At 33.4% G+C, this 144,179-nt stretch overlaps 8 protein-coding genes and 1 long non-coding RNA gene across 15 annotated transcripts in view; 5 read left to right on the top strand and 4 right to left on the bottom strand.

Moving 5' to 3' along the window:
- Nucleotides 1-1,438, top strand: part of LOC134276708 (uncharacterized) — a 2,870-nt gene extending 1,432 nt beyond the window's left edge. Inside the window, exons 4-5 of the mRNA XM_062758969.1 lie at nt 73-309; nt 467-1,438. Coding sequence (XP_062614953.1) covers nt 73-309; nt 467-1,335 — 1,106 coding nt within the window. The 3' untranslated portion in view covers nt 1,336-1,438. The remainder of the gene's footprint in view (nt 1-72; nt 310-466) is intronic.
- Nucleotides 1,439-13,748: 12,310 nt separating this feature from the next.
- Nucleotides 13,749-15,387, bottom strand: LOC134276706 (uncharacterized). Its single transcript, XR_009994109.1, has 4 exons — nt 14,628-15,387; nt 14,293-14,345; nt 13,977-14,083; nt 13,749-13,802 (listed from the first exon to the last, which is right to left on the bottom strand). It is a non-coding gene; the product is annotated as an uncharacterized LOC134276706 (long non-coding RNA).
- Nucleotides 15,388-22,981: 7,594 nt separating this feature from the next.
- On the bottom strand, nt 22,982-24,870 carry LOC134276705 (uncharacterized). The gene is made up of 2 exons (XM_062758966.1): nt 24,735-24,870; nt 22,982-23,565 (listed from the first exon to the last, which is right to left on the bottom strand). Exons 1-2 carry the CDS (start codon nt 24,790-24,792, stop codon nt 23,183-23,185), a joined length of 441 nt encoding a protein of 146 aa, XP_062614950.1. The 5' UTR covers nt 24,793-24,870; the 3' UTR covers nt 22,982-23,182.
- Nucleotides 24,871-32,061: 7,191 nt separating this feature from the next.
- On the bottom strand, nt 32,062-48,627 carry LOC134276714 (small G protein signaling modulator 3-like). 3 transcript variants are annotated; one of them, XR_009994110.1, is made up of 21 exons: nt 48,474-48,627; nt 47,784-47,959; nt 47,227-47,293; nt 46,017-46,147; nt 43,099-43,293; nt 42,585-42,719; nt 42,066-42,182; nt 41,863-41,941; nt 41,354-41,499; nt 39,818-39,913; nt 39,566-39,697; nt 39,274-39,462; nt 38,906-39,061; nt 38,552-38,715; nt 38,251-38,344; nt 38,026-38,096; nt 37,618-37,666; nt 37,209-37,294; nt 35,268-35,390; nt 34,058-35,028; nt 33,337-33,994 (listed from the first exon to the last, which is right to left on the bottom strand). XR_009994110.1 is itself a non-coding variant. In XM_062758979.1 (20 exons), the coding sequence occupies exons 1-20, from the start codon at nt 48,538-48,540 to the stop codon at nt 32,981-32,983; spliced, it is 2,409 nt and encodes an 802-aa protein (XP_062614963.1). In that variant the 5' UTR covers nt 48,541-48,627; the 3' UTR covers nt 32,062-32,980. The 3 variants fall into 3 exon arrangements, 2 of the variants coding, with proteins under 2 accessions (XP_062614963.1, XP_062614962.1); XM_062758979.1 differs by lacking the exons at nt 33,337-33,994; nt 34,058-35,028 and adding an exon at nt 32,062-33,116; XM_062758978.1 differs by having other exon boundaries at nt 33,337-35,028.
- Nucleotides 48,628-53,679: 5,052 nt separating this feature from the next.
- On the top strand, nt 53,680-75,681 carry LOC134276712 (uncharacterized). 5 transcript variants are annotated; one of them, XM_062758977.1, is made up of 24 exons: nt 53,680-53,842; nt 55,051-55,141; nt 56,170-56,265; nt 60,566-60,637; nt 61,064-61,138; nt 61,833-61,936; nt 62,069-62,177; nt 62,429-62,500; nt 63,543-63,617; nt 64,922-64,990; nt 65,275-65,318; nt 66,008-66,227; nt 66,939-67,121; nt 67,222-67,300; nt 67,517-67,669; nt 68,700-69,148; nt 69,537-69,697; nt 70,086-70,254; nt 70,507-70,583; nt 70,691-70,879; nt 71,839-71,905; nt 72,268-72,315; nt 73,436-73,465; nt 74,525-74,605. In XM_062758977.1, exons 1-23 carry the CDS (start codon nt 53,802-53,804, stop codon nt 73,439-73,441), a joined length of 2,649 nt encoding a protein of 882 aa, XP_062614961.1. In that variant the 5' UTR covers nt 53,680-53,801; the 3' UTR covers nt 73,442-73,465; nt 74,525-74,605. The 5 variants fall into 5 exon arrangements, with proteins under 5 accessions (XP_062614961.1, XP_062614957.1, XP_062614958.1 ...); XM_062758973.1 differs by lacking the exon at nt 73,436-73,465 and having other exon boundaries at nt 74,525-75,681; XM_062758974.1 differs by lacking the exons at nt 63,543-63,617; nt 73,436-73,465 and adding an exon at nt 62,742-62,792 and having other exon boundaries at nt 74,525-75,681.
- A 1,752-nt stretch (nt 75,682-77,433) lies between these two features.
- Nucleotides 77,434-129,642, bottom strand: LOC134276718 (DNA topoisomerase 3-alpha-like). Its single transcript, XM_062758989.1, has 51 exons — nt 129,487-129,642; nt 128,354-128,487; nt 126,327-126,402; nt 126,122-126,230; nt 125,591-125,642; nt 122,320-122,411; nt 120,222-120,392; nt 119,945-119,993; nt 119,790-119,844; nt 119,611-119,685; nt 119,170-119,350; nt 118,829-118,935; nt 117,941-118,051; nt 117,485-117,559; nt 116,715-116,765; nt 115,792-115,870; nt 115,191-115,304; nt 114,961-115,030; nt 113,146-113,174; nt 112,689-112,814; nt 112,486-112,570; nt 112,269-112,368; nt 112,077-112,141; nt 111,200-111,264; nt 110,831-110,879; nt 110,206-110,262; nt 109,983-110,110; nt 109,501-109,665; nt 108,461-108,575; nt 108,297-108,356; nt 107,848-107,951; nt 107,652-107,691; nt 107,500-107,556; nt 107,093-107,220; nt 106,029-106,136; nt 95,533-95,739; nt 95,057-95,282; nt 94,506-94,602; nt 93,741-94,028; nt 93,218-93,372; nt 92,918-93,068; nt 92,600-92,758; nt 89,031-89,173; nt 88,188-88,266; nt 87,557-87,654; nt 85,210-85,285; nt 84,991-85,121; nt 83,745-83,909; nt 82,784-82,862; nt 82,348-82,489; nt 77,434-79,095 (listed from the first exon to the last, which is right to left on the bottom strand). The coding sequence occupies exons 1-51, from the start codon at nt 129,628-129,630 to the stop codon at nt 78,983-78,985; spliced, it is 5,535 nt and encodes a 1,844-aa protein (XP_062614973.1). The 5' UTR covers nt 129,631-129,642; the 3' UTR covers nt 77,434-78,982.
- LOC134276711 (protein chibby homolog 1-like) lies at nt 100,932-103,855 on the top strand. The gene is made up of 4 exons (XM_062758972.1): nt 100,932-100,987; nt 102,900-103,100; nt 103,300-103,415; nt 103,575-103,855. The coding sequence occupies exons 2-4, from the start codon at nt 102,914-102,916 to the stop codon at nt 103,653-103,655; spliced, it is 384 nt and encodes a 127-aa protein (XP_062614956.1). The 5' UTR covers nt 100,932-100,987; nt 102,900-102,913; the 3' UTR covers nt 103,656-103,855.
- A 222-nt stretch (nt 129,643-129,864) lies between the features above and the next one.
- LOC134276704 (uncharacterized) lies at nt 129,865-130,758 on the top strand. Its single transcript, XM_062758965.1, has 2 exons — nt 129,865-129,994; nt 130,321-130,758. Exons 1-2 carry the CDS (start codon nt 129,939-129,941, stop codon nt 130,718-130,720), a joined length of 456 nt encoding a protein of 151 aa, XP_062614949.1. The 5' UTR covers nt 129,865-129,938; the 3' UTR covers nt 130,721-130,758.
- A 5,513-nt stretch (nt 130,759-136,271) lies between these two features.
- On the top strand, nt 136,272-138,033 carry LOC134276710 (histone H3.3A). Its single transcript, XM_062758971.1, has 3 exons — nt 136,272-136,418; nt 136,838-137,120; nt 137,332-138,033. Exons 2-3 carry the CDS (start codon nt 136,839-136,841, stop codon nt 137,458-137,460), a joined length of 411 nt encoding a protein of 136 aa, XP_062614955.1. The 5' UTR covers nt 136,272-136,418; nt 136,838; the 3' UTR covers nt 137,461-138,033.
- Nucleotides 138,034-144,179: the final 6,146 nt, after the last annotated feature.

The following is a 144,179-nucleotide window of genomic DNA, read 5'->3' as shown; positions in this document are numbered from 1 at the left end:
CTTTGAGATTCTTGTTTTTATTGGTATAATGGTATTCTACATAAATAGTTTATGTACTTTTACAAATTTTAGAACTGCACACAGATCATGAATACAGTACTGCACACAGAAAGTACCCAGAGTACAGTAATGCAGAAGTCCAAACAGATCTTTCCGTACATGATATAAACATCATGGAGACAGAGAGTGCCAGTTATTCCAAAGGGAATGTTTTGCGTGAAATGTTTGTTCATAAAGCCACAAGCTCTGATGCATCAGTCAGAAGATATTTTGGGTTACCCAGTATTTCTATACTTTTTGGTCTATTCAGTAAGTATTTATTGCAATAAAATTCATTTAACATTCGCGTGTAAATACAATAAATTTTCAAGTGTTGATGAAAGTAATAACAAAACTTTCTTCCAGGATGTGATAATTTACATTATGAACAGTAACCATAATGAAAGGCTGCATTGTTTTTTTATAGGCATACTTGAAAATGCATGCAAGAAACTCAAATATTGGTCTGGCAAAGATAGCATAGATGAAAAGCGCTATGAAGAGGGCAATGCTAGAAAACCTGGTCCTGAGAGAAAGCTCACAATGTTCCACGAGTACCTTCTTACGCTACTTAGAATTCGTCAGGATTTAAACATAGGTATTCTTAAGGATATTTTTGGAATATCGGAGAGTCGTGTGTCCCAAATCTTCAATACTTGGATAAACTACATGTATCGAGTGTTTGCTCCTCAGATTAAATGGCCATCCATGCAGAAAATACGGAAATTTATGCCCAGATCATTTAAGGCATCATTTCCTAATACTCGTGTAATTATCGACTGTACTGAGGTATTCATCCAGAAACCTAGAAGTCCAACAGCTCAAAGCCAGACATACAGTAACTATAAGAATCATAATACTTTTAAAGCACTAGTGGGCATAACTCCGTCTGGAGCATTTTCCTTTATATCCGAATTTTGGGGAGGAAATGTATCCGATAGATTTATAACAGCAAACAGTGGTTTTCTTGATAAAATTTCACCAGGTGACGAGGTGATGGCAGATCGTGGTTTTGTTATAAGAGATTACTTGCTGGAACGGAGAGCAAAATTAGTGATTCCACCATTCACTCAGAAATGTGCTTGGGGCAAGGGCAAGACACTATCACCTACACAAATCAGACAAACAAGACAAATTGCAAGACTTCGCATTCACGTTGAAAGAGCCATTCAACGACTTAAGACCTATCGAATTTTATCGGGTATAATGCCTTTAACCTTGAAACCAATTGCAGATCAAATTTTGGTTGTAGCTGCTTTTCTGTGCAACATTGATTCTCCACTTGTTAAAAAGTAAAAAAAAAATGTGCATTTTCCATTCATAATTTTACAAGAGAACCAACTTTTTTTCCTTGCATTTACCTTGTTAACTTTGATAATAGCTATTGATTTAAAATACATTCTTTGACTGCTGATAATTTCTTCAATACATATTCTAATGTAGTGTACAATGTTTTGATTCTACATTCCTTTACAAAGATGTTGATGCAAATTTACATGTACATGACATAAAACTAATTTATATTAACAATTTTTCTTACATCTGATATTTTTAAAGATGGAAAAGAAAGCCAATCAAAATACAAAAAGCTATAGTAACATATTTACATTCATTTCTGTTCAAGCAAGTTATTTTTGATGTGGAGATGTAATAAAACCATCAGAATGTGGAGTTGTAAAAGGCATCAGAGTGAAAAAATATCAATCATGTTATGTATGCATTCTCACTTCAAATCATGTTATGCTGTCTTGCTATATCTGAAAATATGGTGAACAATAAATATGAATAATAACAAGCTATTAATTTTTTTTCTAAATTTATAGATTATCAGAATGTGTACAGGATTCTTGTTAAAACACAAGATGAAAATTCAATGTTTTGATGCTGTAAAACTCAATTATAATGAACTTTCTCGTTATAAATATCAAAGAATCCTGAAAAAAATTGGCATCTGCACTATGAACACTTGATGAAGGGAGTAAAAATTGAAGTCTCTATGACCTAGTACATTTAACCTCATTTTACTGAATTTGATTCATAAACTTTAGGTTTTTATTTTCCTCACAAGTATCGGAGAAAATGTAAATGTGAAAAATATTAAATGCAAACCGTACAGAATAAACCTGTCTTGTGTATTTGAATACAGTGAAAAAAATACTGAATTATCATGTCAATGATGCACAGATTTGTTTGTCCTGTATGCGTTTCTATTTCACTGTGATAGCAAAGCATTATGAAGGTACTTTTCAAAGAAAAGTGTACACTTTTGTACAATAGAATTAAAAATGTCACAATCAAAATAAATCCTGTCAGTAAGTAATCCTCGTTTGGTATAAAAAACAAAATCGCACCATGGAAGGGAAAGAATACCTAATTGTCCCTGAATCTGGATATACCATGGTGAGTCATGGCGAAGATGTACACTACCATTGCTTTCATCTCTGTATAAATGGTATGAAGAGTCACCTGCAATATCATATGGCGTTTCATTTTGATGAGAATAAGAACATTTTATTTCTATAAGTCCTTTACCACAACATTTACACATTATTAAACCATCTGGAGTTGCTCCCATGTACGGTTTTTCGGTGAAAATGTGAAATCCAATGTTATTCAATTTTGCACACTTATGTCCTTTCTTGTATTCATCAAAGTACAACTGTCTAGCCACAGCTTCATTCTCTCTTCCATATGCAATTGCTGGAACATTTGATATGTCACTCCGCAGTTGCATTATTTCTCGTACAATGTAATTTTCATAAGATTTTGATCCTCGAAAATGCAACACTTTTGAGAAAACAGATGCAGTTATACGTCCATGTCTGTGTCTTTTCCATTCATCACATGTACCTGTACTCTGATCCTTGGTTATATCTGCTATTCTCAAGATGGTTTCTGGATTAAATACAGCTTGTAAATGTGAAGTTACAGAAATATTCTTTAGACTTGCCTCTTTGATTACTTCATGTAATCCTGGAATATCCTCACTAGTATCTTCATAATCAGATGGTGGGTCAAGTGTTTCTAGTAAAAGTGAATTAGAGTCCTTGCACATATCAAATAATTTTTTTTCAATCTCACGTTCATTCTGAAGACCTTTACAAGGGTTGTATACAGTATGACAAGGGCCGTGTTGATCATTTTCAGCTGTCGAATTGGAGTTGTGAACCTGTACATTCTGAATTTTTTCAGGTCGTGATGCAGAGCGTGGTTTATCCCATGAGCATAAGACATCAGTTCCAACTAGTGTGTGTCTGTCTTTGTGTCTTTCATTGAATGAACAAAGGGAAAAAAGAAGTGCTGTACAGTGTTTGCACGAACCATCATTTCTGTAATTAATAAAAAAAGAATATAATTTTTAAATTTATTAATATCAAAGAAATAAATGAATATATTTCAAGAATTCATATAATCTTCTACAGTTTAGTATTCAAGTAACCATTTCTTTAAAGTATAAATGATTCTTACGCAACACACGAGCATCCACCTGACTGTACTTGTCCACCCTCATTGACGAGAATCCATGTCTGGTAGGGTGCTGCCTGTTGCCTGGTTTCTGGGACTGTCTGACACTTAATATAGAAGCATGCTACATTTTCAAAATAATGAAGTTTGACATTGTCAACATGTGAACTGGTATACAGTTTGTAGCCATTGTCCTGTTTATACATTTTCAAACGTGGGGGGTCCCATCCTACACGGAGAAGCCACACCATAACATCTCCTATCTCTATGTCAGGTAATGTTTTCAAATCTGATGACCATTTATCGACAGAAATATCCTTAATGTGTGGTAACACAACTTTATTTACTGTTCGGCGTTGCACGTCGAAAGCACCAAAGTCATTATTGTTTACGTCTAGATCTTCTAAATTGATTTCTACCGCCAATTTACATAATTTAATAAGATGTCTCTTCAGATAGATGGAACATGTAATTCCCTTGGTTGATAGAAAATGCTTTAGATCAGGTACTTGCCAGGAATCGAAATCGTTCAGCGGAGTTGATGCCATTTTTCTGTAAACCGGAAGTGAGTATGCCTAACAATTGACACAAACAAAGCATACAACCCGGATCGGACACGTATCTCGGAAGTTCCGTATTCTGGTGGTAAATCTGTTTATTTCACCACAGCAGAAGTCACAACCTTCCTTCATTGTATCAGGAGCTAGTTTCTTCCAAAAAGTAGTAAAGGCTCCAGGACAGAATATCCGAAGTGAAATTCTCAGGAATATGAGAAATGACACCACCCCACAAGCTATCCAGAACACCACAGTGAGATTTGATGACCTCCCTTCTGCCTCGGCTCGGACCCTCCGCTTCACTTTGTCGTTGTCCAGCATGAACGAGTCTTGAGGAATCATCTGCTTGTAAGGATCGTCCATAAAAGTCCTCTTCAGATTAAGAGCTTTCTCGTGGTAGACTATCTTGGACAGTTTTCCGGCGAGAGAAGCATGTCCCAACTGTCTGAGACGCAATGGAAGATCATAGAAGGTTTTACCGCGACCCTCCGTTCTGTCCCATTTCAACAGCAGATATAAGCACGATTTGTTCGAGTTTTCTGGTTCGATTTTATCCTTGTCCACAAAAAATTCTGTGTGGTGGAGCGCAGTAATTAGTTTCAAACAGTCTTCATATCTCAGATGATCAGCAACAAGTCGAAGTTCATGTATATTTAAGTCCGATGTACTCTCCAAACATCCCAGAATGACAAAAATAAATGCAAGTCTAAGCATTTTGTAAGCACTTGATTTCGAGATTCAATGACGTCAGTTTCTAAATACTTTGTCAATTTATGACGTCAAATTCATTGTCAATTTATGACGTCAGAAGAATCAGAAAACTCACAAGTCTTTTGTGATCCACAGATAAGGGTAGGGGGGGGAGAGGGCTAAAGTTTGTTAAAATCTTGGCCTCAAGGAGATTGATTAGCTGAAGCATTATAGAAAAAAAATCTTGCTACAAACCCAATCAAGCACATCAAGGTAACAGTATATAATAATCATATTTATAGTAGTAGGACGGCCATAAGTGTACTCTTAGGCTTATAGCCGCGTTAATTGGCCCGCCTTAGGTAACAATTTCAATTTGGGGGGACATAATAAAACAAATTTGTTGACGATCGAAAAAAAGTCATCGGCCGTAACTCTTTAGGGCATATTCATAAAGTACCTTTGTTTTCTATTGTCAAAACGCGAACTTCTACAAGAACAAAAGAACAAGACTATGGGCGGTGGAAAGGATATAAAAAAAGGACGTCAATGCAAAACGAACAATTAATTTGACAAAAATAAATATATTGAAATACAAAACAAACACCTTCCAACAAAATCAACAAACTGAGTTGCAAAAACAACACAATTAGTTCAAAAATAAACGAACCCAACAGTCAAACAACTGGATCTAAATCACTAGGCCCTAGTTGACGTTTAAAAAATTAATGGTGCGAGAGGGGCGTAGCTTGACCTAAAGTTAGAGTTATATAGGACTATAATTTGTCTTTTAGTAACGTTACAGTATATTTATGCACAGCTTCTTAAATTATGCTCAAATTGTTGATGACATTCATTATCCTAGAACTGAAATATGGAGATAACGAACAGAATTCAACCTCCACGTCACTGCATGAAAAGTCGGGTTTAATTTTACCTTAAATGCGATTTAAATGCTGCGATTATTTAATGTTTAAATGCATAATATAACATATTGTGGGATCGTAAATGTTAGAAAATAATTAGCATTTAATACGAGTTTAATGAAAAATTAAAAGAACAAATTTAATAAAGTTTGGAAAATTGTAAACTTACTTATACGTTCGGATTTAAGTCTGCCGTAAACAAATATTATACCTCTAATATACAAAACGTATAATTATTATTAAACATGCCAATAAAATAAAGTTTTGTGGTCATATTAAATTTGTTCGTTTAATGAAATTTAACGTAGATCTTTACTAGGGCTGGGCAATAATATCGATATTTCAATATATTGCAATACAATGACAAAAAATATCGTATCGCAATACGATTTTGTAATATCGATATATTGGCAATATGCTAAAATTAAGGAATTTTGTCATTAAATATAAAAACGGACTTATGAAAGTTTGTTATTCATTCAAACAGTAAGACAGAAGTTGTTTTGTGGGAACATTTTAAGAGCATATCTCAAATGAAATCAACAAGATTTTTTTTTACGTGTTGGTTACTTATCATTGTTATGTACATTCTGCATGTATATTAAAGTAAATATAGTAAGAAAATGCCATTTTTATTACATTGAAAATATTGCAATACATATCGCAATACGATTAAAAATATCGCAATATATCGCAATACGAAATCTCTGGCCAATACCCAGCCCTAATCTTTACCTCATTATTTTTTGTTAAATTTACACTTTACTTCATAATACTTCCAAAAACAAGAGGCCCATGGGCCTTATAGGTCACCTGAGCATTATGCAACAACTTTCCAGTGATTTAATTTGATTCATGTTTTAAGCCAGATGCTATGGCGTTCACAATTTTGAAAGAGGCACCATTGATCATCATAACAATACACTTACCAGTCGCTTAGTTTGTTTACTTAATACCCATAAGCTGGGTTGGGGAACAAAAAATGCATTTCAAGTAATCAGTAATATTCAGCAATAATCAGTAATGCCCCTATCACACATGAACCCCTGACCCTTAGGCCTAGATCCACACATTGCACAATTTTTGAAAAGGCACCCTTGCTTTTCAAAAATATTTGATTAATACCAAGGAGCAGATCTCAAACAATTCATCCAGTTTCAGTATATAAGAACACCCCCCCCCCCCATGGTACCCCTGACCCTGGGGCCTTGAAATTCACAATTCTGGAAGATTAGGGTCCCTGCTCATTATAACTACATAGGTAGTTCATCTGCTTAATACCCAGGAGCAGAGAAGAAAATTTTCAAAGTTTTAATGTATTTTCAATATATAATCATAAGAGCCCCACCCTATCAATAGAACCCCTGACCCTAGGGCCATAAAATCAAAATTTTGGAAGAGGTATTCTTGCTCATCATAACTATGCACTTAGTTAGTTTATTTAATTCCTAGGAGCAGAAAAGAAATTTTTTCAAAGAATTCATGTATTTTCATTATATAATCTATAGAGCCCAGCCCTAACACCCCAACCCTGACGCTGAGGCCACAAAATTCACAATTTTGGTAGAGGTACTCTTGCTCATCATAACTATGCACTTAGTTAGTTTATTTAATACCCAGGCGCAGAGAAGAAATTTTCAAAGAATTCATGAATTTCCGCTATATAATCAACAGAGTCCCGCCCTTACACCAGAACCCCTGACCCTAGAGCCACAAAATTCACAATTTTGGTAGAGGCACTCTTGTTCATCATAACTATGCACTTAGTTAGTTTATTTAATACCCAGGAGCAAAGAAGAAGATTTTCATAAAATTCATGTATTTTCACTATATAATCAATAGAGCCCCACCCTAACACCAGAACCCCTGGCCCTAGGGCCATAAAATTCACAATTTTGGTAGAGGCACTCTTGCTCATCATAACTATGCACTTAGTTAGTTTATTTAATACCCAGGAGCAGAGAAGAAGATTTTCAAAGAATTCATGAATTTTCACTATATAATCTATAGAGCCCCGCCCTAAAACCAAAACCCCTGACCCTGGGGCCATAAAATTCACAATTTTGGTAGAGGCACTCTTGCTCATCATAACTATGCACTTAGTTAGTTTATTTAATACCCAGGAGCAGAGAAGAAGATTTTCAAAGAAATAATGCATTTTCACTATATACTTATTTAGCCCCGCCCTAGCACTAGAACCCCTGACCCCGGGGCCATGAATTTCACAATTTTGGTAGAGGACTCAATGCTGATTACAATCATGCAAACAGTTTGACTGCTTGATGTCCAGGAGTAAAGAAGAAGATTTTTAAAGATTGCAATAATTTTAGTGGTTTTTGCCCCACCCCTCAGGCCCCAGGGGGGCAGGGACCCTGAAATTCACAATTTTTGTTTCCCTTTACCCATAGATGCTTTGTGCCAAATTTGGTTGAAATTGGTTCAGTGGTTGCAGAGAAGAAGCTGAAAATGTTCAAAAGTTAACGGACGACGCACGACGACGGACGAAAACAGATAGCAATAGGTCACCTGAGTTTACTCAGGTGACCTAATTAAGTTATATACGGAAAATTGTAAACTTACTAATACGTTCAAATATTATTCTTTCATAAACTAATATTAAATCTCTTGTATATGTGATGAAAATGTACGGATTAAACCTTCCCATATCATTAAGATTTAAGGTTGTATTTGATGAAATTTAATATCATTATATTATTGCATATTATTTATATTTATTCCATCAATTATTTGTATGGTTTACAGTTGTTGGTTTTTGGCAAGTATTTTACAATCATACACAAATTCATTTCTCATTCAATTTTATTAGATGTTATCTCAATGGTGTACAAATAATGAGTTCTAAAAAGTACAAGATATTTCAAATTTATGCCTAAATGTCAAAATTTAAAAAATATACAATCATGATTGTAGCTCAATTATAATGGAGTAAATTTTTACATACTAGTAGTAAGTAATAAACTGAAGTAATTATAAATAAATTAATATAAGAATAGAATTGTGTGTAAAATTCAAATCTGCATTAAATCAGAACACAACAGGTCAAAAATGAAGTCATTCTGGACTCCAAAAGACTGCAAAATCTGTGACTGAAACTGACCCTATTAAAACTGCTCCATGGGTTGCAAATGGCTTTTCAATTTCCCACAAAAAATTAAATCATACTTTGCATAAAAAGAATAAAAGTTGCCAATAAAAGTTGTCCATTCTTTTTACATGTACATTTAATAAGACACACTAAGCCACTGACATAGAAGCCTCACTCGCCCACAAGCAACAGCAAAAGGATCGGTCAGAGACACCACCTTTCTCTTACTTGGGTATCAAGATCTGCAACTTACTGCCAGCAAAGCTCTTTCAGACCACCCTTTTATTGTTCCCCAAGTATTTCCACAATAGATGTCCATGCACTAATTATTCAAGTTCAGACTGTGAAAAATACAATAACCAAAAAAATCTTTTATATCATTTGGTTATGTCAATTCAAATTAAGGAAAAAGTATCACACACAAAGCAGCTTAAATTTGTTTCCAATACATGTAGCCCATTTCTGTTCCAACTGCTAGGCATATTGCTTGATGATTGTAACTTAATCAACATATCCTCATTAAATCAACTTTACATTAGAATGCCAGACATTTCAACAGTGATATTTTTAACTTTGCCTTAAAATATCAAGGATGAGCTCTGAAACATGCACATATTAAAGTCCTGTATAAACATATGTACAAGTATCTTAACAAATTTTTTTAAGCCTTAATTACAATTCCATTTTAATGAAAAAGATTCTCGTCATAAGCTCTCTTACTTCAAATGGAAGGAAACAAATCAATATTTTACTCTTGCAATTCTCATTACTCTGCCAATATTAATTGTAATATTTATTAAAATCACAATTCACGGACACCCCTTTTTTACTCAGAAATGTCTCTACCTCATTTGCCTATTCTATTTTTTACATCTATGACTCACTAAGCCACTGACAGAGAAGCCTCACTCGCCCACAAGCAACAGCAAAAGGATCCGTCAGAGACTCCACCTTTCTCTTACTTGGGTATCAAGATCTGCAACTTACTGCCAGCAAAACTTTTTCAGACTACCCTTGATTGTCTTATTTTTTTCCACAATAATGTCCATGCACTTATATTCAAGTCAGACTTGTACATATATGTAATATATAAATCAAGATAAAAGTGTATGTGATTGCATTAGTGTTGTTACGATAGTCGCCGACTATCGAAAAATCGTCGTTTAAAGGCCCAGATCGGCGACAATCGATTGTAAATATTATCATCGATAGATCGCTATATTTTGCAAGCCGTATTTTTCAAGCTGATGAGGTTTAACTTTTATATTATACCTAAGGGATGTCACTCTAATCGGCGGTAAACAAAATGGCGAGCGTGCGTGGTGAAGAGGTTGACGCCGAATTATATCCATATCCTGGTGCAACACGACCTAAAGTTTGGATTTTTTGGCTTTCGGAAAAAGGGCGATGGGCCTCCATGCAAAAATAATTTACAGATGGACTCGGTTATTTGTAAATTGTGTAAAAAGTCGTATGCCAATAAAGATAAATTGAAGTTCGCGGTCACATGTCATGGAATTCTACTCGTGCTGAATGAATAAATTTAACCTATTTTAATAGTTCAAATTATCGATTATATAATCGATTGTGTTCTTCCGATTCAATTTGATAATCGATAGTAAAATTTGTCCGATTTTACAACACTAGATTGCATACTACACAATAAATCAATAAATGTTTAAACAATAAAAAAAAACATAACAGTTTTAATCTATAATCAAGCATCATAGAAAACTTTCACTGTCAAAAAATTGCAACACAAGGTATATTTTTCTTATATAACATTGAATGTGTCAATTAAAAAGTCAAGTCTAAAAGTCTAAAAAAGCATCAAATTTGTGCAAAACAGTAGCAACTCAGATATGTTTCATCTCTAATAGCCCATCTCTGTTCAATTACTACATCCATAGGTTTGACTCTTTTAGATTCTTTATTTGTCCTAGTTCTTCTTATGCTCTGCCTTTTAGAGTGCTTTGATTTGAGAGTGGCACTTTTGGTGTCCTGTTCTTTGAAGACTTTCTCACAATCATCAGAACGCCACGTCAGTTTTCTAATTTCATAGATAGTATCATCTTTAGAATCATTTTTTGTACTATGAAGACGCAATCAATATTTAAATCTGCTTCTTCCTGCTTTTTCCTCTCTTCTTGCCAAGAGGTTTTCAGCTCTGGAGAAGCACATCTGGCTCCTAATTTCTACAACAAACATAAAAATAAATACCTATTTGCCTATACATACATATTATATGTGTGCTTCTGGATTTATGCAATTGCATATATTAACTATTACACAAAATCTGAGTTGATTGTAAAATTATCAATTGACCTAGAGAAAACACAGCTCAATTTTAAGTAATTAAAAAATTTACAGAAGACCACAAAAGACTATGCCATTTTTTCAAGTCTGGGTAATAAAGACAGATACTTAGCTATAATTTCAGGCCAGTGAGCTACAGTTGAAGCTAGTGTTGATAAACATGTAAATTGGGGACTAATGATTTTTTTGCCATCTTCTTTTTTGAGTATTTTACCACTAGGCCAAAATAAAATTATAGTTTGTTTGGAATTGCCGCCCGCCTCATTAAAATACCACCCGCTCAAAAAATTTTATTGGCAAAATATTAACAATATTTTTTTTATCATTTTATCGTCTTACATTGTTTAGTAAAAGTTAGTTCGCTCATCGAAATAGCTTTTTAAAGTCGGGTTTGAGCTCACAATAATTTAACAACTCGGGTCAATAAAACGCTTTCTTCATAGTATTTATGATATAGCGATTATAGGTGGCGATTTGACAAAATAAAAGCCGCCAAAATGTCAGACCATGTTGGAAACATTCAAGCGTTGTGCTGAAGAGCAGAACATTTATGCATCTCTATAAAAATAAAAGGTGAATAAAAAATTAAATGGAATGATACATCGATACCTGGGAAGAGCTATTGTAATAGATTGCACATTGAAGTTGATAAGTTAAGTCCGTCACGTCGAAAAAAATGATCGTTCAGTTCCCACATCCCTTAAAAAATTATATGGATGAGAAATGTTTTATCCCAAATACTAAATGTTGTCTGTCAGTATGACAAGTCTTTGAAACGTAATGTTAAAATTGATGCATGGTGAAAACTCGAGAACATACCAAGCACCCCCTCCCAGTTTTCCACAAAACATCCCAACTATTCCTAAGAAATTGTGTGTGGTTCAAACTGTTTGCAAGCGTTGTCTTAACAAAGGGGTAAATTTCAAAGAGAAATACTACGAAATAGACTGATAAAAGTATTGTTTAATAAAAATTCTTAAAATAAACTACAAGTTTGATGCTGAAATTTAACTACATGTATTAATAAATGAACAGATCTTAACATCTAAATGAGATTAATATTTGAGTTCCGTTCTGTGTATATCTTTTTTTTCCAAATCGGACCAAATAATATTAATTAAATAAAAAAAGAGGATAATAAATGGAAATCACCACTGTTCATTGGGATTTTATTTTTTTTTATCATTATCTTCAATTTGAAAAAAAAAAAATAAAATCCCTCGCTCCCTCCAGGGTCTGAAAACCCCCAGGCGGCAATTCCAAACAAACATTTTTTTAAGGATGGCCCTATGTTTACCTGCTTGACATTGAACATGTTGAAGTGCACTTTTCTCTGTTCCTTCACAATAATTCTTTCATTTAGCAGCAAGATACAATGAATGAAGTAAAAAGCTGTAACAAACAAAGTATGAAAAATTAATAACAGGTATGGCTCTCCGTACAAAGAATATATAAAAAAGGAGAAAAAATATACAAACAGGGTGTACTTATGACTAACATGACTAAAGCAAGAAAATAGCATTTTAAACAATGAAAAAGATTCTATGTGTCATTTAGTTAAGTGAATTACATAAAAAAAACATATAGATATGTATAGATCAAATTTATAAGACGACAAAATATGACATGAAACATACATAATGGTACCGTAGTCCGAGCACATGGGATTTGAAGATTTACAAAGTTTACGAAATTGCAAAGAAAAGCATTTACAGCATTTAACATATAAATAGTGATGGGGAATCGGAAAAAAATCATAATCGATTATCGGTAATAATCGGCTGGGCATAATCGATTAATAATCGATTATAATCGAAATTTTGAACTTCAATAAAATTAATATAGAAAAGTTAAAACTTATTCAGATTTCTATCAGACTTTTACATAAAAAAAACATTTACTTACATAAAATTTTCAAAAATTTTAATTGAAATTTCTTTTTTAAAAAGTGGAAAATAATATTTTGTCTGCTTTAAACAATATAGGACTATTGAAACAGAACGGGAATTTATTTTTTTTTTTTTATAAAGTCCATGCAATGGGTATTTTACTGATATTAGTCCCACCTTTCATTTAATACATGTACGTATTTATTTCTTAAAATTAGTTTTGATTAGTTAAAATTGCAAGTTGTAAAAGTAATTATCCTCATGTTAGACTTGTATTTATGATTATAATTACGTTTAAAGATTGACTAGACTAATTATGTTTTCCTTTACTTGCAATATTACCGTTTCCTGGTATTAGTCTAACCCCATATTTAATCATGGCGGTAAAAGTATCAACAAGACACGGGATCCTTTCATGTTTTCAACATTCATCACTACTTTTATGCTCTTTGCACTTGGATTTGGTAATAAAATTAAAGTTTGACAATTTTATTTTTTGTTAGCGATGTCGGCGACATTTATTTTATAATCGATTAGTAGCATCGAAGAGCTTCTAACGACCGACAATCGATTGTCGCCGACAATCGTTCCATCACTACATGTACATATAAAGACATATATATCTATAGTTTCACCCCAGCAAGCCACAGATTTTGTGGAAGTACATGTAAATTGGGGATTGGTGACTTTTCGTCATTTTTTTTTTGAGCAATTTATGAATGTATTTTACCTGCTTGACCTTGAATATGTTGAGATGTGCATCCCTTTTCTTCGAGTTCCTCCACAACATTTTATTCATTTTAGCAGAAAGATACTGTTGATTAAAAAAAAATATGAACAATTAAAAACAGATATGGCATTTCATAGAAAAAATATACAAACAGATGTATTTATGATTAGAGCAAGTAGATAACATTCATACAATAAAATCCTTAAATGGTGGCAGTCTCATACACAATAAGTTGTACAACAAATGATTAGTACGTACCTCATACTGGGTAGCCAAATATCTGGTTAAGTCACTTTCAGAAGGAAGGCTCAGCAAGTTCAATGTTGATCATTCCCATAGCACTTCAAACTTTTCTGGCACAATATCTGAAAGAACAGATGTATCCTGCATGGTTTTTTGTTCAAACTAGGATTAATTCTGATGAATGTAATAAAAAAATGAAAAGTTTATAGATGACAGATGAATACCAGACACAGATCAGAAAACTCGCTCTGGTCTTAAAATGGCTCAGGTGAGCTAAAAAATCAACTCATGTGCTTTTATTGATCTTATCAGAAAATTTAAGAAATCTTACCTTTGTGTTAATCTTCATACTGCTTTTGTCATTTCTTGTGATCATTTAGATTCCTGTAAATAATGCATGCATAATTGTGCATCATAGAATATGATAGCTATTTTTAATAATCATGCTTATTAAAGTATTTAACATAAGAAAACTTATGCATAGCTCAGAATCCATTGCTTTTTGTATTTTTAGGATAAGGAATTAAGTTCATCTTGTTCACTTGGTATATATAGCATTTCAAGTTATTGCAGTGTTTTTATAGTCTTATGCTAAAAGATACAAGTTAATAAAAACATTGTTAGGCTATTTGTGTTAATTGAAAATTAGAGCTGCATGGTTCTCACCATTTTCACAAGCTGTCCACATAGCCGGCACTGTGGGGAATCGCCTCAGGCAGTCGCACAATCCGCTATTTCACAAGCTGTCCACATAGCCGGCGCTGTGGGGAATCGTCTCAGGCAGTCGCACAATCCGCTAGTGCTGAATATGATTTTGAGTATGCATTAAGAAATAAATATATATTTTATTACATTGTACAACATACTCTGTAAATGCTGAACAGAGGAACACTAAAATTCTGGAACCAATCCCAAACGAGGAAATTCTGGTTAAAATCCATCTTTATGAGAGATGTTTAAAAGTGTTAAATAATAATTACAAAATTTAAATAGCGCTTGCCCAAACGTTTTTACTGCCAGGCATTTTATGTGTAGTGCCTAGAACAGTAATATTATCAGTAGCAGAAGCAATTATTCATTCAAGGACACATGATAAAATTTCGTACATTGTAACTTGTTCCTACCGCTATACAGGGTCGTAATTGTCTTCATCTTCTGTTAAAACAGAAATTCCATCCAAAGTTAATCATGCTTCTTCTTTTCGTGTAATCTCTTTCGCCCCTTTGTCCCATACAACATCATGATGAAGTTCAACATGGCTGCTCGGAACACTCCAAAAAATTGAATTTCGGCGCGGTGTGTTGTTTTTAAATTAATTGCTTTTTGAGCCCGACTTCGATCCCGATGTAATTGTACTACAGTAGTAGTCGATAGGGAGAAAACAAAGTTATATTCCACAGTTTTGAAAAATCTACATAAGGGTTAAATAATTAAAAATGAGAAATGAATAAATTAAAATAAATAGGGTGCCTAAATATTATTTTTCAAATATGTTTCAACATAAGTTTACACTAAGTATAAAGAATTATTTATGACATATCTTTATACCAAAAATATACTTAAACTTTAAGTATAAGCATATTTACTTTTACATGTCGATATTATTAAACGAAACGTATAATCTTCTTAATTAAACTATATTATTCTCGACGTATTTTGCATTAAATATGATTATACTTATTTGAAAACTGTAGTTAATTATATCACAATATATCTCATGAAAAATGTACCGTTATACATAAATTAAATTCAAAACAAGGAATTTACTGGAGTAAACGAATTTATTAAATTATATTAAACGCGACTTTTCATGCAGTGCGTCCAATACGAATCAGGGACGGAGTAAACGCGGACCTCAGTCTAAAACATCAGAGGTGGGATCAGGTGCTATGGAGGATTAAGCATCCCGTGCCCACTCGTCACAACGATCGTGTGCTCATTCTCGTGAAAAAATGGAAATTCTCTACACAATTTCATTTCGTTTGTAAATAATGGCCTAATAATATCAAATTGTTTGTCAATTAGCTTGACTCGATTTAGAAATTTTTCATAGGTATATAGATCATACTCTTCCGTATCGAATCATCTGAAAGACATCAACCCCAAAGCAATAAGGGTATATTGAGCACTACTTAATAGAGGGATCTAGAGGTTGAAAAATTGAAGTCATCACTTATATCATAAATCTTGACTGTAAGGTAACCATTAACATCTTTTTCAGGTCCAAATATGTTAAAACTTCATCTATTGTAAGAAAAAATACCAAGCTATTTATTATTATCCAATGTTATTAGATTTCAGGAACATGTGTCAACTCGAAACGAAAAAGTCCTGAAAATTAAGCTCTGCATGATTGCTGCTCTTTCTCCTTCTCTCTTTTTTTTCTTAAATTTCTATTCGACTTTTTTTCATGTTTTTATATTACTTTGTCTCCCTGGCTTCTTTATCGTCACCCCAGATAAATGTTTACAACTGGTATAGTAAGGATCTTGTTGAAGTTGAATGTCACTTTCCATTAAATGTGCATGGACACAAATTTGAAGTTAATATTTTCTGTATAATATCACTTATATACTATAATAGCATTTCATACAAAAATATCTGAAAAATTTTATTTCATTATTTTCGGATGGGTTTGATTGACACATCTTATCACTCTTATAAATTTTACTTTTATTCTCAATACTTCAATTTGGAAAAGTTGCAATCTTGTTGAGTATTAATGAAAATATTAAAATTTTAATTCGGGAAAATAATTATATTCAGAGTAGAAATGTTAGAAAGCAAAACTCCTTCACAAGTATCGTCATTCCGAGCTAAGTGTTGTGTACAGAGTTAAGCAAATTGAACACACCCGTGAAACGTACACAGTTTTTGTAAACAGGGCACGAGCTCTGTTATTGTGTTTAACGTTCAATTGTTAAAGTCTGTTCACCACAATTGCAAGGACTAACAATTTACTGTGTGTATGCTTTGCTTTCGAACATTTCTACTCTGATTTTTCTGGATTATAGTTTTAATATATTTCATTTTATCATTTATACAGAACAAGATTGCCACTTTTCCTAAGTATTAAGAATAAAAATCAAAATTTGTTAAAGTGCAAGGATATCACTGTCAATCAAACCCGTCTAAAAATTTGAATTTTTATAAATTTTAGATTAAATAAGATGATTTTTAATTTATTTTTGTGTGAAATGCTATTTAAATATATATGTCATAATATTATATAGAAAATATTAACTTTAAACCTTTAAGCAGGTTGTGCAAAAAATAAAATGTTAAGTATACAAAGAGAAGTAACTCCGAGAAGTGAAAATGTGATATTCAGTGTGCGTCGTTGCAAACCATGGATTCTTTTTGTCCATTTTGTTTTCAAAATAATTTTTTTCTTAAATTTAGCCTCTACTTTTTAAATATATTTACGGCTTCTTGTGTGTAAATTATACTTTGTAACTGAACTAATAATTTAAATCATAATGGAAAGAAAATTTAATATTCAAATTTTGAAGAAAAGCTAGGGAAAATATAATTAATTTTGACAAATTGATACAATTTTAATACAATATAATATGCAATATAATTTTGTCTTAATGGAGCATAATAAAAGTGTTGATTCATTCTTTGTATCCTGTAATCTAAATTTGTTAAAGCTATTCTCAACAAATAAATGCATGTCTGATGGTATGGTCGAGTGATGGAGAAAATGAAATGTGGATACTTGAAAACTTTTAAATTTGAAATCACACATTTTTACCGAAATCGATGATATCGCTACAGTACGAAACGTGTACGACTTTTAACATCTTATACGACCATTTCCCACGATAAGGATTTTTATCATCAAAACAGTGGGGTTTTATTTTTATTTAAATAAAAATGGAACTCAGAAAACTTACAAAGTCATTGGTTATTTACAGTCAGAATTAATTTGTCAAAAGAATTCTTACGTACACACAAGTATACACCTGTACTTCGAAGATGATATTAAAAAGATGTTTGAGGTTCTGATTGGCAATATCTATTTTTGGGAGACAAGGCTTTCTAACAATCTATTGGCATTTCCATGGGTACTAAATACGTCCCGTAATAATCAGACATTTATGTGTAATCATATAATGCAGATTTTCTTAAAAATTTATACATGAGAAAAGATAAGACTAGCTTTGGCCTTCAACTCGACACTTAGATATATCGACGACATATCATCAATGAACAATATTTAGTTACTTCTATTCATATATTGACTTTATAAATTCCAGTGAACGTGAGATAAATTATATAAGAGTCAGACACATTATGATTCATTTTTGGATATTTTACTAGAAAAGGACGTGAAATCCTAACAATAAAACTTGATGATAAACGTGATGACCAAATTTTCTATCGTCAACTTTCCTTTTTATGTAGTAATGAACCCTTATCATCTCTACACGGAGTTTATGTCTCCCAGTTGTTTCGATGCACAGGAGCATGCTTTAGTGTATACATACGATAAATTTCTAAACTGAGACAAACTTTTGACAAACAAGTTTATGAAGCATGGATATCTACAGTCTTGTTGAAAGTCAACATTTCCAAAGTTCTAATCACAGACACCCAACGAATGGATGGTGTAACCCCCATCCCCGCCAAAACCCCAGAGACTAGGAAAATATATATTATTACACAAAAACTTATCAAAATTCATAGAATTCTTAGACAATCATACCTATATCTCGATATCTGATACTTGTATCATTTTCCGCTTTTAATAAGTTTTCGAAAATGGCCCTTTGCGGTTGAATAGTGTTACATGTAACAAATGGAACTGTGAGCACCGAACTCACTAAATGATATACCTCCCCCTCCCACATGAATATAACGGCAAAGTCTATGTTTTGTTCTGGGAGACCTAAGAGTCGGATCAAAAAGTAAAATAGGTGGTGTACAATTGCCTTATGTAATAAAAAAATCTGTAAAAATATCAAATTTATTCAATGGTATAGGAGGAGTTGCGGATAAGAGATGGACAATTGAAGCAATATGAGCTGCATTTTTTGAGAATTTTATTTTGCTGGTAAAATATGTTATTATGATTAATCTGTATGTTATCTAAATCATTATGATCAATAAAACCTAAATAAAGTTTAAAAATGTGACACAAGAAATATTTCTGTATAACTGAATATACGGTATTATATAAGAAATCATTATTGTACAGGACGACAATAATTCAATTTTGCTTCAATCAAAGCGTATAAAAAGTTCTTTCATAGCAAATATAAATAATAGAAGTTAATAAATGTTCTATTTTTCTGTCAATAAAATAGTTAATTACAAATTTGCAACATTTTTTTCCGTCAAACATGCAGCGCATATTTATATTGCTTTAAATATCATAGAAAGAATGGCGGTGTCCATGTTTTGCTATGGGAAACCCAAAAGTTGTGTCCTATCAAAATATAAAATAGGAGGTCACAAGGACACTATGTAACAAAGATTTTGTGAAAGTCTCACTAAATTTTATTCCGTGGTATAAAAGGAATTGCGGATAAGAGATGTAGGCTTGCTTTTGTGTGGCACATGCATGTATGCGTTCCGTCTTAGGATTAGTCTCAACACCATCAAATACACTGTAAGTTGAACACTGTGGTCCTGTAAGTTTGAAAATGGACAAATGGAAAAATAAATTTATATTGGACTGCTTTAAGTTTAGAAAGACGTTTTACAATACATGTCAACCAAAAAAAAAAAAAATGACTACACGACAAGATTATATTTTAAGATAACTCTATTCATCTTTAGTCTTAAACTTTACAAATGTGGTCACTCCCTCAGCCTTGAAAACCCTCATATAGTGTCAAAAAGGAATAAAAACGACTTACTCTTTAAATATTTAAAATTTGAAGGTCTTATCCTAACTATTTACTTTCTTTATCTGTAGGCCATTATATCAATTTACATCTACATCATAGTTAACCTTATATACACAATATCAGCATCGTCATTGGAGGTAACCCACGTGTTATTAACCTTTACCATTCAACTGGTTCACAACTAGGTGTATCAGTACAAGTGTACTCTTTGAGTGATCGTAATTCCCTCCTACGAATAAGAAGCACCCCATCTTTTATAAAATGGAAATTAATATATACTCTAAACACTCTCTAAAATTACGTGCTTGTATACTTGACAAAATTAGTTAGGAATCATATCTTTACACAAGAAAAATATTTCCATACCTATGAGTTTAGGTGACAAGAAAGCTTCGGAAGTTTAAAAAGTGTCATTCACGCGATTCTATACTGAGTTACTCGTGTTTGATAAGTTTTGCGGCCTTTGCTCAAGAAAGTGCGTGGCATTAAAAGGGTAAGTGGAACAGTAGGAGCACAGAAGTATCAAAGAGGGTTTTCTTTTTAGTGAACATAAGAAAGTTTCAGTATTTCTAGCCAGAACTGACGATAAGACGCTTTGAGGAGGCATGTGAGCATGGACTAGTGCTCCAGGACTGTGGGGATGCTGGGAACTGGAAAAACACAACGTCATGTTGCAAAAAGACTTCATGTTTCCCAAAGCGTGATTCGCCGTTTATACTAGTAAACTTGTAATAATATTTACAGGCAGAAAATTTATAAAAGAAAGCTTAATCGGGACGTCCAAGGTGTATTCAATCCGTGGAGACCGTTACTTAGCAAATGTTGCAAAAAGGCACCACTTCTAAAGTGTTCTTTGATACTGAGCTTTAGAGAGAAATACAAGTAGACGGATTTCTACTAAAACAGTTCGAAACAGACTTTATGAAGCAATTTTCAAGGCTTTCCGACCAACTGTGCATCCTATGTTAAAATTAGAGTATTTCAAAAACTGACTACAGTGGGCAACAGGACACATATACTGGCAATAACGTCATTGGTTTTCTGTTCTCTCCACAGATGAGCAGCGGTCTTGTTTTGACCTCCATGATGGCAGACTTGTCTGGAATGCAAAAGGGAAAGGATTTGCCGATTTTTCATTTCTAAGCATGACAGATTAAATGGAGGTTCAGTGATGATTTCGGCAGGCATAAGCAGGGTTTAAACTTAACGCTCGCCCACTCGCAAATTGCGAGTAAAAATTGGTGTGGGCTCATAAAATTTGTAAGTTGATCGCCCACGTGGCGAATAAAAATTCTGCAGGGGACCGAATTCATTCCCAGTCCCCTTACTGAAAAACAGACATTTTATGCAGGTTTTTGATTTAAAACTACAGAAAAATGAAATAAATCACAGCAGTATGGTCCTATTGTTCGTAAATATTCTTCATCTTTTCCATTTAAAGTACTAAACGATTTGTGAAATTCCCTAAAACGATCGTCTTTTTTCCTAATCCGAATTTCCTCCAACCCTCTGTAAATGGTTGATACGTGAGAGATATACAATTTTAATAACTCCCAACTACTCAGTCATATGAATACTAAGTGTTTTCACCTACATGTATTTCAGATATGTTGTAGTTAAAATATTTAACCTAGAAAATCTTATTGTGTCATTGTCAATTTATCAGTTGTAGACATGTACCAAGGCTACGTATTTATATACATGTATTACCAAGTAAAAAAAAAAGATAGTAAAATTATTTATTGAATGCAATTTCATTTCCTTTGATTAAATATTTATATGACATCTGATTTTTTATAAAGTAAGAACTCCAATTTTAAACAGATGAATTTCTATATGTATTTCATTTGTATCTACTTTTTGTCCCAAAATCTATGCTTTTTACAAAAAATCACAGAGACTGTGGGCTAACAAATTTAACAGTGGGCTCCTAAATTTGAAATGTCAGGAGCCCACATGGCTCGTGGAAATTTCAGTTAAGTTTAAACCCTGATAAGTGTTGGCATTGAAGGCTTCCTGACAGGTTTAAAATGAAGGTATGATATTCTTCATCCCATCGTTCGACCTATTGCAGATACTGGGAAAGAGAAATTCATCTTAATGGACGAAAAATGATCGATCTCATAGATTCAGAATCGTAAATGAGTACATTGAAAGTGAAACAGCTCAGCTTATAGACAAAACAAGTCGTTTTCAGACCTGACCTGGAATATGCATGGGACATTCATTAGCAAGGCATTTCATCTCGTATAAAACTCCCCCAAAATCGACAGGAGATTCAGGCAACGTTGCAGGAGGGATTACAACAGCTCGATCCCTCGGGCTAGCCTTGCAAGGTTGATGGGCAGTAAGGTTTGACACCATGGGGCGTTTATTGCCTCAGAGGAAGGTCATACAAGATATTGGCAATAATTTTACCGACATGATTTGACTTTTCTGGAAAAAAATCCTTATTTTCATGTCTACACCCAACATGGCGAAGTTTAGATTGACCGTAATGAACAGTGGATAGCGTGTGTTTAAACAAACATCACTTCCATTGTTTGAATTTCAAACTTTGAATATAAAATATGATACTAATGTTTAAACTGTATTCTGTTTTTTAGAATAACGTATATATAAAACATATATTTTGATAGGATCCATAACTTTTTGTCCAGTATATTTTAAGACTTTAAAAGTGCCCGTTGGGTCATTCGCGCAAGGCCAAGAGTCCTAAGTCAACATGTTGTCGTTGGACGTCCAATGGAAACATGTTGACTCAGGACCCCCTGGCAATGGACGTTCAATGGGGACGTGTTGACTCAGGACCCCTGGCAATGGACGTCCAATGGGAACGTGTTGACTCCTGGCACTACAAGAAAATTGTTTGGATGATATTGTTCACAAACCCATTGCAACAAATCATTGTATCAATTCCATGAAATGTCATTATTAACCGCAAGGGGAAACAAATTCAGACAATGTGACTTTTCTCATGGTAAGAAAAGTCCGAAAGTCATTCTCGCATCCTCCGATAAGACTCACTTTATAGAGGTTAGAAGCAAAATAATCGTTTTCATAAAAAAGAAATATTAGGGAAAGCCCATATCTAGCCATGAAGATACCATGGTACATTTAACCTTGTGCCCTTAATTACTAACGAAAAAAAAAACCAAAATCTGTGGTAAGCATGATTGTGATTTTAATATGAAGCATATTCACAGCTCGCAGAAAATAAGTTACATTTAAACAAAGACATTTAATGTCACCATACGTACAAAGGAAATGATAATGAGTGAATACATCGTATTCATAACATAAGTTACACTAAAATGCTGCCGTAGTCGTGAAACCATTGAAAAAATATGGCGGATTTGATCCTCACTGTCCGTATTTAGATCTTGCGATGTTTATGCAATTATTACGAACTTCTTTGTCCGTATACCTCCGTCTACACAGTCGACTTTCGTTAAGAAACTGTTCTTTGTTCAGACAACAATTTTCAAACGATTGTAAGAAGTGAAAGGCACATTGTGTGGATTTGGAGATTAATAAGTCTATGTTTCTCAAAATGGTGCCGCTTCTGGAGAATCCGCGGGCGGCGTGAACACTGTTAAACTGGCTGTTCCGGAGACTGCATGACATTGAAAACCTGGCTGTTCTTTCTCCCACCCTGCAGCATCTCTCCGCCGTCGGTCTAAATCTTTGAACCACCGGCTGTTCGCTTTGCATACGCTGCATGAATGGAGGAATAATGGACTCCACTGAAATTTAACAGTGATACATATTAGCACGGAAAATTAGAATTTGAAAACACGATTTGTTCTGACTAAAATACCTTATTCTGCATGATTTAAACATGCTTAAATTGTTCTAACTTTAATATGATTCGTTTAAGCATATGAAGTGTCCCTGTTAGTTTAGGAAATTGAATTAAGTACATTCTTGAATTAGGAAAATATCGCAAAATTATTGCAATTTAAATAAGAAGGACAATTTTAATAAAATTTGCATTGACTGGTGTCACAATTATTTAGGTTTTTTCTCTTATTTAGTAAAATGTTTTACCTATCTTAACTGAAATAAACTTAAATTTATAAAGGTTTTAAGGTATTCAAAAGTTCGTTTTCAACTTTACACATAGATAACCAGGAAGTGATGAATTTGGCAAATCTCTAAAAAGTTATACAACGTTATCGAGAATAGTCATGGCAATATAGAGAAAGCTTTAAAGAGATACAGATTAACCTGTTAGAACTTTTTTCGGTTGACTCGGTTTACAAATAAGATATGATCTATGGGACATTGGTATAAGCGTCTTTGACGGGATTACAGTAATAAGGTGCGAATGCCTCGCGTTAACACCCCCTTAAAAGTCGCCTTGGACCATTGGTCGTCCACATCGGATGATTGCTTTCGTAATATCGCCTGATTTTTAAAAAAAATATTTTGTGGTAATTTAAATGAACTGGGTGGTTTTATTTTTTCCCTATATTTTTTCAAAGCTTTGGAAAATTTAATAAACATGAAATACTACCGAATAACCTGAAGTTGGATTATAAATTTTTTTTTTTAAACTTTTACTTAGCCTGTAGTTTGATAAAAACAAATTCATTCGTATCTAATGCACTTGAAAATGGATGGACAAAAATTCTAAACACTTTACAGTGTAAATTAAGTAAAATACAGTCATGCATTTATTCATTTGCTAATTATTGAATTCACAAACTAATACCTTTATTTTAATTATATACAGAATTAAAAAGATTTAGGTTAAAATATTTTATCTTTTCACTGCTGTTAAGATATAGATCTAAAGTACCAAAATAATTTTTTTTGTTCTATTCTGTGCTTTGTCATTTCAAATGATTTGTAATTTAACAACAAAATTGACAAAAGAAGATATAAAAATCCTTCAACTTAAAACACATACCTGTTAGGGCGAGACATGACAGAATTCCAAGCCATGGGAAGAGGGGGTTCTTCATCATTAACGGTCTATGTTTAATTACAAAATGCTTTAATTAAAATGTTTAAAAAACAATTCTTTGATCCGTTAATATACTATTCCTTACCTATTTTATGGGAGTGGTGACCTTGTCAATCAATTTAACTGACCAATGAGATTGTTCCATTTGGGTCGCATGCTCCTCGGACGAGAATCGCATCATTAATTTACCCCCTTGATGCACAAATAACCCCAAATATGATTGAATGTTCTAAATCGTACCATACCTTTCCTCAATTTTTATTAAAACCGCTGGAGGCTCTATGTTGTTTTTTTCTTTATCTTTTCTATTGTAAGGTTTCAAAAATAAAAAAATAAAGTAAATAAATAATAAGAAATATCATTTGAGTTGGAAAAATGGAACGGTTCAATTGCATTTGAATTGGTTTATCGGAATCTTTCCATATACTTTTTTATTCACTAATGGATTGAAATAAATGTTTGGTCATTTTGATTGAAAAAAAAATAAATAATGGTACTTTCTAACATACAGTATTGAAATTTATTTTCAGGATAGTTTTGTTGACGGAAATTAGGTTAGGAGAGATATAGCAATTTTATCACATTATATTTATATTATATCTGATAATGACTGTTATTTACCTGACCTAACCTAATAAAGTCACGAAACCACAATTTAAAACAAACCAATCCCAGGGGGCCACCTCGTACAAGCTGTTTTGAAAATCTGTTTTGGGAATGCTAATCCTCGTGTAATGTTGAGCAACCTATTTAGTACCTTACGTGTTCTCCAGGATATCCTTAAATTAGTGTAGTGATATAATTCTTTATTGAATTATTAGTGACTTAAAGAAAAATAATTCTGAAAATTTAACGGTTTAAACGAGTCTGATAGAATAGATATAAAGTAAAAAGAAAAAGAAAAGAATGTTTTACAATAATGTATCGTCAGATTATACAATTTCTTTATAGAAAAATGTCTGAAGTTAGAAGATATTCACAATCAACACTAGATCATTCTTAAGTTTAAAAACATTAATATTTAATAATGAGGATATAGAGCACTTTTAAGATGAGTGTATATAAACTATCAGCAATGTTTGGATCTGGGGTATTTGTGACCCATACCCACGTGTACTGACAAGATCACAAGATAATCAGAAGGAATTCGTTTATCAAAATATACTACTAAATATACAACATAAAACTGATTAACTTGCTCCCATTTTCCAAGCCACAGTAATTGCCCAAACTTATTAAAACAAACAAGAGATCCTAAGGCCTTAACAGTCACCTGAGTATATTGTAACGCGTTATGGGAACCATAGATTGCATATGGAATGAAACAAAACAAGAGCACCTCAAAATTAGATCTTTTCACACAGAACACATATGAGAAGTTTGAACGTCATAGCAAACACCATTTAAAAGTTACGGCCAAAGTAAAAATTGTGGTATTTTTGGTAAAAGTAGGTCAAACTCCAAGGTCAAGAGGTAAAATTTGGTGGTACCCAAGGAAAGGTCTTGTCACAAGGAATACAACTGTGAAATATGAAAGTCATTGCCCGCCCCATCCATTCAAACATTATGGCCAAGGGTTAAGTTTTTGCGGACTGTCAAACAGACAGCTGGACGGAGGGACATGCAGGGCAAAAACTATACACCCTCGAAACTTCTTTTACGGGGGCTAAAAAGCAAGATGTGTTTATGAAACACTAATGTCCCGGTATGGCAACATAGCGAAGATTAGACATTTCTTAAATGCAATATATTGATACCAATGCAAAGTAAGGTCTTCTAACAAGAAATATAATTGTGAAATATGAAAGCCCTAGCACCATCTGTTTTAAAGGTTATGGCCAAAGATAAGATTTTGAAAGGAACTTCAAACTTCAAGGCCAAATGGTCAGTACGTGTTGTAATTGGTTTACTAAGAAAGGTGTAATGTCACAAGGATTACATATATGAAGTAGTCCCTAGTCCTAACCGTTCAAAAGTTATGGCCAAGATTAAAGTTTTTAAAAAGTAGGTCAAATTCCAAGGTCAAGGTCAAAGGGTCAAAGTTTTTTTGATATCAAATGGAAGTTCTTGTCACAAGGATTAAATATGTGAAGTTTGAAAGCCATAGTCCTTACCCTTCAAAGGTTATGGTCAAGGTTTGTATTTTAAATGTAGGTCAAAGTCCAATGTCAAAGGGTCAAAGTTCTTGATATTCTATGAAGGTTCTTCTCACAAGGATTACATATATGAAATATGAAAGCCATAGCCCTTACTGTTAAAAAGTACGGCCAAGGTTATTCATAATTAGGTAAATCTCCAAGGTCAAGGTAAAAGGTCAAAGTTATTGGTATCCAATGAAAAGTCTTGCCGCAAAAAAATAGATATGATGAAGTATGAAAGTCCTAGTATCTACTGATCAAAAGTTATGGCCAAGGTAAAAATTTAGAGTTTTGTGTAAAAGTGTGTCAAACTCCTAGGTGAAGGTCAAATTTGGTGGTACCCAAAGAAAGGTCTTGTCACAAGGAATACACATGTAAAATATATGAAAGCCATAGGTCCACTAAATCACATCGTCAGAAACCCACGGTATCTCGTCTTTACTTATAACCCGGATGATAAGTGAAGAAGGGATCACCCATGGGTTTCCGACGATGCTAAATCAAAAACCATAGGCAAGGTTAAAACTTTTGCAGACAAACAGATAGACATACATACGCACGGACAGACAAATACTATATACCCCGAATCTTCCATTACGGAGGCATAAAAAATACCCTACTATACATTAGAAGAGAGAATTAAAGGTATCTCATATAATGTATAGTGGGGTAATTTTTTTGTGGGGTCATTATTTTGTGTTTTTTTTTTTTTAGATTTGTTTCCTATTGTACACATGATAAATATGTTTATTGAATATACTTTGTGAAAAAAAATGGCCAACAAGCCACGGGGTTGAATATTGTGGTGGTGGTGAGAGAGAGAGAGAGAGAGAGAGAGAGGGGGGGGGGTCCTGTCTACAAGAACCTGTGTAAAAAATCTCTGCCACCTCTCCTTGATCGAATTGAATAGCCGTTTCCTTGCCGTTAAATGAAATTTTATATATACGAGTAAACTATGCAGGGATCAGGTCTCTTACTCTTATATTCAGTAATACCTTTACACTAGACACGTCTTTTCTGTCTTTCCAGCACTTAATTCGAGTGTAGTCTTACAGATTTACTGTATATATTGGTTGAATATAGCCGCCAACTGAATAAAATATGAAAGAAACGGACAATAGTCATGCTCATAAGTCCATAAACAATACAAAATAGAAGCAGGGCAAACATGAACTTCCAAAACATCAGAGGTGGGATCAAGTGCCATGGAGCAGTGAGCATCCCTTGCCGACTGGTCACAACCGCCATGTGCTCCTTGTGCTTCTGGAAACAACGGGAAAATTCGTCGACAATTCAGTATGCAAATAATGGACTAAGAATTAGTATAAAAAAAACGTCAGTCATCATTTGACCTGACGATTAATTGTATTTGCTGACGAGGTCATAGTATCGATCAAAGAACTTCCGAAATTATTTCTTTGAACGAGACTGCTGATTTTCTTGTATCATCAACTTGTTTGTCAATAATTTAAATCGTTTCAGAAATTGTACGTAAAGCATACTCCTGCACTAATTTTCAGAAAAGGTTATTAATGTTTTTGAAGGGAAAGATGGGAAGGGAAGTCTATAATAATTTAGAAAACGGGATTTGCTCATGATGGGTTAGATATAAACTTTTACGTTTTTGTTATATAAACATGAGATAAGATAATAAAATATCTTGCTAGATTATTACATAAATAAATGATTTCAGAATGTCATTGATGATGAATTAGGCCACTCACATTCAGGTTGATGACCTAAATCTTGTAAAAATGCGCATCTCGCATCCCATCCCGCAATAACTCAAAGAAGACACTTCGAACACACGATGGGTACCTTTGAGAACATACTGGAAACCATATGTAGGCTAAATGTTCTATTTTTTTTATTCTGAATTCGGAAAGTGTCCGAAGAGAAAATACAAAATCCAGATATGTTAGATTGGTTTGACTGAGATCATTTTCAATGACCAAAGTAATTCAGATAATATTTAGGTATAGCTGCATGTAGTACATTGGAAAATGGGGTTACTGGTATGTATTTGTGTGATTGTGTCCCCTGTTGAACTAGTTGTTTATAGTAAGTACTCTCGGAGTATATCAACAACCTGTTTATCTTGGATAGTGCTTATCACCAAGGCCAATCCAATATAATCTACGTCACAGTTACCGAGGTTAACCGTAACAAGGACGTACTTGGATCACTGAATTACCCAACATTCCGATGTTATACTTATCACTTGCAAGGGGGACTTAATGTAAGGTGACATCACACCACCCATGGTACCAGCATGATTTTCATATACATAATGAGAGAAAAATCAAGGCCAGGTCTAGAAAATAAAAAAAGAGGCTCAAGGGTCTTAACAGTCACCTGAATATAATATGTAGCTTACATCCATGTAACGGTTGTAACCCTGTAAAGGATCGATATGGAATGGAATTGAATAATCATGTGATAGACTGAGAGATGAAGCGTGTTTCTTTACGAAAAAATTCAAGAGACATTTGTGAAACACTTATGCCCCAACCCCCTTTTTCTAAGTCCAAGGGGCATAAATATTTTCTGAAAACGATCGATCGTACCCAAAACAAAACTTGACCTTGATATTCTCATGATAAATCTGTATACCAAAATTCACTTCTGTCTGTGCAACTTCTGCAAGGAAAATGAACAGCAACTGCAAATAATCTGAATTTTTCTAAGTCCAAGAGGGCATAACTCTTTAAAAAAAAATATCGATCGTACCCAAAACTGAATTTGAATTAGATATTCTTAAATATGTATACAAAAATTCATTACAGTATGTGCAACCTCTGCAAAAAAATGAATAGGAACTGTTGGTGGACTGACCAACCCACCAATAGACAAACATCAAAAAAGCATTATACCATCCCTTCTTTAAGAGGGGGGGGGGGGGCATAAAAAGAAAGAGGACAATTACACTACACTTATATATAAGAGAAATTACACTTCATAACACAAAATAAACTGAAAACAAGCAAATTCAAAGAATTGTGGTCCCCCGCTTTCGGTCTCTTTGTGGCTGAGATGTCATTTTTTTGACAAAGGGTCAAAGTTCTTGGTATCCAATGAAAGGTCTTCTCACAAGGATTACATATGTGAAGTACGAAAGCCTTAGTCCTTTCCGTTCAAAAGTTATGGTAAAGGTAAAAGTTTTTTTATAAGTACGGAAATCTCTAAGGTCAAGGTTAAAAGGTCAAAATTGTTGGTATCCAATGAAAGGCCTTGACACAAAAAATGCATATGTGAAATATGAAAGTCCTAGTTTCTACCATTCAAAAGATATCGCCAAAGTAAAAGTTTGGATTTTTTGTGTAAAAGTGGGTCAAACTCCAAGGTCAAGGTCAAATATGGTGGTACCCAAAGAAAGGTCTTTTCAGAAGGGATACACATGTGAAATATGAAAGTCATAGCTCCATTAAATCAAAAGTTATGGGCAAGGTTAAAGTTTTTGTGACGGACGGACAGACTGACAGACTGACGGACAGACGAATGAGATTTAAAGTCCCCTCGCTTTCGCAAAAGCCGGGGACAATAAAAAGGATTATCTTAGATCAGGATATTAGTCAAAAGTGAGCACCTCACATACCCCACGCTCCCCCAAAACTCAAAGTGCAAAAAATCCCGAAAAAATAAAGGAATCGGAATTTCCTGATGCACATCTACATATTCTGTCCTAAATGTCTGTAAAGTTTGACAGAATTCTATGAAGCGGTTTATGGGGAATTGCGCTGACAAACTGCTCATCTCTTTATTCAAGATGTGGCCAAAAATCTAGGTTGAAAAGTGCCGAAATTCCCAGAAAAATAATGAAGTCCTAATTTCCTGGTAATATGCACATCTACACTCTGTGTACGAGATATGTGCAAAGTTTGACCAAATTCTGTGCAGCGGTTAAAGAGGAGTTACGCTGCCAAACTGTTCATCTCTTTATTCACGGTATGGCCAAAAATCTAAGATGAAAAGTGCTGAAAATCCCGGAAAAAGTAAAGGAGTCGGAATTTCCTGACAATATGCATATATATTTACATTTCCAATGTCTTTGTCCGAGATAAAATTACCAATTGTAAATGTAATTTATTTCCTCATGAATGTTTTGGCGCGGTTCCAAAAAAAAAACCACGTGTAGGGCGGGACAACACCTAGAGAGAAGCAGGCTTGGAGCCCGTGGATTGGCGGAATCAAAGCATGTAAATATAAGGAATAACTGTCTTATTTTTCGAATTCATGAAGATGATCAATGGATTGGCTTGTGTGATAATTTTATGCATAAACGCCTTCGGCGTTTATGCAAATTATCACACAAGCCAATCCATTGATCACTTCATGAATTCGAAAAATAAGACAGTTATTCCTTTACTACACATTGTATCCTAAATATCTGCAAAGTTTCACAAAATTCTGTACTGCGGTTTATGAGGAGTTGCGCTGCCAACTGTTCATCTCTATATTCAAGATATGGCCAAACATCTAAGTTGAAAAGTGCCGAAAGTGTCGCTTACTATGGGTATTTTTCCTGTACATGTATTTTATATTTTCCCCAGCTTTGAAAATAATTTTAAATGATATTTCATAAGTAAGCATACATTCAACTTCAATTCCTGGTCATTTACTTACCTCTCAACGCTAACAAATAGCTGTTTGTGCTTACGAACGTCGAAATGGAACTCTTTTAAACCGACATTACAAAACTATATACAGGACTGTTTCTGACCGTTAAAAGGTAAACAAAGTATCAAATATAAGAGTTAAATATATGAATTATTATAGGATACCATTCTAAAAGGCAGAGAAAGCTTAAACCACACGAAATAAATACCTAAAGTAGCGACAAAAAATCGTCGGCGTAAATGGAAGGTTTTTACAACGCTTGGATCTGTAGCTCTCTGCTTTATCTGTCCGAATTTTCTCAAGCAGAGAGCTACAGTTCTGCAGCTAAGACAAAAACATCCTTTGGACTATGTTTGTTGTTGAGGAATATTGCAGACCCTTGATATTGTGAAGATGATAATAAAGACTGCATTCCAGTAAGAATAAGACCAGTAATAAATGATGTTCATACTTTATGTAAAGTTCAAACTATACTTTTTCTGGAACTTAAATGTTTCAAAATGACTGATATCAAATATATGTACATTTGTTTATTGCAGAAAGATATGTTTTTTGATTGTCTAATTTTTTGTTTATAACATATACATGTATATCTAAAGAAGATCTCTGCTTTCAGTCTATGCTTATAACCATCATTGTAGTGAAAACAATTCCAATCAATACCATATATATTCTTGAAATATTTATATAGTTATGTACCTGTATTCAGAGATAGAGAATCCCCCTTCTTTTGTTCAATGGTATAACAATCAGAATAACATTACATTTACAAAACAACAGTACATATCACAGACATGGCTTCACATTTGTTTTATATACATGTAGCTTTATGTTGAATTCTTTTGTATGTTATATATGACATATACGTAATATCAATGTGGGTGTTGAATCATAATTAAGTATGCTCACAACCAAAAGTATTAACAACAATTGTGCATACACAATACATGCTAAAAAATTATATATATGTATAGAACTTGGATGAAGATGAGCCAGAAAATCCTTTTATAGGTTAATGTTTTTAGCTTCAATTTATTAAGCAATGAATCCAGTGTAACAGCCACAATTTGTATCTATGAGGTTTACATGTGATCTCCTTAAAGCACCCAATTATCAGGATATCTAGGGAACTACAATTCCAGAATACTTGTATATTATGATAACCATGTCCATATTTTAAGACCTTTTCTTAAATTATTTAATTGAAGTAAGATTTAACAGAGTATTATTCATCTCATTCCATATCAGATAATGAATCATCAGATCAGACGCTAATCATATGATGGAACCAAACTGATACAAATCAATATACATAAACTCTAGAAGAACTTGACTAAGCAAATCTTGAATATGACGCTTAAGTTATTCTTATATATGTACCAGATCCTAACTACACATGCTGAAAATCTCCATTGATGGGGCCCAATCCCAGGATCAGAGATCCCAGCTGAACAGATGATGTTTGACCAGCATGTCCTTGACCCCTTCCTTCAGAGGCTGATAGGAAGCCTTAGTCTGGTGGGGGATTTCCCAGTCTCTAAATAGCTTGAAGGAAAACTGGGATAAAAGCCTAAAATGAAGGGATTAGTCTGAATAAGTGCAAAAAAATAAAAATAAAATAAATATATCAATATTTATTATTTTGCTTGAATTAAGTTTTTTATACTGTAAAGGAAATTAGTACTACACAGATACACACAAAACAAAAACAACAAACAAATGTGCTATTGTATTGTACTTTATTGACAGAACTCAACAATGTATAAAATAAAGAGAACTTAATATAAATAAAATTCTTTGAAATATTAAGGACTGGATTTCACAACATAGAGAAAATGATTACAACAGGAAAGGATTTCATTACAGAACAGAAATAACAAGAAAAAAAGTTTCATACAAAAACAAAAGAATAATATCACAATATTCAACATTCCTCAAAGGATTTCTTAATTTAAATATTTAATGTAAAAAATTCATATGACATTAGATGTCCATATTAGTGTGAAACATAAATTTATTTTTGACATCATGAATAACCCAAAGAAACATGCAGCCAAAAAAAAAAATTAAAAGGCTTACTGAAGTCATCAAATAATGAATTTTGTTTTGGGTTGCAGTCATAGGGCTACATATTGTACATATTTTCCCAGTTTTAACTATACATCGTACTTGAAATGTAAGAGTGAGATGGTCAAATGCTGTTGAAAAAGTCTACACTACTGCTTAAAGAATTTTTTTTACATGAATTTTTCCCTTATCTACGCTTTACACCCTCTATCTATGTGACATACATAATGATAATATATCAGAAAATGCCTTAACCAGTATCTACAGATGTCATGTATTTTACTCTTATCTCCCAGCTAAACAGCTGATGCATTTATAAGCATATCTCATACACAATTTTTGACCTTGACTTTTCGTGACATGCCTGACCTTAACATTTACCTTTTGTAACATGCCTGGCTTTAACATAGACTTTTTTTTAACATGCATGGCTTTAACCTTGACTTTTTCCTAACCTGCCTTTGACCTTGTCTTTTTCCTAACATCTGACTTACATATATCTCAATCCACAGACCAGGTGGAGGTCACATTTGTGTTTATTTCCCTTTTCTTACATTGGCCAGTGCAATATGACATCAAATATATTTGGTAACTTTTTACCCTAACATGGGAGCAGCATACTGTACTGAAATCCTTTTTGTTATGTCCAAGTTTGTCACAATGACATACAGAAATCCTTTTTGTTATGTCCAAGTTTGTCACAATGACAAGGAAGGAGACATTCTTTTATGTGTGGTCAATGAAACCAAATACAATGAACTCTGAATAAAACCGAGATGCATGCATATATAAGGGTTAGAGAATTAGTCTTGAGAAAACTAATATGGTAGACAAAGATATCTATCTTTCTTTAATGAATCACATTCAACTTTAATTGCATTGACATCTTATCTTGGTGAATGATTTGCTGCATTTGTCATATATGAATGGAGAAATCTTGCGATGAAATACTCTGAGAGTGAATATTATATAAAAATCACTTTGAATGTGTAAATAATACATCTTTCAAAATATTGAGTGAATTCAACTACATTACCATACCTTGTCGTTTTGACTACATCATATCATACCTGTACATGTATCAGAAGTCAAGAAAATGCTGCAGTGATATTGGTAAAGAAGATTAGCTTAAAAATCTGTAACATCATGATTATCAATTATTTTTCACTGATATGTACATGTTTCTGTTTGATGTGATAAATGCCCAGCACGTTCCTGTAAATTATATGCCTGAAATGGTCACTATATTGCACATTCTACAGTGAGTAAATTAGAGTTATATTTCCCAGCTAAACAAGTGGTGCTTGATAAGGATATCCTGGACAGATTTTGTAATTGAGTATGTAGGAGCTTTCTTTTTCCTGACTGGTAATTCCCAATCCATAGACAGATTAAATGCAAACTGTGCCAAAAGCCTGCAATAAACCACAACAAATCAACTATATGTTAGCATGCAGTGACCAAAAAAATCCTACTAGATAAAATTTAAAAAATAAAGAAACAATGAAATACAACAAATATAAGGTTTTCTGTGTCATGAAGAGTAAACTAGATTTGATTCAGCATCATGCATGCATCACTGAGAGCAAGTTGATAAAATGACATAGGGTACACAACAGCTGTACAATATACATGCACTGTACAAGGCACTTACCTTAGTTCACATTTGATTTGAACCCAACCTGGGCTTCTCATGAATGACCAGGGATGATACCACTTCTCCACAGCATCCATACAGGAACAGAGAGTCTCCAGCCAGAGGTGTAGCACCTGCTCACTGTAAACATAATCAACACAGTTATACTACTGACTGATTTACTGGAACATAGAGTCTCCAGCCAGAGGTGTAGCACCTGCTCAATGTAAACATAATCAACACAGTTATACTACTGACTGATTTACAAGAACAGAGAGTCTCCAACCAAAAATGTAGCACCTGCTCAATGTAAACATAAACAACACAGTTATACTACTGACTGATTTACAGGAACAGAGAGTCTCCAGCCAGAGATGTAGCACCTGCTCACAGTAAACATACACAATGCAGTTATACTACTGACCTCAGTCTCAAAATGTTGTTTGAAATATAAAAGCTTCCGCTTTTAACTTTCAAACAAGATTTCTTGATCTCGGAGATTATCCTGCAACATTCACAAAAACGAGGACTTTATTTATTAATTTTACATATCAAATCATGAAAGTACCTTTAAGTTACCTTTGATATGTAAAATTAATAAATAAAGTCCTCGTTTTTGTGAATGTTGCAGGATAATCTCTGAGATCAAGAAATCTTGTTTGAAAGTTAAAAGCGGAAAAAAATCCAGGATGCACATTGCTATCTATCTTTTGTCTGTCATTGAACATTAACACTGAGAAATTTCACAATTTTGGGTTCAACTTCGATGCTTATTACAATTGTGCCAACAGTATCACTTCCTCATGTCCAGGAGAAAAGAAGATTTTTTAAGATTGTTTTAATTTTGTTGGTCTTACCCATCCCCTAGGCACCATGTGGGAAATGTTCATATGTTAATGCATGACTTATGAAACACAACAACAGTAATAGGCCATCCGAGTCACATAAAAATCTCGAAAACTATGTGCTATGGTACTCTTTTGGGGGCCTCAACTTCTGTACTTTTAAGGAATGGAGAGGTAAATGCAATCATAGATTTTTCTTTATATACAGGTACATGTACAACAGCACAAGATCATCCACAATGGATGAACCATCTGCCACTGAGACATTACTGCAGTCATTAATTTGACATACAAAAGCACAAGATTAACAAAAGAATTATACATAGCACCTGCCATTTAGTATTGAAGTAAACATAAATTAACAGTATTAACTTGAGGAGACAAGGTTTTCAGGCATATGTATAACACCTGGACTGAAAATAAGCAAAGATCAGCAGTACAGGTAACTTGACAAGAACAAGGTCTCCAGTCATATATGTAGCACCCAGTGTTAAAATAAACATCCCAGGTATACACAAGTGCAAATAAGAACAAGGTCTTCAGAGGGAGATTTAGTGACTGCTTTATGAATCAAGTTCAACAACCAGGAGAAGACTGATTTAGCTGTTCAACAAAACAAGAACAAGGTCTCTAGCCCAAAATGTAGCATTTGCTGTGACAATTTACTAGTATAGAACACCTATACCAAAATACAACATCAAACAATTGTATATACATGTAAGCTGCAGTAAAATTAATGTTTTACTTTGTCAATATAGCTCAACCACTAAGACACCTAAGTACCAAAGTGGGACACCATAATTCTTCGAATTGGTCTCTTGAGTTCCTTCATGCTTCTTTGAAGAAAACAATCCCAAACTGACCCCACGTCACAAAGATTGCTAGGTTTTCTATGTTAACTTTACTTTTTAAAGCAGTTCATATTGTGAAAGTAGCTCCAGGGCAACCAGTGGGACTTCTGGGACCACTTGGGTGCCAGGTTGGTGAAAAATGTAATTTTCAGAAATCAGAAGGGCCAAAAGCATATTTTCTATTTCTATGTATCTGAGAAAGGTTATTAAAATAAAAGAATGATAAAATAAAAGAATGACAAAAATAGAAATATAATGCTTACTTAAGGCCACAACAAATAAGTGATCTAAACTTCACATCCATCTGGGCATGACAGGCATCATGTGACACATTCACTGCATGGACCGCCTAAAAAAATCAATGTTTGTAAGCATCATTTGAATTTACTTGTAGCCTGTTTTTTTTATCATTAAATTCTTGAAAGGCTTTACATGCTAGGATTTTGCTGTATCAAACATTTATTTAACTTTTTTTTAAAGTCATATAATGTTACTGCATGAAAAATATCATAACTGTTTGCCTTAATTTTTTGATCACCTTATTTGTCAATGTTTTACTAAGTTCTTTTTTATGTGTTAAAATTTGCTGCAACTCTACCTGAAATGATCTTGGATGTAACTGACTTTATGACTGTATTGGATGTAACTGACTTTATTACAGTACAAGCTTACCCTGTAAAGAATCTCTTCTGGAGTAAGTACCTTGCCATCTTCATCAAGTCTACAAAAAGGTGTCTTACTTCATTACAGTGCTACATGAGCAGTGAAAATGTAATTAATGAAATATACTGCTTAACAATTCATTATTATTACAAAGCCTGTATACAGATACCTAGGATGGCACTGCAATGTACGTGCATGTCAGTCAAAAACCCTTCATAGCTTTCATAATTTGTTTTCAAATTCTGACTTTAAATTAAATGTTCTTATTATGTACCCCAAAACTGATCATTAAGAATGCCTCATCCCTATTCCATCACATATAGCTTCATGATGCTCCTCTAACCCCACACCCCAAAATGGCCACATTCAGGTAAATAACATAGCTTTACACACATATTTCTTGTAACATTATAATACCTGTATGTTTTGCACAACACCAATCTGGAATACACTGACTGGAAATCCTTCTCTACTTCTTTTGTTGCTGCCTGTAGATGGAAGAATCGTGTAAACAGGAAATTTTACATCTTCTGCATCAAACATTGCTATACATACATGTATATGTGATAATGACATATTACTACTAAATCTTAGTTTACTTACATGTATTATAAATATTTAAGCAGTACATTAGTTACTTACCTCCTCCAAGAAAAGCCAGGGATGACAGACAGAACCCAGAATTGATGATCTCTTTAATCCATGCTCAAATACAGCTTTCAATGCAGGGCACAGTCTGAAATATATGTGTATTCTAAAACAAACCCTGAATTGATTAAATTAAAAGGCGGAAAATCCTACTCAAAAAAAATCCTATTAAAATTCCATACAAATTTTATTTAAAACATTTTAATAAAATTTTCTATGATAATATTTTACTTACATGTACCCCCACAATTTGATAATACCATTTTCATTTAAATGTTACTCCTTGCATACTTACGTTCCCCTGACTAGATCTGTAATGGTTTCTGTTACACTGTCATCCCCTGCTGAGCTGTAATGTTTACTTCTCTCATCCAGTAACTCTACAAACTTGGCAGGAAACCAGCCCCTTAGTCCATTTAGCTCCCCTACCCAACAGTGCTCATCCTTCTGAGATATTATCTGATTAAAACAAGTAGCAGAACTTTCAATAAAAAAAATGAAAATAGCATTGTAAATGAACAAAAAACTGTGACATTTTATGTGACACATCCTATGCAAATATAAAAGATAACACATTTTTGGTCTGAGCGAAATTTCAAATCTTCATTTACACAAGCCATTGTACATATTTCATAAACTTGACACTTACTGTGATGATGTCATTTTTCCTGAAGCCAAGTTCATCATCATCATGACGTTCAAAGTCCAGCAATGCCTTGGCCCTCCTTCTCTTGTTTCTTGCTACATTGACATAGTTTTCTAGATCTTTAGCATGACTTTCCATGGCATAATCTGCAGTCAGTATCTGTTTAAAGTATACATGTATGCATTACCAAATTTTGTAAAATAAAGACTTTAAATTTAATAGATAATGTTATAAATAATGTTTTGAAAATTACAAAATCATTATATTTATGCAAATTTTTACATATTGTCCATAATTTCATTTACTGAAATTGCATGTACACAGAGACAACACACAAATGAAATCAATTTTTATTCAGAATTAATGTTTACCACTTTATTATTCTTTGGATCCAGTGATTGAAAGTGACGAGCTATTTTCAATATTGCCTCTCTTAAGTCTACAAGAATCTCCGTTTGGCGAACATTTTTAGCTTTACCGAAATCATCATCTTCAGTTTCACCCCAAAGTAATGTTGAAACAAGGGAGCGAGATCTTTTCAAATGCCTTTTGTTTAATTGCTGAAAGGAAATGGTCAAAAGTACTAACACATTCTTTCAAATATATTTTGCATACATTTTAATATCATTTTCTGAATAGGACAATATAATGCATAAGACTTACTTGTTTTGGCAGATTTTTAGCAGAATCTGGATTGACTATTGCACCTTGATCAGCCATTAAGTAGGCTAAATGTTTCCTTCTCTGAGATTCTATCACCATGTCTGTCAGTGAACCAGCCACTCTGTATGACACCTGTAAAATGCAATTGTTTTTGTAAACATCTGAAACACTTTTAATACATTATGTATTTGTTTACAAAAACTTAATGAAATCTCTTCACACCATTTCAGTAAATCTTTATAGATATGTTACCTCAATGAGTTCCTCTACATCCTGCACATCACCGGGAACGTCAGACAGAGAGTTGAAGATCTGAGCCGAGTTATCCAGGGTACGCAACTCATCCTCCTGTAATAATGTACTAAACTTCTCAAACTTGTGAAAAATCCATATCAAATGCAATGTACTTCAAAAAGAATTTTCAAAAACTCATAGAATTTACAAAGTAATTCATCCATTTTTATTTTACATAATCCATTTTTTTTTTCATAAAATAACTTGCAATCAACATGATTCCATAATCATTTGTGACTTATTTTGCATGAATTTTACCAATCTAAGAATCACTGCCTTAGAACAGGACCGGTAAAATAAATACATGTTCATTATGGACATGTATGGATATAAAGGTAATTTCTATCCAGATTAATGTGATCTTCATCCAGGCCAAAATAATCCTTACCAAGTATATTAGTAGCATGAACATAAGTTTAGCACATCAATATGCAGACAAATGAACAAACCAATATAACACATTTAACCTATTTACATGTACATTTAAATACTCATAAACATAGGTAATCAGAGATTACAGAGCTCACCTCAACGAATGTTGTCTTTAAGTAAGGCAAATTAAGTCACACAATTAACCAACAAAAAGTGTACATCCAAAAATGCAAAATTTATGCAATTTTGATACTTTGGAATAGACCTATATAAAAACTTAAATCTAGTTCTTCATCATGAAAATGTAATTAAAATCCAGCATCTGAAGCAAGATTGAGAGTTTTCATCCCTTGATGCATCATTTGTGCAACTTTGGTTTATATAAGCCTTAATAGTTTCTTGGTGATAGACCTGCACCCATAACTTTTACGAGGTCTATTATCTGGAAAATGTATGTCGAATTCAGCATCTGAAGCAAGTCCATTAGTGTGCATCCTAAGATGTATCATCCATGCAAGTTTGTTCAACATAGAGCTCAAAGTTACTTGGAAATGAAACCTGTATAAAAAACTAACCTTTTCACTTATCCGGAAAATGTAGGTCAGATTCAGCTTCTGAAGCCAGCCTAGTAGAATGCAACCTTAGATGTACCATCCATGCAAGTTTGGTCATTATAGGGCTCATAGTATCTTCAAAATGAAACCTGCACCAAAAACTTTAACCTGTTCACTCAACCGTAAAATGTAGGTCAGATTCAGCATCCGAAGCAAGTCTGGTAGTATGCATCCTAAGATGTACCATCCATGTAAGTTTGGTCAACATAGGGCTTATAGTTACTCGGAAATGAGACCTACACCAAAAACTGCACCAAAAATGTTAACCTGCACCAAAAACATTAACCTGGTCATTCCTTTGCTGAAATTGCAGCATCTGAAACTTTGACTGGTACAATGAAACACACTAGAAACATCTTCCATGCATGTCTAATCAATATAGGACATAGAAGTACTTAAAAAGAAAACTGCTCCAAAAAACTTAACCTTAACCTTCGTTGAGGTGAGCTAAAAACGTAAATACGTGTTTCTTATTATTATTACTGTGTACATAAAAAGTATGACAAACCTTCATTTTGAGCATGCCCATTGTGATTTGGAATAGAACAGTGGAGCCCTCATAGAAAAATAGATCCCAGATCCTGAGGAGCACCTTCATATGAACAACACTGGCAAACAGAGTGAGAAACCAGTGAAGGCTGATCAGGGAGAGCTCTGTAAAGACATGCTGTGTGCTACAGGACTGTTAATAAACATAGGGTCAAGTCATCAACACACAAAGGTTAAAGCGAGCAGTATCATGCTTAGTGTCAGTGTAAACAGCACAAATATTAGTCAGGTGGACTGAAGTTTGATCTATAAAGTATTTCATTTTCTAGAAATGGGGAAGCTGGTAATATCATTCAGAAGCTTTTTCTCTTCACAAAATTAGTCTCCAATCCACATAAAACATTCAAACATAATGCAAATAATACTTGTGATAAAACTGTAGTGTTCTATTTCTCAGTAATGTTAACAAGCCGTACAAGATTTAGTGGACATGTCGCGTATATACATGTATTTACACAAGTAACATACCAATATCATGTTCCTTCAGAACCAGATCTATGTCAGGTAAGTAGCTAATAAGTAAATGTCGCATCACCCTCTGGTCTGCCTGTTTGTAATGTAGGAAAAAAATGAAAATGTAAACTTTGGACATGTTTCATACCCTCTATAAATACATGTAATAGATATTCCTGGTGAAACTTTTCTTTCTTTTTTTTTTATTTGAATCTGACCTGAATGCCAATCAATGTACTAGAGTAGTACGAGGCAGGCAGAAGGTCCTCAATGATAGCACACATCATCCAGAAGGTGTCTTCCTCTTCCATAAACAGTAACAAAGATCCAGCTATCTACTCAAGCAAAAGAAATAAATGCTGTCAGTAACTATGTCAGCGTTAGTATTTCCTAATTCCTATTTATTCAGACTTTACCAGTCCATTACAATATTGGTTTGAGAACTAGTACATGACTGTATTTTAAAATTTTAAGATCAAAGTTAAACTTTTTTCAACACCTTATTGACATTCGTGCACTGAAGGACCACCATCTTTCTTCAAATTAATTTTTTATTTCATACAAAACACTATCAGTGATGATGAAAAATTTCCCCAACAAAATTGTCTTCTTTTTTTAAAACAGCAAAATTTGGCTGTTGGATCCGTAAAACCAGCTCATTTTTTTTTTTGGAAAATATAATGCATTCTTAGACCCAAATTTTACAATATCATTTTTTCATACTCTAAAAGACTTACTACTCCTGTCCCCTGACAATAACCAATGTCTGGATATAGCCAGGCTAGACCCCGTAGTATCCGCCTAAGTCTCGGAACACCTGTCCCGTGGATATTACAGAAACAAGCATTGCTCGGCATGGTTCTCAATAGATCCTGTAACAGAAAAAATCTTGTATCAATGCAATAAAGTTCTAGATTACAATATCTTACTGAAAAAGCTGTAATGAAAAAACTTCAGCTATTCATGTTATGCCATATTTTCCAACATCAAAATCTTTTTTTATGCATTTTTTTATGTGATCAAAAAAAAATGCAAAAATTCTTTATCATGGAGCATTTGTCTGGTAGGTAAGAAAATAAATAGTGCATTGACACAACAATTTCTCAGGAAAGCAGGGCTTCTGAGTCTGATGATTTTTTTTTCTAACCTTGATACAAGTATATAATGTACCTGATGCGACACTTAAATATATATGTAGAACACTTTCTAGTTTTTACATATTTTTTCCCCAAACTCTGCAACTTTTATTACCTTCTCAATTTGTTTTGATGTCATTAGTAAATCATTTGAGCTGGCTTTGACAATGTCTTTGTATGTAAGATCAGACTTGATTTTTTTCTCCATCCCACCAGAGAGTCTCATCCAGATATGTGGCCGCAGAGAATGAGGAATCCCCTGCTTCACCATACCCCGTAACTTCTCAGATCTTGGGAGCCTAGGATCAACCTGAAATATACATAAAAGACCACCTTAACTTTAATTTTAATTGCACTGTTTCAAACCTTAGGTGTATCAAATAAGAAAAGGACTGTTATCATGCAAAGTATAATTTGATAATTTTAAAATTATTCATCAGTCTGATTAAAATCAAATCTAAGTTATTCATATTTGACACTGTCATGATAAATTCATTGGTGTATTTTATTAACAGCAATCATTAAGTTTAATCAGATAAGAATGTAATAGAAATTCAAGGGTATTCTTGTTTAAATAATGATCTAATGTCCAACTTACAGTGACCTTAACATAGTTTCAATAATCTTGAATAAGATAATAAATAGGTATCCTAAAATGATTTGCTACCTATTTCTGAAGTATGTTGCCAGTAGAACAAAGCATGCGAGAGTTATCTTTCATACAAGAGGAAAGATGTACCCATCTTCCAGCGCATCCCAAAACAAGAGGCCCAGGGGCCACAGCGCTCACCTGAGCACATCGGGCTTGAATTTACTCCCCCCCCCCCTCCAGGCATTCATCATTTGAACAAACTAGAATCTACACTACCTGAGGATGATTCCATTTAAATATCACTAATCATAGCTTTGAAGTAGTTGAAAAGAAGATTTTAAAAGGTTTCCCTATATATCCCTATGTAAAACTTGGGTCAGCCATTTTGGCCCCACCCTTGCCCCGGGGGTCATGATTTGAACAAACTTGAATCTACACTACCTGAGGATGATTCCACATGAGTTTCATCTTTCCTGGCCCAGTGGTTCTGGAGAAGAAGATTTTTCCTATATATTCCTATGTAAAACTAGGGTCTGCCATTTTGGCTCCACCCTTGCCCCGGGGGTCATGATTTGAACAAACTTGAATCTACACTACCTGAGGATGATTCCACATGAGTTTCATCTTTCCTGGACCAGTGGTTCTTGAGGAGAAGATTTTTCCTATATATTCCTATGTAAAACTAGGGTCGGCCATTTTGGCTCCAGCCTTGCCCCGGGGGTCATGATTTGAACAAACTTGAATCTACACTACCTGAGGATGCTTCCACATGAGTTTCATCTTTCCTGGCCCAGTGGTTCTGGAGAAGAAGATTTTTAAAGATATTTCCTATATATTCCTATGTAAAACTTTGGTCTGCCATTTTGGCTCCACCCTTGCCCCGGGGGTCATGATTTGAACAAACTTGAATCTACACTACCTGAGGATGATTCCACATAAGTTTCATCTTTCCTGGACCAGTGGTTCTGGAGAAGAAGATTTTTAAAGATTTTTCCTATATATTCCTATGTAAAACTAGGGTCGGCCATTTTGGCTCCACCCTTGCCTCGGGGGTCATGATTTGAACAAACTTGAATCTACACTACCTGAGGATGATTCCACATGAGTTTCATCTTTCCTGGCCCAGTGGTTCTGGAGAAGAAGATTTTTAAAGATTTTTCCTATATATTCCTATGTAAAACTTGGGTCAGCCATTTTGGCCCCACCTTTGCCCCGGGGGTCATGATTTGAACAAATTTGAATCTACACTACCTGAGGATGATTCCACATGAGTTTCATCCTTCCTGGCCCAGTGGTTCTGGAGAGAAGATTTTTAAAGATTTTTCCTATATATTCCTATGTAAAACTTGGGTCGGCCATTTTGGCCCCACCCTAGCCCCGGGGGTCATGATTTGAACAAACTTGAATCTACACTACCTGAGGATGATTCCACATGAGTTTCATCTTTCCTGGCCCAGTGGTTCTGGAGAAGAAGATTTTTAAAGATTTTTCCTATATATTCCTATGTAAAACTTGGGTCAGCCATTTTGGCCCCACCTTTGCCCCGGGGGTCATGATTTGAACAAATTTGAATCTACACTACCTGAGGATGATTCCACATGAGTTTCATCCTTCCTGGCCCAGTGGTTCTGGAGAAGAAGATTTTTAAAGATTTTTCCTATATATTCCTATGTAAAACTTGGGTCGGCCATTTTGGCCCCACCCTAGCCCCGGGGGTCATGATTTGAACAAACTTGAATCTACACTACCTGAGGATGATTCCACATGAGTTTCATCTTTCCTGGCCCAGTGGTTCTGGAGAAGAAGATTTTTAAAGATTTTTGCATATATATTCCTATGTAAAACTTGGGTCGGCCATTTTGGCCCCACCCTAGTCCCGGGGGTCATGATTTGAAGAAACTTGAATCTACACTACCTGAGGATGATTCCACATGAGTTTCATCTTTCCTGGCCCAGCGGTTCTGGAGAAGAAGATTTTTTAAAAAAGCCATTAATTTTTAACAAATTCATGATTATCTCCCCTTGGAAAAGGGCGTGGCCCTTCATTTGAACAAACTTAAATCCCCTTCACCCAAGGAAACTTTGTACCAAGTTTGGTTGAAATTGGCCCAGTGGTTCTTGAGAAGAAGATGAAAATGTGAAAAGTTTACGACGACAACAACGACAACGACAGACAACGGACAAATTTTGATCAGAAAAGCTCACTTGAGCCTTCGGCTCAGGTGAGCTAAAAAGATATCAAAATTTAAACTCTGTACCATGAAACTTCCTAAGTGGGATTTAAAAATTGAGGTAGTAAAATTATTCCTTCAGAAATTAGCCACTGAAATAATTTTCTGGGGAAAATATATTGCAGTGTAAAAAAAATAATTCAATTTTGTCTAATGTTGCTTTACTTTGTGTGATAAAATGTTGAACTTTTTTTTTTTCAATCAAAGTACCTTGTCCCAGGTCAGATCACCCACTTCATTGTTGTGTGTGAACTCAAGGTAAGCTGTCCACTTCAAACGGTGCTGGGGATCCTCCACAAAGGGGGTGCTTAAAAGTTTACTAGAATTCTCTTCAGGTCCATCTGCAACAGACAGAAAATCACTACTACATAGGCTATAAAGCTTTTTAATCATAATCATACTTGCCAACCTCCGACATGTAAAAATCTGGTCATGACCAGATTTAGAAAGTAAAAAATCTGGTCATAACACGTAACGACATTAACGACATATTTACCATGATTAAATTATACCCGGTATATATAATCATTATATATATAAGTATTTGTGTATTGAGTATTCTTTTATTAAAAAAAGGCTTTCACTTACAAAGACAAAAAATAAATATATATGTTCAATTGTTGATTAAATTTAGATGTAAAAAAAAGCATTGAAGGTTTTATTATTCAATACTGACCTGAATTAAGTGTGTGTTTTTTTTAAGAAAGCCTTTTCAGTTTAATTTTCGCTAAATTTGAAAGTATACAAGTTTTGGTTTTGAAGTTATTTTTTTCTCTCTTAATTAATTTAATTAACAAGTGCAATAAGTATAGATGTACAGGTAGGTCTACACTATCTTCAATCACTTTAATTTATTGTATATCAGTTGTTTTCCAAGATTTTTTAATTGATATGTCCATAAATATTGGGTGTCTTTTTCTTGGTTCAATTTTTTCTTGCTGGCCCTGATAACGATCTACTTCTATCGGAAGCCATTTTAAATTGACTTCAAACTTTGATTTGTCTAAACAACTCCCAGTTAATTGTTTACACCTGAACTCATAATTTCCAGGGTAATTCACTGGTAATCGACCCACTGAGCATACCATCGGCATTGTTTACGTAGATCCAAGCTTGGGTTGTAACTGGAAATTAAAAGTGCAACCTAATTTACGAACCAAATCCGGAAATCGGGAAATTTTCGGGTTGTTCAGCAAAAATCGGCTGAAAAGCATGACCCGTCGGGTCATAAAAAATAATCGGGTTAAGGGTCGAAAAATCGTGTGTAACCCGACGAAATCGGGTCAGTTGGCAACTACGATCATATTCTTAAAAACTTTGTTTTTTTGTTTTTCATGCTTGAATAAATTGATATTTATACTTACAGTTTATAAAGGAATTTATGGAGAACATACTGTATACAGATATTTTACATACTCACCCTCTTCCTCGACTTTAAACCCAAATTCATCATATCTGTAATCTAACTGGCCATTTGGATCTTCCGGCTATGATATAAATGTATTAAATGGATCACATTACAATTACAGTGTACTAGTAAAACAAGAAATTAAGTTATTAAGCGTGACAACTACCTATGAAACAATGTCAACAAAATCTATAATCCAATTAATATTTATTTTTTTTACCTTACGGTTACTGTTAACGTATTATATTTGGCGCCGTATTCTTTTTAGCCCTTTTGGCAGAAAGATGCTTCCACTAATTCAAGTACATATCGCTAAATGTCTTAAACAATGATACATGAATAAGAATATCAAGAAATGCGCTAAATTAAATCTACGCTAACTTGTTTAAAATTCACTTTCCGCTAAATATCGTACACGCTAAATATAATACATTTACAGTATATAAATCGCTAAAATAAAGAGTGTACCAAATAGTTTTGTTAACAGGATTTCAGTTATGCCTTCGGTTAAACAGTTTAATGTAATCAATATTCCTGTAAATTAATAAAATATTACAATGAACACTTACTGGATTTCCTAACTTAGAAAGAATATCCTCCGGCCACATTGACGGAGTCAGTGCTGAAAATGGTCCCCCAGGAGTCGGCACAAAGTCTGATGTTGTATTGTACTGACTGGAGGACACAGCAATATTCTCTCCATGACCGACCACCAAATCATCTTCATCCTCAGACAATGTCTCAACTACAATTATAAAGCTCAACAAAATTATATAGAAATGTGTACTACACAAAAATACTTCTCAACATATTCTCAGTGAGATTCCTTGAGACAATTTTTTTGACTGAACATCTAGCATCTCTTGGACTTTGAATTTCAAATTAATGTCATACAAAGTGATTAGGGAGACCTTACACCTGACATGAGATTTTAGGAGACATCAGTAAAGTTTTCAGTCTCGGCAAATCTCACTGAGATTACTACAAACCATGAACAATTGGTTAAATTAATAATCCTGCATCTTTCTACCCCCCCCCCCCCACCTTTCCGAAATGCAACCGCAATCTTAAATCATGTAAATGCGATCCGATTTTCGTAAGGGTCCATACAATCAAAAAGAAATGTACATAAAATTAGGTGTTTGTACTTCTGGTAAAACATGCACACGTTTAACTATTGCATATGTGGCATATGTTCGCCATGTTTCACAACTGGCAACGAATAAAGCCGACTTTATTATAAAGCATTAAGAACGAACCTGTTGTAGCTTTGCTGCTATAACCGTCCGGATTTCTTGATCCAAATACTGACTTTGCTAATTCCATGAGTTTAATTAAATGTCAAACTGCTATTAGTTCAATATATAGGCATCATTGATCCGTCTGCTAAACGTCCGCCATTGTTGTTTTCATTATGATTTTTTTATGCAAATTAACCGCGTAAGAAAATATTCATTTAAAATCTAAGAGAAAAATTGAGGATTTTATTTAGGGGTATATGCTATATGACATTTGTCGTTTCTTCCATCTTCATTACAATTAATCCTGGAGATTTTGCATACCAAAACATACCAATTTTAAGAACTATTTTCTGAATAAATTAAAATCGATCCCGACTTGTTATCTTTTTTTCTATGCTACGAACCCGATCTTTTTAAGAGCTTCATATTAGACGCACTAATTCAGTAAATGCGCATATTTTCATGCAGTCTACATAGTTGTAATTTTTATATGTTTACTTTGTTTTATTTTTATGGTATCATATGTATATGCTTTTTCAAATAAAAATTTTCTTAAAGTGGTTTGATATAAACACGTTCACTTTCGGTTCTTGTCCATCAAGTTTTCTAATTCAATTTTAATTGCAATTTTGGTCGACCAGTAACATTTTTTAGAATGCAAAGAAGAGACAATTTGTCAATTCTATATAAATCTAACACAAGTCTCCAGTATCTATTTTATTAACAAAAAAAGGGGGTGTTAAAACCCCAAATTTTAGATCCATAAATTTAGAACCTTTTAGTATTTACGAGGTTTTTTATGAGGTTTTTAATAATGAGCATTAATGAAGTTTTTATTAATCTGGACAATCGGCTTGTATGTACGAGATACATACATGTATTTGCTGTCATGCGCTATATATGTAAATGATAATATTCGTAAAATATAATATTTGCTTACATTTTATATATTCCCTGATAATGGTCTATTTGAACTTTATGAACGATTTTTTTCGCTCACTCTTGATTTTGTTTTCAATTTGGACGTTTTTTTATCGAATGATTCAAAAGGGAGCTGGAAACCTCTATTTGAACACGGCCTTTTTATTTCATATTCCTTGTGAAAAGACCTTCCTTTAGGTTCCAACAAATTTGAGCTCTTGGTCTTGATCTCGGTGTTTGTGAAATGGGTTCGTTTTATATGTAAATAAAGACAAACACCATTTTGTCGATATGGATAAGTGTATATTCAATCGGTATTATCACAGCTCTGAAATATATAAACAATATTAAATATTTTATAACAATACATTACTTGAAGATCACTTGCCAGATAGCAAGGTCAAAATAAGAGTTATTGCCCTTTAATTGTGCTCATAGATAAAACATTAATATTAATACATTTGTATGTATATTCATCATGACAAGACCATGGGTTATTTATTTTTATTTTTAAAATCTTTTGTATCTATTCCTATCTTCGCTACCAAATGGCTTCTGATCCGCTACTCTCCCATCGTCGCAAACCACGACCAAAATGTACAATCATATCTCCCATTCTGGTAAGAGAGATATAGCTATATGCGGACTCAGAACGATGCTTTCCCACCCTTCTCACGAGTAGTGGAGCGGATCAGAAACACTTGGCTAGCAAAGATGCACAGACATTGAGCGATATGTGTATCTAGCACAACGTCAATTAACGTCGCACAGGCTTGCATACGTAAATCTTTGTAGACGAAGTGCATGATTCTTTTGAAGACGCTTATAAATTATCACATGAATCAGATATATGACGATAGCAAACAGTAATCAAGATCAAAAGTCCATAAACAATACAAAATAGGAGCAGAGCAAAAACGGACCTCCAAAACATCAGAGGTAGGATCAGGTGCCACGGAGGAGTAAGCATCCCCTGCCGACCGGTCACATCCGCCGTGTGCTCTTTGTCATGATCAGGAAATAACGAAAAAATCCGTCGTCAATTCAGTAAATAATGGACTAACAATTGGTATATGAAAAACGTCAGTCAGCATTTGACTCTTTGAATGACAAATTGTATTTGGTGACAAGATCATTGTATCGACCATAGAACTTACGAAATGATGACTTTAAACGAGACTGCCGGTATTCTTGTTTCATCAACTTGTTTGTCAATGATTTACCGCGTTTTAAAAAAATGTACACACGTATAACATGCTCTTGCGTATCGAATAAACTGAGAGAGATAAACTGTGTATACAGGTGATGAAAGAATATTCACTATATTGCTGCATAAGTAAGGGAAGTTGACGATAGAAAAGTTTAATTCATCGCGTTAATCATAGAGCTTGATTGTTAGATTACCATTTTCGTCTTTTCAAGTAAAATATCCAAATATGAAACAAATGTGTCAGAGTCTGTGGTATCTTTTATCTCAAGCTCACCAGGATATATCTCCCCCGGTATCGACATAGGAATGGATATACAGTTTATCTAAATGTCGAGTTTGAAGGCCACAGCAAGTGTTTTCTTCTTTTCACGCATAAGATTTTGGACAAATTCTGCTTCATATGAATACAAAAATAGGTCCTCTAATAACGGGGCGCAATTGGTACCCATGGGAATTCCAATAGATCAGTGATGGAAGACCTGGTCTCCAAAAACCAGATAGATATTGTCAATCAGAAACTCAAGCATCTTTTTGATGTCAACTTCAGAGAATTTGTGTATACAATCAGGATGTTTTTAAATAAAGTAATTTTGCAAATGATCTTGACCAGTGAGAAGGTAAGTAAATTTACGATTTCCATTTTTATTGAAAAAGCAGCCGTCAATGACATCAAAAAGCCTGGACTTAAAGAATGGGTGGACTTAACTAGCCAGAAAAAATGCCGTAAATTTAAGTTTCATAAAATGTTTATTTTTTTCCATCATATAAACCCCCGAAAGTATTTTTATACCGTATATTAATGGTGACATGTATTTAAAACACTCTTTTCGAGGTAAACATTTAATAAATATATTCGAAAGCATGGTGCCTATATGTCACTTTTAACAAAAATAAATAGATATATATACACAAATTTTTTGTCTGAATACATAAGATTACACATGTGCATGTATGATAAATATAAAAATTATTTTGAGGTCTGTATATTGAACAAAATAATGTTATATTAAAATTAGAAGAGCCGACAAAAAAAGTGTGCTCATACTTAATTTAACAAAAAATTTGTTCTATAAACAAACTTCTCGCTTCCATTGAAATGTCTTCATTTTTAGACCTGTTAAATATTACAATTCATCACGTGATGTCCACCTGCGAGTGTATCTTACAGTTTCAACAGTTACATTGTAAAATTCTTCAACTTGACCTCGATCTAAATCATGTCTTTGAAATGTGTTTTGTTGCCGTTTTTCAAACTTTAAAAAAATATGTGTTTTAATTTTGTCGTGTCATCACATTTTTAAAATAATTTCATATTATCATCGCTGTAAAATGCTAAACACGTATATAATTTTTGGAAAGAGAGAGGGATAGAGAGAGAGTGTCAACAATGACACCGATTTTAGCCCCGCCTCCTATAAATATTGATTGTGTGACATAAAAACCACTCCGGGGTGCACATGTCGAATTCCAAAGACGCCACTCATGTATCGTTGCTTCAATTATGATACACGACAACAGGGCATTGTTTTTGCACAAATGTTCCAGAATATAACCAAGTATATGTTTCTTTCAAATGCACATAATTTATTTTGGATTCACTTCATTTACAGATTGTAAGAGGAGTCGCAAAAAGATCCAAAATAGGGCGTTAAGTCCACCCATTCTTTATCAAGTAATGGTTGTATATAAAGTTGAAAAGTACATTTTACACATTTTCCACTTTCCAGAATAACAACACGAAAGCTTGCTAAGAGAAGTGGATGTAGGCGAGAGTCTGTCCAATTCTCTAATTAAAGAGTAAGTAAGTACATTTTTATACATGTATATCTTATTATAGTGACATGTATTATGATACAGTACAATGAGAAACATTTAATACAATTAATATTCAAACGCATCGGACCTATATGTCACTTTTAACAAAAATAAATGAAATATATATACACAAATGTAGTTTTGTTGTACAACAAAGATTACCTGTGCATGTATGATAAATATAAATAATTATTTTGAGGTCTGTTTTGAAAAAAATTGTTAAAAGGGAAATTACGCTATCTAGATCCGACATAGAAAAAGTTGCCGGGTTGCACTTATTACTAGTAAATAAATTTGATCTATAATTCGAATATTCTGTACAATTTAACTACTTCATTTTTAGAACAAAAATTGCACAATCTAGCCATCTTCTTATGATTCTCCTAATTATATCTTACAGTTTCAACTCTAATCGGTAAAATTCCACATCTTATTGAGCAATTGCAAGAATATAGATCTTTGAAATTTTGGAATATTCATTTCGAGGTAGTTTTCTAAATTTAAAAAAAAATGTGTTTTGAAACAAATGTGTCAGAGTCTGTGGTATCTTTTATCTCAAGCTCACCAGGATATATCTCCCCCGGTATCGACATAGGAATTCTAAATGTCTTTATACAGAGAAAAGAACCCGCAATGTATCTTTGTTTGTAAGGAGTTTTATGATGTTTCGGAATCCAATATAGATATGGTAATTCAAATTCATTTTGGTTGTTTGGGATAATATTCAAAATTGACATATGATTGAATTTTTAAAAAATGGTCTTAAGATAAATATCATGACACACACCATCAATAAAATTGAAAATGTACAGGCCTGATAAAAAAATATATATAAGGCAAGCAAAAATAAAAATCTAAATCACACATAAATCATATTAATTATTCTTGCTTTTGATAAGCTAGTATTCTGCTTTTCTGTAATTAAAAAAATAATAATAAAATCCCATAAAAGAAAAATAGCCATTCATTACTTCCTTGGATTCAACATGTTCAATGCACTCTGAGATGAAGTGCAGGTAACTCCCATTTCATGAAGACATATTCGAAACACAGTTAACGCCCTTATATGACGTAGTAATATTTTGTTCATCTTAGTAACGAAAACAATTAATGAAATATTCTTTTATTCAATATTCATAACTTTCTGCAATGGGAACAAGATTAAAATATACATTAATGTTTTCAGTGTTGACAATAACTGTAATTTTCCATTAAAGAAATAAGAAAACCGAGATAATATTCCGAACTATATTGACAGGTACTCGCTTGCGGAGTGATTTGTTTATGTGCGTTGAGTTATCCGTCGTTCTCCAACATGTGAAAGATGATGATTTACTTTACTAAATAATTATTGGATTAGTCATTTTTTGGACTTAATTTTCCAAAAACATTTAAGAATTATGTCATCGGAGGCCGTGGTTAAAACAGTAGCCAAAAAATTGTAAGTTGAAAAACAGTTTTAGAAAGCATCCTCGTTATACACAGGGTCTATACTGAGGAGAGTGAAAAAGTAGCAGGGAAGGCTTAATTTTAAGAATTTAATATATGTTACCCTCTAGGTAGATCTGAGATATGATTTCAATATGTATTCACGTTAATAAAGAAGATTTAAGAACTACAAGATAGGTATGCTAGCTAGGCATATATACAGATTATGTAGGCCTAGAGGCAATTCAATTTCAATACAAAAAGTGCATGTCAGAATTTTTTTTTTTTTTTTTTTTTTTTTTTGCTGAATGATAAAATTAAGCAGTACTCTCAGTTTTCATGTTTCTTGATAGTAATACCTCTGATAAGCTCATTATTATTATCTCATTATTAGATCTAGCCCCTTATTAGGTAAACTTCCTAGTACATGGCACTCCATTATGCATCTTGCATTTTCAATATTATTTAAGTCATGGAAATTTAGGATATACAGACGATGGATATCAGCCAGGGTAACTCAGTGGTAGAGCAACTGTGAACTGACTAGTAAATTAGTAATGCACTTATGTAGGGGCTCCAGGTTTGATTACTGCACCAGCCATTTATTTCTTTATGTACTCTTCCATTCCTTATACTGCATTTGGTGTCAGTGGGGGCCTTGTTCAGGTTTTGTGTAAGTTAGTTTAAAAGCCTGTGAACTTGTGTCTATGAGGTCAAAAGACTAATTAAGGAGAGAGGAATGTAGAGCACCTCACTAGTAATATATTGGGTTCTTAGAATCAATTCATGGTCCAGTCATATGTTTTCTTAATGCATTCCTCCTTTTCTCCTTCCAAATGAAGATTTTATTAATATTATTCATTGCTTTTGTTATTCATTGTACCTGTCGGGGCTGTTCCCAGTTCTAAACCATGACTGTGGGAATGTGGAAACGGAAAAAATGATAATTTTGTTTGCATCAATGCTGTACCTCATCCTGTTTATAGGGCAGTTGACAGATTATGTTATAATTAAGTAGTAATCAATAAACCCATTAGGTGTTTCAGTTTTATTAAAATAGAGTAATGTCAATTCAAGAACAAACACTAAAACTAAAAAGTACGTCTGTAATGTAAAATGACTTCTTTTTCTAACATAGAAAATTGCTTTCTTTAATTCGTAATTTTGCTTATATGGGGAAGTACATGAACTGTATTTTAATTTTGTCCTGTTTGTTTGTAGGAAATATTATTTTGATGTGAAGAGATTAGAAGATGGATTTGACTTGTCAGGTGTAAATTGTCCCCAATTAGACCACCCTCCACTGAAATCAGTAAGTATCGCAATAGATCTACAGGTTATGATGTCAGGAGGGCCGGGTGAAATATTGACATGTATTACATCTCTAGCAGTGAAATACTAAAAGTCATTCATTGAATAAAAATGATAATTATGTGAATTACTAATTATTGTCTTTAAAATTATTTATTAAATGTCCAAATTTGATTTGTAAAAAGATTCTCATGATAATTGACTGTAGAATAGATTTTTTTCTTTCGATTTTAATGTCAGAGAAAAGGGGGGCATTTTGGCTTTTAAAATGTTGCACAATGAAATATACATTTAAAAAATGTGGAGGAAAATTGAAAAAATCCTTTCACTTAATATAGAACTTACAGCATATATTTATCTTTTGAATATTGTGAAAAAAATTTGCCTGCAAGTGCCATTGTTTGGAATTTAGCATCACCATTTTAGTGCTGATGTTATACAAGTTAATCACAAGTGCTGTGATGAATTTCTTAAACATTATACATCTATCTGAATGTAAAGAATTTTTAAGTATTTATGAACTAGATGTTTTTTGTTTTTTGTTTTTTTTTTTTCAAAAGAAACAACATAATCATGATTAAAAATAAAATTCTTTATAATTTTAAACATCACATAAAAATATATGATAAAATTTTTCTGATGCATACATATTGATCAACAATTTTACTAATCAGTCAAGATGATTTTGATATTTATAGTTTTAATAATTTAAACATATTAAATAACCATGATAACAAAAAAAGTAAATTAGTTAATTTTGGATAAATATTAAGAAAATGGATTGGTAAAAAAAAAATAGTTGCAAAAATACAGGTATATAAATCAAATTCCAATCTGTTTACATTTTGGTTTTCTACCTATGTAGTAAAAGAAAGTAACACTGTATAATTATTGATTTACTGGTGATGTGATGGTTTATTCATGATGCTGCCCCTCATTAACACTGCTAGGAGTGGCACTGTGTTCCTGGACTTGTGACCTAGGACCGTTTGTCTGTGTGTTTACATTATGTACTATTATTTTGCACAGAGGCCGACCCTCCAGTACGATGGACTACATGACCGTGCCCTCAAGCACTACTTCAGCCTTCCAGAGGTCAGGGTCAAACTCACACAGATGGACATGGTAAGTTACATCATACATTTTGATGTTCTATCATCAACAGACTTAAAATCAACCCTTTGAATAATTGCATGTGCAATAGTTAGATCTGGATTCATCTGAACACCTGATCGAATGTTTTCTACTGAAAATAAGATGATACATCTTGAATGCAAGAGAAAAAATTGTACTGCAAGAGGTTATTTTCTGAATGCACAGATTTCTAGTAAGCTCAAGTTCATTTTATTTACCCAAACCAAAATATTGGTCCATGGGTCATAGTACTCATACCTTGTGTTGTTGTCCCAGTGTTTTTTTTTTTCAGACTTAATTATGAAAATAAAACATCTCTTTCTTTTGTATTTTAATTGTTATTAAAAGAGTCCAGTATAAGAACATGCACTTTCTCCCTCATAGATTGTAATCTATCAGATTTATTAATTATTTTTAATCTGATATAAAATATACTCTCAAAAGTGCTGTGCAAGTTATGTTTTATAACACATGCACATTATTTTGTCTCTAGCTTTGTAAACTTATAAGTAGATTTAGTCAAATTAAAAATTTAATTCTATAATGAGTTTCTTACTCCGTATTTCCAATAAACCTTGAGCTTTTAAATCTCTGAGTTTAAATAACATAGGGTCTGTTTTGTGTTGTGACATTGATGTGTTAAATGTTTACTGTTGAGTAGATTTTGTTTATCTTGGATAACTCTCTGATTTACATTCAATAGTTTGTTTTAACAACAGATCAACATAACACCAAGCCCCAGGAAATACACAGATTTAAAGTGCCTGTATGGTACTCACTGGTTCCAGTACATCAGTATAAATATTTTGTAGAGTTACTTAAACCAGGTTACATGTACTATGAAGCAAGTCATTTAAGAATATTATATGTGATGCCTTAATGGTTTGAACATATTTTATTGTATAAATACTATACAAATAGTTTGAACTCAAGTTCGAACATTTCACTTATGAGGTTTGATGCCTTAATGTATGATGATCTAGAAGGGGTGTGTGAGTTGGGGTCTGAACCTCCTGGAATTTTAAGAGATTTTACATGCATGTACTACCTGCATATAAAGTCCAAGGAGAGACAAAAATTTCAGTGACCATTTGTCCCACAAGATGAGTATGAGCTCACACCTAGTTGTCCCACAAGATGAGTATGAGCTCACACTTAGTTGTCCCACAAGATGAGTATGAGCCCACACCTAGTTGTCCCACAAGATGAGTATGAGCCCACACCTAGTTGTCCCACAAGATGAGTATGAGCCCACACCTAGATGTCCCACAAGATGAGTATGAGCCCACACCTAGTTGTCCCACAAGATGAGCATGAGCTCACACTTAGTTCTCCCACAAGATGAGTATGAGCCCACACCTAGTTGTCCCACAAGATGAGTATGAGCCCACACCTAGTTGTCCCGCAAGATGGGTATGAGCCCACACCTAGTTGTCCCACAAGATTGGTATGAGCTCACACTTAGTTCTCCCACAAGATGAGTATGAGCCCACACCTAGTTGTCCCACAAGATGAGTATGAGCTCACACTTGGTTGTCCCACAAGATGAGTATGAGCCCACACCTAGTTGTCCCACAAGATGAGCATGAGCTCACACTTAGTTGTCCCACAAGATGAGTTTGAGCCCACACCTAGTTGTCCCACAAGATGAGTATGAGCCCACACCTAGTTGTCCCACAAGATGAGCATGAGCTCACACTAAGTTGTCCCACAAGATGAGTATGAGCCCACACCTAGTTGTCCCACAAGATGAGTATGAGCTCACACCTAGTTGTCCCACAAGATGAGTATGAGCTCACACTTAGTTGTCCTACAAGATGAGTATGAGCTCACATCTAGTTGTCCCTAAAATGGTATTAGCTTCATATCTCTTATAAACCTCCCTTTTAAGAAAAAAATAAGAAAACATATATATAAACATGATAAAAAGTTTTATACCTTGTTTTAGATTTTTTTATCTTTTCAAAATGTGTCTGATTTGCATATATGATATTTACAGTATATTTATATATTCAGAGTCTTTAAATCTTAAAGTACTTTGTTTCATTTTTATGACATTATTACCTGATATAAACAGAAGAAAATTATCACACCAAAAACTTTACAACATACCTGTCACCAGGGACAAGCAGATTATGACATCCACTTGTCCTTAGTTGACATCAGAAATGTTCTAATTGCTTGGATTTTGATTTTAGAACATTTCCTGGGATAAAAACTAATTGTAGTTGTAGAACTTAGTGAAAATCATTTGTTGGCAAGCATTTTTATGCACAATATTGCATACAGGGCACATCATTTGACCTATACAGTTTTCAAGATATGTAGTTTTTATTTTGAAAATGTGTATACATTTTAATATAAATACAAAAGTGCATTATGTACCAGACATTTGGAATTCTATAATTATTGGGAAATATGATTTTCACATATTCAGGATTATTGGTCATTTTGCACCTGTATAATAAAGGGTCTATAAAAGTACTTAATGGACTGGCTATAGTAGGAAGAGTTTTATATATTAAGTAAATCTATTCACATTTCCCCCCTCCCAACATCACAAAACTTAGAAATGGGATTTAAGGCAGTGAAATCCACCCATGAATGGCCCGAAAGGGAGGGGGTAGTCTGGAACGGTGACCCCCATGCCCTAGATCCATGCATGGAAACCATAATTAGAAGAAAAACTGAATCCACACAACTCAGAAAAATGACTGAGTTACATTAATTAACAATTGCCCTGGTAAACATAATGTATGCTCTGTGTTTCTGATTGGGGAAAAAAACCTCTACAATTTATCAGAGGAGTGCTGCAAATTGTCTTTGAATTATTTATAAATGTCTAGATATAAATCATCCTTGTTTGTTCTCCACAAAAAGATAGTATTGACTTTATGTAATGTTTACAGTAAGCAGTGGATACAAACTGCTACATCCCTAGGCAACTGCATTACACAGACAAGTTGAGCCAACGGGTGCAGCAACATAGTATAAATCATAGATTCAGAAACACCATTTATTTATCTAGGTTTATCTTTAAAAAAAATGGTAAAAAAAAAAAAATAATTAAAAAATAAAGATAAGTAAAATTATATTAGAATTTTACAAATCATTGAATTTCACACCTAAATTTGGTATCTCTTAAGAATTGATCACATGGCAGGCATTTTAAATTTATAATTTGTGTACGTACAAATAAGGACAATGAATGACAATTTATTACACCCAGTGGAATAATAACATGTTATCTAGGTGTGTCTGTTACCTGTATGACATCAGGCTCTCACTTGTAACTATTTGTTGAGCATACCATCAAGAGTGTTCGAATGAAGGTATTGATTACTCCAAGTGTTTTAGAAGAAAAGTCAGGAGACAATATATCCTTTATCAAAATGTAAATAGCGGAATAATCTACCACACTACAAAAATGAAGGTCTTGTTTGTAATCTGAAGATAAGAAAATGAAAAAAGTTCATAGGACAGATCCATTTTAATGCCATGAATCTGTCTGGCATTACTGACTTATATGCAGTGCATGGATTTTCTTGTCAGGAGACAAAATCCTGTTTTGAAAATACTGCTTAAACACTTAAGTTAAAGAGGTTGGGTCCTGCCAGCAAAAGTCTTTATGAATTTTTTGACAAGTACATAACACTATGCACATAGCTTTATTTTAAATCAATACAAAATATGGGGGTAAATACATTTATTTTTGTGCTATGGTGCATTGATTGCACCCACATCACTTTTGCACTGTAATTGGAACTTACACACAAATCATTTATTCAAAGTTTATAATTCTCCAATATTTTTTTATCCAAATAAATCACTGGACCAAGCACAGTCTTATGGAGTTATATTTTTATTAGACGCATTAAAAGTTTTGACAAAGTAAAAGTTTTGAATTTACTTAGCATAATCAATTATTTGAATTTTGTGCACTCACAAAATGTAATTTTCCTGGCATTATAAATTTAACAAGAATACAAATGTTGTAAAGACTTAAATGCTTACTGAAATTAAGGAGATGATCAGAATAATCTTATATTCAGGAAAGAAAATTAAAATTGGGGACTGTGAATCCTGTGATGATGTCAGTTCTTTTTAAGAGACATGTATTAATTAAAAAAAGGAGGGGCATTTGATCCTGTATATCTTTGAGAATATGATCCTGCATATTTTGAGCACAGTACAGTTTAAGCTTTAAAGTGATATAAAAGGTATATTTTATAATACAAGTATGTTGTTTCACTTTCATTGCTCATGACCTCATTGTACTGATTTGTCGTAGGAGGATAGAGACCCTCGACAGAAGATCGTCAAAAAGAAACTTAAACGTCACATGATCAAGCATCACTTTCTGGTGAGTTTAAATATTTTTACGTTTATTGCTCAATCTATCTAAAAATAATCATTTAAGCCTTTTAAAATAACAACCTCTGAGTAAAAATCTTGATTTTATCATGTTGGATACAAAGTGAAGATTTATCTTTGACTATAGTATACATGTAATATGTAAAGAAACTAGAGGAATAAGGACCCATCCCAAATCTCCTACCCCCTCCACCCAGATCTTTTTATTAACAGCATATATTGAGAGTAAAACAACCTTTCATTAAAGAATGCTTAGAAGCATGCATTTTCAGTGAAACTTCAATCATGAGATACCTTTAACAATTTTAATTTAACTTAAGTCATGTAAATTATTACATTGCCATACTTCTCCCCACAATTCCCAATGCTGCAGAAGGGTACAGAATATAGAGAGTTATTATTATGTATTATAAAGCTAACTAGAGACCCTGATGTGGAACCACTGTCTGCAATTTACGGACCTCCGAAATCCGCTGGGCCACGGACTCGGGTAAACATCAGTTGTTACGTGACGGCACTGCATGGTGTTGCATGTATATCACCTACTTTATGTTTGTTTACTGTTGTGATTGTGTGGGTGAATAAACAAACATTTTAAACTTAAATGCACCTTCCACCCTATTTGATCAATTTCTTCCTTTAAACTGAGGACTGTTGGCAATCGATCGATCTTCATCCTATGTTTAACTTTGAGTTCAACTTTTAAAATTTGTAATGTCATGTAAAAGAGTTTCTTGTACCTATGTGTTTTTTTTCTGTCATGCACAAGCCTGTATGCAATAAATAGTTATTTGCATGAATTGAAAATATATATAAGCTGTAAAGGTATAGATTTAGAATAAAATCAAAAAAAAAAAAATTTTAAAACACTAATTTCAGGCAACATATTTGAAAAATTTACATAATGAAGAATTGATGATAGCATGAAAAAAAAATGTGAAAAGTTTTGAAATTCACGTATCCACTTGTACATGCATATGTATCAATGTACACTGATGCAAATTTATTAACCTGATGATGTAAAACAGTTAAATCTGCATGTCTCTGTGTTTTTTTGTTTGGTCTTGCATTATGCATTTATCTAGGTGATGTCATGTTGATTTAAATATTTTTTTTTTATCAAAACATTCAAGTTGCAAGCCATAATAGTTTGATGATTTAATTAAGAGTTTGTATGTTAACAGACTTCCACTCTGCCAGAATATGCTTACATAGAAACCAGGGAGGGGAGGCGACTCAGGAGGGACATGACGGGATTCGGACTTCTGATGCAGTCACAACGTCCCAAGTAAGACATCTTAACAGCTAAAGAAAGAATGATTTAATAGTTAGTTAACACACAAGGAAAAGCCATTCATTATAGAGAAATAAAAACTATAACCAGGAGTAGATAATTCATAGAATCGGTGAACACTTTCAGATCACTAAAAGGAGGCTGGCCTCTTTTGAGGAGTGTTCCCAGTCACAATGTCCCCAAGTCTGAGGCTAAACGTCTGGTGGATGCAGCAGCCAAAGTTCTTATTGCCACTGTAAGATCAACAGAGATTTATTATGAAAATGAAAAAGATAATATAAAAATGAACACAGCAATGTTATAATTAAAAGAAAATGTGGTGTTTAGGAAAGATAGTGCTAAATTTACTTCAATTTTTCTGTTAATTTGTGTGAAGGGGTTATGTTTTAAATGTTTTTTTGACTAGGCAAAAATTTCTGAGACATTTGACACTCACAATACATTTTATGTTTTACAAACAAGTTGGCATTTTTTTTTCTTTTACAGGAGACTTCAGAGGAAGAGAGACAGAAAGCGAAGGATCCCCAAAGACCCCAGAGTGCCCCTAAACCTTTTGAAGTAAATACTGTACATACATTATGTAATGAAAGCTTCTTTAATTTTCAAAAACTATGCATACCTCTGCATTTTAGCACAACACATTATTTTTTAAAATCTGCATGTATATACATGTAATATGTATATATATTTTTTTATTTTGAGACATTTGAATTTTCAGTCAAATTTTAATGAATCAGATGCATAAGTTAGTCTTTGGAATTAGCACATGTTGTTTACCAAGCATGACATTTGGTTTTAGACAAACAGGCACTTGCCATATCAAACACGAGAAGCCGAGACAAGCACAAAGGTAGCGGATATGTGCTCTGCTATTCTGTGACACAGCTGTGCTGTGCTACTCTGTGACACGGCTCTGTGTTGTGCTTTGAGTGCTTGCAGTGTTTTGTTGAGCCTTTAATCTGCACTTTGTCTCTGTAATTAATCATATGGTTTAAGCTTTTTGTTTTGTTTGGCTTTCATTAAAGCAATATAACACACTAATGCTAGGTAGAGTTTGAGAAATATTTACATACAGTGTAATCATTATACTGTAGGTCCTCTGTAATATGGACTGTATATTGGTCCAGATAAAAATCATTGTCTCGGAGAAGAAAAAACAAATCAAATACTTGATTGTTGGTCTTGTCTGGCAGGTTTATATTAATTCCTTTGTGATACAATGCTAGGAATATCATAATTCATTTTTAATGACCGAACCAGGGCTATGATTTGAGTACTTTGGACATTTAAGAGACGTAACTTATTTATAGAGGTCATAATCAGCAGACAAATTAGTACCTGTACCAGATAAAATACATGCATATAATCAGCTAAATAGCTCATCTAAATTCACATGATTTTAATATTTTTAATTTTTACCCTTAGCTTCATTACTGAGTTTTTAGCTGTCAGTTTTTTTCTATTTGAGTACTGTGAGTAGAGCTACCATCTTATCAAAGACTTTGTTTAAAGTTTTATGTATTGTTTTGTTTGTTTTTGCCAGATTTTGCTGTTACACACTATTACACTGTCTTTACTAGATCAAAATCTTGTGTTTCAGGACATTTGTAGTGAAATTCCAACTGTTTATGTAAAAAAATGGAGTGTGATTAATCCAATAGACAACCGCACCACTGTAAGACATATGTAATGAGTGGTGATGGCATGGTTCTAAACTGAGCACTGTATTGTCCTATCTTTTCCTCTGTCCTATCTCATAATGCATTGCAGTTCTCTTGATTCTAATTACAGTTGTCAAATACCCAGAAGATGTCTTTTTTCCTATTGGTCAATGATCTTTATTATATTATTGTAGAATGGGTCATTAAATCATGGCGACTAATTGTAAATCATTTCCATTCAGAAGTAGCTATAGTGCATGGATTTTTTCCTTGAATAAAAATCTCCAGTTGATTCATTTAATCAATTGATTCATTTAATCAATTGACACATGTACTAATTAATTTAAGTATAGACAGTAAAATCAATGTTTTATCATTAAATAAGAATAAAACTGAAGCATGAGTACATAAAAATTAGAGAGTATGCTGCCCCTTTGTAAGATATCTGTAGTAGCATTGTGGTCTGAGTGTCAATCCATCATCCAGCATCCATCCTTGGTCTGTTTCTCATTGTTTTATTTAAGGGTCATTGATAAGGTCTCAACTAACACTCATTATTACAATTTTATATCAAGGAGCTTTTTCTTCTTATAGCATGGCATGACTAATGACAACTGAAATGACGCCTGTTTTTATATGATTATGGCTTGCATTCTCTAATTTAGTTTCCTGGTCAGAGACAAAAAACTAATATGCAATAGTAATATGTCTGTCATCCATCTATTTTGTTTGTCTATCTGTCTGTTTGTATACATTTTTTATTTCAAAATGCCAATTCTTCTACAGTTTTGATCTGTTTCCAGTATAGTTTGATACTCAGATAGACTATACATGTACTGAGATATGTACTGTGTATAATATTCTTTTTTTATTTTGATGAACAGCTTTATCATGGTCACTAAAAACAGAAATTTCTGTACAATTTTTTTCAAGAGCTACTCCTCATCTAATTTAGTCTGATTTCAATTAAAATTGTTACTAAAAGAGATTAAACTAAGGGCCATTATTTCATTATTGATATTGTCATAGTTCAAGTCCAATTGCTACCTTTCTTTCCTTTTATTATAAGTACAAACCAGTAGAGCTACAGTCTCATCAGAAACTTCTGATTTCCACGCCTACTACATTGTAACTCTTGACAATAATCAGTACAAAAGACTTATCCATTCTAAACTCCTTAAATTAGCAAATTTCCATGTAAGACTTTTTTTGCATAAACATTTTCTTACTATGGATCACTTAATATTCTGAATATTCATTTTATTTAGATTCATTTGTTTCCTTTCTGCTTCAGACTTTATTTGATTTTATATTGCAGCCTGTGAAAAAAGTTGACCATTTAAAGTACACCTGGGATATCCATGGTCGACGTCATCGGAATGTCAGGGTAGGAGTAGTTTCCCTTTACTTTCAAGTTAAAGATATGACAGTAAATATGATTAAGAACATTTTCATTTTGTTATATGTGCCTATAAATACAAAATATTTTGCCATTCTTAAATCTTTTTTCTTTAGTTATTCCTTTATTAAACAAAATTTGTGTGAAATTTAAAAAGAAGAAAAAAAACAAAAAAACAAGGGCCACAACTTCATTTTTATTTATCTCCTTGAATGGATAATGTAAGGTATCTGCTGTAAATATATCTGATTTATATGTTTGATCTTTTACAGTCCAGCTATGATAATCCTTACATGAGTGAAACATCAGACTTCAGGTAAGACTAGGACACTGCTGATAGTATTGGTTCTCACTGGCAGAAAATTCTCTTAGAATAAAATCAATTACAGTTGAATTTCAGTATCTAAAAAAACAAATACCATCAAAGTGAATTTGAAGATGCAAACATTATCTTTAAGAATTTAAACCCTGATTTCCTGAATCCTTGGATATCTTAAGTTATTTCTCAGTTCCATTGAGTCTTGTAATACAATTCAATGGAAGAAAAATAAATAAAACAGCCATAACAAAGTAACTATCAACTTTAAAAAACATAAAAACAAAACTTCTGTTATAAATTTTGTTACATATAAATACTTGTTAAACTTGTGTTTTTCAACAGTGTTAATATGTTATTCACAATGAAAAATCTTAATTTTTTGTATATATAGTATTGTGTTCTGCTTCAAACATCACTGTCTTTGACACTACTAAGTGTTACTGAAAATAATTGTTCTTTATTTTGGCAATATTATAAAATTTTGTATATGTGAATTTGAAGATACAAACATTGTTGTAGAAATTGTCTTATCCTTTTGGCTTTAATTGTCAATAAAATATGTTCAATTCAATTCCATTGAGTTCAAGATAACAAGGATTGACTGTAATACATATTTTAAAAAAAAAAAAAAGTTACTGTAGTTTAGTACTGCATTTTGAATCAGTTATGGTTCACTTGATATCTAGGTCAGAGTCCCCAGTCCAATCCCCAGCTCCACCACCTGAATCCCCTGAACCGGAACCAAAGAAAGTTCGTCCACGGTCAGCTAAGCGTAGACATCAACAGAAGACAGTGATAGAGATGGATGATTCCCGACCTCGAGAGGAGGTATCTGTTGATAACGGAACACAGACAATGGAGAACGGGAACCAGACAGACCACCAGCTATTACAGCAGTACAATTACGTAAGATATAGACACTAGCTATTACAGCAGCACAATTACGTGAGATATAGACACTAGCTATTACAGCAGTACAATTACGTAAGATATAGACCACCAGCTATTATAGCAGTACAATTATGTAAGATATAGACACCAGCTATTACAACAGTACAGTTACATAAGATATAGCCACTAGGTAATACAGCAGTACAATTACGTAAGATATAGACCACTAGCTATTACAGCAGTACAATTACGTAAGATATAGACCACCAGCTATTACAACAGTACAGTTACATAAGATATAGACTGTAGACACTAGGTATTACAGCAGTACAATTATGCAAGTTAGACACTAGCTATTACAGCAGTACAATTACGTAAGATATAGACACTAGCTATTACAGCAGTACAATTAAGTAAGATATAGACACCAGCTATTACAGCAGTACAATTACATAAGATATAGACACTAGCTATTACAGCAGTACAATTACGTAAGATATAGACACTAGCTATTACAGCAGTACAATTACGTAAGATATAGACACTAGCTATTACAGCAGTACAATTATGTAAGATATAGACACTAGCAATTACAGCAGTACAGTTACATAAGATATAGACACTAGCTATTACAGCAGTACAAATATATATAGTATATATAGTATTTGAAAAGTTGCAAAAAAAAATGATTTTAATTTAAAAATATAATTATTTTGATATATAAAGCTGGACCAAGAAGTGACCTCAGGGGAGAGAGGAGAATATCAGATTTATGTCAGGACTGGCAACAGAATTGGAGCGAGTACAAAGGCCGAGGTCAAGATCACATTGTACGGAGAAAAGGGTAGAACCAAGGAAATAGTACTGGAAAAATCAAAGCGCCATAAAGTTTGCTTCCAGAAGGGAAAGGTAAGAATCACAGTTACAGATAAACTTTATAAGTCTCTAGGTGATGTTGATTGGGTCGATTTTTTACAAAATGGTAGTGATTGGATAATTTTTTCTATAGGAGGATTTATTCATTGTTGCTCAACATCATGTTGGAAAGTTGCTGAAAGTTAAAGTTGGACATGACAGAGCAGATGCAAGTAAGTTTATCTGTATAGATTTCATTTCTATTGCCTACTTTTCTTTCTTTTCTTTTCTTTTTTTTTTTTTTTACAATTTTTAAGATACTATATCACATATGTGTATGTACAGCAAAAGTTGACCTATTGTTTTATTCTTAATACTAGATATTTTGTATTTCATGTATGAAGCTCTCTATGTGATACAAATAAGACTCATTCTGATATAAATTACAGGTAATGCGTGGTTTTTGGAGTCTGTGACAGTTTTCGACATGCTCAGTAAGAAGATTTATGAGTTTGTGTGTGACCGCTGGTTGTCAGGTGTGGACGGAGATCGGAAAACATACAGAGAACTCATCGTGGATCGTGATCGTGCATTTATACAAGGTCTTGACGACATCAAATATATGTCTGATGATGAACTTGTGGATTTTATATGCTTTCCTGCCATTTAGCTCTGATTTCACCTTTATTTGATAATATAGATAGCTTTTTCTTGCATGATAATTTTGCTGATTATTTGCTGGGCTGTGATTTCTTGTGATTGCAATCTATATTTTATGTACATTCTACCTCTCTGTATTATTTTCTTTTTTGTTAAAAATGATTTTTCAAAATACACTGTTATGATATTGCTTGCTTTCCTTCTAAATATATGGGGCCTGTTTTACAAAAGAACTTGAGACTAAGACCAAAAACTTAAGTTGATTGTAGAATTTTGACAGATGAATTTTTCTTTTTAAAATTGCTAGTTTTAAACATCTTTCTAGATTCCTTTGAAAAAGATTTAAATCGTTTTCAATTTTAATTAAATTAGACAGGTACAAGTTGAATTAAATGTTGGTCTTAGTCGTAAGTTCTTTTGTAAAATGGGCCCCTGCTTGTTTAAAGTGAACTTCTTTATAGGATCTTAGCATATCAGCTATGTGAGACTGGATATGTCTCATCTCATTCTTATTCTGTTGGTATAATTACCGGTTATATGTATATTATAAATTGGTAAAACTCTGCAATCCTAGCTTTTTTCACCAGAATTCAGGTAAAAGATTTTTTCCCAGTTTCCTCACATATCTGGTATTGCTTGGTTTTGGGTGTTGCACTGTTGTTAAACCTTCAAATTCTTTGATCTTTAAGTACACTAATCTGTAAAACATTTTTCACATAAAAACATTCTAAAATATGGTCCTTACTCCATGTAATTTCTGTTTTTTGATTCATTGTCAAACAATAACAACATCAGCTGGCAGAATTTTAAAATCTCTTTTTTTCTTCGCACTGCTTTAATATCCACTGTTTGTATTGCAGAATATTCTTTGCAGAATTTATTAATATACTAGTGCATCAGTAATTGTATTTTTTAACTGTGTCCCAAAGCATTTCTGGAAATTTTTGAACATAACTTTTTTTTCTTTTTTAGCTCTACAAGAGGAGAGTGACACAGACAAGAAAAGTGATCGTTCGTACAAGAAGCGATCAAAGTCGCCCTCTCAGACCAGTCTCCATGACGACCCTCTAAGTGTGAGGTCCAATCAAGGGAGCTACACAGACACAAAGTCAGACAGGAAGTCCAAGTCTCGCTCCTCCAGACGTCGGGATGATTCGGAGTCGGACAGCGAGTCTGTGAGCAGCTACAGCAGCAGTTCCTCCTCGTCATCAACGGAGACGTACACCACCACTGCCACCACCACCGGCACCACCACTACCACCACCACTGCCATGAAGGACGAGTTCTACGATGATCCTAAAGGACCGACCTTCACCCTGAGGTCAATCAAGGAGAAAGGACAGAAGGAGACCGTGTCTGTTGAGTCCTCCTCCGAGGGCAGGAAATCTGAGAATGGAAAGGAATTTGTAGAGGGATATGAGGTATGTAATCAGCTAAAAGCTACTGTACGTGTACATAAATTGGCATATTCAGATTTAGCATAATCAAGGCTATAGAGTTGTTTGTAATCATGAACACGTGTTCATGCCTTGTTTTGTATTAGTAAATGATTTCTTAGCGGTATTCATGAATAAGGGCATTCTTGTTCGCGCCAAAGTTGCTAAAATATGAAGCCACTTTTTTTTTTTAGTACACATACAAGATCTTAGACAGAAACCAGCACAGCAATCCCTAAATATAAATTTTGATGAGTGAAAGATAAGATCAAAGAATTAAAAAAATAATTCACCATTTTGTAAGGAATTTTACATGTATGTTTTATGTTTAAATCTTGTGACTGATATAAGATGTTTATTATTATCCTGACAGAGTGGACTGAAGGCAGTGGAGGCCGAGAGAAGAAGACAACGTGAAGAAGAGAATGAAGAGAGAAGGAGGCTCCTGAGGGGAGCAACAATACATGAGGCCGCAGAGAGGGGAAATCTAAAACGTATACAGGAGCTTCTCAACTACTTCCCAGAAATGAAAGAGTAAGGAAATAGCAGTATCTGTCTCTTTTTATGTAGCTGATAAAATGATTCCATATTTTTTTTTATTAAACTAAACTTTATAATCCCTATCTTTTCTTAAAGTTAACAGTTTAAACATGGTAACATCCTTAATCAGGTGCCAGGGATGATAAATTCTGATTTTATGAATTTTTTAGTGTCCATCAGGTTTATAGCAATTTTTAAAAATAGTATATTGTACTAACAAGTCTGCACTGTACAAGGAATGAAAATCACTTGGCTGTAAATAAACTTGATTTCATTATACACTGTGTGTTTGCTGTATTTGTTTTTTATTATAAAATACAAAGAAATGTTCATCATTTTTACATTCACTCATTGACTAAACGATACATTCATTTTATTTTAGTCACACAAATGAGCAGGGCCTAACCCCACTGCATCTAGCAGCCAAGTTTGGCCGAGTGGAAATTTTGAAATGGCTTGCTATTAATGAAGTGAACATGAATAGAGAAACCCCACAAGGGTACTCACCGATACATCTGGCGGCCATGAATGGACATGTCAACTGTTTAATGGTAAGATAGGAAACAATCAGCTTTGTATACTGATGGGCATCTCTGAATTTCAATTTTAAAATTTTTTTAAATATATGAAACAATATGTATATTAATAAGGTATTGGTATTCTTTGGTTTGTTTATTGCTCATTTCATTATTTTTCACTTAGGAGTTATTTTTGATAAAGTGACAAATATAAGACAAAAAGATGGAAAATTTGTAATGTTGTACATGTACATATTGTACTGTGTATGTTTATTGTAATTGTAGATTCTTCACGCTATGGGTGCTGTAATAACCTGCCGAACTTTAGACAAGCAAACTCCTCTGCATCTAGCTGCAATGAAGTAAGTCTATACAAAAATCTCAATTTCCTGTGAAAACCATAATATTTGCAAGATTTCATTTCCTGATTTTATGTCGCATGTGTCTTAGAGAGGATGTCTTTTTTCAGTGGACATGTGGAATGCGTGAAATGGCTTGTAGCCAACAGGAGCAGTATGTCTGTTAAAGACGACGTGGGACGCACGCCGAGAGAGATCGGGGAGGAGTTCCACCATGACGATGTTGTCCGGTTCCTGAAGGCTTGTGAAGATGAACTGGAGAATCCCTCCAGTGGATTCGCTCAGCTCAGAAGTCGAGGGTACGCACTTAACTGTAGACAGCAGGAATGTTTATCTCACAAGCAGATAAGGCCAGATAAAATTAATCTTTAGATTCTCATCCCCGCCCGCCCCTCTCAAAATGTCCCGCCCCGGTGTTTTTTATTTTGATTTTTGGGTGTTAAAAGTATATTTTAATGTCTTTTTATTCAGTAAGAATTTGGATCAAAGTTTTAGAGTTATCTCCCGTTTGTATCAAAAGTCGCGTGTCGCTATTTATAGCAAAAGAGCCATGTGAAGAATGGAGAAAAATCGGCAATAAAAGCATTTTAGATATGAAAGGAAAGGATAATGCGTCAGTATAGAAGAGGCAGAGAAGAAAAAATAGCATAAACACATCTTGATAAGCAAGTTTTTGAAGAGACTTTAAACTACTAGGTAAAAATTGATGAGGGAAATGCACCTGGTCAAGTTTTAACGATCTCTACTGTATGTGAGTTTGTATAAAAGAAATATATAATTAAATAAAACATCGTTGGCAGAATTAAGAGAATAATAGTATTAAGAAAATATTAAATATTGAAACTGTTCAAGACTAGGCTTTCCAGTAAAATATTTTATAGAGTTTGCAAATATGACCTACTTCAATGTCAAACGTAGAATCCCAAGAACAATCGAATTTTTTAGAAAGGTACATGTAGAAATCTGTGATATTTTACAAAATTTTTAAACAGAAGGATTTGTTGGCGAAACTAAAAAGTATTTGGGGGGAAAGGCCTATGAGAAGTCATACAAATCTATTCATATAGGCATTTACATAAGGAAAAATTGTTTCTAAATTTTTTGATATTTTCAATTATAAAAAATAGAAAATAAAATCCGCCCACCCGCCCCAATTTTTTAGCAAATTAGGATGAGAATCTAAAGATTAATTTTATCTGGCCTAATGTATGGGTTTTATAATTTTTCTTTATTCTACAATTATTTTGTATTATTATAGACAAGGACTTCCTACAATAGAAGAGGACTCAAACAGTGATGAGAAACCAGTCTGGCAAGATGATAATGTAAGTGTCTATAAATAAGTACATTTCATTGGTAGATAATGTATTTATAAAACTAGATTTCATTGGAGGATAATGTAATTACAGGTATATTTAGAAAAGTCAATCTCATTGGATAAATGGATAAAAACCTAGATTTATCAGATCTAAATCTAGGTTTATATTCACATACTATAAAAATGGAAGTGCTGGATTACACAAGTAAATAAATCCCTTCTTAATTACTAACAAAATCATTGCAAGAAAAAAAATTGAAACAAATTTACCAAAAATGTTGAAATATCTTTTTGTAAAATGTAAGTGGGAATCATGTGTATGTGTTTGCTGTTCTTTGATATAATTAACTCTGTCATTTTTTTTAACAGCAAGATGAAGATAATGAAGATTCTCGCTCTAGTCAAAAAGAAAAAGAGGTTAGTAGAAACTTTGTTTATGCTTGACCGGAATTGTAGTTTTGTATCAGGTGGTTTTGATTCAAAAGAGTAAAAAAATATACAATTAATCCAACATCCCTAAGCAATTTTGATTTAAAAGTGTGACTGATACAGTACATGTATATTGATGTACAATATTAATCATTGTTATACCCTTATAAATATCATTCTATATATTTATTACTAATAAAAAGTCCAACAAAAGAAATGTTTTTTACATCGGTCTAACAATCACTATTGACCGGTCCTACATAAGAATTATTAGACCGCACGTCACTTCTGTTACGTCACAATTAATAATCATCGTTCAATATCGGCGACAGGAAAATAGCCGAAGTTAAAGAGCTATTAAGAGTTGCTGCTAACAGCAAGGTAATGTAGAAGGGAAGAGTATGTTGTTGTGAATATTTTTTGTGATATAATAGATTTATAATTGATTTTGTTTTTTAACAGCAAGCTGAAGAAACCATAATTTTCCATATAAAATAATTGATAGTATAGCGTGTATTGATAAAATTGATCAATCTTAAGTGAGCAGTGAAGGGTATAACAAAACAGTTATAGTTTTGTATCAGGTATGTTTTGTTGGAAAGGTGAAAAATTACCCTTGGCCTGCGGCCTCGGGCAACATTTTCACCTTCAGGTCCAACAAATCATATGTTGCCCTCATACCCAGTCAATAACTGTATATTATATATGCTAATGATTATGTTAATGTCTTCTCTCCTTATTACCTTGCCAGATTTTACAGGTAAAAACAGTTCCACCCCGCCTCCCTCCCTCCCACAGGGGAAGATAACTCTCATATAAATACTAACAATGATACCTAACCAATAAATAAACACTGGTCACAGTCTTAATGAAAACAGTACACAACTTCACACTTGCATTATAATTATGAAATGTATATTTGGCACTTTGGGAATTTACATGTAGTTTCTAACAACTATGGTATATGCCTATGTATTTATGGTATAAAATATGTACAGATATACACGTTATGTATATTTGTGCAAAAATTAAAATTAGCTGCACTTTAGAAACATGTGTATAATATATTAAATCAATATGGCGACCTGATTCTCTGGTTTGTTAACAGATTTAGGTCACAATGTAGGAATCATTGCAGGTAATGCTTGACGTTGGTAAATTACTGATTGTTGTTCAGTGAATTTGTCTAATAACACTTCATGGTGAATTTTTCAAATCATTAATAAAGCAATGAATTTATTTCATTCTTCAATACAATGCCCATATATTCCTTGCCACATTTGTTTATTGCTATATGTGTCTTTTTTTTAATGATGTTTACCGTGTTATATAAAGCTTTTGGTCTATTTTTTTTAATAAGTAAAAGTTTTGGCAATTCCATCATTACATGAAGTTTGATTTTATTAAACTGTGTTGAGATAATGTTTAGGGACTCGTGGTTAAAACATTGCTTTTTTGTCATAAAGCTTCATGAGAACTTTTCTGATCTGTTTGTCCCTCACCATTCTATTCAATTATTATTTTAACATGATCGAAACATTTGAACATTTCCAAGGTCTTTTGTGAATCAGAGGCCATCAATAAGTAAACAGGATTCCATTTTTTTCAGAGAAGGAGACATGCTACATTACTGTTTGAGATATATGTAGTAATTAAGACAGGGATGAATTATTCAGTATTCCAAAGTCTTCTGCAGACTTCATTGTCTACAAAAAGAAAAAAACACACTCTGTAGCAGAGATCTAGTGAAGTTTGTAATTTGGTTCGAATTATTGCTTTTTAAAGTTCTCCTTGTCTCAAAGGAGCCTTAGTTATGTGTCCTAGCTTCATTCAATGACAAACATTTGGCTATACTTATCTAGTTTGTAAAGAATTTTTCAAATTGAAATACATGTGCATATTTACTGTTTGAAATATTAAGTGTTTCCACAGCATTTCTTCCTGTCTTTAAATTTATACCATGTAACAAAGTATCTATATTTTATAAATGTATTTTATTTATGTTATGATTGTTCAAATGTACACATTACATGTATCTGTGTATTATAAAACATGCTCATAGCAAAGTGCAAGGGATGAACAATTTTGAATCTGATACCCTAACCTTGACAGAGTACGAGGGTAAATTTTATTGAACAGATCTTCTGAAGACACAACCTAAGTGTATTGTTCACTACCTCTTTCTTATCTATTGCAGGAGAAAAAACATTTGTTTGAGGAAACCCACAAAAAGATGGAGCAAAGTGGCGACTCATTTTTAGAGAGCATACAGCGTGAGTTTGAGAGTGAACCGAGGCCATAAGCCTACCTAGTGATGGACGTTGTAGACTTAGACGGCATTTCCTGTGATATTGTAGGCTTCTGATGCAAGCACTGTTTGTAACTGAGTGAGAAATCACAACTTTGACTGCTAGAATTCCAAGTAATTTAAACAGCAATATGATGCAAGCAATTTCCTTTTGAATCACTTGCAATTTCGTTATTTTGTATATTTAATGCAAGGTTCCAGGGATTTTGAAGAAATGGAGTATAAATAAAGTCTAATAAGGGATCTGTACTTAATTTTTAAGAAAGTAGCAAATCAGCTGTTATAAGTCACTGTTGCTTTGTTTCTTTTGTGCAGTATTGCTGACAAATGACTGCATTTCTTGCTGTTTGTCATATTTTCATTGGAAACTGAAGTGATTACAACTTAACACTGTTGATTTAATAGATATCTTTAAAGATGTTATATCCGTCCATTGCTGATTTTTTTATACCAGTGTTTCAAACTAATTCTATATTAGTATAAAAGAAATTTCATAGACTTTATATTCTATTTTGTATAATATCTATTGAAGTAAAATATCCAATATATGATTTTATGTTAACAACATGTACAAGCATGTTGTCAACACAAAACCATGTACATGTACCAGTAATGTGTCGTTTTAATTTGAATTTGTCTTCATAGCAGGGACCTATTGTGAATGTCTAGATCTATTTGTTATAAATCTATGTTAATTTAGCAAAATATGACTGTTGATATAATGTTTTAATTATTATATACCGTTTTACACTCAGATTGTACCACCAATTTTTCTAATCATAGCCAGTATTTTAATTGAATCATTTTACAATTAAATTATTTTAGAATTTTTAAAATATTTTTATATAATCCAGAATTTCCATTGTAGTGTACTGAATTTAAGAGCAGTACTGAGCTTCATTCAATGTTGGGGTAATTTTTTGTTTGTTTTTATGTAGATGCCATTGTGATATTGATAACTGTTGAGGACTTGTATCTTTATGTCTTAGGAAGTTTTTGGATGACTAGGTTATTTAAAGGATGCTTTATTAAAATATTTTACACAGCTCTGCATCTTAATTGTTGTTTGAAGTTTTGGCAATAGATGATCAATACTTAGCCCTAACAATATATGACAAACATCACCAACAAGTGCCGACTTTAAAAACTATACAAACTTCCAGTGACCTTACAAACCTGTTATATTTCTTACAACACCGGTTAAATATTTTCTAACAAGAATAGTCCATTGCTACAAATGGGTGGACAAAGATACATTTTCCCAGAATATTGAGCATGCTGACCATCAAAACCAAACTCCTTGAGTCATTTAATCTAACATGGATCAAGTATGGGTGCCTTCTCTTTATCATCTAAAAGTAAATGATATTTTAGGGATTTATAATACTTATTTCATTGTTAAGATACATGTATTCAACTATTTTTCATACTATAACTTCGTAATTTTCATAATTTGTTCAACAAAGGACACATCTCTTTCCAACCTAACTTTCATTGGGTACTTGAACGAACATCATGTTTAACAATCTCCCTTCCTTCTCTAAAACAATAGGTTCCATTAATGATTGAACTTCTGACAAATTATTATATATGCCACTGCAAAGGAATTTACAAGATTTGTATCAAACTTAACAGCTGTTGTTCTTTGCTCAAGGAAGGATGAGGCCAACCATTTTTCAGTCTAAAAGATGACATCGTTTTCATATTGTGATGTCATAAACAAAAAGCAAAACATAAACATATGCTACTTATAGAACATCCTTATGACCATATGTGTGCTAAATTTTATTCTGATTTGAATTGTAGTTATGTAAATATATAGTTTGTGAAGAATTTTATCACCCCTCGTATCGTCGAACATTTTTTATATTTGGTTAAATGAACCTCCTTATATTTTTTCCATATGATAAAACAGTTATGGAATAGGTATTAAGGAAATAGCAGATTCATATAGATTCCCTTGGCAGAAAACTATTTTGTACAAAATATAAATAAAAAAAACACTATCAAAATGATTTATCTCTGTTTAATAATAACAATAATTATCAAGTATATGTAAATCATACATGTAGGTTATCTTTGTTTAAATATAACAATACATCATAAGTATACCTGTATAAATATAGTGTTTACAGTCAAGGAATGTACAAGTCGTGTGTAGAGATACATTTCGTTCTTCTTTCAACTGACAAAATTTGTAAGAGGTTCTGTGTATATTCTAGCATCATTGAACAAATGTGTCAAGCTGACCTCCAACATACATAGAAGCTACTAATAAGCATCAGAGTGTACAACAAAAAGAAGAACCAACACTCAATAATGTACATTTAAACATTGCTGTGACCTCATTCTTTTTCTCTCTCTGTCTAATACATGTAATAAAATGGTCTGCAATGATTTTCTATTGTTTACTAATATCTAAAGGACACTTCCAAGTATAGAGTGTATAGCAATATTTAACACTAAATATTAAAAATGGCAATATTTTAAGTGAGGCACATGGCTAAATATGTCTCGAACAATATTATCAGTTTGTTTTGGGCCTTGTTCTCATGATTTTGCACATTCATGTAGAGATGTATTTGACAGATGTGCAAATACATTACTTGACCTAAATATAAAGAGTAAAATGTGTAGTTGAATCCACACTTTTCAAAGTTATGTCCCTTGGCCGCCATCTTAGGGGATAAACCCTAGAATCCTCACAGTATCCTTCGTAGTTTTAAATTTCAGGTTTGTAACTTTGTCATTTGATTGGGAAAAATCATTGCATAGTGTATATGTTGGGGCTACCCACACATCCAAAGAAAACAATTTAAACACAGTGGATTCATCATAGTCCACCCAAATGTTTGGTAGCATAAAGAGGAGAAATGTTGTTTCTTTCCCTTCTGACCTTTTGGTTGACCCCGCAAAGGGAAACAGCTTATGTAAAGTGTGGATTGGTCTATTCTCACTGGCAAAATGCTTAAGCCGTTAAAGGTACTTGAAAAATTGCCCATCTTTTAATTTTCATAAAAATGACTCTTGAATGAAAAAAAACCCATTTATTCCACAATAATCTCAGAGAAAAATAAAGGTCTGCAGATCACAGTTTTAGAGAGACAAGAAAAATTTAATGCAAGAAAGTACATATACATGTAGATCTCCCTTCATCAAGAGGAAGACAAATATTTGGCATCTGATACAGAACACTGAATACATGTATGTACATATTACTGAAATAGAAAGGTTTATAAGTTAATGTGTGATGTTTATAATTTATGAAGCAAATAGACAGCATTCTAAAAGAGGGGAGACAACAAAAATCATTGCACCTACGAAGAACACAGACATATAGGCACCAAAGGTCTTTGCTGGTTATTACATTTCTGGTGTCTCAATGAACATACATAGTTAATATAGGCAATTATTTTCAGAGAAAGTGAAATTGTCACACTGCATTTATACATGTATACAAGACAAAATACATATAGGTACATAATAGGGTCCAAAAAAGAGTGAAATCAAAAACAAATTTTAAAAAAAATTAAATTTTGAATAAAATTTTAAATGCCTGTTGTCCCATGAATTCAGAGTTTTAATGAAAACAAAGATGAAATGTCAGTTTAGCTTTAAAGCAAAATGAAGTATAAAGTTAACATGATCAGAACTGAAATAATGCACACTTCACTGCTATTCTCATGGTAAGATGTTTTTTTTTCAACTACCGGTAAATATATGGAAAAAAAAAAGTTTTACATAAAATTTGTTTTAAACATGTGTATTCACTAGCATAAGCCACTTCAACACTGCAAGTGGTAATCTATGGATATTGGTCCCTATGTTTATAAGAACTTGCCATTGACAAAGCTACCCTCCACAAATTTTACAATTGTATAAACAGTATATTAAAGTTAATTATGCCTTAGATGCTTAGAATATAATATTATGCATTATGCCCACTCATAATTTGACAAAGAAATTCAAGATTAAAAAAATATGCCACTCATCAAAGATGACAAACTAACATATACAAACAAACACCTACCACCTGAGTCAGCTTTAAATGATGTACATATACACAATGTGAACATTCAATTTTGCAAACTTATCACAGATTAATTTTACTATAAGGGTATATATCAAATAAGATAGTAATCTCCAAATTGGACCCAAACTTTACCCAGGAACATGTTAAAGGTACACAGATCAAAATCTTTCATATTATTTAATGCTGTCACAAATAAAGTATTAGTTTGATACATGTACATGAATATAAGGTTTGTAAAAGTAAAGATAGTCCTTTATACTGATGTGTAAGACAATGGATTTCTTAAAGCTTTGTGTCTGAAATGGATGGGCTGCTCAGCGTAGAATGCCATTGAGACTCCCATTAGACTCCCCCCGCCTCACTCTGGGGTTGCTAGGTGACAGTGTTGCAGCATTTTCAGCTGCTGCTCTTGCAAACACACGATGACCTACAAAATATAAGACAAAATTTAATAAAGTTCACAGGCAAAAGTTAACACTAGAAATGAATGATATATACATAATTTAACTGTTGCTTCGTGTAGTACATTCAACATAAATTTTTTAGCTATATATGAATGATAATAAAAATAAATTCTTCCAAAAATATTTTCATTTTCTTTTAAATATACAAAGATATAAAGCTCATGGCAACATAATTTTAGACAAGTATAATTATGTATTCCCAGGAAAGTTTTTCCCAAATGAAATCTTACAATATTTTAAGATGATAAAATATGCATAATTTTCTTTCAATTGAATAAAATAATATACTGTAAACATACGAAGAAAAAAAATTCCACATGAGACTGATTTATGTAGTTACAGATTTTCTGAAGAAATCCAAAGTATATTTTAAGAACCCTCTCTACACTGCACACTAAAGAGTTCTGATTCTATGGTATTTTTTAGCAATTAGAGTGATCTGCCCTTAGATCTAAATTCTAAAAAATAGAAATTCATAGTACATTACACAATTTGTAATCAATTCAAGTATTCTTAGCATTTTAAAAGGCCAAGATAAATTAATTGAACATGTTATTTACATGTACAATGAAGCGCATTGAAGTTTTTTCCGTTCGAATGGAACGTTTTGAGCTATCTTTAGAACGTTTATTGTCATCTTATGACACGCCCATTTCCTTAGAAATTGATAAAACGGTCAATTTGTTTATTCGAATACCTGTAGAACAGGTTTTCCATAAATATAATAGCCAATGAAATTGACGGTCTAAATAAACACCGAGTAAACACATGTTTGACCGAAACATGTATTTTGGTAACTTCAATAGACATGACAAGTTCAAAAATATGTACATAGTCATTCCAATTTGTGTTTTACAGAAGCAGGGAGTCTCTAACTCTCTCTTCTAATCTTTATAAAGCTCCATTTAAGTGTAACTCATATTGCTTGTCGTGAAGAAAGGGTGTCCTAAAACATTACGACGAATATTTCTTTCTCGTTTCTAAAAATATGGGCGTGTCATTATGTTATAATTGACGTTCAAAACATGACTCAGAAAGTTTCATTCAAATGGAAATTTTTACCACTTCAATGCGCTTTATTGTATTTTCTCTACTGAAGTAATTAACAGTGATTTCTATTTACTGATACTGTGTTGTGTTTGATTATTTTTCCTGGGGGTAAATGCCACTTACCATATAGTGAAAATTAATTAAAGAATCTTAATATTAACACCTTTATAGAATATATTTTTCTCAATGTCCAAAAAATGTTTTGCACTGGTGTAGAGAGGGTCCTTAAGTGCATTTAAGACATAGTCCAAGAGTATGTGTAATTTTTTCCCCACTGATTATTTAGAAATTGGAATTTAATGTAATTTTGACACGGTGGAGAAAAAAAAGTATGTTTACAGTAAACATGCAATGTAATAATCAATGAAAATCATGCTCTCTTTGCAAGGCTTGCACATTTTTCATGCTTATAAGTAGTGGCACTGAAGCACACATCTTCCATATCTTACATTTATAGCTTTATCATGTGCAATTTGAAATATACACTTATGTACAGTGACTTGACATTCAATGAACAGAGTTGGCTAATATCATGCTTCAGCAAATTCTATCACATCCTTCACATAAAGCATATCAATTTGTATAACTGTATTGGTGAAAAGTTTTATCAGTGTGAATAGAACAAGATAATGACTGAACTTGAAAATTCAAAGATTTCAAACAATGGATTTCAAAATGAAAGAAAAATTAAAAAAAATTCAATTGTAGCCAAAAGTTGGAAATTTGATTTTTAAGCCTGGAAAAGGAAATAAGAAAGAATGGTATAACTAATGAAAATAAAGCAGAAATGGTGAACCAATTAACCTTTAAGCTACTGTTGCCCTTTTTCTCTGAGCTGTTAGAATAAAACAGTCAACAGTTACTGGTATTTCACATGTAATTTGGGAACATTCAAAACTACAATCAACTTGTACATGTAAAGTAAAGAGACTGCTGACATTTAAACCAGTGGAAGGGCTGGTTAAAACTTCCCCTTGGAAACAACAGGGTTACTTACTATTTTCTGAAAAAAAGGTTGCATTATTACAAACCACACACATTTGTTTTTTTTTTTTCAAACAGCAAAGCCATATCAATCTACGGACATGCATGTACATCTCTACACCACATCTCAATTCCCACCACACCAAAATAGAAACATACTGAACTCAAGGGAGATAACTTAGGAAGAGAAGTCTGAAATACTGATGGCTGGGACACTTCCTGGAAAATTCAGGTCAAATCCTGCTGTCAAAGGAAGCAGAGTACAGAACAAGGCAGAGAATGTACACGTAAGTAACAGATGACTGTGATAAAATTCATGAAGTGTAAATACTGTTGTATTTAGCTGTTAATTAAAAACTTATAATAAAAAAAAATAAAAAAAAGTTATTTTGGTGTTTCCTTTTTGAATATGCAATATGTCTGATATCTGATACACAGATCCTGCAAGGTTGATAGATTCAGACCAAACCCTTGGAGCTTAATACTTTGAAAATCAATACAGTGTACTTATATTACACCTGATTCTTTTTGTTCACGTTCTCTAAATCTTAAATTACTGTTCTTTGATATGATAAGCTAGTCAGTGATTGATTTTATTTGCTCAAGTTTTTTTCTTTTACTAAGAGTATGAAAAACTATAAATACATTTTCTTTTCCATATCACCAACATCCCTCTGATACAGGGTGTGATTTGGAAAACAGTATGAATTATTCTCAATATAAACTGAATTAAATAAATTTTCAGCATGTAATTCCTTCAAAATTTCAATTATAACAAACATAATCTATATGCATTTTTCTGCTATACCTATTACATATATGTTAAAGATTGATAGAACAACTAGAGTTTCATCCTCATTTCAAAACTGATACATATACATGTACATATACATGTACATAACTGCAGTCAAATGATACAGGGTGTAATAAATCATTCTGTGCAGAATTGAAAAAAGTCTTCATTTCCATATCACAAATACCATAATCCATATGTGTAATAATGTGCTAATAAAGTGTGCAATAACAAAATATTATCTAATAAAACTATTTGAAATCAAAAGTAGATTCCTACAGTACAGAAGAACAAACAAATGAAATGATAAGAAACTAATCTGAAATGTATTCATATTATTGATTTCTGAGACAAAAGTCTGCTGATCATTCTGGTTATAATGACATACCTGGTGACCTTTGACCTGCCTCTAGGGTCGAGACTGAGGTCGGAGACAGCAGCCTGTTCACATTAGATGGTGGGAGTTTCTCCTTCTTCTTCTGACTGACATCTTGTAACATTCTCAGTAAATAGGCTTTATCTCGCCCTTCCTGTGCAGACAATTAGGAAATTATTAATTAACCATCAAGTGCATTGAGAGTACATACATGTAGTCCAGCACCAATAAATATGAAGAGTAAAACATCATCAAATTCTAATGATTTATGCCCATTTCAAAACTGATTTTTTAAAGAATTTTAGGTACATGTGTATTTGCATTAGCCTTTTTGCAACTGTTAAAAAATATGGAATATGTACACTGAGGGTGCGGCTATTTTGAGATACATGTATGTATTATGACTATTATCTGTGACAGTAAATAATGATTGAGTGATTTGACAAACCATATGTAGCTGTTGCCTCAATAGTGTCACCATCTCTTTGTGTCCCACCATTACAATCCTCATGTAGTAAGTCCCCACACTGAAAGCAGTAAAACAGTTTGTTAAGCCACCAGGATATAGGATATACAACCTGGACTGTGCATGTATATGAAGTAAAAAATAATTACTACATGCCTATCAAGATGCTGCCTGTACACCTTGGGCAGGTTATAAAGTTAATGACTAACCATACAACCACCAGTATATATGCTTACCAAAGAACCACCAGTATATATGCTTACCACAGAGCCACCAGTATATACTGTAAACATACCGTATAAGTAGAATTCTTAGTGAAGATTTAATTTTGGCATTATTAGCGAGGGTGCTGATAACGCTAAAATTGAATATCGCTAATAATTAATTGCATATTATTTGTAACAACTACTTTAGTTAGCATTTTAAACTCGCTAAAATTAATTCTCACTACAACTAAAATACCATTTTTAGGTAGAAAATGCTAGATTTGCATCTCGCTAAAATTTCCACTTATACGGTATTACATTTAGTGGTGTATTCTATTTAGCGATTTTGGCAGAAAGCAGCATCCCCTTATTCAAGTACTATAGTACATCGCTAAATGTCTTTTATATTAAATTTTATAACTAGCAAATCCAGACAGCGCTAAATCAAATCTACGCTACCTTGTTGAAAATTGAATTTCTGCCAAATATCGTACACGCCAAATGTAAAACATTTACAGAATGCTCAATACCATAGAGCCACCAGTATATATGCTTACCATAAAGCCATCTGAATGCTGGCTATACACCCTGGGCTGGATATAAAGTTGATGACTTACCATAAAGCCATCTGAATGCTGGCTATACACCCTGGAGTGGATATAAAGTTGATGACTTACCACAGAGCCACCAGGATGCTGGCTATACACCCTGGACTGGATATGAAGTTGATGACTTACCATAGAGCCACCAGAATGCTGGCTATACACCCTGGACTGGAAATAAAGTTGATGATGTCATGAAGCACTGGCAAGTTTTTTTTCCAGCTGTCAATCAGTTCAGTCACAATAGAATAAGCCTTCTCCTCTCCCCGAAAGGGACCACAGTTTTTACTTGGTTCAATTCTTTGGATAAAATTAAAAAAAAATTACGAAAAAAGCAATTCAAAACCTGCAATTCTTAATTTTAAAATTTGTCTTTATAAGTTTAACAAAAGTGTAAGATTATTTATTAATGCATTAAACAATCTGTTTTAAAACGCAAACTCACTGCACTTGTACATATAGAAATAGGGTTTCCTATCCTCAACAGCCACAGTTATCGAGTGTTTATACAGTAATTATCGTGACCAAGCACCTGTTACCTCGCTTTTCTCACCTTCGGCTGTCTTCTACCCTTATTTTTTGATTTGCTTTAAATATTTGTTTTCACTGAACATCGTTTAAAGTCTGTTATGATTAAATAAATTGGATAATTTTATCACTTATGAATTCTGAAAAACCAAATATTAATAGCGCGATTGTTGATATAGTTGTGTTTGATTAAATGCCAATACATGTACAAATAGTTGAAGGCAAAGGCTTTAAAAAACTGATGTCCATCGATGCACCAAACTACAAAATACCGTCCCATAATATTATAAAATCTAGGATAGAAAAGTATACGAAAATCGTAAATCCGCTCTGTTAGGAGAACTTAGTCAAGTTCAAGTCAAAACACACAACGACACATACTTGGACGTCAAACGCAACAAAGATTTACATTACAATTACGGAGTAGACTATTTTTTTTAAAACACAAACACTGTGAACCACTTACGATTTTATTTCTTGTGTTTATCTGATAAATATAATACTGAACTTAAAAAATGTTGTATTAAATTTCGTCGGGCACGAAGTGCTCATCATTGTTATACCAGAAATACATTTACGGGTAAACCTCCTATCAGATGCATGTGGTTTTATTACTACAAGAGTTTACAATATTTACATTCATCAATTTACTTCTTCATATATTTACACTTTTACCGATCCCGGGTACTCGATCAAAGGACCGAGTTTAAATACCGATTTGACATCCCTAGAAAAAAGCAATGCAAAACCTGCAATTCTTAATTTTAAAATTGTCTTTATAAGTTTAACAAAAGTGTAAGGTCAATGTAATGAAAATTTGGAAAGGCACAACAACAATGAATGAGATGTTTACATGATGACCCCGACAGCCACAGCTACCATAGCCATTAGAAAAAAGAAGAACAGGAAGCCCATAAAAATGGTGTGACTTTTGGCAGCTCTCCAAGGTCGCAGAGAAGGCCGGCAGTTCTGAAGGACACTTATCTGAAAAACCAAATATTAATAGAGCATGGTATCTTTCAATTAAAATAATCATCATTTAGTTATAGGATGCTTTGCTGGATATACGTACCATTTTGACGTAGAAAATAATGAAGAGCTTCACCATCATGACGAGAGATAAAAGTGGAGAATAAAATGTTCCCAACCTAAAACACACAACGTACACAATTTAATTTATAGTCCACAGCACTATTACATGTATTAGAGATTAAAAAGTCCAATGCATAGCAGTTGAAAGAACTGGTCAAACAATTTTGACATTGGACTGACTTTGGTAACATTTTGTGCTCGGTCGATATGCTTTTCTGTGAAGTTGATATATCTACAGATCGACCTCATCAAAGGACTATATATAATTCTATCTCAGACAAAGACAGTGGAAATGTAAATTTTGGTGTATAAATGCCAATATTCCTCTTGAAAAAGGAGAATGAACTGTAATAAAAGTGATAACACTTATAACACACTGTGTCTCTTGATTCAGCCCCAGTGTATCATGATACATGCATGTATATCACTCAAGTCCCTCCTCTGGCTTCTTACAACAGTACTTCCCAAATATCCTGTAGGACAAATAAAGTCATGTTAAATAAGGCAAAAAAAAATTAATTTCTTGGTTCTCAGGCCCTCCCTCATCTCTTCCAAGGGTGCCTCATTGACCCTTTTTATTGCCAAATCAATAAAATAAAAACACCAAATCACCTCCCTCATCATTTTTTGAGGTTTTGTACAATGTAAAAAGCTGCCTCATCATGTTTTGGGGGAAATAAAAAATAAAAAAAAAATGCCTCCCTCCCTCATCATATTTCTTGAAAAAAGGCCTGAGAACCAAGTAATTAATTTTGCATGGCCTAACCTACATAGTATCAGAATGACAATAATATAGAGGTTCCCAAATGTCTTGTAAGACAAATAAAACAGTGTCAGATAACCTACATAGTAACAGAATGACAACTAGAGGTATTGTGAGCACTCACTGTCATAAAATCACAAAAAGATATCATCCTCTCATTTGATTACAATTGTGAAAACCATTTTTGCTATAAAACAACCCAACAATCTGTCAAATCTAAACATAAAACAGGAGTTGTATTATGTACAATTTTTTTTAGTTTATTCAGTGGTAAACTACTTATGGATATATCAACATTAATGAAAGGTGGTAGTGTCCAGATTTTGCTAAGGGAATCCCAAAATATTGTATGTGTCCCCCAAAAAATTATGAGATGCACAATGCCAGAATTCCAATGATTTAAGAGGAGATGTAGAAAAGGATGTATGCATTACAAAAAGGTGATATAACACGCTGCATCTCTTGATTCAGTCCCAGCATTTCATAATACATGTATATCACTCAAGCCTGATTGTTTCACCCATACTATACACCCAATTTTCATTTGAAAGGGTATAAATATTTTCCAAAATAAAACATGCCACAGAATAACAAATATCCTAAGTATGGAACAGAACACTATCAAATACATGTAATCTAGAAAATACAGTGTAATAAACTGATCAAAAAACAAACCAGAAGTGTAAAAAGGGACAAATTCACCCCCCCCCCCCCCTCGTTTTTCAGAGATAGTGCCAAATTAGGAATATTTTATGGATCTAAGAGGTATTCCAAATTTACTTAAAAACATGTAGATTGAAAATATAATTGTTGCTTATTTTATTTTTTAATGAATGAAACTAAGTTGCAACCTATTAACACATCAACACTTTGTTATCACATTGTTTTTATTACATTGAAAAAATAAATTGGAACTACACATGTATCTGTCATCCTTGTAAGACACATGACACTCTGCAAATTCATGGCTAAAAAATCATATAACCCGGTTTACAAAATCAAACTAATCTTGATAACTTTATATCAAGTTCATTTTTAAAACAAAAGTCTGGTAATCCAGTAACTAAGTGCTTTGACAGATAAATTACAATTAAAAGAATTAGAGAACAGATATCTTTTATTCTTTTGCCAAATTTCCGGAAGATATACCGGTATATACCGGTAGCACATGCTTGATCAGAGGAGTTATGCTAATATAAATCAACAACATCAACATAGCACTAAGTCTCATATATGGCATCCAGTACATGTATTTCCAATTTATGCTTCTAGTCAGGATCAATATTATATCTTAATGCAGTGAAATCATCAAATCAAGACAAAAACACCAGGTGCACACTTTCTTATAGTGAATAATTAGTGTATAAATTTTAAGACAAATCATTGCAGTAGTTTCCGAGAAATGGTCCAGACAAAATCTGGTCTACAGACAGACGGACAGCTACACAGACAGACGGACATGGTGATTCCAAAATACCCCCTTACACTTTGTTAAATGGGTGTATAACCAGGCCAACAACAAATATTCTTGAAAAATAAGTCATGTTTATCCTTATACATATACCTGCGTAAGAATTCCAGAACAAATGTAGCTCCTAGAATAAATAAAAAGTCCACCAACACAAGACGATAAATTTCATTGCCCACATCTGTCTCCCAGCACTGTAAAATAGGAAATATTAAATTCATAATTAGTCATATACTCCGTTCTTTACACAGGTGCTAGTGCCCATAGCTCCTATAGGCAAGATTGCCTTGCCCTCAGCCTTCATGTATCAGGTGCTGGTGACCATGTTTCATATGGGCAAGTTTCACTTGCTCTCTGTCTTTTGTTCATTCAATTACACACAGGAAGTTCTATCTTGTTAAGTCATAACTTGAGTCTTCTTTTTTGATGCTGCTGATAAATACTTAGATCACTGTGTGTTAAATTACCTAGCTGCATGAACCCTATTGGCAAGTTTAAATATTAGATTTATAAAAGATGAAAACTCAGTAACTCCTTTGTTGTTTTGGAGTAATAAAATTAAAATTATAACTAGTCATTTCAACAATTAATCCAGAAATAAGAATGTATACTTTGATTTAGTTTACTGTTCGTTATCTCCATCATCCATATGTTCCATTACAATGTAAGTATAAACTAAATATTATATATAACTAAATAATATATGTCTAACTCTAGTGTAACTTACTTTCTCCTTATCATCAGCTGTTGTAGTGAACCAAAAATAAACCAAAACTCCCAGCACAGAGGTTTTAAGCAACATGGTTCTGCAGATGAAAAATGTCCATGCCATGATGGGCGACAAATACAAAGGGGAATAATTAAGGTTTAAGTGATATATGAACCATAATGTTGAATATTTCCAGCAATGTAAAACAGTTTTAAAAAAATTCCATACAAAATTCCCGAGAAAAATACATGTGATTGAATTTCATTGAAAGTTGTTTCAAATATACTTCATAAACTAGAAAGTTTTTTCTGACCAGTCACTAAACATCATTTTCATACGTCTAAAAACCCAATATTTGATGATTTAGAAACAACAAGAAAAATATGTGTTTTTGCATTTTCCATCAAAAGATTTTTTGAAACAGAATAACAGGTTATATAGAAAAAACAAAATTTGAAAGAATAAGGTATACCCTCATAATTACAGTGAACATACACATTTGAGATGTTAGTGTTAATAATCACAACTATTATTCTTATTTTTTATAACAACAGCATTGAATAATTTAATAATATATTCATGTGATTTATAAATTTGAAACTGGTTTAATACCTGGTTTAAAAATAAAAGAATTTTCTCCTTTAACTATTCACTTTTTGGGATATTGTAGAGAGAGATAAGGGGGGAGGGGTGGTTATGAAGTATATTTTAATAGATCTTTTGTAGCTTCAATGACACATTTTAAAATTAAAATAGCATTATTGATGAGAGATAAACAAAGACAATTGGTTGGTCTTCCATGAGTTAACCCAAGACATGAAAAGAGAGCTTTTCTTACTCTATTCAGCTTAAATTCATTACCTGACCATGTTGATGTACAATTCATTCTTTGGTTTTTCGTATCTTTCAAATCTGGCAATCATGGAGAAGATCGGTGGAAAAATCAGGAATATTCCCGACACACAGAGAGACAGGGCCATATCACTCAGGATGTACACAGACAGCTAAAAATAATAGTCCGCAGCAAAGGATTAGAAAGAAGAATCTAAAACGTAATTTTCAGAACAATCCTAACATAACATCATAATTTTCAACTAATCTGATTTACCAGTAAATAAATATTAGATTTGTGTCAGTTGTGCATTTAAAAAATTCCTCTGTACTTTCATCATTCTGTTCATTTTCAAAGGCAAATATTTTTCCCAACTGACCTTTAGAATGAATCAAAATTTAAAAAAATTATCAGGCAAGATTCTAAAGGCTACCTGTAGATACCATGCAATGTTTATGATTCATAAAAATTGAGTTTGTTAGTACGTACATGTACATGCTTCAGTATCAGAAACCTAGATGTACATTCCAGGAAGACATATTATATAATGTACCTTTACTTTATCACGTGATCGGGCCATTTTCATATTTCACGGGAAAAGATGTGTTTGTGAAAAATATACCCTGGTTTACATCACAAAATTGATGATAATTAAAAATGAAAGTGAATTTGAGAGTGGTGCCGAATTTGAAAGTTTTTTTTAAGGTTTTGCACCATGGCAACAAAGTTCAAAAAAGCTATTTTTAGCATATACAGCAAAACTTGTTTAGTAAGAACATGAATATAGCTAATTCACAGATATAGCGAATTTATTTTGAATCCCTAGCTATATAAATTTATGAATTCCTTATATGGATATAACGAATTACGGATATAACGAAGTAATTTCATAGGTCCCAGTGACTTTGTTATAACCAAGTTTTACTGTAAATCACAGTCAAGGTCAAACAATCATTCACCTTGGTGTCATTTGAAAGAATTTAATTAGTGGAGTATGAACTAATTCATTTTCCTTTCAAGAGATTATGAAAGTAATATTTTCAACAAGCATACGTTCCAACAATAACTTTCCGAAGTTTAAAATATGGTGATAAATAAAACGAAATTGCATATGTCTCTAGGCAATACTACGGTATGTATGTATGATAGCCATGTTTCCCCTGAAAGAAAAACTTATCGAAATCCCATTGTGGTGTAAAATACACACTCACAGAAATTTATTTTAGGAAAAAAGTACATATTAAATTCAGCCAATTATGGTAATTAGTGGAGAATGCATAGCAAATATGAAGTATCTACCTCTCAGGGTTCAAAAGTTATGGCAAAGGTTAAAGTTGTCAACAGAGAGACAGACAGACAAACAGACAGACAAACAGAAAGACAGGACAAAAACAATATACGCCACGATCTATTGATCCGGGCACATAAAAAGAGGATTTAAGTAACAAATGACAATTAGATATGAATTTACAAAATTCAACTATCATTCCAACTGATGCAGAAGATTCTAACAGATATGTTTTCTCTGATTTACAGTAAGATTCAAAATAGAGTATACACAGTATAAAAAACATAGGTAATCAGAGATTACAGAGCTCACCTCAACGAATGTTGTCTTTAAGTAAGGCAAAGTCTCACAATTAACCAACAAAAAGTATACATTCCAAAAATGAAAATATGTAAGCAATTTTGATCTGATACTTTGAAATAGACATGCATAAAAAATTTAAACTAGTTCTTCTTCATGAAAATGTAATGAAAATCCAGCAACTGAAGCAAATTTTAGAGCTTTCATCTCTTGATGCAACCTTTGTGCAAGTTTGGTTTATACGATGTTATATAAGCCTTATAGTTTTTGGTAATAGACCTGCAACCTTAACTTTTACCTTGTCTATTATCTGAAAATGTATGTCAAATTCAGCATCCGAAGCAAGTCCATTAGTATGCATCCTAAGATGTATCATCCATGCAAGTTTGCTCATTATAGGGCTCATAGTTTATTGGAAATGAAACATGCATCAAAAACTAACATTTTCACTCATCCACAAAAAGTAGGTCAGATTCAGCATCCGAAGCAAGCCTGGTAGTATGCATCCTTAGATGTATCATCCATGCAAGATTGGTCATTAAAGAACTCATAGTTCCTTGGAAATGAAACCTGCACCAAAAACTTTTACCTGTTCACTCAACTGGAAAATGTAGGTCAGATTCAGCAACCGAAGCAAGCCTGGTAGTGTGCATCCTTAGATGTATCATCCATGCAAGTTTGGTCAACATAGGACTTATAGTTACTTGTAAATGAGACCTGCACCAAAAACTTTAACCTGTTCACTCAACCGGAAAATGTAGGTCAGATTCAGCATCCGAAGCAAGCCCGGTAGTATGCATACTTAGATGTATCATCCATGCAAGTTTGGTTAACATAGGGCTTATAGTTACTTGCAAATGAAACCTGCACCAAAAACTTTAACCTGTTCACTCAACCGGAAAATGTAGGTCAGATTCAGCATCCGAAGCAAGCCCTATAGTATGCATCCTTAGATGTATCATCCATGCAAGTTTGGTCAACATAGGACTTATTGTTACTTGCAAATGAAACCTGCACCAAAAACTTTAACCTGTTCACTCAGCCGGAAAATGTAGGTCAGATTCAGCATCCGAAGCAAGCCTGGTAGTGTGCATCCTTAGATTTATCATCCATGCAAGTTTGGTCAAATGTTAAAGTTACTTGCAAATGAAACCTGCACCAAAAACTTTAACCTGTTCACTCAACCGGAAAATGTAGGTCAGATTCAGCATCCAAAGCAAGCCTGGTAGTATGCATCCTTAGATGTATCATCCATGCAAGTTTGGTCAACATAGGGCTTATAGTTACTTGGAAATGAACCCTACACCCAAAACTGCACCAAAAATGTTAACCTGCTCCAAAAACATTAACCTGGTCATTCCTTTGCTGAAATTGCAGCATCTGAAACTTTGTCTGGTACAATGAAACACACTAAAACCATCTTCCATGCATGTCTAATCAATATAGGACACAGAAGTAATTTAAAAGAAAACTGCTCCAAAAAACTTAACCTTAACCTGGGACGCCGACGCCGACACCGACGCCGAGGGTATCACATAAGCTCCCCCCAACTTCGTTGAGGTGAGCTAATGACCTCATGCTTTTTGAATATATGCTTTCATATACCTTCTGAAATTTCTGCCAATAAAGTGCATTGCAAAAATTGAAATTGTTAAATCTGCACCAACATAGTTACAATTTATTAGATGCTAACTAATATGAATAACTTTTCACAACCTATTTAAGAGGAAATATGAATCTGTTGATTTTCATTATAAAATAAATTAAGGTTCATATGAAAATATGCTAAATTTTTAATGTGTCAGCTAGTATTTTGTATGATGCAAAATAATGATTTTAAAAAGTTAGTTTTGAGAATTTATGCGAAATTTAAAAGATCAGTACCTCTTATTTACATAAAAATCCCATTTTTTGTCCCTCCTTTCAAAATTTACTTAAAAGATTATGGCAAACAAATCAACCCTACCTGCTTCTTTACCCAGATAATGAGACTTTTCACCGAGCCCTTACCTTGAGTGAATCATTCTGTGATATCCAGAAGACAAGGTAGGACAGGCCACCAATAGCACCCAGGATTATCAGGTTTGTAAACACTCGCAGGAAAAACAATTTACATTTCTCTTCTAGGCTCTTCTTCATCTTTTTCTTTTTACTGCCTGATAAATACTCCTACAAAATATAGGATAATGATATTCAACTGGGCATAGACTTGCAGTACATGAAAAATGTATTAAATTCACCAATTTCTGAGAAGAGGATCAAGAAGTTAACAGCAAATTGGTAGCAAAATTGAAAATCACTTTTTTTAAAGTATTAATTTTGTCTTACCTTCATTTCATTGTAGAAGCTCTTGTGTTTGAGTTTAGCTGCAGCTTTATCTGTGATGTTATAGTCCCAACCACAGAAAACACGGCTTACATTGTAAAAGGTGTGAGTGCCACTGCCCTCAATGTAATTCATTTTGTAAGAGTGAGAGATACTGCAAAATAATCCAAAACGATAGCTTAATGTTCATTACAATCAATGAACTGAAAATATCTTCCCAAATTTTGTTGGGAATATCTAATATTAGTAAATGCAATTCCTATTTGTGCTGTAGAAACACATTATTAGAACTCTGGATCTTACCTCATGGCTAGTGTAATCAGACAAAGGATATAGTAACCACCACAGGTAAAGAGATAGGCATACTTCATGTCGTATTCACTGGTGGAATTCCTTGGTATGGCTATCTTCTCATTGGTGTAAAACCCATAGTACATTTCAGTATTGTCAAACCAATTCTGAAAAATACTTACGCATATAATTAAATGTTTGTAAATTTGTTTCTTTTCCTCGTTTAACTTACACGTAATGTGTTCTAAAGTTTGTCTTGCAAGTTTCCAAACATATACATGTATAAACATATGTCCATGCATAAATTTGTTCAAGAGATATTTCCATTGTAAAATTGAACATCATGGTCATCAAGGGTACAAAGTCTAATCAATCTTTAATTTCCACTACAATAAACTAGTATTTGATTATTGATTTAATTGATTAATTAAAGCATTGCTATTTTGTAAAAAAAAAAAAAAATTATAAAAAAATTTCAAGACACTCATCTTGAAATCTTTGTTCTTTCAAAAAAGATACAGCTGTTGTGACTTACACTTCCTGTCAAGAGTTCCTCCCCTGTAAATGATACAGCTGTCTTATTCACTGGCCAGCCGTACCCAGTGGGATCCTTCAGGTAGTATCTATAGAGAATCTGGGGGATGACAACAAACCCAAATGTTAAGGTGAACACAGGGATATTAAGGAGGAATATCCACTTCAGAAACAAGAAGTAGGAAGTCACACCAGTCCCAAAGTGTCCCTCTATCCTTTTCATGTGACTTCTCCATAACTCCAAGGAATAGGCAAACTCAGCCATCCGATGCTTAAAGTGCATCCAGGACTACAAGTAAGAAAATAAATGTCAACATTCAACGATGATGTCCAATTTAACTTTTTTTATGTGTTTCTTAAATGCAAACAAGCCTTCCATAAAAAGACTACAAATTTCTGAGAGGGCCATTGAACATAATGCTCACCTGAGTCACTATGGCACAGCTCTTTTTCATCAGCTGATTTTTTTCCCCTATACATCTGTAAAACTTTGATCATCTATTTTGCCCCATCCTTCCCCTTGGGGTAATGATTTGAACAAACTTGAATCTATACTACCTGAGGATGCTTCCATATTTATATTACAAATCATAGACATGAAGTATAAAATGTGAAAATTTTACAGATAGATGGGCAGCTAGTTGTTGGACAAAATGTCCAGAAAAGCTCATATCTTTCAGCTCATATGAAATAAAAATCAGATGAGTTATTTCTAGCTGTCTGTTATCTCCTTAGACAAAAATGCTACTCCTGTTTTCACACTTACAATTCCAATACTGTACTTGGTCCTTTTCCACCACCCTATATTCTTATGCTTGCCTCTCTTCAATGTCATCTGTTTCCTGGTTTCTGAAGTAGTTTTTCTAAAATACAAATCAGACCATTGAGTGAATTATTATGGAAAGCTATATAGTGGTAAATGTAATATTAAGTATGTACCATTTACAAATCAGAAGTCTCTGATGAGACTGTAGCTTTACTGGTTTATACTTGTAATGAAGGAAGAGAAAAGTAGCATTTGAACTTGAAACATTGCAAAAGTAATGAATTAAGAAATAATCATAAGTTAAATCAAAAACCAATGTAGAGAATTATGTATCTTAGGGTAATCTACCTTTACCTTTGTGCCAAGTTATATTGAAATCAAAGCAAAACTGTAGGAGGAGTAGCATTTTGAAAATTGTGTACAGAAAGAGAGACTGACAGAAGATGGTCACCTTACTATGGCATAAGCTCTTCTGGTCTTTGACCAGTAGAGCTAAAAAGTGTCATGATTAAATAAAATAATACAATAGCAGTTGAGAGTGCCATGTTTACTTAATTGATATTTTATCCTGCATGGGCATAGCAATTCTCCGCAGTGTCTCTGTTGTTCTGGCTTCTCCGTCTAACTCGTCCATATACTCCTCGTTGTGTTTGAAGGACTCGGCCAGCTCGTCCGCCCCCTTCCCCCGGGCGGCTCTGATTGTCCCGTGTAAGGATCGTCTACTGCTCTTCCTTCTTCTGAGAGACTCTTTGGCTGACACACCACTGGCTATTTGCTCTATTTATTCAGACATAAAAGATTTTCTCTAGATATTTTATAGGCTTGTACGAAATTCTGTAAAACATAGTTTGGTCTTAATCCGAAAATATTCTTGAAAGATGTCTTGTATTTCATTCACATCAGAGCAGCTTTTATATATGTCCAATTTACACATTTTTAAGAGATCTGATAACAAATTTTTAATGCTGTCTTTCATTAAATTAAACTTTAATTTTCTGAACTTAGATGACCACCGTTGACCACTGACCAAGCTGTCGACTGGGGAGGGAGTTGATCAGGTCAGCTGTGTCCCTCAGTTCCTCTGTGGCTGCCCATCTCCTGCGAGTGCTGCCCTCTGGATTGAACTCTCGTGATCCGTCTGACCCCCGGCGGTCCTGCATGTGTATCCCCTCCATGTCTACCACCACCCTCTCCCTGTCATGGGGGAGACTGTCATCACGGTACGCTGGGTTAACTTTAAAAATATCATGTAAACACAGATATAAATAGCATCTACTGAATGGGGAGTACTATGTTCTACATTGTTATGAATACATCTATCAAGTAGCTATGTGTGAAGACAGAAATGTATAGCAATACATGTTTCGTGATTTTTTATTGTTATTTTAATCATGCACAGCTACAGAAGGCATATTTCACTTCGAGTGTCAGAGTTAAAAAATATACTTAGTTTGATATCATATGTAGTTTATATACATGTAGTGTTCTCAGTTTACATTTTATACTCCAGAACGTATTACGCTTACATTTTGTATATAGAGTGTTTTGCTTACATTTGATACTTACAACGCACGGTGTCTAAAACAAAAAGCAAGAAGTATAATCTACTCTAATGCTGTGCTTTTAATATTTTTGTTCCTAGTTCCAGCAAGACTCTTTAACTAAACCAATTCTAATAATACCTTGAGTATCAGGAGAGAGAAGAATTAAAACATGTACAAGATAAGGAGGACCATGTCTCTATGTTTTACAAAAAGCCTAAATCCAACTGAATTTTTATACATTTCAATGAGCTGCTCCAACATTTCTTCTCAATGACATTTCCTTTTGAAGTCATTTCAGATCTGCAGTGTGTATGGGTGTGTAATTAAATGGGTATCAAATCATATTTCTTTATGATCTCATTTCATTTTTGAGCAAGAATAAAAAGCACAATAGGTGATCTTGTCCTCTTTTAAATTATTTAAAGAATTTCAAAATCCAGGGGTGCAAAAATGAAGAATTTCAAAATTCAGTCATGCATAAACAGTATTGTAATCTGTGTATCTCTGTCTTATGAACATGACCTAGATTCTCACAAAGCTTGACCATGAAAATTGAGTTGAAAACAAGTAAATATTGCTAATAAATGACACATTATGGTAACTCGACTAACTGTAATTTTTTTTTTTAGTTTGCAGGATTCAAATCTGTCTTAATTACTGGTACATATAATAGCTCCACAACATTTCAGTTAATTCAGTAGGCCGTACTCCTGGTAATCTCTATAATTACTGTGGCACATTGTACTTACAGTGTGACCTCTCTGTCATAGGGATGTCCTGACCCTGACCACCCGCTCCGTAACTATTCCCGTATCCAGCCATTCCCTCAGGTCATCGGATCAACACATGCTGATTCTTTCTAATCCAGAGTGTATTCTCTCCTTGTTATCTAGAATGCCATTTTTTAAATATTTATGATTAAACAAGGATGTCTTTGAAAACTGCTTTTATCATAAGAATCTGTTTGGTTAGGAGGAAGATTTCAGAACTTAATCAAATGCGTTTCCTTGAGAAGCTGATTTCTCTACAGAATAAAATGCTGATAGTATGGGTCCCTAACTGTCACAGTCAGTATAGGGTTACCCGGTTTGTGTTTACCTAGTGCATGATAATTCTACACTTAGACTTCCTGGTTGTCATTTAATCTAATGGAATTCTATCTGGTACACAAAAAAGAATTAAGATTTTATCTGTGGCAAAGAGACAGGGAACACATGTGTTGCCTGTTTGACAGTATCATGAAATATTAAACAAGCTAATTCAGAGAATTCGTGTCCCCCGCTTAAGGAAAAAGTCGGCTCCCCCTGACTGAATTTGTAGAATTATTAAATGTATACATGTATACTGAAGGAAATAAAATACATGTATGTCAATATGCATATAAAGATCTGATTGCTTATTCTTTATTATGTGTATAGAAGATTTTTTTTATATGGAATATTTATCACACTGTAATGATGATTTTATAACCTCATAAATTTTTCATTTCACATGCTGAATACTATCATTTAGTAAAAAAAAAAGTATTTAAAAAAAAAAAAGGAAGGTTTGACTGAGATTCGATCCCGGGACCTCTCACATTTGAAGCGAGAGACATAACCACTACACCACGGAGTCGCTTTACAGGGAGTGAAGTATATGCAGAACTGAAGTCACATACATGTATATATTCATGTTTTCATGTTCGGTATTCTCAGAATTTTACACAATCCATGGTGTTTGATTTATTTAGCCTCTATTAAACAGTTATAATAGATGTAATAAGAACATAAAGTCCGCCGAGAACCTGTTTTATACGCAATAACTCTCCTCATGCCCCTGCGCTAAAAATAGCGACATGTAATACTATAAATACTAATAAAACAAACGGGGCGGGGCACTTTGAGAGGGGCGAGAGACGTCCTAGGGAGTTTTGGTATAAAATTACATTGCATAAGCTCAAAATCTTCTTGAAATATCGCCCGGAAATGATAGTGTTACACACAGACAGAATGTATAAATTTACGACCTTGAACTTTGACCTTTTGACCTCAAAATCAATAGGGGTCTTCTTTAGGCCACAGGGAGTTGTTATGTAAAATTTCATTGCGATAGCTCAAATGGTTCTCGAGATATCGTGTGGAAACGAAAGTGTTTTAACAGACAGAATTTGCTTATTTATGACCTTGACCTTTGACCTTTTGATCTCAAAATCAATAGGGGTCTTCTTTAGTCCATAGGGAGTTGCTATGCTAAATTTCATTGCAAAAGCTCAAAGAGTTCTCGAGATATCGTGTGGAAACGAAAGCGTTACAGACAGAAAGAAAGACGGACGGACGGACGGACGGACGGACGGACGGACGGACGGACAAACCCAAATTAATATCCCCCACTTTTCAAGCGGGGGACAATAAATCTAAGGGTGTTCAGATATTGATTTGTTACTATATGCATTAAAGTTCAGGCAAATGCCTTCAAAGAAAAAAAATCCACTGATAGCAAGACTGATATAACACTGTAAAATCCTAAATATACATGTAGAATTAAATAATTATCGCGTAATTTCGCGAGAAGCACTACACGCGAAATAAAATTACTCGTCTTTATTTTTAAGGTGCTGAAATCTATTTAAAATCTTTAGACCAACCGTCCATTCGCGAATTATTATTCTTGCGATTTGACGTTGAAGAGTCCATTCCCAATATAAATGTACTCAAGAAAAATAAGGAATCTACAGTAGCATTTATCTCATAAATTAAAATCTGACAATGAAATAGAAATATGATTCCCCAGACCTCAACACACTCAAAGCTAAATGAACAATAATGAAGTTGAATAGTCTTTACTAAAATTGTCAGTCTATTAATATTCTGATCTTTTTTTTTTGGTATACAGATCACAGAGTACTTTCATAGCATTTCAATCTGTATAATAAATGTGTATAGTAAATGTATACAGTGTCAACTGTATAGTATACAGTGTCATATGCTTATAAATCTATGTAATATAAATGTCAAATACCAAACACCTGCCTCTCAACTTCAATCATAACTTCAAATTTAGAATTTTGCAAAAATGAGGATCGAAAAAGAGAAAAAGACAAGAACCAGAACCAACTCTGTGTCATGAAATGAAATTCAATTGATTACATCATTTGCTCTGCTTGCTTAAAAGTACTGTCCATATTGTAATGCAGAAAGATGCTATAGAGTATAATGTGAAATTAATAAATGCAGTAACTACAGATGGAGACCTTAATGCAATATGACAGCATAAGGGCTAGATTTTTTTTTCAATGGTCACTCAGGTTACCACCTTAAATCAAGTTAAATGTCTACTGCATGGTCAACTCAGCACTTTTACTGTCCTACTGGGCCTTCATATTTAAAAGCAAGACTTACCCAAAATAGTAATATTTTGAATTGTTTGAATTTTGATATTTAACAGAGCTCTAGCTTAATAGTACAACTTAACAAAACTAGAAATGACAGACCCTGGACACAAAACCATCATTAACAAAAGCCTGTTGCTATATCCCTGTTATGGTATTAGTAATAATAGCTGCAGAACAGTGTAGCTTTATAAACTTGCTTGATTTGAATTTTCAATCATCTTACAAAAAATTCAAAACAAACAAGTTTACTGGTCTGTAGAGATGATTATAAAGGATTGGGAAGTGAATAAAATAAACAGGTTGGTTAAGGATTGAGTCTAGAATTAGGGAGTGAAAGATAGTTGATTGACAAATGCTGAAAAATGGAGAAATTCCCAATCTTGTGCCCTAAATTGCACTTTATTGGCATTTAACAGTATCTGTAGCATTCTGGTCAAAGACTAATATATAAAACCATGCTACAGTTCTGAAGCTTTAATTCTAAGAGATACACCACTATTGTAATCGTGTATGACTAACGTTGCTTTTCATTTATACAAAGAGATAATCAAATCATGGATGAAATTTGGCTAAGAGTACCATATGTTTTCATTTGTCTATTTGAAATTTAGTAAAATTATGTTTTTAAGATAATCAAATCATGGATGAAATTTGGCTAAGAGTACCATATGTTTTCATTTGTCTATTTGAAATTTGGTAAAATTATGTTTTTATCCTTTAATGTTGACATTAATGATTTTTGTGAATATTTTATACTTTCTTTCCTTTTTTTTGGGGGGGGGGGGTATCTTTTTTTAAATATTAATTTCAAGGCTCCTACCTAGATTTTGGTCTGAATCTTATCACATTGTATACATTGCCAATAGAAAAAATGGTTGATTAATAAGTTATATGTAATAAAGTCCACTTCATAAAATGTAAAACTGGTTTATTTAAATTATTACTTATTTTACATTTTTAAAGGAATCTGTTTATATTAAAAATTTTATTTTAATTTTATTAAAAATGAGAAGACCAACAATTCTAGGACTTCTTTATACAATATATCAAGAAATGTTAGATTTTTTTTATATTACACATTATAAGCGTTTATCTGTGTACATAAACCAGGAACTGACTGAACTCAACTTGACACAATACAGAAGGTAATCAATTCATAGAGAATCTTGGTTTCAACGACAGCAGTGCCAGAAACTAAGTGAAATAACGACGATGTTGAACAAACAATGAAAAATATCATTGATCACAACTCACTCAAAGAATAATTTTGTCATACCTTCAAATTCAGTCATAAATCACTCTCACTTTGTTTATTTGGACGTGCATGCGTTCTTATATTATTCGTATCCAGTGTGAGGATCAATTCTCGATATCGTCTTCCTATGGAAAAAATCCTTGATGGTAAAGTAAGATTTTTTTTCTCATCTGCAAATTCAATGGAAATTGAAAATTCAATGGTAATTCTCATTTAATAATGTATTGAACCTCTTATCGACTTTTCAGAGAACGATTTAACAACTTCCCATCCCAGATGGCGCTGTAAATCAAAACAGGTAGAAACAAATGGTAACAGGTGTGTAAAATATTAATTTTTGACTTAAAGACATAATGTATTTTCAGTTTTATGCCAAGTATTACCAAACAATACGATATAAGATATAGTTATAAGATATAACACATTTAGCAAGCTCACCGATTTTTCAGATTTTGTTGATATATACCGGTAAATATATTTTTTTAATTCCCCAGTTATGCAGAAGACTGTACAATGGGTAGAATGTTTTATACTTGATCTATTTTCTCCAATCACAAGTATAAGTCCTTGATTATTATTTCTGCTTCTTAATTGTACTGTCTATTTGAAAATTGACCTCTTTTTTAAATAATCAGCTGTGAGTGTTGGTCATATATTGTAAATAAATTTCATTACACCAGTCTAAACATCCCAATCCTACATCAATAAAATCAGTTGGACAAAATTTAGTTGATCTTCAGTATCTCAAACATTGAAAATATGGTAGAGAGCTAGAGACCTTACTCCATGATTGGAAGGTTGAGCATGAGATCCTCAATTGCAACTGAAATAAGCATCAACTGTTCCTTTGCCAAGTACCCGGCACTTTGGAAAGAAGTTACGGATCATTCTGATGAGACCTTAAAATGTGAGGCATTGGGATGATAGAGATCCATCACTGCTAAATGGTCTAAATATGAAGCCCTTCACTGGCATATTATGATGATGTCTATGATTGAAAAATTCTCAAATGGACATAAAACAACTTACTATCAATCAATCAAACATTAATATTTTGAAAGCATTGATATTGTAAAATCAGTTGGAAATGATTGTTCTTTTATTATATTAACAGATTATTTATTGGCATACAAGGTCATTGTATTGACCAATGGACTTCTTGAATTTTGACTTTGAAAAGTGAGATTCTTGATGTCCTTGTACATGTATCATCAAATTATTTGTCAATAACCTGCCTTGTTAAAATAGTTCATCAGTAGAACATACTTTTGCAAATCGAATCAACTAGGAAACACAAACTCTTAATAGAAGTGATAATGATGTATAGTTACATAAATAAGGGAAGTTGATGTAACTTGATGATAGAAAAGTTATCACATCTATCATAAAGTATAGATGTCAATTGCAAATTCAGTGGGCTTTATTGAATCAATGTAAAAATGAAAAGTATTATCAATTCAAATAAAATGTTTAAATGTTAACAGCAACATTATAGATACTATAGAAAAAATAAAATATAAGATATTTCTTTTCTTTCTAAAAATTGAATGATAAATGAAAGGGGCTTATCCTTGTTGATCTGACACCAACTTCATGCAAAATGTATTAATTCCCACTGTGTTACTTTTTTTGGTCAAACAATTGTTAGTGCACATGTATTTCCTCACTTTATAAATAAGGTACATGAAGCAAAACTTCACACATTGGTAGCCACCCTTTGATAAAGATGCTTGTAACATTCTGAAGAAATCAGAAATAATGTTTGAATTAATTCTGATTCATTTGATCATTGATCATCGACAGTCTACTTTGCACTGCATTGTGCACACACATCATACTAAGAGAAAAAGAATACATTGGTCTCCATAAAATTAAGTCTTTCTATGTTATTCAAGACATGAAAAAAATATTTTTATTTAATAATTTTAAATATTAGCAATGTTATCAATAAGTTAATAAAAATGCATATCACACAATATGCAAATATTATATACATAGTTATGCATTTTCTTCAAATTATAAAATAAAATTATAATCAATTTGTGGATCATTTGTAATTTATTTTAATATGTACTGTAGTACGTTTGTTAAATATGAACATTTTAATAATTACTAAAGACTGTATTTAAAGTAGGGAGACTAGCAGCAGTATACAGCACCCATAAAATATGGTTTTAATGTCTATCAAAAGTGTTGATAATTTCATATTCTAATTATTTGCAAACAGATCACAGAAATGCCACTGTCATTATTCGGAAACAAGTTTTCTCCCAAGAAGACTCCTCCCAGGAGAGCCCATTCTCTCTCCAACCTCCATCTTGATGCCACTCAGACTCGCGAGGAATTCGGTCCCGAGGTCGGACCAGTCAAACTAAAACTAGGAGGAAGCGAGATTCAGTTTGAAAATGGAATGTGGATGGCAGGTATGATTTTATGTATTCTTAAATTGAACTTATTGAGAAGCTAGTATCACTGATTACAGGTAAAAATATGCTTAACTATGCACTTCCAAAAATTATGAGTCGTGCTTTGTAATCTCTAAAGTCTTCAAAGTTTCTAAGGTGCAGGACTTTCCCTATTAATTAAAAATTAATGCCACTCCATTAACTATCATTTTTGCAGAGAGTGGTCCAGGGGGAGCTAGTCATAAAGAGGTCATGAAACTGCGCAAACAAAACCAACTTCTGTCCGAGGAAAACAACCTCCTTAAATTAAAAATAGATGTTCTCCTAGACATGGTAAGTTTGCTTTAGATTAACATACTCATATTGTATCAAGAATTTTGAAAAATCATGCTCAAGAAATGATAAACAAAACCTGGAGTTATATCTTTACCTTCACTAAAGAAACACTTAAAATACTAGTTAAATGAATTACTTTTTGTTTATGTTTTACAGTTAGCAGAAGCTACAGCAGTGTCACATTATCATGAGAATGAATTAAAGCAACTCAAAGGTCAAGTCAGTAGGAAGAAATAGCCGGCCTGCTGCAGTGAAATATTTCCTGTGATAAAACATAGTCATTGTATGCATGTACTCTCATCAGCTCTTGTGTAAATGTGTTGTACTGTGATTGTGACTGGTGTACATGTATACATCAACTTTTTAGATTTGTTTTATTTATTAATTATCTCTGAATTATTTTAGCATTTTACAGTTAAAAATAGTTTACCAATTGATTGTTCTTTTTTAATACCTTAGTGAAGTAGGACAGGGCCAGGAATTTTATCAAAATCAGTCTGATCAGTGAATAAGTTACATGGCTTTAGATATGGATGGACTCAACGACAACTTTCTTATACATTTAGCTCTCTTTGGTTAGTAGTTATATGACTTTATGCACTCATACACTGTGAAGCAAGAAAATGTTAACATCTGTCTGTCTTGCAAGTCTCTGGAAGATGGAAGATGTGGCCTATGGTCACTAACACTCACAAGTCATTCCCTATATTCCCATGACTTTTTTTTTTAACCCATCTTATTTCAAAGGAGTCAAAATGAGACCAAATTTTGAGAATTCACACAGAACCTCTAATTTTTTTTATATTTGAAAGTAAAATTTGCGTTCCCTATTACGTCCCCACCGTAATATATGGTAGGGTCCCAACAGGAAATAACGAGATGTTTGTTAAACATGCCCCCTCCCCAAAATAATTGGATTTTTTCTAAGTCCAAGGGGCATAACTCTGTCAAAATGGCTCCATCGTATTCAAAACAGTACTTGACCTAGATATTCTTTCCAGAGGCCATGACGTTCATACCGGGTAAATCTGTATACCAAATTTCATCTCAGTAGGTCTAACCTCTGCAAAGAAAATGAGTGGGAACTGCAAATAATTGGAATTTTTCTAAGTCCAAGGGGCATAACTCTGTTCAAAATGTGTCAATCATACCCAAAACAGAACTCGTCCTAGATATACTTATGATAAATCTGTATACCAAATTTCATTTCAATATGTGCAACCTCTGCAAAGAGAATGAACGGGAACTGCAAATAATTGGAATTTTTCCAAGTCCAAGGGGCATAACTCTGTTTAAAATGGCTTCATCATACCCAAAACAGAAGTTGACCTAGATATATTCTTATGATAAATCTGGATACCAAATTTCAAAAATGTGCAATCTCTGTGAAGCTGAACAGAAACTGATGGTTGACCGACAGGCAGCAGCAAAGGAATATGCCCTCCCTTCTTCGAGGGGGGCATAAAAATTCTAATCAGAAATATATAGGAGAAAAAAATCTGCTAAGAACAGCAGGGCCTTATTGACTTAGGTGAGCAATCTGGACCTAGATCTTTGGTTTTCATTTTACAATTAAGAGGTTAGGCTTATGTCAAAATATTTTGGCCCACATGAAAATGTCCTAAAGCTCATTCTTTGCACATGGGATAAATCTGATAATTCACAACCATTAAAGCCCTTGTTTGCTCTATAGAGTTGCAGAATAACTATTATCCTGCATTTGAATCCGAATGCAGGACATGCAGAGCTTTGAATGAGACTGTATGAACCCCATCCCAGTAGATTGATTGATTGATTGTATACTGTTTAACGTCCCTCTCCAGAATATTTCACTGATATGGAGACGTCACCATTGCCGGTGAAGGGCTGCAAATTTAGGCCTATGCTCGGCACTCAGGGCCATTGAGCAGGGAGGGATCTTTATCGTGCCACACCTGCTGTGACACGGGGCCTCGGTTTTTACGGTCTCATCCGAAGGACCGCCCCATTTAGTCGCCTTTTACGACAAGCAAGGGGGTACTGAGGACCCCATCCCAGTAGATACTAACACGATAGAGAACCCTCACTGCTCAATGGCCACAGCAAAGTAGAGGCTTAGAGTTGCAAGTCCTCATTCAAAGGATGCAAAACAACCAACATTCATCACAGTTACTTGTACATAAAAGAAAAGAAAATTCTATTGGATTTTTTAATTCTGCAAACCATCTCTGTTTTCACAACATGATGTATAACATAAAATAACAAGAAAGAACACATTTTAACATAAAAAAAAATATAACAAATGTTAATACACTTTATCACAGACGTCTTTTTGTTCACTAAAACTCAGGTATTATTTGTGAGGACATGTTCTTTTTGTATGACCTGAAAAGAAAATATATAATAATTAAAGTTAAACCTGTGAAGAGGAGTATCATTTTGGCTAATTGTTTACACAAAGACAGACAGATAAATGGAAAATGGACAACTTTTTTTATGCAAATGTGTATATAAATGTTGTACTACATGTATAAAAGACCTTCACACGAAAGCCAACAGGTTAAAACTAACAAGTGCTCATTATACATTATCTATTGACAGTTTTACATGGTATAAAGGGAGATTACTCACCCTCCTCTCCACACAGCCCACACTTTCTGGCGGCCCGCTTCCTGGTGGGAGTGGTACCACTGCTGCCAAGATCAGACGATGTTCTCTTCTTACCACCACCACCAACATCTATAACATCACATTTTCATTATTATCACACACATGTAAGTACTTCCACACACATTACAAACCCCTTTTCATAGAGGTGGTGACCACAATGAGAACTGCTAAGCAAAGCACTCAGCGGTCACAGACACATTTTTATACCCCTGCTCCGAAGGAGAGGGGGGTATACTGTTTTACCCTTGTGTGTCTGTCTGTGTGTGTGTGTCCGTATGTCAGTCCATAAAAAATTTTCGTTGCAGTTTTCTCAGCAACTACTCATCGCAGATGCTTGAAATTTTAACACAATCTTCTATGAGACATGCCATATGGTGGGATACACTTTTGTTTAAATCTGATGTCAACTACCTGCTTATCTGTGCATCTGGCTGTTTCATACATAACAAATTTTAGTCACAGTTTTCTCAGTAACTACTCATCACAGATGCTTGAAATTTTAGTACAATCTTTGTTGAGGCATGGCATATGTTGGGATTCATTTTTATTGACATTTGATGTCTACTCAACTTCCTGTTTATCCATGCGTCTGTCCATTTCAAACATAACAATTTTTGTCACAGTTTTCTCAGCAACTAATCATTACAGAGGCTTGAAATTTAAGCACATACTTTATTTAGGCATGCCATATGATTGGATTTATTTTTATATGAATCTGATGACAACTTCCTATTTATCCGTGCATCTGCCCCTAACTGAACTTGGCATGTATATTAACATGATAATTGTATATTCACATCTGAGCAGGGGCATTACACAAAAATTTTCTATCAATCATATGTCTTTAAAGCTCCAACTTTTCTTAACTAAAATTGGTGTAAATAGGGAAATAAAGAGATATGGCACTTAAATCATCAAGCAAAATTGGGGGGTCAAAAATTGTACAAAAATTACAGGGTAAATTAGATCTAGAAGAGTAAGCCGGTCTGCTGGTTACATATACATTATATGGCTTAATAACTTACATGAGCCTGTGTTGCCTCCCTCTGGATTTTCGTCTCCCCACTGGAAGAATTTACAGCTCTGTTCTCTGGGTTTGGCACAGGCATAAAATGTACGGCCTTTATTGGGGCCCTCCTTATTTACTGTCAACCTGCAGAAAATAGCACATCTAAAATGATGTTTCTGCACATGTAGGAAATGAAAAATCTTGACAGTGAGATATTCAACCAAAATGTTATTTTTCATTGAATTTTTTTACAGATATTTCATAGTCACTCAGTTTTTCTTAAAATACTGAGCTTAATACAAAGAGGGTCAGAAAAACGCATGTGGAGATGGAAGACAAATACAAGTAAAAACATTCCATACACACTTTTTATACAGACATGAGCCATTAAAACCCTACAACACTGATATAAACCTAACTTACATTTTGGCAGGATTTCCGCAGTTACAACAAACTTCTGAATTTCCACCAGTCTGAAACCTACAAATACGAGACAAAAATAAAAGATACAACCCTAAAGCCCAGCTTATGATTAGCCTATAGAGCTCATTGATCAAAAGAATCTCAATACATACCCTGTACCACCTAAACCTCCACCATCACTTCTGTTTTCATCTGTCAACAGAAAATTAGGGGGCTTTCAAAATTATTTTACACTGTATTTACTTATGTAAGTACTTTACATATTCATAATAATTAAATTTCAATTAAGTATCAAGGATAAGTACAGAGTAATCAGTTGACATAAAAGTCATAAATACTCCAACGTACTTGTAATATCTGCCCACTGGAAGAAATCACAGCCTTGGCCTCTTGGTTTGGAACAGGAGAAAAATTCTCGGTCCTTGTTAGGTCCATCTTTAACCACTCTTAACCTGAAATTATAGTTCTTCACTTTTTAATTCATTATTTCTCCTGTGTGCTCAAAGAGAATAATTGAAAGAGTTTAACAGCTTTTATCATATGTATCAATGTATGGATGTAGGCTAAAATATCTTGATCATTTCCACTGAAATTGATCCAAGTGTAAATTTGACAAACAGTCAGACAGAGAAGTGAAAGGAAGACATGACAAACACTATATGCCCAGCTATATTCATGGTGAAGCATAAAAATATTTTAGCAAAAGATGAACTACACGTAAAAAAACAAACAAAAAAAACAAAAAAAACACTAAGCCTATCTCACAAACATGAACAATTCTGCTATAGATAACTTACAGTCTAGCCGGAGTTCCACAATTGCAATTCATCTCCATGTCTGAACTTTGATTATTGAACCTACAACATAATGAAAATCTTCATAAGCATAAGAATCTTCATTTTCATAAGAAGTCCTATAAACAGAAACTTTTTATTCAAATGCTGAATGCCCCCTGTCTTACCCCCCTCCTCCCCCTCCTTGGGGCCTCCTGTTGTTTTCTGATGATTGGTCCTGAGATTGGTCCGCCCACAGGAAGAAGTTACAATTGGATCCTCCACATTTGTAAAACTGTCTCCCTAGAAAACACATTTAACAATGTAATTCATAGAATGGATAATTGTCTTTTACAAAAAAAAAAAAAAAGTTATTGTTTGTCAGGCCAAAAATTCAATGCGACAGGCATTTTTTTGTATGGGAAGCTTTCTTCATGTCAGTCATTCAACAAAATGATGACATCAACTGATTCTTAATTTATGTTCTTTTACATTAAATATAGATTAATATGTAATAAACTCTAAATAATGTCAATAAAAAATTTATTTGAAATTCAATGCATAAAATAATTATTAAAAAATTAATAAATTAAATTATTTCCTTTTCAAAATGTTAATAAAATTGGTCAAAGCGAAAATTTTTGAAGTGATGTGGCAGTGCCTGAGAAACTATTAATTTTTTTCCCTTATCAAGACTCCTTACCCCCATGGCAACTAAGAGAGATATACATGTATCTACAGACTATGGACTACAATGACTTATACTTTACCGAATTTGTTTTACAGATATATATTTAAAATACATGATTTAATACTGTCTTGAAATATAGGCGATATCTGGGTGTGGATAAGAAAACGTGATAGAGGGCGAGGCTTGCCGAGCCCTCTAACACATTTTTGACCCACCGAAAAAATCAACTGATCCCAAGACTTCACAATATTTAACACATTTTACTGTATCCAGTAGCATAAACTTAATTATCTCAGGTCTATTTCACTAGAAATTTATTATCACTGATAAATTGATTGATATTAGAATTGTATTACATTCACCTCAATTATCCTGAATATCTAGAAGGACATATTAATTATTCCTTATCCTAGCAAGTAGGATACCTTTTATCTGACAGTTTTATCATGATTTCTCAGTAACAAATGATTAGGGGACTGGGAGGTACCTTGATTGGGGCCCTCCTTTCTTACATTTAAGTAATAGTGTTATGACTACCTTGATTGGGCCCCTCCTTTCTGACAGTTAGGAGGATTGCACTCGTCCCACAGTTACACACAATGTCCTGTCCATCGTCTTCATTGTTTGTCTGTCTATTGAATGGCTGAACTGTTACCAAGGGAACTCGCTGAGAGCTCGGAGCATCAGACCTAAACGGTGGAGCTAAATAGAAGTGAAGGTCCAAGTCAGAGTATATTACATGTATATTTTTAATGTAGCATGCAGAAAATAATCTGAATTATTATGTTATCAATAATACACATGTATGAAATATATCAATAATATGAAACATATAATAGGAATTGAACAAAGTTTTTTATACATTAAAATGATAGCTAATTTTCGTAAAAATCTTTTAGTTTGTTTTTTTTAATGTTCAGAAATACCTTAATTTGTAATACATATTTTAAGGATGATTAATGCTGCAAAAGTTTTTAAAGAAACAAAATTTGACATTAAGTTACAAAGCCATTATTCACCAGTTCTGTTATTGCCTGCCTCCGTGATTTCATCTCCCCACTGGAAAAAGTTACAGCTTTGATCTCTGGGATTGGTGCAGGCATAAAATGTCCGACCTTTATTGGGGCCATCTTTATTTACTGTCAACCTACACATTAAAGCAATAAATCAAATTTCTACTGGGTACAAGGACAATGTCACAAAGAACTGAAGATATCATAGAGAAGAGAGAGTCAAACTTACATTTTAGCAGGTTTTCCACAGTTGCAGTTGACATTGGAGTTTCTCTCAAATTCAGACCTACAGGGATAAATGTACGAGTACAAAGATACTCTAGAATCTGATTATAAATGAGTAAATCGAGGCTACTTAAATTTAATTCTCAGGCCAATTTTCTCCAAAACAGATGCAGGAGGGAGGCATTTTATTTATCATTTTATTGGTAATAAAGTATCGGTAGATGAGGGAGGTATTTTTTTAATTTTAATTTTCCTGTAAAGATATTTTTTTTAATCACAATATACTTTCCATGTCTGATCAAATGTTCTGCATTATCCATTGCTTATCAGCCTGTGGACATCATAGGCAATGTCTTCGAATGTATTTTCAAACGAATTAGCCAAAATCTCTTTGAAAATGACTACCGGAAATGATATTTGAATACTAAACTTACATGTAAATTGTTAAAAAAATTTTTTTAGATTTTGTGTAACAATAACAACTTTATATTTTACCAAAAAATACATTTTTTTTAGCAATACAATTACCTCAAAACGGATGCGAGCGGGTCTGTGAACCAGAATTTCAATTTTTTGTAGCCCAATATAGGTTCTATTAAAACTTACAAATTGTTCTAAGCTAAACTTACCCTCCCCCTCCACTTTCTCCAAAAGAATTGTTTCCTCCTCTATTTTCACCTGTCAAAATATTTTTATGCATATAAATTTCATAGAAAGCTGAAATGTACGAAGGAAATGTTTAATTGCTTCTACATACATGCACTTGTAAAATATCATAGAATCTTTATTGCTCACTTTCATGTAAATTGTTAAAAAATTTGTAGATTCTGTGTAACATACATGTACTTAATATATTGTTAATTTGTAGAGTTAGTGTAACTTACATTCTTATTTTGTAGAGTATCCATGTAACTTATACATGTATTTTTAAATTGTAGAAATTCTGAGTAAACTTACCCTGTTCATTTGTAAAGAATCACAGATTCTGATTAACTTACCAAAATTGTTAATTTGTAGGGATTCTGAGAGTAAGTTGTCACAACCAGCGACACATCCAGTGTATCTGATAAACATAAAACAGACAAAATATATTCCCCTACAACACCTGATGTACCCCGTATAAAGGTGGTAATCTTGCTGTCAAATTCTATACATTTTACCTGATAGCCTTTGGAACCAAATTTTAACTTATAATTTAAACTCAACTATCTGGAAAAACAAGGTCTGCCTGACAATGTGGCAAATCAATCTTGGTTCTTCACCACATGAAATAGAGTATTATAAATGTATAGATGTTAATATATGGATAAAGGTATTATATTACTACATTTAAGCAATAAATCATTATTTTTTGAAAGATATAGTCTCATAACTGCAACGGTGTGTGCAAACAAACTGAGAAACGCATGTTTATAATAGCACGTTGTGAAAATTTGTTTGCACACACTGTTGCAGTTACATGTATGAGACTAAATCTTTCAAACAAAAATGATTCATTGCTTATATTTACATTTTTTTAAACTCTCTGCCTTGACTGCAAATGTGATTTATATTTGAAAATTTATGTATTACTCGTACCCTTAGTGTAAGTTATTGTTCTTGAAAGAGCCAATGTAACAGCTTCTGGTGAATTTGAGCGTGATTTTTTTTATTTTCACTTATGGCACTTCCTTGGCGTTCAACGTTTGTGACATCAAAATAAAGTGCATGCTTTAACCATTTGAACCCCCTTTCGTGATGGTGTTTTGAATGCCATAGATTTCCACACACTTTATATGCAAAATACATGTGTAATGTAAATATTTATTATTTAAAACATTTTTTTCACTTAACGCAATACAGTTATTTAATTTAAGAAACTTGTACTGAACTCACTGTAGTGGTAACATTGGAGGTACAGAACCCATCTTGAATTTAAAATTCATCAGCTGGGCTTGACACTGAAATTTATTAAGAGACATGAACAAAACGGAGGGTGCTGTAAAAAATTGAAACTTAGGATACACACTGTGTAAGAAGAAGAGAAATGTTTACATAGAACTTTCAGAAGGATACTCATGGACTCACATTTTCACATTTGACATCACTAACACTGGCATCCAGAACAAAGTTAGGTAACCAGATAGCTGAGCGACACGATGGAAATCCCATGCAGCCAATGTAAAATCTGTCAAGGAAAAATAAATCACTGTTACTTTACACACAAGCTTCTTGAATAAACTGTTTGAATTATACATGCAGTAATAAATGCTTTTCTCCAAACTGAATTTGTGTAATTTTTTACCCTCCAGTTTTCCTGGTCTTCAGTGTCATATCCATTCCACAGCTGGCACATTTCTTAACAGGAACTGAGGCAAGTATGTCAAGGGCTAAAATCAACAAAACACGGTGTATCACAATCTGAAGCTGTATATTTGACCCTATATAAATGTTTGATATCTTTTGACTAAGGTCTCTAGAGCTATTTAACAATCTGTGTGTACTGACCCTCCTCCACAGGTAGGTCTCGGGCCTCCCCCAGGTACTGAGCCAGGGCCTGGTCAATCTTCAGGGCCTGCTCACACGCAACCTTAAACACCTCCTTATACTTAGTCACCTGCTGGCTCAACACCACTGCTCAACAATAAAACAAAATAAAACTCAAAATAGAGGCCTCAACACCGCTGGTCAAAGATAAAACAGATAATTTCAGAATACAGGACTCATCATCACTGGTCAATGATAAAACAGAAAAAAACTCAAAACAGAGGATTCAGCACCACTGGCCAACAATAAATACCCCCCTTATAATAACTAGAAAATACAATACTAAACACCACTGCCTGCCAAACACTTAAACTCCTGATTAAAATGATTTCACAGGATTCTTAAATAAGATTTACAAATCTATGAAGGATAATTTCCACGGTTTTTGAAATATAAAATTTAATAAACATGTACTTACCATTTTTGTCCTTCTTTCCCTCACAAATTCTGGAATTAATTGTAAATATTTATCAGTATTTTATGTCTTTTTTTCACTCCAGTACATGAATATTAAATGTAATTTCTACTTGAATGTTTAGATTTACATGTTACATGTAAATGTATATGAAAAACATGCTGGAACTCCAACAAGAGGCCCATGGGCCACATCCCAACAAACAGTTACATTCTGTTCAATTACCAGATTTCACCCTTGTTTTTTTTACATAATGCATCCCCACCCTACCCACTTATGATTTTATTTTTTTGTTATCTACACTACCCCATGATCCTTAAAAAATATATATTAAATTTTTTGGCCCAGTGGTTCCTGATGAAGATTTTCAAAGATTTTTCCTATATATTTCTATGTAAAACTACATTCCGGCCCCGCCTTCCCCCGGGGGTATGATTCCTAGCAATTTAGTTTTACACTACCCCAGAATGCTTACATATGTTTTTTTCTGGCCCAGTGGTTCATCAATTTAAATTTTCAAAGATTTTTCCTATATATTTCTATATAAAACTTTGATTCCCCATTGTGGCCCCGCCCTTCCCCCGGGTGTCATTATTTGAACAATTTAGAAAATTATACCAGGATGCTCCACATACAGTTTCAGCTTTTCTGGCCCAGTGGTTCTTGAATAAGATTTTCAAAGATTTTTCCTATATATTTCTATGTAAAACTTTGATACCCCATTTTGGCCCCGCCCTTCCCCTGGGGGTCATGATTTGTGTAATTTTTACACTATACCAGGATGCTTCCACATAAGTTTCAGCTTTTCTGGCCCAGTGTTCATAGAAGAAGCTTTTCAAAGATTTTTCCTATATATTTCTATGTTAAAATTTGATTCCCCATTGTGGCCCCGCCCTATATCCGGGGGTCATTATTTGAACAATTTAGAATCTACACTACCCCAGGATGCTTCCAAACAATTTTTAGCTTTTCTGGCCGGGTGATTCTTGAGAAGAAGATCTTTAAAAATTTTTCCTATATATTTTCAATGTAAAACTGTGATTCCCTATTGTGACCCCGCCCTGCCCCCGGGGGTCATAATTTGAACAATTTAGAATCTACACTATAGCAGGATGCTTCCACATAAGTTTCAGCTTTTCTGGCCCAGTGGTTCTTGAGAAGAAGTTTTTCAAAGATTTTTCCTATATATTTCTATGTAAAACTTTGATTCCCCATTGTGGCCCCGCCCTTCAACCGGGGGTCATGATTTGAACAATTTAGAATCTACACTATACCAGGATGCTTCCATATAAGTTTCAGCTTTTCTGGCCCAGTGGTTCTTGAGAAGAAGATTTTCAAAGATTTTTCCTATATATTTCTATATAAAACTTTGATTCCCCATTGTTGCTTTATAAGGTTCATGATTTGAACAATTTAGAATCTACACTACCCCAGGATGCTTCCACATAAGTTTCAGCTTTACTGGCCCAGTGGTTCTTGATAAGAAGATTTTTTAATGACCCCACCCTATTTTTGTCTTTTCTTGATTATCTCCCCTTCCAATATGTCCCTTCATTTTAACAATTTAAATTTCCCTTTACCCAAGGATGCTTTGTACCTAGTTTGGTCAAAATTGGCCCAGTGGTTCTTGAGAAGTCGAAAATGTGAAAAGTTTACAGACGGACGGACAGCTGGACGGACGGACGACGGACAAAATGTGATCAGAAAAGCTCAGGTGAGCTAAAAAGCAGAACATCATTTGACTGAAATAAACATAGAGCATTTCACATTTAGAAATGAACCCAGCAGATATAGCATTTAATTAAAAGATACTAATACCTCTTCAGGTCTGCCTCTAATTCAGAACGTAGATGAGGTTTGGACATCTCATACCCCATGGCATCATAGCCTGCAATTATAGACAGTTGTTTTACAAGGAAAATGTCAGTGTTTCTTACAAAGTAATTCCATTCAATATACAGGTAATATATTAGGCTTTTTTTACAATGTATAGTACAACTTCCACAAGTTCATCATCTTTTAAGCACTGATTATTGTAGTGACCTTACCCTCTACTAACCCCATCCCCAGCTGGCCAGGAACAAAGCGACTATCCTGGTTCAATCCCACGTACATTCTGGTCTTGATTGTTTCTATGTGCTCAGCATGAGTTGCATCAGTTCCTAATTATTCAGTACAAGTAAAAAACTTTGCATCAAGAACATACAAAAACATTCATACAAGAGGCCCATGGACTACAACCCTCACCTGAGTCAATAGGGCCTTACTGTTCTACATCAGCAAGATTTTCAAACCTGGAGACCATGATTTACAAAGTCTACACTACTTAAGGAGGCTTCCTTATCCATGGGAGTTATGATTTATGAAACTTGAATCTACTTTAGTAACTAGTACTAACTACCTGAGGATGCTTCCATATACATGTAAATATGACTAATGACTAATCTTAAAGATTTCTTCCTACATTACATATTATACATGTATATGACTAGTCAGGACTTTAAATGTAAAAAGTTTATGCTAATGCCAAAGACAGACAAGTTTTGATCAGATAACTCACATTGAGGCCTTTGGCTTTGGTTAATTTAAAATTATGATACTTGTAAGAAATATAGTATTTTCTCTAGATTGATTAGTGTAAATATGAACCTATCCCATGTTTTTCCATTAATGCGATAAGATCGGCTTCTGTCAGCAGTGGGGGTGGTGAGGTTTCACTGAATAACATCTGTCAAAGAAAAATAAATATATCTTTTAAATACATATTATATATACTGGCCTATAAGTCAGTCCGCCTATAAGTTGGTTGTCTTTTTTTTAGGTTAATTTGGAGGGATTTGCCTTTGAAACGCTTATACATGTAAGTAGGTATAACTTTTTGCCAGAATCGTTTGACATTTTAAATAAATACACTATTTTTATCCAGTTTCCTTTAATATTGTTTTGAAATAACGCGGATATTTAATTTTAAATCATTAAACAAATACGTAATGCACACTTGTAAAATTATTAAAATAAGCAAATAATTGTACCTTTTGTATAATTTTTGAATGCATAAATGATTATACATATATAGACTTTGTTCTTTAATAATCATTGGAAATATATATAAAATGCTATATTTCACTGTCCAGAAAAATACCAATCTCTTTATGACTCGCCTTGAAGTCGGATGTAAAATTTTGGACCAATATTTAACTCCAAAAAAACCAACTTATTGGCAAGTATATATGGTATATAAGATTGAAGATTCTGCACATGCAAGAATTTTTCATGTTTGATTCCTTAATCATTTCTAAATGTATTTTAAAAGTCAAAACATACCATAAGATATTCAGGGATGTTATCAGATCTCTTTCACTACATTGTACTAAGTTATGGTCTATTTTACAGTAGCAATTCTCTGACCTTGATTAAAGACCTTGGATTTAAGTCTTGAACGGTCTAAATATTTTTTCATAAACATCTTTCCATCATTCTATCAAGCAAGAGCCTCTAGCTTTTCTTTCTTAATGATATCTTCTCACAACTTTGTTTGATGGTACATGTACAATAACAATGTTCACACTTACATCTATAGCATTGGGCTCAAAAACCTCACCCTCCTGGTACACTGGTATTGTCTGAAATATTACATATAGGCAAATTCAATCATAAGAAATTGACCAGAAATCATTATTGCCAAATTATTTTTATATATTAAATCACAAATCCAGTAAACATAATACAGGACAAAGTGTGCACTTTCTTCACAAGATTATTCCTTTGCCTCTAAAACCAAAAGTTTAATAATTTGCAAGAAAATTTTCATTTTCACTGCAACTTTCAAAAATTGTTTTCCTTCCACAAGGTCTCCCCAAAAATATGCAAGAAATCGAGAAAATACTTAAAAGTGATAAAAAAAAAAAGTTTTAAAAATAAAACACATTTTAAATAAAAGCATTCTTTTCAAAATGTTTGCAACTTTATTCACAGATGCAGCACACAAAATTTTGGTTGAACATGAATTTCAAAAATGTTCAATATTTTACTGACAAGGACCAACCCCCCCTGATGGCCTAAAAACAATGGAGCAAGATCAATGCCATACAGTGAAATCACACATCACAAATTTTTCTAGTTATGTTGAAATTCCATTTGTCATAAGGATAAACATCCAGCACTTTCATACAAGAAGATAAAATGTTCATTATTTTATGGACATTACAATTACAGGCAGGAGCAGATAGAGATAAGTCAGGTGAGTGGGAATGACTCTGACGACCTAAAATAATGGAACTATCAATGCTCCATAAAACAGAATGAATAGCGTGCTGTTCTAGTATTAAATGGTGATGTTTACCTTGGCATTCCATTTGTCATAAGGATAAACATCCAGATAATTCCTGGCTGTTATCATCAAACCCTGGGCTGAAAACTGAAAAATAAGTCAAGATCATAAGGATAAACATCCAGATAATTCCTGGCTGTTATCATCAAACCCTGGGCTGAAAACTGAAAAATAAATCAAGATCATAAGGATAAACATCCAGATAATTCCTGGCTGTTATCATCAAACCCTGGGCTGAAAACTGAAAAAATAAATCAAGAATTATAAATCCAAAAGTCTTCCACACAACAACTTACTCATTTCTCAGCAACAAATATACAATATTTTTAACTGCAATTCCCAATGCTTCTTGCAATGTACAATTGTATGTGTAGAAATCTATAATTATACCACATTTTTACTCATTTCTTGTAAGACTTGTTAACAGCAAAAATACGTAAATGTACTTAAGAAGCACAAAACTATTACCTTTTCCTCTGCAATATCTATGGTAACGGTTGTCTCTTGTCCCTGGGCATCTTTAGAGCAAGTGGCTAAGAAATGGCGGACAATAAACTCATACAATCTGGCATCATTGCCCTGAAACATTGTTCATTACTGTAAAAAACTTGTAAATGTATGTGTACATGCCAATAAGGCTTTTTATTCACAGCATGTGTTAAATTTTGATAAATAAATCAAAGAAACTGAATGATGAGTTGAGAAGCCAAAGACCTTGAGGGTCACACACTCTCTTAAAAATTTAATAATCTAAGAGTCCCACTGACGTGAATCCTACCAAGTCTTTTTCATGTTTCATGAGGAATTTTAAAAGTGTGATAGAGATCAGTACATAATTAATATTAACCATTGATTGTGTATTGCACAGGGATTAGAGGGTGAGGGGGTTTCAATCAATAAGTAATCAATGCAACATTTACAGTTAGTGTGTCTTGAGACTTGAAAGAATGGACAGGGTTCTGTAGGTTATTACTATTTACTTATATACTACATGGAGGGTATACGTGGGATACATCTTGACTCTAGATTTACCTGTAGGATGTCTGTATAACTTGATGGGGTGTATGGGAGGGTGAGTCTGGTCTGTAGGTAATTATTTACCTATATACTGTACATACTTTATGGGGAGGGTCTCTAGATTTACCTGTAGGATGTCTGTATACTTGATGAGGTGTATGGGAGGGTGAGTCTGGTCTGTAGGTAATTATTTACCTATATACATACTTTATGGGGAGGGTCTCTAAGTTTACCTGTAGGATGTCTGTATACTTGATAGAGTGTATGGGAGGGTGAGTCTGGTCTGTAGGTAATTATTTACCTATATACATACTTTAAGGGGAGGGTCTGTAAGTTTACCTGTAGGGTGTCTGTATACTTGATGGGGTGTATGGGAGGGTGAGCCTGATCTGTTTTGTTTCCATTCCTAGGGTTTGGTCTATCTTGCAAAATCCCACTGGCAAATCCTAAAATATACTCTCACAGCTTAGAGGTTTTTAAACAAAACATACTTGATTTTAAAAGTACACTCAGAAGAATTGACATTACATATAACCTTTATCCATGCACTTATCCTATTTGCCATTGTCAAAAATTCTATCACAAAGTCAACCTTTAAGGTACATTTCACTTGAGATACATATCATTAATTTTAATATGTGCACTGTACATATTTTGTTTTCCTACAAATAAAGCTCTACCTCCCCAGTTTGGATCCCTGGACTGTTCCTGTATTAGCCCTGCCAGGTCAAGGTCTTTGGGGAACATGTTAGTTTCTGTTCGTGGGTAGCTGATAAAACCTTTGGTATAGAGATTCTCTGCTATCCTCATGGTCTCCTTGGCACTCAACCTTAATTTTCTGGAAGCCAGCTTCTCCATTTCCTATAATAATTCATTAGCTAACTTTTACTGGTAAACTTTGTTTTTAAAAAAGACTGCTACAACAAAGCTGACAACTATTAAAAAATGGTCATTACAAAACTGCTACAAAAACTAATTCCGTGTGATGACATATTTCTTGTTTCTTTTACATATATCTCAATGTCAAGTTTGGCTAATAATTCATTAGAGAATTAAATTTAAAGTATAAAATTGATTATTTGCCAATCCATAAAGAAACCTAGGTAAAGACATTCACATACCACAGTATCCAATGGAACTGGTCTCCATTTACTTTTTGGTTTACATTTCACCTCAATTACTTTGGCTTCAGGGTTCTTCATTCAACAAATAATAGAAAAGAATGAGATTTTTACATGTATGATGTGAAAATTGATTCAAATCATGGATCTTGCATATTTTCTTTTTGTATTTTTTTTACCTCAATACATTGTTCATAGAGGATCAGGCAGGCATTGTGATCAAATAAACGATTTCTGCAAGAAAAACAAAATTGAAACATTGCATATTCCAATGAAAACTTCCTTTATTCAAACAGTCAACAAACTGTTACTTTATTTGTAAACTGTATATTACCTTTTCCATGAAAATTCACACTTTGTGGCTTCATCGAAGATATGTGTTACTGTAACAGAATATTTACTTTTTGTTTAAAAAAACCATTTTGACATAAAATTCAGGATATCAGAGTTCAAGATACCAAAGTTCAACTGTGTAAAGTAAACTTTCAGATGTAAATTGTAACATGGTGGTTTTATGCCTATTAATCAAGAATGAAACTAAACTGATGTTGAATTCATTGAAAAAAATGGGGTTTTTTTCCTTATATATTAAACTGAAAACATTAGTTCACCTTTAATTTTCCAGAATGGTTCTGGTATAAATGCCTGGACCTGTTTATATCGCTCCACCACAAAGCCGAGGGTGGGAAACTGACAGCTTCCGTAACTGATCAACTTCTCTGCTAGAGCCTCAGGGAAAATCTTCTGTAACCTCATTGTCTGAAACCTGGTGAAGGCTGCACCTACATAAAGTGTCTCTGGTGTCAGTATTTCTGACTGTTGTTATTTTATAACATTGTAAAGTCATCAGTTAATACCCTAATGTAAATAATGCAATGGCTTTCAAACCACCAGACAATATTTACAATTTCATTTACAAGCTGAAGAAAGGGTGGAAGATAAAATGGGGAAAACGATACATATACCAGAATTCTATATAAGTGATGTTTACACTCCAGTTCTAAATACAAAAAGATCATTTAAACAAGTACAAACTTGTCAAGCTTGATGTGATAGCAAGGAATAACATTCCTTTATTTTTTTATTGACCCCAGTTGAAAATCTTTCTGATATTGGTCTTAAATTGTGGATACAACAAAGGGATTTTGGTTGCTCTCAGCAAACATTCTATCAATATATCCTTTTAATAATTATTTTTCCAAAGAAGATATAACTTTTAATTAAGCTTTTCTATCTCTTGACATTTCAAAAAATTGTTTTGGCTATAACATAAAATCAAAAGGATTTGTCAAGGTCTTATCACAAGGTTAAGGTCACCAGTCAATGATATATCTTATAGGTCACCTGAGTATCATGCAACAACTTTCCAACAATTGAATTTGGTTCGTGTTTTAAACCAGAGGCCATGAAATTCACAATTTTGAAAGAGTCATCATTGCTTATCATAATCTTATACTTAGCAGGCTTACTCTAATTACTTAATACCTAGAGGTAGATCAGAGTAACAAAGAGAAAATGCATTTCAACTTTATAACCAGTTGTGCACCCGACCCCACATGAATCACTGACATTGGGGGCACATATTTCAAAATTTTGGAAATTTTATAATTTTTATTTCATCAAAAATGGTTGATTAATACCAAAGAGCAAATTTCAAAGCATTAATTTATTTTCAGAGGGGAAGAATTTTGAAGAATTAATGCATTTTCACTACTGTAAATCACTCTTTATTCGCGAGAACTTTATTTTCGCGTAATTACGCGCAATAACCACAATCGCGAAAATTTTGTCTCGCTAATCAAGAGTTAATGACTATCTCGCGAAAATAAGGTGACTCTAAAATTTAGTGATCTACAGTATATAATCAATAGAGCCACCCCCCCCCCAAACACCTGAACCCCTGACCCTGGGGCCATAAAATTCACAATTTTGGAAGATGCACTCTTGTTAATCACAACTATGTACATAGTAAGTTTGTTTAATACCCAGGAGCAGAGAAGAAGATTTTCAAAGAATTAATGTATTTTCACTGCATGTATATAATCAATAGAGCCCCACCCTAACACCAGAACCCCTGACCCTGGGGCCATAAAATTCACAATTTTTGAAGAGGCACTCTTGGTCATCATAACTTTGTACTTGGTTAGTTTGTTTATACCCAGGAGCAGAGGAGAAGACTTTCAAAGAAATAATGCACTTTTACTATATGATATACATGTATATAGCCCCAACCTAACACCAGAACCCCTCACCAGGGGTCATGAATTTCACAATTTTTGTAGAGGACTAAATGCTGATTAAAATCATGCGAACAGTTTGACTGCATGATGTCCAGAAGTAAAGAAGATTTTTAAAGATTGCATTAATTTTAGTGGTTTTGGCCCCACTCCTCAAGCCCAGGGAGACAGGGACCATGAAATTCACAAATTTTGTCCCCCTTTGCCCATAAATGCTGTACACCAAATTTGGTTGAAATTGGTTCAGTGGTTCCAGAGAAGAAGCTAAAAATGTTCAAAAGTTTACGACCGACGTACCACGATGGACGAAAACAGATAGCAATATGTCACCTGAGTTTACTCAGGTGACCTAAAAAACTATGTAGTTAGTCTGTGTAACTCCCTTAGTTCTGTATTTTACATTATGCCCTACCTATCCACAGATCTAGTTCCTAATTCCTACCTATCCGTAGATCTAGTTCCTAAATCCTACCTATCCGTAGATCTAGTTCCTGTCGGACATCCACTGCATCGCTCGTTCTCTTGTCTGGAGCTACAAGGTTACTGCAGGCTCTAGCTACTGCTCTGAAATAGACCAGAAGTCTCTGTCGAGACTGAAGCTCTACTGGTTTGTACTTATAGCAAAAGAAGAGAAAAGTACTTAGGCAGTTGGGAATTGAAACTTTTCAACAGCAATTAATAGAAAAATGATCCTTGATTAAGTCTCTTTATGTTTTAGTGTAGTCTACTTGCATGCCACATTACATTATAATCAGACTAAAACTGTATTTGGAGTAGCATTTTGAGAGTATTAAAAAGAAATTTCTATTTTTAGTAACCGTGGCAACACCGTTCATTGAAGTGAAAAACTATATAAAGAATTATGTACCTTAGTGTAGTCTACTTGTGTGCCAAGTTATATTGAAATCAGACCAAAACTGTAGGAGGTGTAGCATTTTGAAATAATTTCACAGAAATTTCTATTTTCAGTAACCACAGCAACACCATTCATCGAAATCAAAAACCGATATACAGAATTATGTATCTTAGTGTAGTCTACTTGTGTGACAAGTGACATTGAAATCAGACCAAAACTGTAGGAGGAGTAGCATTTTGAAAGAATTTCACAGAAATTTCTATTTTTAGAAGCACGTCAACACAGTTCATCGAAATCAAAAACTGATAAATAGATTTATGTACCTTAGTGTGTTCTACTTGTGTGTCAAGTTATATTGAAATCAGACCAAAACTGTAGGAGAAGTAGCATTTTGAAAGAATTTCACAGAAATTTCCATTTTTAGTAACCACGGCAACACCGTTCATCGAAATCAAAAACCGATACACAGAATTATGTATCTTAGTGTAGTCTACTTGTGTGCCAAGTTATATTGAAATCAGACCAAAACTGTAGGAGGAGTAGCATTTTGAAAGAATTTCACAGACATTTCTATTTTAAGTAACCACGTCAACAGCGTACATCGAAATCAAAAACCGATATATAGAATTATGTATCTTAGTGTAGTCTACTTGTGTGCCAAGTTAAATTGAAATCAGATTAAAACTGTAGAAGGAGTAGCATTTTGAAAGAATTTTACAGAAATTTCTATTTTTAGTAACCACGGCAACACCGTTCATCGAAATCAAAAACCAATATATAGAATTATGTATCTTAGTGTAGTCTACTTGTGTGCCAATAAATATTGAAATCAGACCAAAACTGTAGGAGAAGTAGCATTTTGAAAGAATTTCACAGAAATTTCTATTTTTAGTAACCACAGCAACACCGTTCATCGAAATCAAAAACCGAAACACAGAATTATGTATCTTAGTGTAGTCTACTTGTGTGCCAAGTTATATTGAAATCAGACCAAAACTGTAGGAGGAGTAGCATTTTGAAAGAATTTCACAGACATTTCTATTTTTAGTAACCACAGCAACACCATTCCTCAAATCAAAAACCGAAACACAGAATTATGTATCTTAGTGTAGTCTACTTGTGTGCCAAGTTATATTGAAATCAGACCAAAACTGTAGGAGGAGTAGCATTTTGAAAGAATTTCACAGACATTTCTATTTTTAGTAACCACGGCAACACCGTTCATCGAAATCAAAAACCGATACACAGAATTATGTATCTTAGTGTAGTCTACTTGTGTGCCAAGTTATATTGAAATCAGACCAAAACTGTAGGAGAAATAGCATTTTGAAAGAATTTCACAGAAATTTCTATTTTTAGTAACCACGGCAACACTGTTCATCGAAATCAAAAACCGATATAGAGAATTATGTATCTTAGTGTAGTCTACTTGTGTGCCAAGTTATATCAAAATCAGACCAAAACTGTAGGAGGAGTAGCATTTTGAAAAATTGTTTACAGACGGACAGACAGACAGACAGACAGACGGACGGACGACGGACGCATTACTATCGCATAAGCTCTTCTGGTCTCTGACCAGTAGAGCTAATAAAAACTAAATGTGAGAAATTAAATTCTGTGTTAAATTTTGTTCTACAAAAGATGTGAATCTGTCCTTCCCAATTACAGAAACGGTGCCACGTGTCCTTTAATTTAATAATTGTAGTACATAATAAATATTACTGATAGAGGTTAAGACACAGTTGATTTGAATAATGTTTACCAAGAATTTATTTGGGTTCAATCATGGGTTTACAACAATTTAATGTACCGGTAATGTATTCTTATTGTAGTGTAATGTAATGTATTATAACTGTGATGTCATCATACTCGCCAACCTCCAGCATGTAAAAATCTGGTCATGACCAGATTTGGAAAGTAAAAAATCTGGTCATAACGCGTAACGACATTCACGACATATTTACCATGATTAAATTTTATAATACATGTATACAAAGTATTTGTGTATTGAGAATTCTTTTATTGAAAAAGGATTTAATTTACTATGACAAAAAAATTCATACATAATTTGCTTTAATTTACATGTTAAAAATGAAAATTGAAGGTTTCATATTTCAGATTTGACCTGAAGTAAATGTACATTTTTTTTAAAAGGCCTTTTCAGTTTCTGCTAAATTTGAAAGCATACCAATTTCAGTTTTGAAGTTGTTTTTCCTCTCTCTTAATTAATTAATTACTGCAACATGTTTTAAATTTGAAGTTAGGCCTACACTGTCTTTGATCACTTTATTTGATCTAGAATGAAAGTTTTTTCCCCAAGATTCCTTGATATGTACATAAATATCGTTTCTCTTTTTCTTGGTTCAATCAGAGACATGTGTTTGGTTCAGTTTGTTCCTGTTGGCCCTGATAACGATCTAGTTCTATGGGAAGCCATTTTAATTAACTTCAAACATTGATTTGTCAAAACAACACCCAGTTAATTGTTTACACCTGCACAGATAATTAATCCATATCCATCGGCATTGTTTACGTAGATCTAAGCTTGGGTTGTAACTGGAAGTTAAAAGTGCAACCTAATTTACGAACCAAATCCGGAAATCTGGAGATTTTCGGGTTGTTCTGCAAAAATCGGGTGATAAGCATGACCCGCCTGGTCATAAAAAATAATCGGGTTATGGGTTGAAAAATCGGGTGTGACTCGACGAAATCGGGTGAGTTGGCAACTATGGATGTCATCATGATTTACATTTTTTCTGTGTAATCGAAGTATACATTAATGTGCATTGTTGTGTATTATTTTTTTGTGGTTAAATCAGACTGTATACATACTAAACTATTGTGTAGTCAGATTGTAAGCTTACTGTTCATTGGATTTCATACTTACTGAGGTGTAATCTCAGAAAACCTTGCTCTGTAGACAGGTAGATTTGGATTCACTGAAATATTGAAATATCGGAAACTTTTCTTGTGAGGAATATTACATCTCAAAATACACTCTACAGTGAAGAAATTTTTCACACTGACAAAAATGATACAATTTACTTTTACATGTACATCATTATTTGCCCTTTCTAAATACATGTGTATATCTATTTTTTTCTACTTATTTAAGTCAGAATTTTTTTTTCAAGCAAATAATGACATCGCATTTTCTTTTTTAAATAAAAACAGCGAAATCAGAACACTGAAAATAAAGCTACACGTACATACAGTAAAACTCATTTAGTACGAACACAGATATTGCGAATTCACGGATATTACGAAGTTATCTTGGATCCCCAGCTATATAAATCTAACAAATTCCTTATACGGATATAACGAATTATGGATATAGCGAAGAAATTTTATAGATCCCTGTTACTTCATTATAACCAAGTTTTACTGTACAATAATTACTGTTCTATCTGTTTAATACCTGCTTTACAAACTTGAATGGCCTCAAACCCTATATTTTCTCCCTCTCTGTCACAATCTGTCCAGATAATCAAATACTGACTGCTCCTAGCCTCCCTCTCCAGAGTTCTCTAGCAGTGACAAGCAAGATATTCACTTTTATGCCAAATTTACTTAAGTTTTTCATTTTTTTTTTAAAACCAAAACTTGCATGCAGATTTTCTTACCTTGATATCATTAAATTTTTCTGGACATTTTTTCTCCACTTGGATATCAAACAGGGATAATGGATTGCAGGAGTTCCTGTGGAATCAGATGTAAAATCATCTATATTGAAAAATAACTTTGATCCATTGATTTTCAATGGAAGTTAAACAGTTCAATCAGTATAAATTCAGATCCAATAAATTTCATTGACTTTTCTTCTCAACTTCTGATATATCAAAAAGTATTTATCAGATTTGAAATATAAACTTCCAGGGTCCGACACTCGTCAAAATTTGGTCTCGCCATTCGGGCAACCTTGGTATGATCACAGGTTGCCCAAATGAATTTCAGGTCGTCCAAATAAAATCAGTTGAAACAAAACTTAATGTGCAATTGTTTACAATTTCTTAAGATAATTAATAGAAGTTGTGTTTTTCACTTTTGTATTAAAAAATGTAAACCAGACATTTTTGGAATTTAAAGATGTCTTCTAGTATTTTATCAAACAAAAATATAAGCAGATTTGCCAGAATCAGACATGCAGAATGCTAAAGTTTGTAGCTTAAAACATTCATTTTCACTTGCCATGAAGGCCTAAATATATAGAGTCAAATAACCCTGGACTGAATTAATCAGGTGTTACATTACAGTGGACACCCAAAATGGCTGTCTAGCAGCAGAAAACGATCATTATGATCAGAAAGTTGTAGGGGAAATGCAAGATGTAACAATGATGATTATTACTATTTATATTTAAGGTGATTGTTGACTAAGTTGGCATTTTTTATATCTCAAATAATACTTTATGAAAGACTTTTAGTAAAAATTGCATCAGCTGATTGATCGAACGAAGATTTGGCAGGATCTTTGGCAAAAATCTTCGCGGCTGCAATTTGAACATGTTGAATGAATTGGTTTTGTTACAGGAAAATATGTTTTCAAGGTCTATGAAGTTTAGTTTAAAATATTAAATATAATTATTAAATATTCCCAACTTGTCCCAGGTCGTCATTTGGGCGAGCCAGACTGAAAATCAGGTCGTCCGAAATCATTTTAGGGTGGAAATGGCCAGGTGACGAGCGCGAATGTCGAACCCTGAACTTCATAATTAAGGTATATTCCTGTGATGAAATTGTAGGTGTGGCAGTCACATGAACAAAAAGGAAGACAAACATTTACATCATATAAAGATGTACATGTACTTCCATGAACCAAGGTGCAGAAAGGAAGACAAAACTAAATAGAAACCATCAATGTCTTCATACAGCCAGGATGACACACAGAGTAACAGAGACAAATAGACCTATTATAAAAGTACAATGGTCTTGGAAAGTTCCAAAGATTCATCCAATATTGATAATAATTCAATACTGACTTGATCTTCTTTCTGCTTTACAAACTCTGTATCAGCCACCTCCATAAATTTTTATTCGCATACAACGCCTTTCTAGAATATATGTATAAACACCTACAGACAACAGTGGATGAAGAAGTCAGAAATTTGTAGAATTTAAATAATTTCAAACTTTGTGTATTACAATACTAATTGTCTCCTTTGTAACACACTTCAACCCAATTTAAAGGAATTCTTACCAGTAAGCATATGTGCAATTTCATTGAAAACTTTGAACAAGCTGTGTAAGACAAATAAACAGCGATCATAAAGTATTGTAGTGTTCATGAAAATGCGAAATTCTTATTTTGGCAGCTTTGGCACAGACAACGATGCACTAATTCATGAATACCGCTAAAAAATCATTTATTTATATATATACAGCACAGACATGTGTAGTGATAAGTCATTTTTACCGGTACACCACCGACTGCATATCCATTTATTGCACTAAATTTTGAATGCATTAATGATGTACATGCACAGTATACTTTTACCAGTATATTTCTAGCAAACTTTGAAAATTCTTAACCAAGTACAAAAAAATATTACATTCAAAAATCCCTGTCATTAGCTTTATATCACTAAAATTATAAAAAAAAATTTATGTTCCTCTAGGGAAGTTCTGGAATTTACTTTTTACTTATACTTTACCATTTGCGATATTGTCCAACAAAGTCCAGCTCCAACAGATGTCCACTGACAGAGGTCATCATCATCAAACAGTTCTTGTTTAGTATGTTGTAATTAAACTCATATATCTTGTTAAACTTGGAAAACCCTTCCCTCTAAAAAAAACCAAAACAACAAGTATTACAGTAGGTCCACTTTTTTCATATAATTATCCATTTATCTAGGGGTAGTGTGTATCAAGAATCATGGAGGTCAGGGTCCAAGGATAATAAGGAGGGAACTTTTTCTCCTTAATTAATTTTAAAGTTCCAATATTATAATTAAATGATAGGGGTGCATATCAACAGAAAAATTATATTGTGAAATACTGCAATATTAGATAACATATTGCAATATCATAAATACTACAATATTCTGAATTGCATTTTACTAAAAGTTTGAAGTGAACCAATATATCAATAATATTTGAATTTGGCGGCAATTTGCACACCCCTATTATTCACCTTTGCTTAACTTCTATAATGTACGATGATGCTATATGCAATTTAAACATTTAGATTTTAGAAACATAGGTAATCAAAGATTACAAAGCTCACCTCGACGAATGATATCAGTTTAGGTAATGCAAGTCTCACATCATATTTTCTTAAAAGTTAGTATTTATTCTAACAAAATATTCAAGCAAGTTCTGTTTAAATAGGTCTTAAAGTTCATTGGGTATTGACCTGTTCCAAAAACTTTAACCTCGTCACTCGTTTGGAAAATGTAGGTCAGATCCCGCATCCGAAGCAAGTCTAGTAGTGTCCATCCCTAGATGCATTTTCCATGCAAGTTTGGTGCATATAGGGTTTATAATTACTTAGAAATGGACCTGCTCCAAAACCTTTGTCCTGGTCACTCATCTGGAATATGTAAGTCAGTTCCAGCATCCGAAGCAAGTCTGGTAGTGTCCATCCCTATATGCATCATCCATGCAAGTTTGGTCCAAGTAGGGGTTATAGTTACTTGGGAATGGACCTGCTCCAAAAACTTCAACCTGGTCACTCATCTGCAAGTACTGAAGTACCTAAATAAGGCTAAAAGGCTAGGTACGTAGCTAAATGAACCTGTAGTGTTAAAAGGATGATTGCTGACATTCAAAAATAAGTTATCACCTTTCTGGCACTCCCTCGTGACATGACATTTGCAAGAGTTTTTGCTGCATCATTTTTCTCAGCAACATTAAGCACCTTAACCATATCACTGTTTGAAGAAGTACAGTATTTCCTAAAAAGTAAAAATCTGAACCTAATATACATAGCGCGCCTTCTGAAGGGCCTAAGAGAATTTAGCTAACGTGGTCTGTATTATTTCGATTTATTTGAGTTCTGTCTGTGGTTAAATTGTATGAAGTGATACTTCCTTTCATCTAAAGTTGAGATTTTTTCAATTAATTTTTGCTATTCATATTAGAATTTACTTTTGTCCATATTCATTGATAAGTGTTTAAAAAGGGCCATTTTACGTACGAATTAATATCACAGTAACTAAACTGGTTCTCCTTTAGGCCATCTTGCGTAATAAACTTGCTTTCACTTTGGCTGTAGACCAAAACTTGAAAGTCATCATGTGCTCCTTAGCTGTTCGTTCTTCACGAGCGATACTTCGGGGGAATTTTATAAAGCAAGTACTTTTTTGTTTGCTTCATGAGTTTATATCTTTATTTAGAAATGTAGACAATTTCACATTTATCTGTTTATGGTGCTTACATAAATGTAGCCTTTGTTGTACTTGGATACTGAGTTTCAACAGGGACCTTTATACTAGTAGTATATAGGTCACTGATTTCTCTATCATTACTTAATAAACATCTTATATTATTTTTAAAAGTAAATTTTACTTTTTACATCATTTTAGTTCCTTTACACGACATCATGATTTATATGCTCAGATCAAGATCATCATAAAATGATAAATGGCAAATGCTGTAATATTTTTATCTTTTCCAGACTTTTTCAGAGATCTCTCTCTACTACCAGTATGAATTTATTCAAGAAAAGTGACACATTTACAGATAAAGGGGGATATTCTGCTAAAACAGATGAAATTCGTCAGAAAAACTTTGAGGAAATCAAAGCAGAGATGGATTCAAACTCGGGAGTTGCATTTATTTCCTTTATGTTTTGTGTTCTTGTGTATTTTCTCTACATGTCCCTTAAAAGCGAAAATGACAGTGACATTAAATCAAATTTGCGATTGTTAAAACTTGACGAAAAAATGTGCGTAAAAGCCATTGCTCAAATTCTTGAAACTGGAACATACAAAGACACTTTGTTTTATCAGAAGAAATTGGTAGACATACAAAAAGAAATAAAAGAAAATGAAGACAAATTGGAAGGATTGGAATGATTTTTTTTTATGAAGGAATAAAGTTTATAATGAATGTATTCAGTATTTTTTGTTTGCTTCTTTCAGTGTCTTATGTATTTTTGTGTTCTGTAAGTTAATGTAACAATATGAACACAGGGTTGTCCCTTAGAAGTTAGCATTGAAATAGAACATCAGCAATCCTCAGCTGATTCCGCTATGCTCCATTCAAACCTCAGATGTGAAAGGTGGAACCTGGAGGAATACCCTTAGGTCAATACATGTTTTTCATTGGAAACTGCCATGTCACTCAGTTCATATTTCGCTCTGCCTAAAGTCTAAAGTAACTTGGATTTCAAAAGTTTAACATTTGAATAAGATCACACATCGAATCAGCAAGATGGTAGAACACCTTTGACATCAGAAGTTAGTGTGTAAGGTACAAGCCATCTTAGGAGCTCTGAGTGGAAATAGAAGGGGACATTTAAAAGTAGAAGGGGATCTGGAGTTCCCCTCGTAATGGGGAGTTAAGTTTAGGACAAATATCAACTAACCAGGAGATGACATCATTATTGGCAGGGAGATTTCCTAGCCGAGGGTCTTATGGCCAACCCTGTGAACAAGTAAATGTAATCTTTTACAGAACTGGTCAATGTCATTCTGAAAAAATATTACACTGCAGGGAGCCAAGCTTAGCAGACATCTGAATTTCTTGTATCACAAGATTTAAGATCAGTGGAGAAATAATGGAGTATATGCCTCTGTAATGTCTGTAATAAAATAAGTATATGTCATAATGTGAAGGATAATCGAAATAGAGTCTAGTTTTGTTTCTTTGACAACCTCAATTACAATCAATTCAAAAATTTCTTTGACTGTTTAAATATTTTAACTAGTTTGTAGTAATTTTAAGAGGCAGAAAGGGAAAAAAATGTCATATGCCACTACTCAGCCAAAAAAAAATTCCTGCTAGATTTCAAACTAAGTTTACATATCATATGTATTAAAGGTAGTACATATATGAGAAGGAAAAAAAAATTTACAATCTTCTTAAGCTCTTACATCTCACTACATGTAGTATGTTAGACACAGTAAAAGCATATAAACGTTTAATATTTCATTTACTCAGAAACCAGACAACAATCCATAATCCCTCTTTAGGGGAAAAATAAGATTTTTTCAATTTTTTTTTTTTACATGTATCTGTATTTGATTAATCCTACCTACAATGTAAAATCGAAATAGATGTTTATGATGTTGCATGTCCAACTCAAACTATATTCTGAAATATAGCTTATATAATAATTGTATTATTTGTTATTAAAGGTAGATTGTTACTGACTGTCTATAAAAAAAGATATGGGTTTGATCAATCTTATAGATGGGTGAGGTGTACCATGCTTTTGAGCTTGATCAATGCTGATTTTTTTTTTTTTTTTTTTTTTTTGCCTGTAATTTTTTATGGCTCCCTCCTCCTCTTTTCTTTTTATAAGTTTGAAAAAAGAAATAAAATTATCATTGTATTAAAACATGGTAAACTTTTTTATTTTAAAAAAAATAATAAAGATTTCTTTGAAAGAAAAGAGCTTTTATTAAACAAAAAATGATTTTTTCTGAAGCTGGAATAGGCCCATTGATTTTTAGCTCACCTGAGCCGAAGGCTCAAGTGAGCTTTTCTGATCACATTTTGTCCGTCGTCCGTCCGTCTGTCCGTCTGTCTGTCCGTCTGTAAACTTTTCACTTTTTCGACTTCTTCTCAAGAACCACTGGGCCAATTTTGACCAAACTTAGTACAAAGCATCCTTGGGTGAAGGGGAATCTAAATTGTTAAAATGAAGGGACATATCCCCTCGCAAGGGGAGATAATCAAGAAAAAACAAAAATAGGGTTGGGTCATTAAAAAATCTTCTTCTCAAGAACCACTGGGCCAGTAAAGCTAAAACTTATGTGGAAGCATCCTGGGGTAGTGTAGATTTTAAATTGTTCAAATCATGACCCCCGGGGGAAGGGCGGGGCCACAATGGGGAATCAAAGTTTTATATAGAAATATATAGGAAAAATCTTTGAAAATCTTCTTCTCAAGAACCAATGGGCCAGAAAAGCTGAAACTTAGGTGGAAGCATTCTGGTATAGTGTAGATTCTAAATTGTTCAAATCATGACCCCAGGGGGAAGGGCGGGGCCACAATGGGGAATCAAAGTTTTATATAGAAATATATAGGAAAAATCTTTAAAAATCTTCTTCTCAAGAACCACTGGGCCAGAAAAGCTGAAACTTATGTGGAAACATCCTGTGGTAGTGTAGATTCTAAATTGTTCAAATCATGACCACCGGGGGAAGGGCGGGGCCACAATGGGGAATCAAATTTTCACATAGAAATATATAGGAAAAATCTTTGAAAATCTTCTTCTCAAGAACCACTGGGCCAGAAAAGCTGAAACTTATGTGGAAGCATCCTGGTATAGTGTAGATTCTAAATTGTTCAAATAATGACCCCCGGGGGAAGGGCGGGGCCACAATGGGGAATCAAAGTTTTATATAGAAATATATAGGAAAAATCTTTGAAAATCTTCTTCTCAAGAATCACTGGGCCAGAAAAGCTGAAACTTATGTGGAAACATCCTGGTATAATGTAGATTCTAAATTGTTCAAATCATAACCCCCGGGGGAAGGGCGGGGCCACAATGGGGAATCAAATTTTTAAATAGAAAGATATAGGAAAAATCTTTGAAAATCTTCTTCTCAAGAACCACTGGGCCAGAAAAGCTGAAACTTATGTGGAAGCATCCTGGTATAATGTAGATTCTAAATTGTTCAAATAATGACCCCCGGGGGAAGGGCGGGGCCACAATGGGGAATCAAAGTTTTATATAGAAATATATAGGAAAAATCTTTGAAAATCTTCTTCTCAAGAACCACTGGGCCAGAAAAAGTGAAGCTTATGTGGAAGCATTTTTGGGTAGTGTAAATTCTAAATTTTAGGAATCATGACCCCCGGGGGAAGGGTGGGGCCATTATAGGGAATCAAAGTTTTACATAGAAGTATATAGGAAAAATCTTTGAAAATCTTCTTCTCAGGAACCACTGGGCCAAAAAAACTGAAACATATGTGCCCATGGAAAGTTCATGGGGTAGGGTAGATTTCAAAATGTCTAAATTATGATCAGTGGGGTAGGGTGGGGATGCATTATGTATAACAAGGGTGAAATCTGGTAAAGAACAGAATGGTCAAAGCTTCTCAGGTGAGTGATGTGGCCCATGGGCCTCTTGTTTTCCTGTAATTTTGCCCCCCCCCCCAAAAAAAAAAATAATTGTAAAACTTGATATCCACAGAATGGGGGTTTACATCAGACTTGGAGCAATGGAGGGTGGGGGGCATGGGGTGGCCTGGCCCTCCCACTTTTTTTCCCAACATTACTTATACTATAGGATATGTTCATTGAAAACCTGCCCCCCCCCCCCCCCCCCCCCCCCGCAAGTCTTTGTGATATAAGGAAAATGTAGTATAAAAAAATTGGTACTGAAAGTAGTTGGCATTGAAAAAAGTTGCTTTTCCCCCATGTAAGTGAAAAAAAAATCTCTGCCCCCCCCCCTTTCAAAAACAATGCTACGTGGCTGTACATGTTCAGCATCAATTCGTTATTGTTTCCAGTGAAAATCTTTTTATAAAAATCTCTTAGCGAATTAATTTTTTGATTTTTTATGGAATCCGGATAGGGCCACGCAGTTCACTATCGCATCATCGCACCATCGAGATTTGAGTCGATGGTACGATGACGCGATAGTGCGATGACGATGAAGCGATGGTGCGATAACGATGAAGCGATGACGCGATAGCGCGATGACGATGATGCGATGGTGCGATAATGCGATGGCGATGATGCGATGGTACGATGAAGCGATAATGCAATGACGCGATGGCACGATAGCGATGCTGCGATGGTGCGATAGACACGATATAGCATCGCATCATCACTATCGCGCCATCGCAGCATCGCTATCGTGCCATCGCGTCATCGCATTATCGCTTCATCGCGCCATCGCATCATTGTCATCGCATTATCGCACCATCGTATCATCGTCATCGCGCTATCGCGTCATCGCTTCATCGTTATCGCACCATCGCTTCATCGTCATCGCATTATCGCGTCATCGCACCATCGACTCAAATCTCGATGGTGCGATGATGCGATAGTGAACTGCGTGGCCCTATCCGGATTCCATAATTTTTACAAGTTTTTCTTTGTTTTGTATGTGTGTGTGTGTTTTAAAATCTGTATATGGTATGTTTTGGTATATAACTAAACTAGAGGTATTGTGAGCAATGAGCTCACTAAATGATACCTCCGCCTTCCATATGGTTACAATGGCAAAGTCAATGTTTAGCTGTGGCCGGGAAACCCAAAATATGTGTCTGATCAAAAAGTAAAATAGGAGGTGCGCAATGGCAATTTGTAATAAAGATTCTGTGAATCATTAAATTTCACTCAGTGGTATTTATAAGAGGAGTTGCGGATAAGAGATCATATGGGTACCCCAAAGCGTAACAGACAGACATAAAGACGGACAGACGGACGTACAGCTAGACAGACGGACGGACGTACCGATTATACTATTATACCCTCCCGCTTGTTAAGCTGGAGTGTTATAAAATGTAAGATCATACGCTCTACTTATCTGTGTTAAATTTTCGCAGGTGAATTTTGAGAGGTTTTTAATCAGTTAATCAAAGATATACATGTAGTTTGTAGGAAAATAAGCCCGCAACTAAAGGCATGTGATTTATTGGGTTTATCTATAAAAAAAAAAAAATAGTTTGACAGGAAATTTTGAAAGCAGTTAATCAAAAATACATGTAATTTGTATGAAAATAAGCCCGCAACTAAAGGCATGTGATTTATTGGGTTTATCTAAAAAAAAAAAAATAGTTTGACAGGAAATTTTGAAAGCATGGACCAACCTAAAATATGAATATTTTGAATTCAAAAAATAATAAAGAGAAACTAAAAGAAATAAAAAAGATAAATCACAGGAATGTAATTTTGCTGGCCCGCTAGTATTCTAGATGAGTTCAAATAGTTTGACAGAAGTGCCGGATCCATCGGTAAAGAATAAAATCCTCTGACAGTGTTTTATTTTGGGTTTTAATTCCTGTATAGATATTTGGAAATTTATGTAAATCGTGGAAATTTTCATTATTTGTTGTACATATCAGTTACAGTTAAAAAAAAGATACTTCGTGTGATTCTTTTCGATGATTATTTATTGCTCTTAATTTCAGTTAAAGTTTTTCATAGTCTTTCAAATTTTTATTTATAAATAAAGTGAGTCAGATCGGACATGAGGAAAAGTCTGTTTTAGCCCTTATGACTTTGAACAATACCTTTGAATTTATCCTTTATCCGTTTTTTTTTTACTTGCTTTTGTAAAAAACAATAACATTTTTATTTCCAAAGATACCCCCCCCCCCTTTTTTTTCTTCTGAACGCACTAGGTGGATTGAAATATGATTTAGTTTCAGCCAATCAGAGTTCTCCGAAATGAACCAATAATTTTTGAGGTCATGGAAAAGGTCGCCCAATGAGTAATTTTCAAATTTGACCAATCGATGTTGAGGTTGGAGGTTAGCGCCAACTAATGACGTTTTATATAACAAACGAAGTAGTTCGTTGGAAATAATTTATTCATCGTTGTAAGTCGGAAGTTTTCAGTTAGCGTGAGAAGTAGAGAGTTTTGACAGGTAAGTGAGGAATTTAAGGTCTTTACCTAAACACAATTTTTTTTTCTAGAAATAACGTATTATCAAAATATCAAATATTTGACTGGAATTATTGTTTAAAAGCCATAAATACAACATAGAATCAAGGACAAAGAAAAGTGTAGCAATGGATGAATTGACCGCCATTTTCTGATCTAAAAATAAACAACGTGTGAGGCATTGAAGACAACCCTCGATAATTCAAAACATAAATTGGCATCCAGTGTACGCATATTCACGAACCCAAACATGTTTATTCCATATATAGATGCAATTTGCTCGTTTTTTTTTTGTATAAATTTTAATGGAATTCCCGAAAGTCATAAATAGAATATTCTTGCGCAATAATCTTGCTACAGAAACCTTTGCATATCTGATTGTTGAATGAATTTGTTTTTCAGAATGGCTCGTACAAAGCAAACAGCTCGTAAAAGTACTGGAGGTAAGGCTCCTCGTAAACAACTGGCCACAAAGGCTGCACGTAAAAGTGCCCCTTCAACTGGTGGAGTGAAAAAGCCACATAGGTACAGGCCCGGAACAGTCGCTCTCAGAGAAATCAGGAGGTACCAGAAGTCCACTGAGTTGCTGATCAGGAAATTGCCTTTCCAGCGTCTTGTGAGAGAAATTGCTCAGGACTTCAAAACTGACTTGAGATTCCAGAGTGCAGCTATTGGAGCTTTGCAGGTTGGTCATCATGGTCATACATTATTTTTGTAAAATGATACTTATTCTGAAAGGGTTAAAAGGTCTTGATTTATCTGATTAATTTACTTTTTGAAAAAAGAATAAAAGTTATATTTGTCCAAAAAAGAAAAACGGTTAAATGTTGCAAAATGTATTGTGAAAAAATAATGTTTTAGTAGGGTAGTTCATTTGTATCTTTCTGGTGTTTCAGGAGGCCAGTGAAGCTTACCTTGTGGGATTATTTGAAGACACTAACTTGTGCGCCATCCACGCAAAGAGAGTCACAATTATGCCGAAAGACATTCAGTTGGCAAGGAGGATTCGAGGAGAACGTGCATGATCTCATCTTCGTGAAATCATAAAAACTTATTTTCATATAGACATTGAAAATTTTTATCATGAATGCAGCAGACATTTTCAGGACATTGTGGCATGGTATTTTGTAATTTTCATTCCAAAAATTGTGTTAATCTTTACAATTCAAGTTTGATTCATATTGGAGTTGTTCTCCACTTAATACTTTTTGAGAATGATTTTCTATGACATGATGATGTCTTTTGGATGAAGATTATCACACGCTTTACTTCATACTAAGATATCAAAACATTTCTAAAAAAAAAAAAAATGAGTAATTTTTAAGAAGTAATTATCAAGATTTCCTTTGATTTACTGCATCAAGCCATGCTGATCATCATTGAATCATGAACAGTCAGGGAAATTTCTGTTTTTATGTGCAGCAGTGTTTTTACAAGTATTTCTTGACTGTCTTCTTTCTCTTCTTTTTTTCATTTGAGAAAATATAACTGAGCACAAATGTTTTTTTTACTCTTATCAGTGACGTCTTGTGTTGTCTGTGTAATTTTAAAATTGTGCTAGTATCTTCATTTTAACAATAAACCTAGTAACTTAAAAAGATTGTTGTATGTATTTTTTAATAACCAGTAAGAAAGTTAGAACTCGAATTTTTTTTTGACTCTGATGACATTTCTTCAGGTCAAAGCTTATGACTAGTTATGAGTAACTAATATTTAAGGAACCATTGTCTAGTTAGTAGAGTATGCCAGAGTCAGTATCAGTGGTAGTTGCTTTTAATACCCGAAATGCAAATTATCCCATGTTTCCAATTATAGATGCACTGGCACAGTCTACTATAAACTAGACTGATTTCATAATATTTCCATTGGATTGTGATTTGAGAGTAAATTAAGATAGGCCCTGCCCATTAAATCAAACACAGACAGCCTCATGAGATTTACAGGTATTGGGCATCCCTAAAGTCACATGCAAAAGATTGACATGTGCATTAGGTCTCCTTGGCTCCTGACATAAATTTACGTTGATGCTGTATATGGTATTTATGCCTATGAAATTTACATTGAGTTTCTATATGGCATTTATGATTATTAAGGTATGTCACTCATGAAATTTGTTAAGTCAAGGATTTTTTGAGAAGTATAAGTATTTTTGATAAGTACTCATACAGTGTAACTCAAAATCACAGAGAAAATACTTATAGGGGGTCAGTGTGCATCTTGCTGATCTACGGTACAATTAATTATAAGTTGACCTTTGTGCACTTAAATTTTAACTCTGTGGTTAATTACTTAAGGTAGTGCAAAACCCCTGGATTCTATTTTTACTAATTTCTTAAAAAATACTGTAGAATAAAAGAATAATATTGCTTTATTGACAACAATGAATGACCCCTGTAAGAAAAATTACAAGTTTTGAAATGATTGCGTCATATTTTGTGGAAAAAATCAGATAATCCTATATATACATTGTATTGGTCACTTGGGAGCTTACATTTTGGAATGTGTTTACGCTAAGTGCAGTAAACAAGTATGTAACAGTCTGATATAAAATGCAGTGTAACTTTTGTTCAATAAATAGTAGAGGCCTGACATTTGGACACACATATAAGGACTCTCTGTTCTTTGTGTACTATAAAGGTCAAGGTCATATCAAGAGGTCAAAGGTCAAATATTGTGACGTCATCTACTGAAACTTTTAGTTTTTTAGCCATTTTCTTAAGAAAACTTTAAGTGTAGGATATTTACATGTAAATTTTCAATTCCGACGCTATGTAAGTTCTATTTTTACTTAATATTTTTCTCAAATGGTCCAGTATCAATATGATTTACTAAGTTAAAGTAACAAAAAGGTTATCTTTATCAAAATTATAACACAAACTTGTAAAAGATCAATTGATAATTCTAAAATAAGGCTCATTCTCAAGTCGAGTGTCTTGACGTATATGGTTTGAATAATATTTATCAATATTTACATTTACTAATGTCTTTCCTTATGACAATATAAATAAATTTGACATTCAATTTTCAATGACATGCAGTTGGGCAAACCGCACGAGACTATTAGAAAGTCTTGACTGTGACGTCATATGACGCCGTAGTTACGTTATGTTGCATTTCTATAACAATGTCTAAATAGCGCCTATTTTTCCTTGTAACACGGAATATAAAATATAAAAATATTTATTATATGATTGAATAATTTCCATCTCTCTGATTGGCTGAGATCCAAGTATGTTAGATAAATACTACGTTGTATTGACCTGCACGTGACGTTCCAGGTCAATACAAGAATTTATTTCCTCTACATTGATCTAAAAATAGATTGGGGAATTCCAAATTGATAAAAATTGCTTTGGAAAGCTATTTGAACGACTATGATTTTTTTTTTCATGTGAACAAAACATAAGCGAATATATACTTTAGGGTGAGGGTGGTAAGAGGGGATGCAAGGACCCCCCTCCAACACTTTTGCTGAAGAATTCTTTTTTACTTTTTGGCAGTCAGTTTTCCCTGATAATACTCCTTCCTTTCAAAATCTATTCTATAAAAAAGACTGACATTACATGTATATATTTTTTTTTCATGGCAACTAAAATTGATAAAAAAAAATTTCAAATTGATACGACTGGTAAAGTTTATTCGCATTTTAATTCTGCTTCTCTCTTGTATTTGGCTAGGACTTAATAAAATGCAAACAAGAAATGAGCTGTACAGTATCATTTTATTAGTGATTCATATAATAAAACAATTATTGCTGTTTTTTCGGTCAATACAATGATTTAGCCATCTTCGAAGTACAATATTCACCTCGCCCTTCGGGCTCGGTGAATATTGTACTCCTCAGATGGCTAAATCATTGTATTGACCTCAAAAAGCAGCAATAATTGTATATTATTATATGATTGAATAATTTCCATCTCTCTGATTGGCTGAGATCCAACTATGTTAGAAAAATACTACGTTGTATTGACCTGCACGTGACATTCCAGGTCAATACAAGGATTTATTTCCTCTACATTGATCTAAAAATAGACTGGGAAATTCCAAATTGATACAAATTGTTTTGGAAAGCTATTTTAACGACTGTGATTTTTTTTCATGTGAAAAAAACACAAGCGAACATTATATTTTAGGGTGGGGGTGGTAAGAGGGGATGCAGGGACCCCCCTCCAACACTTTAACTGAACATCATGTTTTTTTTTTTTTTACTTTTTGGCAGTCAGTTTTCCCTGATAATATTCCTTCCTTTCAAAATCTATCCTATAAAAAGACTGACATTATATTATTTTTTTCATGACAACTAAAATTGATTAAAATAAAATACATTTCAAATTGATACGACTGGTAAGATTTAATCACATTTTAATTCTGTTTCTCTCTTGTATTTGGCTAGGACTTAATTAAATGCAAGTTAAAAAGTAATGAGCTGTATCATTTTATCAGTGAATCATATAATAAAACAATTATTGCTGTATTTTTTTTTTTTTGGTCAATACAATGATTTAGCCATCTTCGAAGTACAATGTTCACCTCGCCCTTCGGGCTCGGTGAATATTGTACTCCTCAGATGGCTAAATCATTGTATTGACCTCAAAAAACAGCAATAATTGTATAAAATGTAAGAAATAAAATATCATTTTTTAGAGTTTCATTGGGATGTGACATGAAGTCGGTACGTGATCAAATCTACTATAACGCCCTTCGGACGTTATAGAATTTGATCACGTGACCGACTTCATGTCACAACCCATTGAAACTCTAAAAAAAATGATATTTTATTTCTTAATTGAAATAATCTAGGAAATTAATGTGTGACCTTTTTGCACTAAAAAGTAACATGTTTGGGGGTATCTAAAAAAAACAAGCAATAAAACATTTTCTTATATAAAACTTTTTACGACTTAAATGCTGATCAGTCACAAGCATTGAGTAGTTTAAAAAATGAAAGAAAAAGTTGGTCATTGATTTTAATTTTAAAATATTGGTCAAAATATGTAATTTTCAGGCGAAAAATGGTGTAAATTTTACCATGACTTCTTTAACATATCTTCATATTTTGGCAAAGTTTGTTGAGGAAAGGTTTAAAACTTGTTCTAAAAATATAAATTAAGACCTATATTAAATAATCCTAGCAATATCATAACGGAAAATATTCGACAAGTAAAAGTATGTGAGGCTAAATTTTCACCATGTTAAAATGATTTGCAGAATTTTCTGCTAGATATCCTTCCACCACAAAAAATAGTCCATCATAAATCTGGCTTTTTTCTTTAGATTTTTTTTAACAGTTTTTTTCGTTGAATATTAAAAAATATTTAAATTGTTGAATTTTGATATGTCATAAAAATTGAATTTTAAATAGTTTTGAAGTAAGAGGTTCTACGTGAACTTTTCTAAAAAAAAGTTGACTATTGACATACCTTAAATTATTCTCAACTCAATTAAGAGCTTGCTCTTAACTACGAACATAATCAGTGTTCACAGTTCCTCTAGTTTATTTTTTCTTCTTGAAAACAGCAAAGACGCGATAAGTCATATTTTTGGAAAAATCGGATAGTATTGGTGTACATTCGAAAATGTTCTATTTATGACTTATGGGTGTAGGGATCAATTTTTAAAAAAGTATTTTCCCGCCGCTATTTTTAGTCATATTATTATTTATATTGGAAGCATACCAAGATTAAAATTTTCAAAATTAGCCCGGCCCCAAACCGTGTTTTTCTATGAAATGATAGTACATGTATACTATTAGAGCTCTGAGCTCACTAAATGATACACCCGTCTCCCATATGATTAATTATAGTGGCAAAATAAACGTTTTGCTCTGAGAGACCCGAAATAAGTGTCAGATTAAAAAGTAACATAACAACGGCATTTTGTATAAAGAATTTGTGAAAGAATTAACAATTCACTGGTATATATATATGGGAGGAGTTGCAGATAAGAGATTGACACCCTTCAATATTATAGAAAAAATGGCCCTGTCCATGTTTTGCTCTGGAGAATTCGAAACGTGCACTATATAACAAAGAAACTCTCCTTCGTTACCTATTTTTAAAGCAAAACTTAAAAATTGGGGAGCAACTAATAAACCTTGTAGGTACTTTAACTTTGGTAATAGAAAAGAAAATATCTTGCATTGTTAGTTGCAAAACAATGCTAGTAATCTTAATGCACATTTAAAAAATCATTTTTTATCAGATATTCAATCATGTCAAAATTGTGGATTTCATACTGAAGATACTGAACTGCCCATCATATAATGTTGAAAGAAATTTATTGGTAAAAAAATTAAATGATATTGATGTTGTTTTTGAACTCGACACTCTGCTCAGAGGAAAATGTCATTACTCTTAACAAACAAATTGTAAAATATTTTCATATGTACAAGAATTTATTAAATCTTCTAAGAGACTAAATTAGGAACACTGTTATATTAAATACTCTATTAAATGCATATTTTTTCTCCAAATATTTGTATTATTTTAAGCTGGAACAGTATGTAAATAATATGTATACAATTAGGGGGTTGTCATCTTTTGAAATATTATACTGATAAATAATACTTGATTGTGAATCTTTATTTTTCATTATAATTTTATTGATTATATCATGTACAAGTATTATTATTTAATGTCTGTAACTTGACCTATTATACAAGGAGAGGGTGTACATAGGCCTTGCCTGTTGCCCAATCCTGATTGAATTATTCAATAAAATATGCTTAAAGTATATAACAAAGATTCTTATTATTATTCTCAGATCATTTTCCATTTGAAAAAAATACAACTCCAGATTTTTAGACATTTTTGGTGTTCATAGAAAATCACTTAATATTAATTGCTGTTCTATATGAGTTGGAACAGTTCCCCCTATTTTACTTGTCATGAAAATATGTTTAAATTTTATTTAAGAAGATGTTGTTATTTCGTCAGAATTGATAAAATATCAGATCTATATTATGATCGCGTATTAAAAGATTGAGGGGCAATATGAAAACCATCTATCCTTCTGTCTTCAACAACCCAGAAATAAAAAAAAAGAATTAGATAGATTACATGATCATTATGTACTGGTCCCTGCTGACAAAGCAGGTTACAACATTGTCATTGTTTGTAAGGCTCATTTATATATAAATTGTATTTTAGAACTTGGATTTAATTCTACTAGTGGTAATCCAACTTATACTTATATACGTACTCATAGTTCCCTTTCTAAAGAAGAAATTCTTCAAAATCATTTGTCAGTTTTGAATATTTTTAAGATTCCAAAGAACCAAATGAATTTGAACTACCATATCTATATTGGACTCCGAAACTTCATAAGAATCCTTACAAAGATTTATAGCGGGTTTTAGTAAATGTTCAACCAAGCCTCTTTCTTTACTCCTCACTAAGATATAAACACTAGTGAAGAAGAAACTTCTAGAGCATTGTGCAACAAAATTGACAATTTAGATACACATGTCTTATTATGGGTGTTGGGTTATTGAATGCTGCAGTGAATGAACGTTTCTTTTCTTTTGTTCAAACTTTATTAACCATTCTGGTAGATTCCCTTGCTAATTAGTGCCAATCATGTATACATGTATACATATGAATTTGTACAAAGTTATGTATTTTATATTTTTTTATACTTTTGCAAATATATACTTTAAAAATTCATATTTAACTTTGTCAAGTTAAAAGTGTAGTTTACATGTAGTCCAGGTAAATCTTCCAGCCTCTTTTGCCTCCATTTCCAG

The sequence above is a fragment of the Saccostrea cucullata genome, unplaced genomic scaffold (genome assembly GCF_032062105.1).
Source record: "Saccostrea cucullata isolate Sc308-1 unplaced genomic scaffold, CSIRO_AGI_Scuc_v1 ctg869, whole genome shotgun sequence".
Taxonomy (NCBI): Eukaryota; Metazoa; Mollusca; class Bivalvia; order Ostreida; family Ostreidae; genus Saccostrea; species Saccostrea cuccullata.
Note: the sequence above shows the minus strand (reverse complement) of the source record. Positions and strands in the feature narration are given on the sequence as shown.

Coding starts and splice junctions, on each gene's coding strand:
- LOC134276705 (XM_062758966.1), bottom strand. CDS start 24,792: ATGATGAAGAACCCCCTCTTCCCATGGCTTGGAATTCTGTCATGTCTC. Junction 23,566..24,734: donor GTCATGTCTCGCCCTAACAG/GTATGTGTTTTA, acceptor GTTAAATTTCAG/TGGAGTCCATTATTCCTCCA.
- LOC134276714 (XM_062758978.1), bottom strand. CDS start 48,540: ATGGAATTAGCAAAGTCAGTATTTGGATCAAGAAATCCGGACGGTTAT. Junction 43,294..46,016: donor GTGATCTGACCTGGGACAAG/GTACTTTGATTG, acceptor TGTATATTTCAG/GTTGATCCTAGGCTCCCAAG. Junction 42,183..42,584: donor ATTGTCAGGGGACAGGAGTA/GTAAGTCTTTTA, acceptor TTGCTTGAGTAG/ATAGCTGGATCTTTGTTACT.
- LOC134276712 (XM_062758973.1), top strand. CDS start 53,802: ATGTCATCGGAGGCCGTGGTTAAAACAGTAGCCAAAAAATT. Junction 55,142..56,169: donor ACCACCCTCCACTGAAATCA/GTAAGTATCGCA, acceptor TATTTTGCACAG/AGGCCGACCCTCCAGTACGA. Junction 71,906..72,267: donor CAGTCTGGCAAGATGATAAT/GTAAGTGTCTAT, acceptor TTTTTTTAACAG/CAAGATGAAGATAATGAAGA.
- LOC134276711 (XM_062758972.1), top strand. CDS start 102,914: ATGCCACTGTCATTATTCGGAAACAAGTTTTCTCCCAAGAAGACTCCT. Junction 103,101..103,299: donor AAATGGAATGTGGATGGCAG/GTATGATTTTAT, acceptor TCATTTTTGCAG/AGAGTGGTCCAGGGGGAGCT. Junction 103,416..103,574: donor TAGATGTTCTCCTAGACATG/GTAAGTTTGCTT, acceptor TATGTTTTACAG/TTAGCAGAAGCTACAGCAGT.
- LOC134276718 (XM_062758989.1), bottom strand. CDS start 129,630: ATGTATATTAGGTTCAGATTTTTACTTTTTAGGAAATACTGTACTTCT. Junction 126,231..126,326: donor AAAAATTTAATGATATCAAG/GTAAGAAAATCT, acceptor TGTCACTGCTAG/AGAACTCTGGAGAGGGAGGC. Junction 88,267..89,030: donor TTGTACATCAACATGGTCAG/GTAATGAATTTA, acceptor TTTCATCTGCAG/AACCATGTTGCTTAAAACCT.
- LOC134276704 (XM_062758965.1), top strand. CDS start 129,939: ATGTGCTCCTTAGCTGTTCGTTCTTCACGAGCGATACTTCGGGGGAAT. Junction 129,995..130,320: donor CTTCGGGGGAATTTTATAAA/GCAAGTACTTTT, acceptor TATCTTTTCCAG/ACTTTTTCAGAGATCTCTCT.
- LOC134276710 (XM_062758971.1), top strand. CDS start 136,839: ATGGCTCGTACAAAGCAAACAGCTCGTAAAAGTACTGGAGGTAAGGCT. Junction 137,121..137,331: donor CAGCTATTGGAGCTTTGCAG/GTTGGTCATCAT, acceptor CTGGTGTTTCAG/GAGGCCAGTGAAGCTTACCT.